This window comes from Cherax quadricarinatus, chromosome 11 (genome assembly GCF_038502225.1).
Source record: "Cherax quadricarinatus isolate ZL_2023a chromosome 11, ASM3850222v1, whole genome shotgun sequence".
Classification (NCBI taxonomy): Eukaryota; Metazoa; Arthropoda; class Malacostraca; order Decapoda; family Parastacidae; genus Cherax; species Cherax quadricarinatus.
In genome coordinates, this window is record NC_091302.1 from 6,713,623 (window position 1) to 6,857,801 (window position 144,179).

At 40.8% G+C, this 144,179-nt stretch overlaps 2 protein-coding genes across 4 annotated transcripts; one reads left to right on the forward strand and one right to left on the reverse strand.

The window, feature by feature from the left end:
- Window positions 1-6,686: 6,686 nt before the first annotated feature.
- Window positions 6,687-30,134, forward strand: mRpS26 (mitochondrial ribosomal protein S26). 2 transcript variants are annotated; one of them, XM_070083941.1, is made up of 6 exons: window positions 6,687-6,810; window positions 9,178-9,326; window positions 15,250-15,387; window positions 19,778-19,921; window positions 27,237-27,351; window positions 29,304-30,134. In XM_070083941.1, exons 2-6 carry the CDS (start codon window positions 9,220-9,222, stop codon window positions 29,487-29,489), a joined length of 690 nt encoding a protein of 229 aa, XP_069940042.1. In that variant the 5' UTR covers window positions 6,687-6,810; window positions 9,178-9,219; the 3' UTR covers window positions 29,490-30,134. The 2 variants fall into 2 exon arrangements, with proteins under 2 accessions (XP_069940042.1, XP_069940044.1); XM_070083943.1 differs by lacking the exon at window positions 6,687-6,810 and adding an exon at window positions 6,834-6,969 and having other exon boundaries at window positions 29,304-29,633.
- Window positions 30,135-37,117: 6,983 nt separating this feature from the next.
- On the reverse strand, window positions 37,118-118,399 carry LOC128687645 (sorting nexin-25). Of its 2 annotated transcripts, XM_070083944.1 has the most exons (19): window positions 118,222-118,399; window positions 114,910-115,155; window positions 111,130-111,299; window positions 107,540-107,674; window positions 104,242-104,417; window positions 97,888-98,074; window positions 87,735-87,797; window positions 76,528-76,648; window positions 69,917-70,111; window positions 69,332-69,541; window positions 67,045-67,234; window positions 66,298-66,434; window positions 62,815-62,988; window positions 61,990-62,231; window positions 59,195-59,452; window positions 57,362-57,583; window positions 51,763-51,909; window positions 44,855-44,993; window positions 37,118-41,575 (listed from the first exon to the last, which is right to left on the reverse strand). In XM_070083944.1, exons 2-19 carry the CDS (start codon window positions 115,147-115,149, stop codon window positions 41,507-41,509), a joined length of 3,075 nt encoding a protein of 1,024 aa, XP_069940045.1. In that variant the 5' UTR covers window positions 115,150-115,155; window positions 118,222-118,399; the 3' UTR covers window positions 37,118-41,506. The 2 variants fall into 2 exon arrangements, with proteins under 2 accessions (XP_069940045.1, XP_069940046.1); XM_070083945.1 differs by lacking the exon at window positions 87,735-87,797 and having other exon boundaries at window positions 118,222-118,398.
- Between the last annotated feature and the right edge of the window lie 25,780 nt (window positions 118,400-144,179).

Here is a 144,179-nt window from a genome sequence, read left to right on the forward strand (position 1 = left end):
TGATCTTGCTTCTTAGGACCCTTTCAAAGATTTTTATGATATGGGATGTTAGTGCTATTGGTCTGTAGTTCTTTGCTGTTGCTTTACTGCCCCCTTTGTGGAGTGGGGCTATGTCTGTTGTTTTTAGTAACTGTGGGACGACCCCCGTGTCCATGCTCCCTCTCCATAGGATGGAAAAGGCTCGTGATAGGGGCTTCTTGCAGTTCTTGATGAACACAGAGTTCCATGAGTCTGGCCCTGGGGCAGAGTGCATGGGCATGTCATTTATCGCCTGTTCGAAGTCATTTGGCGTCAGGATAACATCGGATAGGCTTGTGTTAATCAAATTTTGTGGCTCTCTCATAAAAAAATTAATTTTGATCTTCGACTCTCAGTCTGGTTAGCGGCTTGCTAAAAACTGAGTCATATTGGGACTTGAGTAGCTCACTCATTTCCTTGCTGTCATCTGTGTAGGACCCATCTTGTTTAAGTAGGGGCCCAATACTGGACGCTGTTCTCGATTTTGATTTGGCATAGGAGAAGAAATACATGGAAGAAACACATAGCGGCCCTCCACCTCTTGTGTGCACGTCACAGTGCATTTATGCACCAGATCTCTGGCACCAAGTGGGGGCGGATCGAGACCTTTTCTTTAGGTTCTATACAGCTATGGTTTTCAGCAAGCTCACTTATGCAAGTGAGGTGTATGGCTCATCCTCTTCCTCCTCTCTTCATCGCTTAGACGTTCCCCAGAATTCAGCCATCTGTAGTATGCTGGGGGAATTCCCCTCCACCTCCATTGCAGCCTTGGAGGCAGAGTCGGGGATAGCCCCTCTCTCGTCGGTGAGAACAGCGAGGAACTGTTTACGACTCCATCATATGGCCTCTCTGCCTTGTACTCACCCCTGCCACCTCTCTCCACAGATGTGGGAGACAGCCTCTATCCCCCCACGTTCGGTTCAGCCTTCCTTTGTGGCCAGAGCCCAGCATTCCCTGACCTGCCTTACACTTTCTGTGCTTGTGATGACTCCCCCCTCTCCACTCTCCGGTCTCCCACTGGCTGAACCTGACGCAGTACATTCACCTGGATTGGCATTACAGGAACAGGGAACCCCCTCAGTTAGTTGCATTTCTCTTTGAAGAGTTTTGCTCTGTTACATATGGCCCTTCATTCTCCATCTACACGGACTGATTGGCATGGACTTCATCCCCGTCCACATCCTCTGTGGCCTTCTTCGCTAATCTCTCCGTGTCAAACCTGGTGGTTAGACATAAGAACATAAGAACATAAGAAAGGAGGAACACTGCAGGAGGCCTGTTGGCCCATACTAGGCAGGTCCTTACAATTCATCCCACTAACAAAACATTTGCCCAACCCAATTTTCAATGCCACCCACCGAACTTGCACACGAAAATCACTCACTTCGAAAGCAAAAGACTTGGCAGACGATGCAACATCACCCCAATGAAAAGCAGGGGTGTCACTAGCACGTTAAGAGACCATACAATAAGTGTCAGGGGCCCGAGACTGTTCAACTGCCTCCCAGCATACATAAGGGGGATTACCAACAGACCCCTGGCAGTCTTCAAGCTGGCACTGGACAAACACCTAAAGTCGGTTCCTGATCAGCCGGGCTGTGGCTCGTACGTTGGTTTGCGTGCAGCCAGCAGTAACAGCCTGGTTGATCAGGCTCTGATCCACCAGGAGGCCTGGTCACAGACCGGGCCGCGGGGGCGTTGACCCCCGGAACTCTCTCCAGGTAAACTCCAGGTCCAGGTAAACTCCAGGTAAGAAATAAGCTCTGATGTGAAAGTCCCACTCAAATCCAACCCCTCCCACTCATGTACTTATCCAACCTAAATTTGAAACTACCCAAAGTCCCAGCCTCAATAACCCAACTAGGTAGACTGTTCCACTCATCTACTACCCTATTTCCAAACCAATACTTTCCTATGTCCTTTCTAAATCTAAACTTATCTAATTTAAATCCATTACTGCGGGTTCTCTCTTGGAGAGACATCCTCAAGACCTTATTAATATCCCCTTTATTAATACCTATCTTCCACTTATACACTTCGATCAGGTCTCCCCTCATTCTTCGTCTAACAAGTGAATGTAACTTAAGAGTCTTCAATCTTTCTTCATAAGGAAGATTTTTAATGCTATGTATTAATTTAGTCATCCTACGCTGAATGTTTTCTAACGAATTTATGTCCATTCTGTAATATGGAGACCAGAACTGAGCTGCATAATCTAGGTGAGGCCTTATTAATGATGTATAAAGCTGCAGTATGACCTCTGGACTTCTGTTGCTTACACTTCTTGATATAAATCCCAGTAATCTATTTGCCTTATTACGTACGCTTAGGCATTGCTGTCTTGGTTTAAGGTTGCTGCTCACCATAACCCCCAAGTCCTTTTCGCAATCTGTATGGCTAAGTTCTACATCATTTAACTTATAAGTACTAGGGTTATGGGCACTCCCGAGCTTCAGAACCTTGCATTTATCTACATTGAACTGCATCTGCCACTTTTCTGACCAAGAATAGAGTTTGTGGCCCGGTGGTCTGGTGGCTAAAGCTCCCGCTTCACACACGGAGGGCCCGGGTTCGATTCCCGGCGGGTGGAAATTCTGACACGTTTCCTTACACCTGTTGTCCTGTTCACCTAGCAGCAAATAGGTACCTGGGTGTTAGTCGACTGGTGTGGGTCGCATCCTGGGGGACAAGATTAAGGACCCCAATGGAAATAAGTTAGACAGTCCTCGATGACGCACTGACTTTCTTGGGTTATCCTGGGTGGCTAACCCTCCGGGGTTAAAAATCCGAACGAAATCTTATCTTATCTTATCTTATCTCCTGAAGTTCCATAATGTCTACGTTTGAATCAATTATCCTACCTATCTTTGTGTCATCGGCGAATTTGCTCATATCACTATTAATTCCCTCATCAAGATCATTGATATATATTATAAACAACAACGGGCCCAAGACTGATCTCTGTGGAACGCCACTTGTTACAGATCCCCACTCGGATTTAACCCCATTTATGGACACTCTCTGCTTCCTGTCAGTGAGCCATGACTCGATCCACGAGAGCACTTTTCCCCCAATGCCATGAGCTGCCACTTTCTTTAACAGTCTATGGTGCGGAACTCTATCAAAAGCCTTACTAAAATCTAAGTAAATAATATCAAATTCTTTATCGTGGTCAACAGCCTCAAAAGCTTTACTGAAGAAAGTTAATAAATTAGTTAGACAAGACCGGCCTCTTGTGAATCCATGCTGAGTATCATTAATCAAGCTATGCTTATCGAGATGGCTTCTTATAATCTCAGCTATAATTGACTCTAGTAATTTGCCTACAATTGAGGTCAGGCTTATTGGGCGGTAATTTGATGGTAACGACTTGTCCCCTGTTTTAAAAATAGGAATTACATTAGCCATCTCCCACATATCAGACACTACACCTGTTTGAAGAGATAAATTAAAAATATTAGTTAATGGTTCACAGAGTTCCATTTTGCATTCCTTAAGAACCCTTGAAAAAACCTCATCAGGACCCGGCGACTTATTTTGCTTCAGTCTGTCTATCTGCTTCACAACCATTTCACTAGTGACTGTGATGTTACATAATTTATCTTCTTCTAGCACACTATAAAAATTAATTACTGGAATATTGTTAATGTCTTCCTGTGTAAAAACTGAGAGAAAATAATTATTAAAAATCGAGCACATTTCATTCTCTTTGTCAGTAAGGTGCCCATAGTTATTTTTAAGGGGACCTATCTTATCTCTAACTTTTGTTCTATAGACCTGGAAAAAACTTTTTGGGTTAGTTTTAGAATCCCTAGCAACTTTAATTTCATAGTCCCTTTTAGCTTTTCTTATCCCCTTTTTAATGTCCCTCTTAATGTCAATATACTGATTCATAAGATGACCCTCACCTCTTTTGATACGCCTATAAATTCCTTTCTTATGCCCTAGTAGATATTTGAGCCTATTATTCATCCATTTTGGGTCATTTCTATTTGATCTAATTTCTTTATATGGGATAAACGTTCTTTGAGCAGCATGTATAGTGTTCAGAAAACTGTCATATTGATAGCTCACTTCGTTACCCCAGTCAACAGATGATAAGTGTTCTCTAAGCCCATCGTAATCTGCTAATCGAAAATCTGGGACTGTTACTGAGTTATCGCTACTATCGTACTTCCATTCAATGCTAAATGTAATTGATTTGTGGTCGCTAGCACCCAGTTCCTCTGAAATTTCTAAATTATTAACAAGGGATTCATTGTTTGCCATAACTAAGTCAAGCAGGTTATTTCTCCTTGTAGGTTCTGTCACAAACTGCTTCAAAAAACAATCCTGAACTACTTCTAAGAAGTCGTATGATTCTAAATTCCCAGTCAAGAAATTCCAATCAATATGACTAAAGTTAAAGTCTCCTAGAATTACTACATTATCGTGCCTTGTGGCCTTAACAATTTCCTCCCATAGTAGTCTCCCTTGGTCCCTATCTAAGTTTGGGGGACGGTATATCACTCCTAAAATCAGTTTTTCATGCCCCTCTGAAAATTCTATCCAAACAGACTCTGATTGCGTTACTTCAGACTTAATACCCGTTTTTATGCAACAGTTCAAGCGATCTCGGACATACAATGCCACCCCACCCCCCTTCCCGATACTTCTATCTACTTGGAACAATTTAAAACCCTGAATATGACATTCTGCAGGCATGTCCCGACTTTTTGAATTAAACCACGTCTCAGTTAAGGCAAATACATCAATGTTACCTGCACTAGCAACTAATCTCAACTCGTCCATCTTATTCCTAGCACTACGGCAATTAGCATAATAAACATTGAAAGACTCTCCTTTCTCTTTACCCTTCCTGCTCATTTCTGTTTTTCTACTAAACCTATTACTGTCCTTATCACCCAAAGTCCCTGGCTTTTCAATATCTACCTCGTTCTGCTTATTACTAGTTCCCCTAGAACTCGTAATATTACTACACTGGGACTTCACTGTTTTCCTGCCAAAACCCATACCACTAACTATTCCTAGTTTAAAGTCCTAACTGCTCCCTCCACTGCAGTTGCCAGTGCTACCACCCCAGACCTAGATAAGTGAACCCCATCCCTGGCATACATGTCATTTCTGCCATAGAAGAGGTCCCAGTTGTCAATGAATGTTACCGCATTTTCCTTACAGTATTTTTCCAGCCAGCAATTGACACCAATTGCCCTGGACAACCATTCATTTCCAACTCCTCTCCTTGGCAAAATACCACATATGACAGGGTTCCCACCCTTACTCCTAATTATTTCTATTGCTGACCTATACCTGCTAATCAGGTCTTCACTCCTACGTCTGCCAACATCGTTGCCTCCAGCACTGAGACAGATAATAGGATTGCTCCCATTACCTCTCATGATGTCATCCAGACGGCTAACAATATCCTCCATCCCAGCCCCAGGAAAGCAAACTCTCTGTCTCCTACTCCTGTCCTTCAAGCAGAACGCCCTATCCATATACCTAACTTGGCTATCCCCAACAACAACAATATTCTTACCTTCCTTGGTGTCGTTCGTCGTGATGTTCCCAGTAGTCGACTCACATTCGTCGGGTAGCACTGAGAATGTATTAGATGTTTCCACAACAGTTTCCACGGCAGTCTCTTTCTTCTTCATCGTTTCTACCTTTCCATTCGTCTTCTTGATCGTCAACTTCGTTCCCTGCTGTCCAGCCACTGACCTGAGGACTCAAAACAGGAGGACTACTACGAATCTTCTTGTTTTCCTCGGTCAGTCGCCGAATCTCCATCTTCGCCAACTTCAATTCTTCCTTAAGCTGTTGCTCATTCTGTTCTGGCAGGGGAGCCCTTCACCATTCACCAGGCTCTGGCTTTTGTCCTAGATCACATACCCCCACAGCCATTGGTTCTCTTCTCTGATTCCCAATCCTCCCTGGCACTTTTGTGCTCTGCCCGTCCACGGTCACTACGCGTCCTCGTTTGTCGGACGCAATCCCTCCTGCACTTTTTACGGAGCCCAGGTTGGAGCATCTCCCTTCAGTGGGTACCCGCCCATGTTGGAATCTGGTGCAATGAAGTGGCGGATCGAGCGGCCTCCCTCGTGCATTCACTTCCTACTATTACACCTCTTGTCCTGGGCCACAGTGATTTCACACAGGCTGTTTGGAAAGGAATCCGCCATCAGTGGCAGGAGGGCCTGGCACACTCCCTCTCTTTTTCGGCATTGGGCTCTATCCGATCTTTTAATGGCTCCTACCCTTGAGCTCGCCATACCAACCGCTCGGTGTATGTTGCACTGACTCGCCTCTGAGTCAGCCACTCGCTACTGGCGGCTCATCTCTACCGCCTTCAGATGACGGACTCTCCATACTGCCCATGGTGTGTGTCCCTTACAGCCTGAGACGGGGGAACACTTCCTGCTGTGGTGCCCACGTTACCACTCTGCACGGACTACTCTCAGTGCGGCCTTGCTCACGCTTGGGGTGCACACTTTCACTCTACCTCTCCTTCTCAACGGGGAGGAGTTTCGCCCTCTGAACTGTCAGGAGATATTGGCCTGTACCTGCTCCTTCCTGCTGGCTTCAGGGCGTATCAGGGACGTATAATACGCAGTTACTAGTCAAATCATTCTTCCACTTTGGTCGAGGTTCCCTCTCCTTGCACTGGACGGCCGGGTTCGATACGGCGTATGCTGTCAGTGGCCCTGAAACCCAACAGAAGAAGAAGAAGACGGTCACAGGGTCGCCACTGCCCATCAACCCAACAACAACAACACCAGCAGCAGAATTTCCGTAATTTCTTATATTTATAATTGACGTGTTTGAAGCTCCAGTAGGCCTATGCTAGTGGTAGCCAGGCTTCATATATCTGATTTAACGTTGTACACAACCCTGGGCTCTACATGGTAGTGTCAACTACCACAATATAAATGTCTTTTCTGCGTTATCCTGGTGGGTAATTTACACATATTCTGCTATGTATAATAATTTAACTGTATTTATGTGTACCTTTACCTGAATAAACTTACTTTACGTTGTATTATGCTGAAATAAAGTATTGCTATTACTATTACATACCCGCGGCCTGGTAGGCAACGCTCTTGCTACACACACTGAGTGTCTGTGGTTTGATCTCCAGCAAGGGTGGAAACATTGGGCATGTTTCCTTGCATCCGTTGTCCCGTTCACCTAGCAAGAAAGTAGGTACCTGGGTGTTAGTGGACTGGTGTGGGTCGCACCCTGGGGGACAAGATTGAAGGACCACAGTGAAAATAAGACAGACAATCCCTCAATGACTTGCTACCTTTCTTGGGTTATCCTGGGTGGCTAACCCTCCGGGGTTAAAAATCTGAACAAAATTTTATCTTACTGGTCATCTCCCACCAAGGACGGGCGACTCAAGAAAGAAAAAACCTTTTAAACCTTTTCTTTTTTTACATTTTGTAATTTATACATGAGAAGAGGAGTGATAATGTCATAGGATCTCACTTTCTAAGATCACAACAATGTTTCTATCACATCTGATAAGAAAATGATAGGATGGACAATGAGAACTTTCAAAACTAGAGATGCCGAGCCCATGATGGTTCTCTTCAAATCACATGTTCTCTCTAGGCTGGAATATTTCTGTTTACTAACTGCCCCTTTCAAGGCAGGCAAAATTGCAGATCTAGAAAATGTATGGAAAACTTTCATGGTACATATAAGTACAATAAAGCACCAAAATTACTGGGAATGGTTGAAGTCTGTTGATTTGTTCTCCCTGGAATGCAGGCAAGAAAGATACATGATAATATACACTTGGAAAATTATAGAGGGACTAGTCTCAAATTTGTACATGAAAATAACTCCCTACAAAAGCAAAGGACTGGGCAGAAGATGCAACATCCCCCCAGTGAAGAGCAGGGACGCCACGAGTACACTAAGAGACAACACATTAAGTGTCAGGGGCCCAAGACTGTTAAACTGCCTCCCAGCATACAAAAGGAGATTACCAATAGATCCCTGGCTGTCTTCAAGAAGATGCTGGACAGTCACTTGAAGTCAGTACCTGATCAGCCAGGCCATGGTCATGTGCAGGCAGCAGTAGCAGCCTGGTTGATCAGACCCTGATCTACCAGGAGGCCTGATCACAGATGGGGCCATGGGGACATTGATCCCCTCTTCAGGTCTCTTGCTCCTGGCATTTTAGCACATATATGCCTAGATGTGGCATAATTACAGAGGACCCAGTGGAAATAAGTTACATTAATTTAATTGGTTTTTCTGAGGTTTAATCTATAGGTAATGTACTGGACATTTTATTGTGTAAAATGTTTGTACAGTTAGCTCTTATTAAGAACATAAGAAAGAAGGAACACTGCAACAGGCCTACTGACCCATGCAGAGCAGGTCCATGTCCCCCCCCCCACCGCTCATATATATAGTGCGAGTTTTGTAATATGGTTGAAAAAGTATGCCTAAAACTGTGTAGTGCATGCAAAGTCTTCATAGTATGCATTATTTAATTGTGAATGGACTTTTTCAATCACCTCAAAAAAAAAAATCACATTATGTAGAGGAGCATTATAAAAGTGTCCGTTGTTTGATTCCCGGCAAGAGTGAAAACACTAAACATGTTTCCTTACACCTGCTGCCCCTGTTCACCTAGCAGTAAGTAGATGCCTGGGTGGTAGACCCCTGTTGTGGGTTGCATCCTGGGGGTAAGTATACCTGAGATAGGCCTGGGGTTCTGAAATAAGCTGGGTTAAGATAACAGCTCTTAGCCTGTAAAAATGATTTGTGTAAAATAAAAAAAGCTTACTTATATACAGGCATTCCTTTAAAGCAGTTCACCTTGCTCTTAAGTTTGCTTCTGGCTGTGACACTTCTGTTTTTTTTTTTTTTTTTTTTTTTTGTCATTGTTTTTTTAGTCCTGGCACTATTGCACACTTAATAAATGATAGCACTGTTGCACAATTAATAAATGCTTTTATATGTACTGGCAAGTGAAAAAAAAGGCTGATTCGCTCTAAGGCAACATTCGCGTCACAGCAGTAGTCTGGAACCTAATCCGCCGTATTAGCGAGGTATGACTGTGCATTTCCTGAGTAGAATTGGGTCTGTTGCTGTTTTGTGGTTATAATGAAAACCTTGAATAAAGCATTTCTTTTCTTACAGCTGCAACATCTGCCTCCTGAGTGCACTGACTGGTACTCCACAATGAATATCGGTGTGCGCAGCAACCTTGTAGCTTTAGGCTGTGGGGCGAGGTTATGGTATCCTGTGCATGAGGCAATGGTGACACTCACGGGATCGCAAACTGTCAGGTGGGTTCAAATTAAAAAAAAATCAAATTTAAATATTTATTTTGACATGAGTCTTTGTAAAGAAACAGGTGACACTTGAAAATGCACGCAGACACCCCAGAGTATTTCGGGCAAGCTTAAGCCTGTTTTGAAATTACAGGGCAATAGACATTATTATTTTTATTTTTTTATTAACACACTGCCCGATTCCCAACAAGGCAGGGTGGCCCGAAAAAGAAAAACTTTCACCATCATTCACTCCATCACTGTCTTGCCAGAAGGGTGTTTTACACTACAGTTTTTAAACTGCAACATTAACACCCCTCCTTCAGAGTGCAGGCACTGTACTTCCCATCTCCAGGACTCAAGTCCACTGTATAAGGACATTAAGGTATGTCAGTAACATTGAATCATTGAAGGTGAAGGTCGTAATGATCTCTCTAAATACATATACAGTATGAAGTGAAACATTATCTTTGTCACTTACCTTCTTGCAGAGCTGGATTAAGACTCTGTAGGCCCCTGGGCTACTGGCAGGTACTGTGAGGCCCCTGGGCTACTGGCAGGTACTGTGAGGCTCCTGGGCTACTGGCAGGTACTGTGAGGCCCCTGGGCTACTGGCAGGTACTGTGAGGCCCTGGCAGGTACTGGGCTGTGAGGCTGGCTGTGAGGTACTGTGAGGCCCCTGGGCTACTGGCAGGTACTGTGAGGCCCCTGGGCTACTGGCAGGTACTGTGAGGCCCCTGGGCTACTGGCAGGTACTGTGAGGCCCCTGGGCTACTGGCAGGTACTGTGAGGCCCCTGGGGCAGGTACTGTGAGGCTGGCTGTGAGGTACTGTGAGGCCCTGGCAGGTACTGGGCTACTGGCAGGTACTGTGAGGCCCCTGGGCTACTGGCAGGTACTGTGAGGCCCCTGGGCTACTGGCAGGTACTGTGAGGCCCCTGGGCTACTGGCAGGTACTGTGAGGCCCCTGGGCTACTGGCAGGTACTGTGAGGCCCCTGGGCTACTGGCAGGTACTGTGAGGCCCCTGGGCTACTGGCAGGTACTGTGAGGCCCCTGGGCTACTGGCAGGTACTGTGAGGCCCCTGGGCTACTGGCAGGTACTGTGAGGCCCCTGGGCTACTGGCAGGTACTGTGAGGCCCCTGGGCTACTGGCAGGTACTGTGAGGCCCCTGGGCTACTGGCAGGTACTGTGAGGCCCCTGGGCTACTGGCAGGTACTGTGAGGCCCCTGGGCTACTGGCAGGTACTGTGAGGCCCCTGGGCTACTGGCAGGTACTGTGAGGCCCCTGGGCTACTGGCAGGTACTGTGAGGCCCCTGGGCTACTGGCAGGTACTGTGAGGCCCCTGGGCTACTGGCAGGTACTGTGAGGCTCCTGGGCTACTGGCAGGTACTGTGAGGCCCCTGGGCTACTGGCAGGTACTGTGAGGCCCCTGGGCTACTGGCAGGTACTGTGAGGCCCCTGGGCTACTGGCAGGTACTGTGAGGCCCCTGGGCTACTGGCAGGTACTGTGAGGCCCCTGGGCTACTGACAGGTACTGTGAGGCCCCTGGGCTACTGACAGGTACTGTGAGGCCCCTGGGCTACTGACAGGTACTGTGAGGCCCCTGGGCTACTGGCAGGTACTGTGAGGCCCCTGGGCTACTGGCAGGTACTGTGAGGCCCCTGGGCTACTGACAGGTACTGTGAGGCCCCTGGGCTACTGGCAGGTACTGTGAGGCCCCTGGGCTACTGGCAGGTACTGTGAGGCCCCTGGGCTACTGGCAGGTACTGTGAGGCCCCTGGGCTACTGGCAGGTACTGTGAGGCCCCTGGGCTACTGGCAGGTACTGTGAGGCCCCTGGGCTACTGGCAGGTACTGTGAGGCTCCTGGGCTACTGGTAGGTACTGTGAGGCCCCTGGGCTACTGGCAGGTACTGTGAGGCTCCTGGGCTACTGGTAGGTTCTGTGAGGCTCCTGGGCTACTGGCAGGTACTGTGAGGCTCCTGGGCTACTGGCAGGTACTGTGAGGCCCCTGGGCTACTGGCAGGTACTGTGAGGCTCCTGGGCTACTGGTAGGTTCTGTGAGGCCCCTGGGCTACTGGCAGGTACTGTGAGGCCCCTGGGCTACTGGCAGGTACTGTGAGGCCCCTGGGCTACTGGCAGGTACTGTGAGGCTCCTGGGCTACTGGCAGGTACTGTGAGGCTCCTGGGCTACTGGCAGGTACTGTGAGGCTCCTGGGCTACTGGTAGGTTCTGTGAGGCCCCTGGGCTACTGGCAGGTACTGTGAGGCCCCTGGGCTACTGGCAGGTACTGTGAGGCCCCTGGGTTACTGGCAGGTACTGTGAGGCCCCTGGGCTACTGGCAGGTACTGTGAGGCCCCTGGGCTACTGGCAGGTTCTGTGAGGCCCCTGGGCTACTGGCAGGTACTGTGAGGCTGGGCTACTGGGGTACTGTGAGGCCCTGGCTGGCAGGTACTGGGCTACTGAGGCCTGTACTGAGGCCTGGGCTACTGGTAGGTTCTGAGGCCCCTGGGCTACTGGGAGGTACTGTGAGGCTCCTGGGCTACTGGCAGGTACTGTGAGGCCCCTGGGCTACTGGCAGGTACTGTGAGGCTCCTGGGCTACTGGCAGGTACTGTGAGGCCCCTGGGCTACTGGCAGGTACTGTGAGGCTCCTGGGCTACTGGCAGGTACTGTGAGGCCCCTGGGCTACTGGCAGGTACTGTGAGGCTCCTGGGCTACTGGCAGGTACTGTGAGGCCCCTGGGCTACTGGCAGGTACTGTGAGGCTCCTGGGCTACTGGTAGGTTCTGTGAGGCCCCTGGGCTACTGGCAGGTACTGTGAGGCTCCTGGGCTACTGGCAGGTACTGTGAGGCCCCTGGGCTACTGGCAGGTACTGTGAGGCTCCTGGGCTACTGGTAGGTTCTGTGAGGCCCCTGGGCTACTGGCAGGTACTGTGAGGCTCCTGGGCTACTGGCAGGTACTGTGAGGCCCCTGGGCTACTGGCAGGTACTGTGAGGCCCCTGGGCTACTGGCAGGTACTGTGAGGCCCCTGGGCTACTGGCAGGTACTGTGAGGCCCCTGGGCTACTGGCAGGTACTGTGAGGCCCCTGGGCTACTGGCAGGTACTGTGAGGCCCCTGGGCTACTGGCAGGTACTGTGAGGCCCCTGGGCTACTGGCAGGTACTGTGAGGCCCCTGGGCTACTGGCAGGTACTGTGAGGCCCCTGGGCTACTGGCAGGTACTGTGAGGCCCCTGGGCTACTGGCAGGTACTGTGAGGCCCCTGGGCTACTGGCAGGTACTGTGAGGCCCCTGGGCTACTGGCAGGTACTGTGAGGTCCCTGGGCTACTGGCAGGTACTGTGAGGCCCCTGGGCTACTGGCAGGTACTGTGAGGCCCCTGGGCTACTGGCAGGTACTGTGAGACCCCTGGGCTACTGGCAGGTACTGTGAGGCCCCTGGGCTACTGACAGGTACTGTGAGGCCCCTGGGCTACTGACAGGTACTGTGAAGCCCCTGGGCTACTGGTAGGTACTGTGAGGCCCCTGGGCTACTGACAGGTACTGTGAGGCCCCTGGGCTACTGGCAGGTACTGTGAGGCCCCTGGGCTACTGGCAGGTACTGTGAGGCCCCTGGGCTACTGGCAGGTACTGTGAGGCCCCTGGGCTACTGGCAGGTACTGTGAGGCCCCTGGGCTACTGGCAGGTACTGTGAGGCCCCTGGGCTACTGGCAGGTACTGTGAGGCCCCTGGGCTACTGGCAGGTACTGTGAGGCCCCTGGGCTACTGGCAGGTACTGTGAGGCCCCTGGGCTACTGGCAGGTACTGTGAGGCTCCTGGGCTACTGGTAGGTACTGTGAGGCCCCTGGGCTACTGGCAGGTACTGTGAGGCTCCTGGGCTACTGGTAGGTTCTGTGAGGCTCCTGGGCTACTGGCAGGTACTGTGAGGCTCCTGGGCTACTGGCAGGTACTGTGAGGCCCCTGGGCTACTGGCAGGTACTGTGAGGCTCCTGGGCTACTGGTATGTTCTGTGAGGCCCCTGGGCTACTGGCAGGTACTGTGAGGCCCCTGGGCTACTGGCAGGTACTGTGAGGCCCCTGGGCTACTGGCAGGTACTGTGAGGCTCCTGGGCTACTGGCAGGTACTGTGAGGCTCCTGGGCTACTGGCAGGTACTGTGAGGCTCCTGGGCTACTGGTAGGTTCTGTGAGGCCCCTGGGCTACTGGCAGGTACTGTGAGGCCCCTGGGCTACTGGCAGGTACTGTGAGGCCCCTGGGTTACTGGCAGGTACTGTGAGGCTCCTGGGCTACTGGTAGGTTCTGTGAGGCCCCTGGGCTACTGGGAGGTACTGTGAGGCTCCTGGGCTACTGGCAGGTACTGTGAGGCCCCTGGGCTACTGGCAGGTACTGTGAGGCTCCTGGGCTACTGGCAGGTTCTGTGAGGCCCCTGGGCTACTGGCAGGTACTGTGAGGCTCCTGGGCTACTGGCAGGTACTGTGAGGCCCCTGGGCTACTGGCAGGTACTGTGAGGCTCCTGGGCTACTGGCAGGTACTGTGAGGCTCCTGGGCTACTGGTAGGTTCTGTGAGGCCCCTGGGCTACTGGCAGGTACTGTGAGGCTCCTGGGCTACTGGCAGGTACTGTGAGGCCCCTGGGCTACTGGCAGGTACTGTGAGGCTCCTGGGCTACTGGTAGGTTCTGTGAGGCCCCTGGGCTACTGGCAGGTACTGTGAGGCTCCTGGGCTACTGGCAGGTACTGTGAGGCCCCTGGGCTACTGGCAGGTACTGTGAGGCTCCTGGGCTACTGGTAGGTTCTGTGAGGCCCCTGGGCTACTGGCAGGTACTGTGAGGCCCCTGGGCTACTGGCAGGTACTGTGAGGCCCCTGGGCTACTGGCAGGTACTGTGAGGCTCCTGGGCTACTGGTAGGTTCTGTGAGGCCCCTGGGCTACTGGCAGGTACTGTGAGGCTCCTGGGCTACTGGCAGGTACTGTGAGGCCCCTGGGCTACTGGCAGGTACTGTGAGGCCCCTGGGCTACTGGCAGGTACTGTGAGGCCCCTGGGCTACTGGCAGGTACTGTGAGGCCCCTGGGCTACTGGCAGGTACTGTGAGGCCCCTGGGCTACTGGCAGGTACTGTGAGGCCCCTGGGCTACTGGCAGGTACTGTGAGGCCCCTGGGCTACTGGCAGGTACTGTGAGGCCCCTGGGCTACTGGCAGGTACTGTGAGGCCCCTGGGCTACTGGCAGGTACTGTGAGGCCCCTGGGCTACTGGCAGGTACTGTGAGGTCCCTGGGCTACTGGCAGGTACTGTGAGGCCCCTGGGCTACTGGCAGGTACTGTGAGGCCCCTGGGCTACTGGCAGGTACTGTGAGGCCCCTTGGGCTACTGGCAGGTACTGTGAGGCCCCTGGGCTACTGACAGGTACTGTGAGGCCCCTGGGCTACTGACAGGTACTGTGAAGCCCCTGGGCTACTGGCAGGTACTGTGAGGCCCCTGGGCTACTGACAGGTACTGTGAGGCCCCTGGGCTACTGACAGGTACTGTGAGGCCCCTGGGCTACTGACAGGTACTGTGAGGCCCCTGGGCTACTGGCAGGTACTGTGAGGCCCCTGGGGCCCCTGGGCTACTGGCAGGTACTGTGAGGCCCCTGGGCTACTGACTGGTACTGTGAGGCCCCTGGGCTACTAAAAGGTACTGTGAGGCCCCTGGGCTACAGGCACTGTGAGGGCCCCCAGTGATATTTTTAAAAGGAAAAAAAAAATTAACCACAACAGCCAACAGTTCATCATATATGTGATGTAATAACGTACATACTATAATTATATACTTACACCAGTAACTGTGAATATGTTCCACTTAATCTCTGGAGGCCCTCCACCTGACAGAGGTCCCTGGGCTGCAGCCCCTAATGCCTTAATCCAGCCCTGCCTACATGTTGACTAACCAAAACTATTTTGTAATTTCAGGTGGATAAAACCACGATGGGTTCCTGTAGCTAAGAGCAAAATGTTCCGTATTCCTGAGCGCAAACCCCTCCCTCTGGAGGAAGAGGTTGAGCTAAGATGCTTGTACAACAATTACTATATGGCGATGAGGGCCATCAGGTAATATTTATTTTGCACAGTATTTGTTGGTCTTAATGGTTTGGTTAGATGTTGTGTATATGCTGATGCTTTTTAAGTCTGAGTCAAAGATTTATTTAAGTCTTATAATTACCAGTGGCAGGGTGACCCAAAAAAGAAGATATGTAAAGTTTTCTTCTTTTCACATTTACTAATTTATACAGAAGGAAATGATTACATGTCTTAACCTAAATAAACTTTGCTAATTCATGTTAAAATCTCATATTTTCAAGAATTTGTGTTTTGATGATACAGTGGACCCCCGCATAACGATTACCTCCGAATGTGACCAATTATGTAAGTGTATTTATGTAAGTGTGTTCGTATGTGTATGTTTGGGGGTCTGAAATGGACTAATCTACTTCACAATATTTCTTATGGGAACAAATTCGGTCGGTACTGGCACCTGAACATACTTCTGGAGTGAAAAAATATCGTTAACCGGGGGTCCACTGTATTTTATCTCATAGCCTTAATGTACCAATCAGGTGACCTGACCAGCAACACTCTTGAATGTACAGGAAGTCCCAACATACATTTATAAATTCACAGGAAGAGATAAACCATTAGGGGTCATATAGCATCTGGGGAATGGATGGTAATTAGGTTTGATCTGTTATTATTACAATCAGAACTAAGCACTAAACCCACAAGGGTCATACAGCACTGAATGGTAGGAAGTACCAAAGATGTAATATTCCAGAACAGAGACCTGTGAGTGTGAAAAAGGTCACCAGAGATAGTGAGGGCAGTGAGGAGTGCTAAAGGGAAGGTTTGAGCTAAGGAAAGGGTGTGTAACTCCAAATCCTGAGACAAAAGCATTTCACCAGCATCAAGGCACCTCTCTAGATGGACCCAACACATACAAACACCCCAAGTTCCAAGCATCCACTCTTAAAAATGATGCTTTTACAAACTAGTATTCAAATTCTTATATCGAAACAAACTAAAAATGTGTGTGTAAAACAAAAACACCCTTTCTACTTTTGTTTTCCGTAAAAAAACTTTTATAGGTTGAAATACCAGCATGGAAAATATAGTCTGGCTTTTACAAGTGGGATTACAATAATATTGAAACCAGAAATGCCAAGCCCTTTATAAAGATAACTTTATAAAGCTCTCACACCAAGTGAAATATTTTAATAGAAGCCTACTCTGTCGTTAATTAACTATAAAGAAAACTCGATTGCAAACAGACCACGGAACGGGTGAGATTTGAACCCATGGATGAATCTTATTGTAGCCAGCTGGCCCAGTAGTTAATGCACTGGCCTGAAGTTTTAAGACTGGCTCACCATGGGTTCACATCCCACCCATTCCATGGTTTATAAAGAAAGTATTCACTTATCTCAGTTTTCCTCCTCAGAACCCACTGTCTTGTATTTTTCCTGGAACCCACTGTCTTGGGTCCTCTTTCATGGCCCCAGACAGGTTCATCCACAGGTGAACTTGTCAGTACCTAGCATTTTTCCTCACATTCTGGGCACCATGTAACTATTAGATATATAGTATATATGCATTTTTTTTTTTTAACACATAGGCCATCTCCCACCAAGGCAGGGTAACCCGATGAAGGAAACACTTTCGCCCTCATTCACATTATCACTGTCTTGCCAGAGGTGTGCAGACAGTATATTTTTAATAAAAAATTAATTAATTCTTATAGAAAAAAATTCAATTTCTTGAAAAATGCTGAAAAACCTAAAAGAAAAAGAATGTGAAAATATTACATAAGATTTTCAGGTAGACTGTTTCAAGGGGATTTCTTATACTACAGAAAGAAGAATATCACAGAACTCCATTTGGGAAGCAATTGTCATAACCCATATACCAGTGCTTTACCTGTCCTTAAACCAGGTCTTAAGTCAAAACTAAGTGAACAATGAATTCATACTAACCAAAATACCTTCTCAAGCCTCGTTGTTTGACGGTTGCTAGCAAACTCATCCTCTTCATTATTTTTTTTTTTTTAACTAAGTCGGCCATTTCCCACCGAGGCAAGGTGACCCAAAAAGAAAGAAAATCCCCAAAAAGAAAATACTTGCATCATCATTCAATCTTTCACCTCACTCACCCATAATCAGAGGGTACTCAGAATACAACAGTTTAGAAGCATATACGTATAAAGATACACAACATATCTTTCCAAACTGCCAGTATCCCAAACCCCTCCTTTAAAGTGTAGGCATTGTACTTCCCATTTCCAGGACTCAAGTCCAGCTATATAAAAATAACTGGTTTCCCTGAATCCCTTCACTAAATATTACCCTGCTCACACTCCAACAGCTCATCAGGTCCCAAATACCATTTGTCTCCATTCACTCCTATCTAACACGCTCATGCACGCTTGCCGGAAGTCCAAGCCCCTTGCCCACAAAACCTCCTTTACCCCCTCCCTCCAACCTTTTCGAGGACAACCCCTACCCCGCCTTCCTTCCCCTACAGATTTATACGCTCTCCATGTCATTCTACTTTGATCCATTCTCTAAATGACCAAACCACCTCAACAACCCCTCTTCAGCCCTCTGACTAATACTTTTATTAATTCACACCTCCTAATTTCCACACTCCGAATTTTCTGCATAATATTTACACCACACATTGCCCTTAGACAGAACATCTCCACTGCCTCCAATCGCCTCCTCGCTGCTGCATTTAAAACTCAAGCTTCACACCCATATAAGAGTGTTGGTACTACTATACTTTCATACATTCCCTTCTTTGCCTCCATAGATAATGTTTTTTGTCTCCACATATACCTCAATGCACCACCCACCTTTTTTCCTTCATCAGTTCTATGGTTAATCTTCATAAATCCATCCACCGACACGTCAACTCCCAGATATCTGAAAACATTCACTTTTTCCATACTCCTCCTCCCCAATTTGATATCTAATTTTTCTTTATCTAAATCATTTGATACCCTCATCACCTTACTCTTTTCTATGTTCACTTTCAACTTTCTACCTTTACACACACTCCCAAACTCATCCACTAACCTTTGCCATTTTTCTTTAGAATCTCCCATAAGCACAGTATCATCAGCAAAAAGTAACTGTGTCAATTCCCATTTTATATTTGATTCCCAAAATTTAATCCCGCTCCTCTCCCGAACACCCTAGCATTTACTTCTTTTACAACCCCATCTATAAATATATTAACCCTTAAACGGTCCAAACGTATATATACGTTTTTTCAACATCTGAAAGTATTTAAAAAAATGTAGATCTTCTTTTTTGTTTTACATTTGAAAACGTGTAAAAAAAACTTTTATCTACATTTTTTTTTGTTATATTTGAAAATCTGTAAAAAAAAGTAGATCTACTTTTGTAGCACTACGAATTTGAACGTCGATCTGTTTGGACCGTTTAAGGGTTAAACAACCATGGTGACATTACACATCCCTATCTAAGACCTACTTTTACCGGGAAGTAGTCTCCCTCTTCTACACACCCTAACCTGAGCCTCACTATCCTCATAAAAACTCTTTACAGCATTTAGTATTCATTAATTCTTAGTACAGTATTTCCTTTTACAGTATACTCTGTATATTTTTTATAATTAAACAATAACAGTTTAAGCAGTCAATACACAATTTAGATTAATTCTAACTAGTTCAAAATTAATGATATTACCACAGATGCATCTACTGTGACATTTTATTGTGGCAACATTTCACTCTCCAGGAGCCTTGTCAAGCTCCTGAGAGCAAAACATTGCCACAATAAAATGTCACATTAGTTGTATCCATGCTCATTTACCTAACATTTTGTTGGTAATTCTACCATTATTACTAATGATATTATCACCTCTCATTGCTGAGGTGATGGCATGTGTGTTAAATATTTTTTGTCACTACAGTAACTATTGATATTTTGAGTTGTTTTTGTTCAGATTCTCACAAAACAGCTGTCATGGTTCATTCTACATTATTTACTGACTAGTGCATTAATTCAGTTTTTTTTATCATATCTGCCATCTTCTGCTATTATTTATTCATTGGCTGTCTTGCCAGAAGTGGACAGACATCACAGTTCAAGTGACACTCTGAATTGCCTCATCTCCACCCTCTCCTGACTGCATACATGAGAGCCCCACTTTACAGTGCTACATTAATACAGTAGTTTTCAATTATATCCATTCTTCACTTATTCAGGCTTCATACAATAAATATATTCATCACTCGCTATAAACTAAGTGCTAAAATATTCTAAGGTAAGTAATGTGTGTGATCTTAGAGTGTAACTTTAGAGTTTACTTTATTAGCTTCTTATATTGCTCAGACTATTATTATTCCCACAGTCTACATACTTTTCAAAGTAATACATAAAATTTAACATGGTACTGTACTTACCTAAAGTTTTCTCGTTAGACGACATCTGTGTGAGGAGCGTCTTCGAGTGTCAGACACATCAGAGTTGGCTATTAAAGCTGAAGAAGAACAGGCTGAGCATGACCAACTAATGGAGCACAACAGTCAAGAGAATTTACGAGTAGCTGCACTAAGAGAGGCAAGGTTAGCATTGACAGTACTGCATTATAAGATTTGTTCGGATTTTTAACCAAGAGGGTTGGCCACCCAGGATAACCCTAGAAAATTAGTGTGTCATCGAGGACTGTCTGTCTTCCTAAATGGGACGCTTAATCACTATATTTTTAAGACAGTCAAGCTGCAGCATAGACATGCAGGCAACAACCATCACTTAGGCTATTCTAATAATGTTGGTAGAATTACCGACACATGTAAAGTAAAAGGACACAAGTGCAACTAATGTGGCATTTTTATTGTGGCAACGTTTCACTCTCCAGGAGCTTTGTCAAGCTGTTACAAACAATATATGGACACAGAGGGTATATATAGGCTTAGAGTGAGGTGTAATACTAGTGGTAGTAGTAGTAATATAAGTTGTAGTAGTAGTAGTAATGTAATTAATTTGCACATGAGTAAAAGGATATAAAAGCTATTACTTGGGTAACATAAAAATAAGTTAGACAAATATTTCTATTGGAGGTTGAATTAGAGGCAGCCTGTTTCAGTGTTCATCCTCTGTAGTGTGCTTGTGTAGTATGAACAGGAGAGACTATGTGATGGCAGGGTTTACAGTTTTCAGGAGGGTTCTTGCTAAGCCTTCAGAGATGGTGAAGCTGCCCTTGTTTTGTTTAATTGTATTACAAACAGCGATTAGTAATGATTCAAGGTACTTTCGTCTGTGGAAATTAGTTTCTTTGATCACTAATTGGGCGTCCCTGAATTTCATGAGATGATTGGCAGAATTGCTGTGTTGTACACAGGCATTGTTCAAGTTATCATTCCTACAGGCATAAATGTGTTCATTGAGGCAGGTGTCGAGGTTTCTTGCTGTTTCACCTACGTAAATCTTGTTGCAGCCTCCACAGGGTATAGTGTAAACACCTGCGTTGACTGGTTCGTGGTGCTTGGATTTTATCCTGGTTAGATCCTTTATTGAAGTGCTGGAAACGATGGCGACTCTGGTGTTAGCTTGTGAAAGTACTTTAGAAACGTTCAGTGCAACCTGGCTGTTGGGAAGAATTATAACTTTGTTAGGTGTGGTGTTGGTGTGTGGAAAATTAATGATCTGAAGAGCTCTTTTCTTGCAATCTTTGATGAAAATAGAAGGAAAATGTAAATCAGTGAAGATTTGGTGAATAGATGTACATTCCTCGTCAAGAAACTCAGGACTACAAATTCGGTATGCCCTTAGGAAAAATCTGATGATGATGCCTCTTTTGGTCTTAGTATCTTGACTGGAATAGAATTGTGTGAGATTTAATTATAATTTGTGGGTTTCCGGTAAACTTGAAATCTTATGTTGTTATCTACTTTGTGAATGAGGACATCTAGAAAAGGTAGCTTATCATTGGACTCTTCTTCTAGGGTAAACTGGATCGCCGGTTCAACTGCGTTGAGCTTTGCCTGAAGATTCCGTACATCGAAACATTTGGGAGTTATTACGAGGATGTCGTCCATGTAACGTAACCAAGTGACGCTTGAAGGGATGATGTTGGCGAAGTGTTCAGACTCTAGGTGTTCCATGTACAAGTTAGCTAAGATGGCACTGATGGGGGACACCATTCCCATGCCGTAGGTTTGTTTATAGAGCCTGTTATTGAAAGAAAAACAGTTGAAATTAACACAGAGTTCAATCAAGTCAACAAAACCTCCGGGAGGTAGAGGAAGATTAACCCTTTCAGGGTCCAGAGGCCAAATTTCATAGTGCGCACCAGGGTCCAAGAATTTAAAAAAAAAAATTTCGCTATTTTTTCTTATGAAATGGTAGAGAATCTTTTTCTGAAGGTAATAAAACAAAAAGTATGAAGTTTGATGGAAAATTGACGAAATTATGCTCTCACGAATTTTGATGTGTCAGCGATATTTACGAATCGGCGATTTTGCCAACTTTGACTCCCATTTTAGGCCAATTACATTATCCCAGTTGACCAAATTCTTAGCTATTTCACTAGTATTACTTCTATTCTATCGATTGAGCACAAGAAATCGCCACGTCAACTGTTTCAACTACAAAATAAAGTGATTGGAAATTGGTAATTTGGCCAATTTAACACAAAGTCCAAAATATTCCAATTTCAATTTAGGGTCCAGAATAAACAATGTAGGTATTCCTGGCACTAAACTAACATTTCCTCTGTTCATTAGTTACATTTTGAGGCTTTACAAATGAATTCCATTTTGATTTTTTATTCACATAATGAATTTTTATTCAAATAAAAAAATAGAAGATTTACTGTTATGCAATATTATAATAATTGTATAAATATTATCACCATATTTGTGAATGTATATTAGACCCACCAGCTGGTGTGTATTAGACGTGTGAGGTCGTTTGTTTACTCTTGAACATCCATTTCCACTGCTAAAACCAATCAGAATCATCTCTATTTCTGTAATATGTCTTCCATTCTATCAAATGAGACCAAGAAATCGCAAATACAACTATAAAAAACATACGAAAAAACACTGCAAAGTCGCTGTTTTAATCGAAAGTCACTGTCTCAGTTTTTTCTCTCATTATACACTGTGTGCTGCAGGATTTGTTTTATGTGGTACACACATACTACATAGATGTATTCTCTCATATCTAGGCCCAAATTTACCACTCACAACTTATCAGAGTGAGCTGAGCTCATGGTGTAGATCTACAGTTTGGACCCTGAACGTAAAGCCGTAGATCTACAGCACGGACCCTGAAAGGGTTAAGGTCCTGATTGGCTTTACATTATAGAACCTCAATGGCTTTTGTGGTAGGTACTTTAGTAAAGAGGGAATTCATGTCCAAACTGCTTAGTTTCTTGTTACAGATGGAGAGGTTTCGGATGCAGTTGAGAAGGCCGCCTGAATGCGTAAGATGAGCGGGGATGACGGCCCCCAGAAGACAGGAAAGATGTTTGGCCGGAGTTCTTGCCAAACATCTTTCCTGCCTTCTGGGGACCACTCATCTTAAGCATTCAGGCGACCTTCTCAACCGCATCCAAAACCTCTCCATCCGTAACAAGAAACTAAGCAGTTTAGACGTGACTTCCCTCTTCACTAACGTACCTACCACAAAAGCCATTGAGGTTCTACGACGTAAAGTCAATCAGAACCTTCATCTTCCTCTACCTCCCGGAGATTTTGTTTACTTGATTGAACTCTATGTTAATTTCAACTGTTTTTCTTTCAATAACAGGCTCTATAAACAAACCTACGGCATGGGAATGGGGTCCCCCATCATTGCCATCTTAGCTAACTTGTACATGGAACACCTAGTGTCTGAACACTTCGCCAACATCATCCCTTCAAGCGTCACTTGGTTACGTTATGTGGACGACATCCTCGTAATAACTCCCAAACGTTTCGATGTACGGAATCTTCAGGCAAGGCTCAACGCAGTTGAACCGGCGATCCAGTTTACCCTAGAAGAAGAGTCCAATGATAAGCTACCTTTTCTAGACGTCCTCATTCACAAAGTAAATAACAACATAAGATTTCAAGTTTACCGGAAACCCACAGATAAAAATGATCTCACACACTTCTAGTCCAGTCAAGATACTAAGACCAAAAGAGGCATCATCATCAGAGTTTTCCTTAGAGCATACCGAATTTGTAGTCCTGAGTTTCTTGATGAGGAATGTACATACATTCACCAAACCTTCACTGATTTACATTTTCCTTCCTTTTTCATCAAAGATTGCAAGAAAAGAGCTCTTCAGATCATTAATTTTCCACACACCAACACCACTCCTAACAAAGTTATAATTCTTCAAAACAGCCAGGTTGCACTGACCGTTTCTAAAGTACAGTGGACCCCCGCCCAACGGCGGCATCAAGTAACGGCAAATTCGTCTAATGGCACTCTTTGGAGTAAAAAAATGGCTCTACCAACGGCAAAAAACTCATTTAACGGCATTCGTCCGGAACGTGTCCATGCAGCAGGAGCGCGGCCTGAGCAGGCCCAGCCACTCCAAGACTCAGTGTGCCATTGTTAACAAGCTGTTGCGTTCACTTCCATGTGTACCTGCCATACAATTTGGATTATTCCAGTGTTTTTAGTGTTTGTAACTGCTAAAGAAGCCACCATGGGCCTCAAGAAAGCTTCTAGTGCCAAGCCTGTGTTAAAAAGGGTGAGAATTACGATGGAAATGAAGAAAGAGATAATTGAAAAATACGAAAGTGGAGTGAGTATGTCCAAGTTGGAAAGGATATACAACAAACCCCATTCAACCATCAGTACTATCTTGGTGAACAGAAAGGCAATCAAGGAAGCCGTTGTTGCGAAAGGTGCAAGTATGTTTTCAAAACGGAGACCGCAAATAATTGAAGAGGTAGAGAGACTTATTCTTATGGATAAAGGAAAAACAATTATCAGGAGATAGTGTTTCTCAGTCTATAATTTGTGAAAAGGCAAGGCAGTTGCATGATGATCTCGTTAAAAAAATGCCTCAAAATAGTGATATTGGTGAATTTAAGGCCAGCAAAGGCTGGTTTGAGAGATCGTAGTGGCATACACAGTGTGGTAAGGCTGCCAGTTCAGACAAAAAAGCGGTTGAAAAATATGTGCAGGACTTTAAGGAATACATAGAGACTGAATGCTTAAAACCTGAATAAGTGTTTAATTGTGACAAAACAGGCCTGTTTTGGAAGAAAATGCCAAACAGGACCTACATTACTCAGGAGGAAAAGGCACTCCCAGGACATAAGCCTATGAAAGACAGGCTGACATTAATGTTGTGTAGTAATGCTAGTGGTGATTGCAAAGTGAAGCTTTTATTGGTGTATCACTCTGAAACTCCCAGAGTGTTCAAGAAAAACAATATCGTCAAGGGTAATTTGTGTGTGCTGTGGAGATCAAACAGTAAGGCATGGGTCACTAGGGAATTTTTCTTGGACTAGTTTTATGGTGTGTTTGGCCCTACTGTGACAAAATACCTCCAGGAAAAAAAATTGTCACTCAAGTGCCTCCTCGTAACGGACAATGCTCCTGCTCATCCTCACGACTTGCAAGAGGAAATTCCAGGGGAGTTTGGTTTTGTTAAAGTTAAGTTTTTGCCTCCTAATACAACTCTACTCCAGCCCATGGACCAGCAGGTCATTTCAAACTTCAAAAAACTTTACACAAAAGCAGTGTTTCAAAAGTGCTTTGAAGTGACCTCAGACACTCGGTTAACCCTAAGAGAGTTTTAGAAAGATCACTTCAACATCTTCAGTTGCATAAACCTTATAGGTAAGGCTTGGGAGGGAGTGACTACCAGGACTTTGAACTCTGCTTGGAGGAAACTGTGGCCACAGTGTGTACAAGAGAGGGATTTTGAAGGGTTTGGGTCTAACCCTCAGGAGCCTATGCCAGTAGCAGAAGCTATTGTGTCATTGGAGAAGTTCTTGGGGTTGGAGGTTTGTGGCGAGGATGTGGAAGAGTTGGTGCAAAACGACGAGGAAGAACTAACCACTGCAGACCTACAAGAGCTTCAGGTGCAACAGCAACAGATCACATCTCAGGAATGTTCTTAAGGGCAGGAGGAAGAGAGACGGAGGAAGTTGACTTCGTCAAGGATTAGGGAAATGCGTGCAATGTTTACAAAGGTGCAAGCATTTATAGATGAATTTTATCCTGTCACAGAAGTTGCAAGCCGTATTGGCAACATGTACGATGACACTTGTGTCCCATTTTAGGAAAATCCTAAGGGCACGTGAGAAACAGAGCTCTCTGGACAGATTTTTCATGCGGCAGGGGTCCAGTGACTCTCAAGCTGATTCTAGTGGCATTAAAAAACCAAGAAGGGAGGTAACCCCACCAAAGGACTTAGTACCTCAAGTCTTTATGCAAGGGGATTCCCCTTCCAAACAATAAAAACCTGTATCATCATCCCTCCTACCATCTCATCACTCATCAACAACTCCACAATAAAGGTAAGTGCCATTTAATTATTGTTTATTTTGCATGTCCCATTCGTTTTTGTGTAGGGAAATGTATATTTCATGTAAAAAAAATTATTTTGTTTAATACTTTTGGGTGTCTGGAACAGATTAATTCTATTTCCATTATTTCTCATGGGAAAAATTAATTCGACTAATGGCTAGCTCTCTGGAACGGATTAATGCCGTTGGTCGAGGGCCCACTGTACTTTCACAAGCTAACACCAGTCGCCATCGCTTCCAGCACTTCAATAAAGGATCTAACCAGGACAAAATCCAAGCACCATGAACCAGTCATTGCAGGGGTCTACACTATGCCCTGTGGAGGCTGCAACAAGATTTATGTAGGTGAAACAGCAAGGAACCTCGACATCCACCTCAATGAACACATTATACCTGTAGGAACGATAACCTGAACAACGCCTGTGTACAACACCGTAATTCCACCAATCATCTCTTGAAATTCAGGGACGCCCAATTAGTGATCAAAGAAACTAATTTCCACAGACGAAAGTGCCTTGAATCATTACTAATCACTGTTTCTAATACAATTAAACAAAACAAGGGCAGCTTCACCATCTCTGAAGGCTTAGCAAGAACCCTCCTGAAAACTGTAAACCCTGCCATCACATAGTCTCTCCTGTTCATACTACACAAGCACAGTACAGAGGATGAACACTGAAACAGGCTGCCTCTAATTCAACCTCCAATAGAAATATTTGTCTAACTTATTTTTATGTTACCCAAGTAATAGCTTTTATATCCTTTTACTCATGTGCAAATTAATTGCATTACTACTATGTACTACTACAACTTATATTACTACTACTACTACCACTAGTATTACACCTCACTCTAAGCCTATATATACCCTCTTGTGTTTGCAACGGCTTGACAAAGCTCCTGGAGAGCGAAACGTTGCCACAATAAAAATGTCACACTAGTTGCACTTGTGTCCTTTTACTTTACTAAGGCTATTGTTTAAAAAACAAACTATTTATTTGTATGCTGAAACACCAGGAACACAACTCATTTGCAAGTTGAAACACTAGAAACAACTCATTTGCAAGCTGGTTATTGTTATATTCAAGGGGGAACGCTAAACCCATAGGGATTATACAGTGCTTGTGGGGGAGGGATGGAAGGTATTCAGGCTCAATTCAGGGAACTGGAACACCAATCCAATTCCCTAGATCAAGAGCTCCTCACCAGCATCAAGGAACCTCCCTGGATGGGATTTGCAAGCTGAAACACCTGGAACACAACTCATTTGTAAGTTGAAACGCCAAGAATGCAACTTGTGTGCGAGTTCAATGCTTCCAATATAAGAATTTTACATTTCCTCGTGTAATATTTTTCAGCATTTAGAATAAATTGTTATAAAATTTATTTTTCCTCTTAGAATTAAAAAGGAGTTTGAAGCAGATTTGGCACGTGTCACAGCCTCAAAGGAGAAACTAGCAAAGGATGCTGAAAAAGCTGAGGAAGAAGCCTTGAGGATTATCAATGAGACACAGGTAAGAGTATCATACAAGAAAGTAAATAGTGAATTGATTTTCAATGCAGCTGTTTTACATTGATACAAAGATCTTTGTAGATGAATGGTTCAGAGAACCGACATGTTGATAAATTAGACACATGTGCAACTCTTGGGAATCTTTATTGAGGAAACGTTTCGCCACACAGTGGCTTCATCAGTCCATACAAAGGAGAATCTTGAAGAATAGGAGGAGAATGAGGTAATCAGTCCCTCAACCTTGAGTCGATGTGGTCAGTCCATCAATCTTGAATAGAATACGGCATACGTGCTGAGAAGGAGCTTATATACCGTTGGCAGGAGAGGTGCAGCAGTCAGAGGCAGTGTAACACTTATTCAATGTTGAAGTAGGTCGTGCCCAAGAATTAGGCAAGCGAAGAATTCCAAGTATTAAGATCCCAAGAAGTTGCAGTGTCTGACAGCTTTGTAGATGAATGGTTCAGAGAACCGACATGTTGATAAATTAGACACATGTGCAACTCTTGGGTATCTTTATTGAGGAAACGTTTCGCCACACAGTGGCTTCATCAGTCCATACAAAGGAGAATCTTGAAGAACAGGAGGAGAATGAGGTAATCAGTCAAGATTGATGGACTGACCACATCGACTCAAGGTTGAGGGACTGATTACCTCATTCTCCTCCTATTCTTCAAGATTCTCCTTTGTATGGACTGATGAAGCCACTGTGTGGCGAAACGTTTCCTCAATAAAGATACCCAAGAGTTGCACATGTGTCTAATTTATCAACAAAGATCTTTTTTTTTTTAAGTTTGGTGTCTATTTATATTGGGTGAACAAGAATTTTTTTAATGTTAGATTAGATTAGATTTTGCCACCAAAGTGGCTAGTTTATTGTGCACCCCATATCCATCCTGTGAATGGTAGTGCAAGAGCATATGGACACACAAAAGGCCTAAGAACTAGGCCCCAAAAGGGTTAACAGGTGTACATATAGGTTTATGTCTACAAATCACTTATCTGTTGCAAGTAAATTTAGGAAATTTGCTTAGTATATCTGGTATCTTATTTTCATTAATGAGATATCTTGACATGTCACATAGGTTATTATACTGTCTGTCTCTGTATTCCTCAATAAGTGGACAATTAAGCACATAGTGTTCAAGAGAGTGACCATATGACTGATCACATAATTTGCATTTAGTTTGATCATCATCTGTGTGTCTCCCAAACTGCCAGAAGTACTTGTAACCAAGCTTAAGCCTGGCCACTATAACATCAGTCAGTCTGTTCACATTGCAAATTAGAGAAGCCAAATACAGGTGCTCTTTGACTTACGACGGGGTTACGTTACAACAAACCCATCGTAAGTCGGAAATATCTTAAGTTGATTATGATATGCTAAATAAATAAATAATTATTGTCACTGAATAAGTAAATAAATAAATAATTACTGTAACTAACTGAATACAGTATTGAAAAGTAAATAAATGAATACAAGTTACAGGCTTGCTGCCTTCATGTTGGGTAATTATCTTCATTTTCATCTCTAAAGTAATTGCTTTTGCCCCCTGTAAGTTGAAACATTGTTAATCAAACCATTGTAAGTCGAGGAGTGCCCGTAATTAATATTACGACAGTGATAACTTGTAACTTTTTCTGTGTTTATTATTATTATTAAAGCTAAGTGCTAAACTCATAATTCTGTGTTTATACATAAAGACTTGTAGGTGATGCCAGCTCTGGTGTTTTGATGTTAACTCTAGGATATACATCTCTTTAAGGGTGTTCAGCACCCCCATGAATGTAATATTAGCTTCTTCACAAACATGCATTAACCACTGTAGTATGATAATTGTTATGCATACATAGTTGCTTTGTATTTGCATTAAAAATGTGGGGGTTTTTTTGTAGTGTGCCTGTAAATTTATTTTAATTTGAAAGTAGTGTAACATATATTGTCTCATAAAACAGGAGTTCGTGAAGACTTTCATCAAGAGGGAAGACTTTGAGAAAGCCATCGAAACTGCTCTAGCAAATCCCGTCGATTACAACTTTGCCATTGATCAGCAGGGAAATATTTTTCGTGGCCGCAGCACAAGACCCGAGGATGTTGCTGAAGAAGACAAGGAAAAGCTTTTGTTTGCAGTACAGTCATAACTAATGTTTGCTATTGTTGAGTTAGGACACAGTGTTGTATATAATATTTCAGCGTCGTGTAGCAGATATCAATGGAAAAAATATTTAAAAGATCCAAAACAAGACTTTCTAGGTTTAATTGAAAAAAAAAATCACTGCAACTTGAGTGCTTTAATGTAATATTTGTTTTTAGAAACTTGTGTGTTCAAAAATCTTCTAATCGAAAAATTAATAATTTAAAATACTCTCTAGTAACAATTAAATATTTTTAGCTTTATACTGCACTCTTATAATCATTAACTAAGCACTAAACTCATAAGGGTCATACAGGCTGCACTCTTAAGGATTCAGAAAGGCTATAAAACCTACACACAACCATCCGTATTCACTAAATCCTCAGTCTTTAACTATGGCCTTTTGCAAGATGGGTAACGCACTAAAGATTCAGCCTTTTATGGATAAGCTGTATACTCTTGCAACATTGTGGTGGTCTATTTGTAATATCTGATGGATTTTTCTCGTTTTTTTCATTAACCCTTTCAGTGTCGAGACCCCTGATCCTTAACCCTTTGACTGTCGCAACCCCAAATCCTGAGGTGTCTCCTGGTGTCGCAGAATATTTGGAAAAAAAAATTATTTTCTCTTACGAAATGATAGAGAATCTTTCCCGATGGTAATGACACCAAAAGTATAAAATTTGATGGAAACTAACAAAATTACACTCTCGCGAAGTTAGCGATCTCAGCGATATTTACGCATCGGCGATTTCACCCACTTGGAGCCCTATTTTCGGCTTCATTGTTTCAGTCGACTAAAATTAGTTATTTCACTAAAACTCTATTTGTTCTATTGACTGAGTACAAGAAACCACCCATTTACCGATTTTAACTACCCAATAAAGTGGTCAGAATTTGGCAATTTGGCCAATGTCACACAAATTTCTGAAGATGCCAATTTCAAAATAGGTTCCAGAATAAACAAGGCAGACATTACTAGCACTAAAATAATATTTTCTCTGTTCATTAGTCATGTCTCCAGACCCCCTCTTATATTACTCTTGTTTTCCATTTTGAATTTTTATTCTCACAAAAATAGAAGATTTCCTATTATGCAGACTACTGCATTATTACAATAATTGTATAAATAATGTCAACCCATTCGTGACTGCATATTAGACTGGCCATTTTGACACGTATTGGACGGTGACGTCATTTGTTTACTCTTGAACATCGGCAAAAATCGAACATTTCCGCTACTTTCAGCTCAATTTCAAAGTACTTGTCATCGTGAAACCAATCAAAATCATCTCCATCTCTGTAATATATCTTCCATTCTATCAAATGAGACCAAGAAAACGAGAATAGAACCATAAATACCATATGAAATTACACCACAAAGTTGCTGTTTTAAACCAAAAATGTGGTCAGTTTTTTTTTTTCCTCATGCACTGCGTGCTGCAGGATTTTTTTTTTTTATACTGCACACACTGACCATGCAGGCCCATTCTTTCATATGTAGGCCTACCAGCTTCCTTCCACCAGATTTGAAGGAGCCAGAATATTGGCATAGTATTACGGGACTGACACTGAAAGGGTTAACAACTTAATATTTTGTACATGTACATTTTATGCATTTGGAGTAGACTAATACAGGTACCATCTGACTTAAGACCAAGCTTGGTTCTGACCAACCGGTCCTAAGTCAAAATGGATGCAAGCCGAACCCTACTACTGAATTTCAACATCACACTTATATAATGATTTTATTTTATTGTTTTATTTTGGTATTTCATTTTTTACTTTACTTTCTATGCTGATAGTACTGTATTTTATACCGTAAGGTTTAAGATAAACACTGTGTACAACACAAACAGTTGTTTATTTCCCAGAAATTTGGCATAAAAAACATGGTGTACATGTATGTATCTGGTAGAGAGTGGAGAAAAAAATAGGTTACTGATATAAATGCCTCAAAGAGAACTGTTTAATAATCAAAATACACGAAGGTAAATCACAGAACAGATTGGGTTTGAACCCGTGGCGAGCAATTCCTAAAACTCACTGACCAGTGTATTAACCACTTGACCGACGAGCTGGCCAAGTAGTTAACGCACTGTCCTGCGAGTTTTAGAACTCTAACCATGGATTCAAACCCCACGTGCTCTGTGATTTGATTGCAATATTATTATTGTGATTTCATGAGTTACATGAAGATATATTGATACAGATAAATGTAGCAAAGAAGAGTGGGATTATAGAAAGGAACCCACATTTAAACAGACAGAAAAATATTTGATATGTATATTTATCTGAAATCCACATCAGCAGAATACAAAGTTTGAAAACTGCATGTTTTATTAGTTCAATAATAGCCCTTGTGGTTTAGTGCTTCTTTTTTATTATAATATTAATTAGTTCAATAGGCTCTAAAACCCATCAGCCTGCATGTTTTATAATATTAACTGGGAGGGAAGAGGGGCAAGATAGGCTTAGGTGAATGTCGCAATAAAAGGTTTCCCTAATACAAATGTCTATTTCTAGTCCACTCTGAGGTGTGTATGCTCATCCCAATGAATGATGCATGCTTTCATTGAGACAAATACACACTTGCATGTATGCTTATGTTCTAGAATCTGTGTGTTATGTACTGTTATTGTAGCATATGCTAAGTGAAATGGCACATAACAGGAATTCTAAAATATAAATACAGTGGACCCCCGGTTTACGATCACCTCCCAATGCGACGAATTACAGTGGACCCTCAACCAGCGATGGCATCGATTAACGATAAATCTGACTAGCGATACATTTTAACGCAAAAATTTTGCCTCGACTAGCGCTTAAAAACCCGACCAGCGCTATTCGTTCCGTATGAGACGCATCCACTTCGGCCTGAGCGCACCTCACTTGTCCCATGGGTGCCAGCGTTTACAAGCCAGCCACCGCGGTCGCTTCCAAACATACAACTGGAACATTTCATATTATCACAGCCTTTGTAGTGATTGCACCTGCAAAATAAGTCACCATGGGCCCCAAGAAAGCTTCTTGTGCCAATCCTACAGCAAAAAGGGTGAGAATTACTATGGAGATGAAGAAAGAGATCATTGCTAAGTATGAAAGTGGAGTGCGTGTCTCTGAGCTGGTCAGGTTGTATAATAAACCCCAATCAACCATCGCTACTATTGTGGGCAAGAAAACGGCAATCAAGGAAGCTGTTCTTGCCAAAGGTGCAACTATGTTTTCGAAACTGAGATCGCAAGAGGTAGAAGATGTTGAGAGACTCTTATTGGTGTGGATAAACGAGAAACAGATAGCAGGAGATAGCATCTCTCAAGCAATCATATGTGACAAGGCTAGGAAGTTGCATGACGATTTAATTAAAAAAATGCCACCAACTAGTGATGTGAGTGAATTTAAGGCCAGCAAAGGGGGAAGCGCTTGGTTTGAGAGATTTAAGAAGCGAGGGGAAGGCCAGCAAAGGTAGTGGCATTCATAGTGTGATAAGGCATGGTGAGGCTGCCAGTTCGGACCACAAAGCGGCTGAAAAATATGTGCAGGAATTCAAGGAGTACATAGACAGTGAAGGACTGAAACCTGAACAAGTGTTTAATGAGTACATAGACAGTGAAGGACTGAAACCTGAACAAGTGTTTAATTGTGACGAAACAGGCCTGTTTTGGAAGAAAATGCCAAGCAGGACGTACATTACTCAGGAGGAAAAGGCACTCCCAGGACATAAGCCTATGAAAGACAGGCTTACTCTGTTGATGTGTGCCAATGCTAGTGGTGATTGCAAAGTGAAGCCTTTATTGGTGTATCACTCTGAAACTCCCAGTGTGTTCAGTAAAAACAATGTCGTCAAGGCTAATTTGTGTGTGCTGTGGAGGGCAAACAGTAAGGCATGGGTCACTAGGGACTTTTTCTATGACTGGTTACACTATGCATTTGCCCCCAATGTGAAAAATTACCTAATTGAAAAGAAATTAGACCTTAAGTGCCTCCTGGTATTAGACAATGCTCCTGGTCATCCATCAGACTTGGCAGAGCGACTTTCTAGGGACATGAGCTTCATTAAGGTGAAGTTTTTGCCTCCTAATACCACTCCTCTCCTGCAGCAGGTCATTTCCAACTTCAAGAAACTGTACACAAAAGCTATGTTTGAAAGGTGCTTTGTAGTGACCTCAGAAACTCAACTGACTCTAAGAGAGTTTTGGAAAGATCATTTTACCATCCTCAATTGTGTAAACATTATAGGTAAGGCTTGGGAGGAAGTGACTAAGAGGACCTTGAACTCTGCTTGGAAAAAACTGTGGCCAGAATGTGTAGACAAAAAGGGTTTTGAAGGGTTTGAGGCTAACCCTGAGAATCCTATGCCAGTTGAGGAATCCATTGTGGCATTGGGGAAGCCCTTGGGGTTGGAGGTTAGTGGGGAGGATGTGGAAGAGCTGGTGGAGGAGGACAATGAAGAACTAACCACTGATGAGCTGCTAGATCATCTTGAACAGCAAGAGGGCAGACCTGAGGAAACTGCTTCGGCGGAGGGGATAGAGAAATTGAAGAAGTTGCCTAGTTCTAATTATTATTATTATAATCAAAAAGAAGCGCTAAGCCACAAGGGCTATACAGCGCTGCTGCCTACTTCTAAGATTAAGGAAATGTGTGCAAAGTGGCTTGAAGTGCAAACCTTTTTTGATGAAAATCACCCTGACACAGCTACTGCAAGCCGTGTTGGCAACCTGTACACTGACAATGTTGTGAACCACTTTAGGAAAGTCATAAAAGAACGAGAGGTACAGGTATCTATGGACAGATGTGTTGTGCGACAGAAGTCCAGTGACTCTGAAGCTGGTCCTAGTGGCATTAAAAAAACAAGGGAAGTAACCCCAGAAAAAAACTTGCTACCTCAAGTGCTAATGGAAGGGGATTCCCCTTCTAAACACTAAGAAGATCAACGGTCTCCCCTCCTCCCATCCCATCAGTCATCACCAGATCTTCAATAAAGGTAAGTGTCATGTAACTGTACATGTCTTCTTCAGTTTGTGTGTATTAAAATTAATATTTCATGTGGTAAATTTTTTTTTTCAATACTTTGGGGTTTCTTGCACGGATTAATTTGATTTCCATTATTTCTTATGGGGAAAACTAACTTGACTAACGATTATTTCGATTAACGATGAGCTCTCAGGAACGGATTAATATCGCTGGTTGAGGGTCCACTGTATGTAAGTGTATTTATGTAGGTGCATTTGTACATGTATGTTTGGGGGTCTGAAATGGACTAATCTAATTCACAATATTCCTTATGGGAACAAATTCGTTCAGTACTGGCACCGGAACATACTTCTGGAATGAAATAATATCGTAAACCGGGGGTCCACTGTATTCATACAAAACCTACAACAATGCACTGTCATGCACTGAGGAGTCACACCTCATGGAATGGGAAGACAAAAGACAAACTCAAAGAGGTAGACAAAAAGAGATGCCTGGAATTAGCAGTTATTTAAACATGTAACATCACAGAACAGACTCAGGAGGTCTTCAGCATTGCAACAATTAAAGTACAACTCGTTTTACATGGATAATTGATTACCTGTGACCTGGTGACATCCTGCACCGCCATACCTCACCGAGTGAAATATAGTGGTATATAGGAGTAAAATATCTAATAAAGGATAGAAATGTCTTTCCACAAGTCCCAAAACATGGCTGGCCAAGCAGCAACCAAAACAATTTAGGAAATATGCCAGCAACATCACATACTTTAGTATTTTACCTAACCAGGTACCTGCTTGCTTACCCTTCAAGAAAAGTGCATTGACACTGAAGGGCCCTTGATTCAAATTAAGAGCTACACTCATTCCTTATATTAAACCTGATTACCTTACATTCCTCAAGTACTGCATAACCCGATAGGGGTTATATTGCAATAATCCCTAAAACCTGCCTACACCCACTCTTCCAGATGCATGCACACTCACTGGCTACTCACTTCATTGCCTCAACAAACATCACTTGCTAACCAGCACTCACCCCAACCTGCCTTTCCCCTCTCCTTCATTACCATCCAGGCACCTCAACACCAACCTGACTACCTCACTGTTACTTTACAGTAGTGTTTGCTGGTGTCCATACACACACACACACAAGAAAGTTGGCAGTGCATTACTGCTGTCCATGACTGACGTATCTCTGTTACACTCTCCAACACTCCACACACTTCTTTGGTGTTCAAGATTACACTCCTGGATGCTCCCACAATCGCTGTTTCCCCAGACACCGAAGCCCTGATTGTAATGTTAAATATGTGTATATTCATTGCATTCCCAAAAACACACCAAACCCATATAGCCTATACAGAGCCATCAGTATACTAAAAAATTTACAATAAAAGTTCTTATGGGAATAAAAACTCAAATATGTATCAACAATTACACACCAAATGCCACATAATATTTTAGATTATATCACATGTATGTAGGTATGTGCAGTCTTGAGACCTGAAGCAGCATACTCTTGACAGAGACGGTTTATATTTGTACATTGAACTAAAGTGTTGTCAGAAATCTATACAGTTACATAAATCTTAATGATGAGTTTTTTCCAAAATAGCATTTAGTGACAAAAGTTAAAATCTTCATCTATATATGTAGCTAATTATATATAACCAGCTGAACATGTATAAATTTGGAGACCTTATTTAAGTGTGATAATTTTGTGCATTGTTGTAATGAACATTACCAATGTATAGTTGAATAAACTTTGAAAATAATGTTTCTGATTTGATTACCAGTACATCATATAAATGTATTCCATCCATGGGGAAGCACTAAGCTGTAAGGTTGTACAGTGAATGAGAAGTGGGGAGAGGAGGGTAAATCAGTTTTGATCAGAGGAAGGAGAGGGCAACCCAAACCCTTTGATCATAGCTCTTCACCTTAAAACACACGTTTGGCACATTTATTCTAATTATAACACTCCTCAAGAGGAGCATGCTGAAGCTGGTAAAGAGCTCTTCATCCAAGGAACAGGAGCTACTCTTCCATTCCTCAAATCAAACCATATTATCTTCCATTTCCCCTATGAGTTTAGGGCTTCCCCAAGCATATAATATTGTGTAAATATAATACTACACATTAATAGAAAGGGAAGAGTATATGGAGAAAAAGAGAGAAGTTAAGAGAGTGGTGAAGCAATGTAAAAAGAGAGCAAATGAGAGAGTGGGTGAGATGTTATCAACAAATTTTGTTGAAAATAAGAAAAAGTTTTGGAGTGAGATTAACAAGTTAAGAAAGCCTAGAGAACAAATGGATTTGTCAGTTAAAAATAGGAGAGGAGAGTTATTAAATGGAGAGTTAGAGGTATTGGGAAGATGGAAGGAATATTTTGAGGAATTGTTAAATGTTGATGAAGATAGGGAAGCTGTGATTTCGTGTATAGGGCAAGGAGGAATAACATCTTGTAGGAGTGAGGAAGAGTCAGTTGTGAGTGTGGGGGAAGTTCGTGAGGCAGTAGGTAAAATGAAAGGGGGTAAGGCAGCCGGGATTGATGGGATAAAGATGAACAGTATTTAGATAAGGCTAAAGAGGTCTTTGTGGCATTTATGGATTTGGAAAAGGCGTATGACAGGGTGGATAGGGGGGCAACAATGCATTTGACCCTCTTTCAGAGAACTGCTTCTAGATTTATTAGGGTCCTCTTCAGTGAATAACTCTGCAACTTTACCACTATGAAACTGCTCATTAAACTGTTATAATGTCTCACTCTTTTTCTTTAGGTTCCTCCTCATCTACATCTGTTATCTGCCTCCCTTGTATCTGGGTACTGAGCTCTACCAGCACTGTCTCTGGACTTCTTTCTTTATTATCTTCTAACAGTTCATTCACATCTTTATTCTGCATATCCTCAAAGACCTGATCTGGCACTCTCTTTGCCAGCTGCTCAATTTCCTGCACCTGGTTCTCTCTGAGGGGAAAGCTTGTGAAAGTATTCACCACACCAGGCCAGAATTTTCCCCAGCCTGCGTTTTTAATCTTAAAAAAAAAAAAATCCACCCCTCTGAAGGAGGGGTGGAGATACATTGCAGCTTTTGAACTGTAATGTCGGCATACCTCTGGCAAGACAGTGGAGTGAGTGATGATGAAAGTTTATTTTTTCGGGTCGCCCTGCCTAGGTGGGAAATGGCCAATGTATTAATAAAAAACAAGAATACAATGCATTTGTAAATCGAAAAAACCAAGAATACAATGCACTTGTAAGTTTAAAAAACAGAAATACAATGCATCTTCAAGTTGAAAAACTAAGAATACAATGCATCTGTAAATTTAAAAAACAGGAATATTATTCATTTGTAAGCTGAAAAATTAGTAATGATTCATTTATAAGTTAAAAAGCTCATTAATGTGACTAGTTCTTTGGTGAAACACCAGGAATGACTCATTTTTAAGTTCAAAACTCAGGAATGTAACTCATTAGTTAAAAAACCAGGAATGACTTGTTTTCAAGTTGAAAACTAGGAATGGGATTTGTTTTTAAATTTAAAAAAACAATTACATAATCCTTATTTGAGAAGAAACTTACTGTAATTTTTAATATAATTAATTTTGTATCAAAATGGAAGTGGACAACAGTGCGTACACCAATCTTTTAGGCAATTTTGACAAGAGCTGATGGTGAATGAAGGCATTTTTACTGTGACTGATTTTGTTTCATTTTAACTAAAAAACGGTGTACTTTAAGCTCTCAACTTACAAACACATTGGGGACCTCATGAACTGTGTATAATAATGATATTATACACCAAGGCAGGGTGGCCCGAAAAAGAAAAACTTTCACCATCATTCACTCCATCACTGTCTTGCCAGAAGGGTGCTTTACACTACAGTTTTTAAACTGCAACATTAACACCCCTCCTTCAAAGTGCAGGCACTGTACTTCCCATCTCCAGGACTCAAGTCCGGCCTGCCGGTTTCCCTGAATCCCTTCATTAATGTTACTTTGCTCACACTCCAACAGCACGTCAAGTATTAAAAACCATTTGTCTCCATTCACTCCTATCAAATACACTCACGCATGCCTGCTGGAAGTCCAAGCCCCTCACACACAAAACCTCCTTTACCCCCTCCCTCCAACCTTTCCTAGGCCGACCCCTACCCTGCCTTCCTTCCACTACAGACTGATACACTCTTGAAGTCACTCTGTTTCGCTCCATTCTCTCTACATGTCCGAACCACCTCAATGTGTTCATCAGTCGAGGACTTATTGTATACAATCAGTCTTTTTTGTCAATTTGACAACGGCTGATGAATAAAACATGATTTTTTAATATGAGTAATTTCCTAACAAATTTGACCCAGAAAACAGTGCATACATCCAACAAATGGAACATAATTTTTATGATTATGTACTGAATCTGAACTAAAAAAATGAAAAAAATGCATACATCCATCAGTTTGTCAGTGGCAATAGCTGATGACTCCATGGGGAGTGGAAACGAATTCTTCTTCTAAGTCATGCGTATTATAAGAGGCGACTAAAATGCTGAAAGCAAGTGGCTAGTAACCCTTCTCATGTATAAATTGCTAAATTTAAAAAAAAACTTTTGTTTTTCTTTTTAGGTCACCCTACCTTGGTGGGATATGACCAGTTTCTTGAAAAAAAAATAGCTGATGCATAATCGTAGGCTAATTAACTCGTAGAGGATCAGGAGGCAGCATACAATACATTGATATGAGGGATAAGACAGGTGTAATGTGAATATGATAATGGTATATAGTATTGACAAGTTGATCAGTAAGACACATCTGCAACTTTATTCCGACAGTATCAGAATAAAGATTCTTAACTGTTGTATATTATTTTTTTGTTAACACACTGGCCACCTCCCACTGAGGTAGGGTGTCCTGTAAAAGAAGAAGAAACACTTTTTTCTTCTTTATACATGTAGTAATTTATACAGGAAAAGATGTTACTAGCATCTTGTTGCTATCATTTAGCAACTTACACAGAAGATGTTACTAGGATCTTGCTGCCAGCATTTAGTAATTTATACAGAAGGTGTTACTAGTACCTTGCTCCTTGCATTTCAGTCACCTCTTATGGAGGAAGGATTCTTCTCCACTTCCCCACAGAGAAACTGTCGCACATGTGCCTTACTAATCAACAGTTGTAATGTTAAGAGAACAACTTCCTTCAACTTGTTAACCCCAGAGGGCTAACCCAGGATAACCCAAGAAAATTCAGCAGTGTGGCTTATTTCTACTGAGGTCCTTATAGTTAATATATAACTTTACTGACACTAATGAGGAAATTAATTCTATAAATTATCTTACAACAAAAACATCTTGTTCGTGGAATGTAACTTGAAATTATAAATAATTAACATTTAAGTACATAGGACAAACAGATAACAAAATACTATCTCCTGGATACTGTTGCTTTAGTTAACAAAACAGAGTACTACTACAGTAGGCCTGCTGGTTTAAGCTAAGCAGGTCCTTATACAGAACCCTTTCAATTTTATATAATAATAAATAAAAAATAATAATCAAAACAAATAATAATATAATAATTCCTAATACATATATGTAATACCTAATAATAAGAAGAACAAGAATTATCTTTGGCATTATGTTAATTGCATCTGTATTAGTAGTACTCCAATAACAGATTAAAGTTTATGACTAAGATCACGCCAATACTGTGCATTGTAACTAATATTTCTTTCTTTGGTTTTGTAATACCGTAGAGTAGCGGTAAGAGATACATTTCAATGGGGCACATCAAGGAGAAATCTTAATTTTTTCCTCTAAGTCACTTCAAATTTTTGTTCTGGTCACACCAGTCATCTCCCACCATGGTAGGGTGACTCTAAGAAGGAAATGCATTCACTATCACTCATTTCCAAGCTGTTTTTTTTAACTGTGCCTCTGCATTTCATTTCAAATAACTCTGAAAATGGTATATTGTTTCACAATAGATCCACATTTGGAGGATACTCTTAGAGAATATTTTTGGTCTGCCTGTGACTGGATAATGGTTCAGGACAGACCAAAAATCATTTAAAATGTCCTCTCCAAAGTGTGAATTAATATACCACGCTGAGAGGGCCATTTGAAATGTAATACAAGAATACATTTGAAAAACTTGGGGATGAGTGATGATGAATGTGTTTTCTTCTGTTCCGGCAACAGTATTATCACTATTTTTCTAGTTTTTTCCTTCGACAAACCAGCCATTTCCCATCAAGGTAAGGTGACCCAGAAAAGAAGAAACACTTCCACCATCACTCACTGCATCACTGTCTTGCCAGAGGGGTGCCCATACAGTTCAAAACTGCAAATATCTGCAGGTGGTAGGTTACTAAAAGCAGTTAAGAATTTTTATACAGAAAGTTAGGCTGAGGTGAGGGTATATGTGAGAGGATTAATTTTCCATAAAAGTATGCCTTAAATGGGGATGCATGATGTCACCATGATTGTTTAATTCTGGCAAGACAGCTATGGAATGAATGATAGTCAATGTTTCCTGTTTTTTTGCATCACCTTACCTTTGAGAGAGAAAAACTGATGTAGCCAAGAAAACAAAAATTGCAATACCATCATGTATTAGAAGTGCAATCATGTTTACCCCATTTGAAAAAACTTTGCATAAGCCTAAATATATATATATCAACAAAATGAAGTCATTAGTACCAGCCAAGTGAGAAAGATGCATCATAATTTACACCTGGAAAAGTCTGGAAGGATTGGTCCCAAATCTGCCTACCAATATCAACCCCCACAAAGCCAAGAGGCTTGGCAAACAGTGCAAAATTCTTTCAATGAAAAACAGGAATGCAATAAGTACAAAGAGAGAGAACTTAATAAGTGTAAAAGGACCAAGACTCTTCAACACTCTCCCTTCATACATCAGGTGGTTGTACAGGTGATATTCAACCTTAATGACCACTGTATGGTTGATAGATTTAAGAACTTGACTAATCCATACCACTTGTAACTATAGTTGAGTTTCAGTGACTTCAGCAACTTCACTAAGTTCTTATAACTTCTTGTCGATATGTTCTTGAAGTTCAGGAAACAATTCCTTGAGAAGGACCTCAAGTACAGTCTGGAAAAAAATAGGTTTATTATTTTTTTTTATTAACACATGAGCAGTTTCCTAGGTAGTAGGTTGGTAGACAGCAACCACCCAGGGAGGTACTACCGTCCTGTGGTAGTAGGTTGGTAGACAGCAACCACCCAGGGAGGTACTACCGTCCTGTGGTAGTAGGTTGGTAGACAGCAACCACCCAGGGAGGTACTACCGTCCTGTGGTAGTAGGTTGGTAGACAGCAACCACCCAGGGAGGTACTACCGTCCTGTGGTAGTAGGTTGGTAGACAGCAACCACCCAGGGAGGTACTACCATCCTGTGGTAGTAGGTTGGTAGACAGCAACCACCCAGGGAGGTACTACCGTCCTGTGGTAGTAGGTTGGTAGACAGCAACCACCCAGGGAGGTACTACCGTCCTGTGGTAGTAGGTTGGTAGACAGCAACCACCCAGGGAGGTACTACCGTCCTGTGGTAGTAGGTTGGTAGACAGCAACCACCCAGGGAGGTACTACCGTCCTGTGGTAGTAGGTTGGTAGACAGCAACCACCCAGGGAGGTACTACCGTCCTGTGGTAGTAGGTTGGTAGACAGCAACCACCCAGGGAGGTACTACCGTCCTGTGGTAGTAGGTTGGTAGACAGCAACCACCCAGGGAGGTACTACCATCCTGTGGTAGTAGGTTGGTAGACAGCAACCACCCAGGGAGGTACTACCGTCCTGTGGTAGTAGGTTGGTAGACAGCAACCACCCAGGGAGGTACTACCGTCCTGTGGTAGTAGGTTGGTAGACAGCAACCACCCAGGGAGGTACTACCATCCTGTGGTAGTAGGTTGGTAGACAGCAACCACCCAGGGAGGTACTACCGTCCTGTGGTAGTAGGTTGGTAGACAGCAACCACCCAGGGAGGTACTACCGTCCTGTGGTAGTAGGTTGGTAGACAGCAACCACCCAGGGAGGTACTACCGTCCTGTGGTAGTAGGTTGGTAGACAGCAACCACCCAGGGAGGTACTACCGTCCTGTGGTAGTAGGTTGGTAGACAGCAACCACCCAGGGAGGTACTACCATCCTGTGGTAGTAGGTTGGTAGACAGCAACCACCCAGGGAGGTACTACCATCCTGTGGTAGTAGGTTGGTAGACAGCAACCACCCAGGGAGGTACTACCGTCCTGTGGTAGTAGGTTGGTAGACAGCAACCACCCAGGGAGGTACTACCGTCCTGTGGTAGTAGGTTGGTAGACAGCAACCACCCAGGGAGGTACTACCGTCCTGCCAAGTGAATGTAAAATGAAAGCCTGTAATTGTTTTACATGATGGTAAGATTCCTGGTGTTTTTTCTGTCTCATAAACATGCAAGATTTCAGGTACGTCTTGCTACTTCTACTTACACTTAGGTCACACTACACATACATGTACAAGCATATATATACACACACCCCTCTGGGTTTTCTGCTATTTTCTTCCTAGTTCTTGTTCTTGTTTATTTCCTCTTATCTCCATGGGGAAGTGGAACAGAATTCTTCCTCCGTAAGTCATGCATGTTGTAAGAGGCGACTAAAATGCCGGGAGCAAGGGGCTAGTAACCCCCTTCTCCTGTATATATTACTAAATGTAAAAGGAGAAACTTTCGTTTTTCCTTTTGGGCTACCCCGCCTCGGTGGGATACGGCCGGTGTGTTGAAAGAAAGAAAGATGAGCAGTTTCCCACCGAGGCAGGGTAACCCGAAAAAGAAGAAACACTTTCATCATCATTCACTTCATCACTGTCTTGCCAAAAGGCACATTCACACTACAGTTAAAAAACTATTTCAGGCTATGCTTGGGTCTGCTAACCTAAATATTCTTGATATTCTAAAAAAAATAGGTTATAATAACCTTGGTTATTATAACCTTGGTCTCTCATATTAACCTTCAAATGGCCCATGTGATTCAGACTTGTCATATAACTATTTTTGAACTCTTGTGTAGTTGAATATCTATGGAACCTGTGTTGTACTTTCCTGATAAATTTTTAAATTCCCAAAAGTCCATAAGACATTTCTGGTTCATATACCAATGAATCTATTAAGAATACAAAGTTATTTTCATTGGGGATATGCTTGTATTACAGAGATTACAGCTCATGACAGATCTACAAGACGGACCCTGACATCAATGTAGTTCTATGTGATAGACAGTCAAAGGATTACAAGTAACTTAATAGAATAATAGAAGTTAGATTTTTAAATGTAGAGGTCCTTTATATTAATTAAGGCTCTTAATGTACTGAACTGCTATATAATGGACTTCACAAATCTGGTACAAGATGTCACAGGTTTATCAATTCAGAAACAATGAACAAGTCCATTGTTTAGGAAATTGTTTGTTACTGTTACTATCATAGCAAAAAATCTCTTCTTTATCTGCCACACCTGCTATTACTGGCCACTGTTTTTCCTATTAGTTAGCTGTATTGAGGCTTAAAGAATAAAAAGCCACAATACCATGACTGGAATAATAAATAAATAACTTGCACAAAGGAGAAAGAAGCTTATGACAATGTTTAGCTCTGAAGATACAATTACAGTATTAAATACAATGACCATTCTAAATAATAATACTCTGATTATAAAATCTGTAAAAATTTTTGGGGACAGAAACATGAGGCCTTCTATAAAAATTACTAAATGTCAATAGAAAAACTTATTTTTCTTTTTAGGTCACCCTGCCTTGGTGGGAGATGGCCAGTGCATAAAAAAAAAGAACACGAGGCATTGCATTTCAGAGAAGAATAATCATCACATTCAAACAATGGATAGAAATGCAAGCATGAAGAGGACCAAAGCTATGAAGCACACATTAACATACTTTGTTGTGGGGCTTTGAGCCTAACTTACAGATGCAGAAGACAATATCTAATGTACACATTTCCACAAATAGAAGAAGCATTAAGGAATCAATTCCTTCATTAACCCATATTTCTGACCTTGGTGGTCATTATTCTTTTCTGCATTGCGGCACCTCATACAGCGAAGGATGGAAGCACATGAGAATGATTGTTGGATCTGCCATCCTACATAAAATTTTTCTGTTAGGTAAATGAACACTGATACCACTAATGTGGCATTTTATTATGGCAATGTTTCACTCTCCAGGAGCTTTGTCAAGCTGAAATGACTTGACTAAGCTCCTTGAGAGTGAAACGTTGCCACAGTGAAATGTCACATTAGTTACATCTATGTCTTTTTACCTAACATTCTGTTGGTAATTCTACCATTATTACTAACGTTTTTCTGATTACAGCAATATACAAAACTTACATAAAAGAGGTTTTTATTAAGTGCGTGGTGCTGGAGTGTGGTGAAAAGCTTTGTTGCTCCTCGACGAGCATTCTGCTGACCAACCAGAGTGCACAGAAGAACGGGTAAGTTATTAACAAACTGCTCCCGAGCTTCATATCTGAGAGGGAGAGAGAGAAAGAAAACTTACATTTTGTGATACAAACATTAGTGACACGATGCACCCTAAGACATTAACAATATCATTACGTTGGAACATCACACAATGTAATTACAGTATAGGTAATTTATTGCACCACACTATGTTATAACAATATTAATAATAATAACTGACATCAGCATATTCTGGCAATGCAATGACTGAATGAATGATGGTGAATGTGTCTTCTCTTTCTTTGGCAGGACAGAGTTAGTTAAAAAAAATTAATAATAATTGTATTTAAAAACAAAAAATTACATTATCTCTTAATGTGAGCCCACACAGCACTGGTAGTGCATTCTATTGGCAACTGAAGGAACCGAGTTCAATCTTGGGTGAAGATGGACAGAGGTGCAAAATTCCTGACACCTGCTATCACTCTTCACCTAAGCAACACACAGAAAAGTAGAGACAACATATACTAATAACAATAATCTTTATCCTAGGTAGTAGGTTTGTAGACAGCAACCGCCCAGGGAGGTACAACCGTCCTGCCAAGTGAGTGTAAAACTGAAGCCTGTAATTGTTTTACACGATGGTAGGATTGCTGGTGTCTTTTTTTTCTGTCTCATACACATGCAAGATTTCAGGTACGTCTTGCTACTTCTACTTCCACTTAGGTCACACTACACATACATGTACAAACATATATATATGCACCCCTCTGGGTTTTCTTCTATTTTCTTTCTAGTTCTTGTTCTTGTTTATTTCCTCTTACCTCCATGGGGAAGTGGAACAGAATTCTTCCTCCGTAAGCCATGTGTGTTGTAAGAGGTGACTAAAATGCCGGGAGCAAGGGGCTAGTAACCCTTTCTCATGTATATATTACTAAATGTAAAAGGAGAAACTTTCGTTTTTCCTTTTGGGCCACCCCGCCTCGGTGGGATACGGCCGGTGTGTTGAAAGAAGAAGAAGAATCTTTATTTCTACAATTACATGTACAACTTATACAGACCATAGTTGACATTAATGATATACTACTATATAGAAAGCCCCTTGTTATACAGAGCATTTCAGGTCAATTAGGTTAATTCGTCCCCAGGATGCGACCCACACCAGTCGACTACCACCTTCACTTCTGTATTGAATTACACTATATTATTATTATTATTATTATTATTTTAAAAACCCTTCTCATACAGCAGACCCAAAATTTATAAGCAATGTGGACTAAAGTTGCTTCTGCCGCCCCTCAGGGATTAGGGGCCCTGAGGCTTCAGCTTCATTAGTGTCATAGTGCAGATCTTCCCCTAAGGGTGACCCGAAAAAAAAAATTGGAAATGCTCTCACCATCACTCATTCAATCACTCTCTCCCTCTTTTTTTTTTTTTTAATCCTCCAGTCGTCTCCCACCAAGGTAGGGTGACCCGAAAGAGAAGAAATACTTTCACCATCACTCACTCCATCACTGTCTTGCCAGAGGTGCACTGATACTACAGTTCAAAGCTGCAAATATCCCCACCTCACCCACAAATAGCATAGTATTTTTGAATGGCTTTGCTTTAGAAAATATAGTATCTGCATGCCCCTGGCAAGACAGTCATAGTGTGAATTATGGTGAAAGTGTTTCTTTTTTGGGTCACCCTGCCTCAATGGGAGATGGCCATCATGTTAAAATAAAAAATAAATACTCACTCATCTGAGTTTTCTTTGATTTTATCTTAATAGTTCTTGGTCTTATTACTTTTCCGTTCATATCCATGGGGAAGTGGAATAAGAATCTTTCCTCCGTAAGCCATGCGTGTTGTAAAAGTCAACTAAAATGCCGGGAACAATGGGCTAGTAACTCCTTTTCCTGTAAAGATTACTAAAAAGAATAAGAAGAAGAAAATTGTCAAAATGGGAAGTCTGAATCTGCGTGGACATTGTGCAAATGATAAGAAAGAGATGATTGTGGATGTTATGAATGAGAAGAAGCTGGATGTCCCGGCTTTAAGTGAAACAAAGCTGAAGGGGGTGGGAGAGTTTCAGTGGAGAGGAATAAATGGGATTAGGTCAGGGGTTTCAAATAGAGTTAGAGCTAAAGAAGGAGTAGCAATAATGTTGAAGGATAAGATATGGCAGGAAAAGATGGACAATAAATGTATTAATTCAAGGATTATGTGGAGTAAAATAAAGGTTGGATGTGAAAAGTGGGTTATAGTAAGTGTATATGCACCTGGAGAAGAGAGAAGTGTAGAGGAGAGAGAGAGATTTTGGGAAATGTTGAGTGAATGCGTGAGGAATTTTGAACCAAGTGTGAGAGTACTTGTGGTTGGGGATTTCAATGCTAAAGTCGGTAAAAATGTTGTGGAGGGAGTAGTAGGTAAATTTGGGGTGCCAGGGGTAAATGGGGAGCCTTTAACCCTTTGAGGGTCGACAGGCCCTCTCCGAAACTCGTTCTCAGGGTCGGCCAAATTTAAAAAAAAAAAAGAATTATTTTCTCTTATGAAAAGATGGAGAATCTTTTCCCGATCATAACGACACCAAAAGTTTGAAATTTGATGGAAAACTTACGGAATTATGCTCTCGCAAATTTAGCGGTCTCGGCGATTTTTACGCATCGGCGAATTTGCCCACTTTGAGCCCCATTTTCGACAAATTCCTCTGTACTAGTCGACAAAAAACATGAATATTTCGTTAGAACTGTATTTTTTCTTTCGAATGGGTGCAAGAAACCACCCATTTATGAAATTCAACTATCTAGTACAGTGGTCAGAATTTAGCAATTTTGCCAATTTCACACAAATTTCAAAAGATGCCAATTTCCGAATAGGGTCCAGAATAAACAAGAAAGACATTCCTGGCACTAAAATGACATTTCCTCTGGTCATTAGTCACGTCTCAAGGCCCCTCTTATATTCTTTTGCTTTCCACTTTGAATTTTTATTCTCAAAAAAAATATAAGACTTACTATTATGCAGACTACTGCATTAGTGTAAAAAATGGTATAAATATTATTGGTGCTCTTTTGAAAGAATATTAGACTCACCAGTTGACGTGTATTGCACGCTTGGCATGATTTGTTTACTTTTGAACTTTGGTAAAAATCGAACATTTCTGCTACTTTGAGCTCAATTTCAAGGTACCTTTCATTGTAAAACCAGTCAAAATCATCTCAATTTCTGTAATATGTCTTCCATTCTATAAAATGAGACCAAGAAAACTAGAATACAACAATAAATACCATACGAAAATACAGTGCAAAGTCGCTGTTTTATTCCAAAAAAATGGTCAAAGTTTTTTTTTTCTCATTATGCACTGTGTGCTGCAGGATTTTTTTTAGACTGTGCACACTGACCACATAGACCCATTCTTTCATATGAAGGGCTACCAGCTTTCTCCCACTAGATCTGAGAGCGCTAAAATTTAGGCGTACTAGTACGTCAAAAACCCTGGGTCGTAAGCCGTACTAGTACGTCCGAAACCCTCAAAGGGTTAATTGAGCTATGTGTAGAAAGAGATTTGGTAATAAGTAATACATATTTTATGAAAAAGAGGATAAATAAATATACAAGGTATGATGTAGCACGTAATGAAAGTAGTTTGTTAGATTATGTATTGGTGGATAAAAGGTTGATGGGTAGGCTCCAGGATGTACATGTTTATAGAGGGGCAACTGATATATCGGATCATTATTTAGTTGTAGCTACAGTTAGAGTATGAGGTAGATGGGACAAGAGGAAGGTGGCAACAAGTAGGAGGGAAGTGAAAGTGTATAAACTAAGGGAGGAGGAAGTTCAAGTGAGATATAAGCGACTACTGGCAGAAAGGTGGGCTAGTGCAAAGATGAGTAGTGGGGGGGGGTTAAAGAGGGTTGGATGAGTTTTAAAAATGATTACCCTCGACCCATGATTTTGAGCAACTTACCTGACGAAGAAGATTGGATACTACCAGAACCCTTCTATGTATACTGAGAAAATCATCGCCCCCAATTAGGGAGACATCTTAAATAACTTTCTAATGTAAAATTATGCTATTGACTATTGTTGGACACCACCATTAAGAAGCTATTGTCACGAGCTCATAAACTGCCAGAAAATATTGCATTTCTTGTTGTATAAATATCCGTTGTGCAATCGCGAAAAAAAAAAAAAGCAATTGCAACTTGTATAACTACAACCAATTCAGAGTCATGTGTACTTATATACCTATTATATTTATGTGACTCTGATGGGTTAGTATTATACCCCTTAAAGAATATCTTATCAATTCAAATACACTTTTTAAATTACACCAAAGTGGTTGGGCCACTTACCTTTTATATCCTACCTCTTCCCCCCCTCCAACCCTTTTCCAATATTTCCATCCTTACCCATCCTTCTTCCTTCCCCATCTTACCAAAGCTCTGGTCATTAGAAGAAGAAGAAGAAGTATTATAATGTGGGGCAGAAGCTTGTGGTTATAGGAGGGTGGGTGCAGGAGGAAAGAGGAGTGATTGGTGGAATGATGAAGTAAAGGGTGTGATAAAAGAGAAAAAGTTAGCTTATGAGAGGTTTTTACAAAGCAGTGTTATAAGAAGAGCAGAGTATATGGAGAGTAAAAGAAAGGTGAAGAGAGTTGTGAGAGAGAGCAAAAGGAGAGCAGATGATAGAGTGGGAGAGGCACTGTCAAGAAATTTTAATGAAAATAAGAAAAAATTTTGGAGTGAGTTAAACAAGTTAAGAAAGCCTAAGGAACGTATGGATTTGTCAGTTAAAACCAGAGTAGGGGAGTTAGTAGATGGGGAGAGGGAGGTATTAGGTAGATGGCGAGAATATTTTGAGGAACTTTTAAATGTTGAGGAAGAAAGGGAGGCGGTAATTTCATGCACTGGCCAGGGAGGTATACCATCTTTTAGGAGTGAAGAAGAACAGAGTATAAGTATGGGGGAGGTACGTGAGGCATTACGTAGAATGAAAGGGGGTAAAGCAGCTGGAACTGATGGGATCATGACATAAAATTTTAAAAGCAGGGGGGGACATAGTGTTGGAGTGGTTGGTACTTTTGTTTAATAAATGTATGAAAGAGAGGAAGATACCTAGGGATTGGCGGAGAGCATGTGTAATCCCTTTATATAAAGGGAAGGGGGGCAAAAGAGACTGTAAAAATTATAGAGGAATAAGTTTACTGAGTATACCAGGAAAAGTGTACGGTAGGGTCATAATTGAAAGAATTAGAGGTAAGACAGAATGTAGGATTGCGGATGAGCAAGGAGGTTTTAGAGTGGGTAGGGAATGTGTAGATCAAGTGTTTACATTGAAGCATATATGTGAACAGTACTTAGATAAAGGTAGGGAAGTTTTTACTGCATTTATGGATTTAGAAAAGGCATATGATAGAGTGGATAGGGGAGCAATGTGGCAGATGTTGCAAGTATATGCAATAGGCAGTAAGTTACTAAATGCTGTAAAGAGTTTTTATGAGGATAGTGAGGCTCAGGTTAGGGTGTGTAGAAGAGAGGGAGACTACTTCCCGGTAAAAGTAGGTCTTAGACAGGGATGTGTAATGTCACCATGGTTGTTTAATATATTTATAGATGGGGTTGTAAAAGAAGTAAATGCTAGGGTGTTCGGGAGAGGGGCAGGATTAAATTATAGGGAATCAAATACAAAATGGGAATTGACACAGTTACTTTTTGCTGATGATACTGTGCTTATGGGGGATTCTAAAAAAAATTGCAAAGGTTAGTGGATGAGTTTGGGAGTGTGTGTAAAGGCAGAAAGTTGAAAGTGAACATAGAAAAGAGTAAGGTGATGAGGGTATCAAATAATTTAGATAAAGAAAAATTGGATATCAAATTGGGGAGGAGGAGTATGGAAGAAGTGAATGTTTTCAGATACTTGGGAGTTGACGTGTCGGCGGATGGATTTATGAAGGATGAAGTTAATCATAGAATTGATGAGGGAAAAAAGGTGAGTGGTGCATTGAGGTACATGTGGAGTCAAAAAACGTTATCTATGGAGGCAAAGAAGGGAATGTATGAAAGTATAGTAGTACCAACACTCTTATATGGGTGTGAAGCTTGGGTTGTGAATGCAGCAGCAAGGAGGCAGTTGGAGGCAGTGGAGATGTCCTGTCTAAGGGCAATGTGCGGTGTAAATATTATGCAGAAAATTCGGAGTGTGGAAATTAGGAGAAGGTGTGGAGTTAATAAAAGTATTAGTCAGAGGGCTGAAGAGGGGTTGTTGAAGTGGTTTGGTCATTTAGAGAGAATGGATCAAAGTAGAATGACATGGAGAGCATTTAAATCTGTAGGAGAAGGAAGGCGGGGTAGGGGTCGTCCTCAAAAAGGTTTGAAGGAAGGGGTAAGGGAGGTTTTGTGGGCGAGGGGCTTGGACTTCCAGCAGGCGTGCATGAGCGTATTCGATAGGAGTGAATGGAGACAAATGGTATTTGGGACCTGACGATCTGTTGGAGTGTGAGCAGGGTAATATTTAGTGAAGGGATTCAGGGAAACCGGTTATTTTTATATAGCCGGACTTGAGTCCTGGAAATGGGAAGTACAATGCCTGCACTCTAAAGGAGAGGTTCGGGATATTAGCAGTTTGGAGGGATATGTTGTGTATCTTTATACATATATGGTTCTAAACTGTTGTGTTCTGAGCACCTCTGCAAAAACAGTGATTATGTGTGAGTGAGGTGAAAGAGTTGAATGATGATGAAAATATTTTCTTTTTGGGGATTTTCTTTCTTTTTTGAGTCACCCTGCCTCGGTGGGAGACGGCCGACTTGTTGAAAAAAAAAAAGAAATACAATGACTGTATGCAACCTTGTTCTAAGTTTGTCATCCTCTGTGCGTGCTTGACGGATGGCTTGCAACTCGTTATGTGATGGCCAAAGATTGTCTTTCACTGTGTGCATGTAGTAGAGGACCATTGACTCGCTCAGCATGCCTGATACAGTTTCTCGCACATGTCTGAAAATTTTTAATTTCATTAAATAAAAGTAATGAATTATAAAAAAAAGTTTTTCTATCTTAGTGGTGCTTTGAATTACAATGCATACAATACAGCCTCTCCTCACTTAACGACAGAGTTTTCTTCCTAAGACCACGTTGGTAAATGAATTCGTCACTAAGTGAGAAGCATACTATAATGGTAGTGGGTTTGTGTCAACCATCTTTGATGTTGTTTTAATGTCACCTTTGCATCATTTATAACATTTCTGGTACATTTTTAAATGTTTATACAGTAGTGCACTGTATATTGTATAAAACAGAATAGAGGAAATCAACTATAATATACATTATTTAGGTATGCATATTGGTCAGAGAATCTGTCATAAGTCCAAGTCATCAGTAAATGAGAAGTCGCTAAGTGAGGAGAGGGCGTATGTTATTATTATTGTTTATTTTTATTTATTTATTTACAATTTGAGCATACATACAGAGGTACAAAAAAATACAGATAAGAGCAGCATGCCAAAGCCACTTATACTATGCATAGCATTTCGGGCTGGCTTAAAATTAACTAAGCAATGATGAAATCAGTGATAATACATTATTGTAAACAGATAACTATAAAGCACAAATGAGTATTACAAAGACAGGTCATATGGTTGCATGCATTGTTGTACATTCAGTCGTATGGAGTATTCTGTTAGGTAGTGTATTTAAAAAATAATAAAGTTAGATTGGGTTTTAGGTTTAACATTTATGTGATATAATTGTGAGAAACATTTAAGATATACAATTTACAAGGTTCAGTTATTCAGTATTTATTTGGTTTTGGGTGAGTAAGTGATCTTTGAGAAGAGACTTGAATTTATAAACAGGTAGTGTTTCTTTTATATTTACAGGTAATGAATTCCAGATTTTAGGGCCTTTTATGTGCATTGAGTTTTTGCATAGTGTGAGATGGACACGAGGAACATCAAAGAGTGATCTGTGCCTTGTGTTATGGTCATGTGTTCTGTTGAGGTTGGCAAGGAGATGTTTGAGGGGAGGGTTAATATCAGAGTTAAGTGTTCTATGTATGTAATAGGTGAAGTAATAAGTATGGATGTTTTGTATGGTGAGTAGGTTTAGTGTATTGAATATTGGTGGAGTGTGCTGCCTGTAGTGAGAATTTGTTATCCTTCTAACTGCAGCCTTTTGTTGGGTAATTAGTGGTCTGAGATGGTTAATTGTTGTTGAGCCCCATGCACAAATTCCATAGGTGAGATAGGGGTAAATAAGAGAGTGATATAGGGCCAGGAGGGCTGACTGTGGAACATAATACCATATCTTCGATAGTATGCCTACAGTCTTGGAAATTTTCTTAGAAATTTGTTGTATATGTGTATGAAATTTGAGTCTATTATCAAGGTGGATTCCTAAGAATTTTCCCTCTGTTAGCTTTGTGATAGGTGATCCGTTTATCATTATGTTAAGAGGGACATCTGTAGCTCTGTTACCAAACTGAATGAAGTAGGTTTTGTCAATGTTTAGTGTAAGTTTGTTAGTCCTCATCCAGGTAGATATTTTCTGTAATTCGGTATTTACAGTACTGGCTAGCGTGACTGGGCTCGGGTGAGAGAAGACGTATGTAGTGTCATCTGCAAATAGTGTGGGTTTGAGTAATTGTGAAGCATTTGGAAGGTCATTTATGTATAGGAGAAAGAGAAGAGGGCCAAGGACACTTCCCTGTGGGACACCAACTGTAATTGGTTGCGCAGAAGAGTTTGCCCCATTTGCGTACACATATTGGCTTCTGTTGCTGAGGTATGACTTGAGGTAGTTGAGGGAGTGCCCTCTTATACCATAGTGTGACAATTTTACGTGGAGCAAGTCATGGTCAACTGTATCAAAAGCTTTACGTAAGTCAATGAAGATCCCCAGTGGGACTTCTTTTTTCTCTATTGCAGTGTATATATGTTCTAGCATGTGTATAATAGCATCATTAGTATTTTTATTAGGCCTGAATCCAAATTGGCAGGGGTTGAGTATGTTTTGGGAGATAAGGTAGGAGTAGATTCGTTTATGAATTAATTTTTCGAAGATTTTTGAGAGAGGGTGTAAGTTGGATATTGGCCTATAGTTATTCAACTCTGTTTGGTCTCCTCCTTTGTGGATCGGGGTGACCCTTGCTATTTTGAGTACTGTAGGAAGTGCTAAATCCCTATGAGTTACACAGTGCCTGGGGGTTGGGAGGTAATCAGGTTTGATCTGAGGAAGGGGAGGGTATCTCCAATTCCTTGGATCAAAAGTCTTTTGCCAGTGTCACACATTCAATGGATTATTGTTTCAGTCTGAAGTGTAGTCAGCTCTTTTATGAAGCTCCTCTTTATACAGCAGCATGCTTTTGTAAATACAACTGAAAGAGTATAGTAGGATCCTTGTATCCACAAGGGATACATTCCAAGGACCTGCCATGGATACCAAAACTGTGGATAGTAGCAAACCCTATATATAAGGCCTATACATACCTTTCTTCTTCTTTCAACACACCGGCCGTATCCCACCGAGGCAGGGTGGCCCAAAAGGAAAAACAAAAGTTTCTCCTTTTACATTTAGTAATATATACAGGAGAAGGGGTTACTAGCCCCTTGCCCCCGGCATTTTAGTTGCCTCTTACAACACGTATGGCTTACGGAGGAAGAATTCTGTTCCACTTCCCCATGGAGATAAGAGGAAATAAACAAGAACAAGAATTAGAAAGAAAATAGCAGAAAACCCAGAGGGGTGTGTATATATATGCTTGTACATGTATGTGTAGTGTGACCTAAGTGTAAGTAGAAGTAGCAAGATGTACCTGTAATCTTGCATATTTATGAGACAGACAAAAGACACCAGCAATCCTACCATCATGTAAAACAATTACAGGCTTTCGTTTCACACTCACTTGGCAGGACGGTAGTACCCCCCTGGATGGTACTACCTACCCTATACATACCTATTATAAATTTTTTTTTTTAACAAGTCGGCAGTCTCCCACCGAGGCAGGGTGACCCAAAAAGAAAGAAAATCCCCAAAAATAAAATACAGTGGTCCCTCGCTTTTCATAGTTCTCGGCAATCGTAAATTTCGCCAATCATAGGGGTATTTTCGTATAAACATGGACTCGCTTTTCATAGGATGACTCGCGAATAGTAGTTCGTCCAGGACGCTTACGCACGGTGTGAGCCGGGGAGGCCTCCCTACCCAGCCAGTCTGGCATTGTTTACCAGTGAGTGAAGGTCCCCTCAAGTGCTCCTACGAAATATTTCATAATATTCCACTCATTTTAGTGCTTGCAAGTACTAAATAAGATACCATGGCTCCAAAGAAAGCTCCTAGTGCCAAGCCTGTGATAAAGAAGGTGAGAAATATGTACAGTGACAAAGTCTTGTACCATTTTAGGGAAGTGTTAAAGAGACGCCAGAAACAGAGTTCTCTCCACAGTTACTTTGCGAGACAGGACTAGAGTGACTCTCAAGGTGGTCCTAGTGGCATTAAGAAACAGAGAAGAGAAGCAACCCCAGAGAAGCAATTGGTACCTGAGGTGTTGCTGGAAGGGGATTTCCCTTCCAAACTGTAAACAATCCAATCTCTCTCCTCCTCCAGTCTCCCATACACTAAGAAGAATCTCCAATAAAGGTAAGTGTTATGCTGTTAATGTTTCATTCATCATTTCCCATTGTATTGTTTATATACTACATGTATATTTCATGTAAAAAAATTTTTTGTTTTAATACTTCTGAGTGTCAGAAACGGATTAATTGTATTTACATTATTTCTTATGGGGAAAATTGATTCGCAAATCGTAAATTTCGTTTATAGTAGCTCCTCCAGGAACGGATTAATTACGAAAAACGAGGGACCACTGTACTTTTATCATCATTCAATACTTTCACCTCACTCATACATAATCACTGTTTTTGCAGAGGTGCTCAGAACACAACAGTTTAGAAGCATATACGTATAAAGATACACAACATATCTCTCCAAACTGTCAATATTCCAAACTTCTCCTTTTAAATGCAGGCTGTACTTCCCATTTCCAGGACTCAAGTCCGGCTATATAAAAATAACCGGTAGTAAGCTGGTAGACAGCAGCCACCCAGGGAGGTACTACCGTCCTGCCAAGTGAGTGTAAAACGAAAGCCTGTAATTGTTTTACATGATGGTAGGATTGCTGGTGTCTTTTGTCTGTCTCATAAATATGCAAGATTACAGGTACGTCTTGCTACGTCTACTTACACTTAGGTCACACTATACATACATGTACACTTTTTTTATACACACTCATCTGAGTTTTCTTTGATTTTATCTTAATATTTCTTGTTCCTAGTACTTTTGTTTTTATATCCATGGGGAAGTGGAATAAGAATCTTTCCTCCGTAAGCCATGCGTGTTGTAAAAGTCAATTAAATTGCCGGGAGCAATGGGCTAGTAACCCCTTTTCCTGTAATGATTACTAAAAAGAATAAGAACAAGAAAATATTATAAAGTTAAATTGATAAATTATGCACAAGTGGAGAATTATCACTTTTTCACTGACAGGAATCACTTCATGGCTTCTCTTAGGCTTTGAACAACTGCCAGCTTCTCTACTTTTGCACTCTGAGGCCATTATTATGGAAAATGAAGAAGTATTTTTTGGCCCCAGTAAACTGTGGATAACTGAAACCATGGATAACAAATCAATAGATATGAGGGGTTCTACTGTACATTCAAAATTGAACAGCATGTGTGGTAGTCAATTGTGGATACACTTGTTCTATAATAGTTATTTCTTTGTTATAAAAAAAATAATTTAGGTTACATGTAATAAAACATAGGAAGGCACAACAGAAAACCACAAATTATGCAATGTGTTTCAGGCAAACTAATTCTAATGCTTAAATGTTATCTAAGAACTAGACACAGACTATAAAGTAGGTTGTCTTATTTACATCTGAATTTGTTTAATTTAATGTAAGTAAAACCAAATTTGAATCTCATTTTTATGAAAAATTGTAAAATATAGATGAGTTTTAAAAGACACTTGCTGAATGTGATAAAATTAATGAATTCTGAGACAACTCACTTAGAAATGGTCAAGAAATGTCGAAGTATTTTATCCACAGTGATATATTACCAACCATTCTGTAAGAATACCCTGACTTTGCACACTGTCAATTTTGTTCTCTGTGGCGAGACCTAATTCATGCCTGCATAAATAATTCATCATGACTGTAACCAGATATAAACATGTAAATAGTTCTTTACCACTGTAACTTGCTTGGCTATCAAAACTTTGTGGCTCATTGCCTGGACCTATTATGTACTTCTGTAATCTTATGACTACCTCCGACATCATGGGGTGCATAATAAAGATATTAAACTATCTCTTAATGACATTTTGAGACCGGCATTGCACCAATTTAAAAAATATTTCAACCTACCAGCAGTGAGCTTCAGCACTTACTTGGTAATTGTTTTCCCATATGTGATTTGAACAAAGGAAATCAAAGTCTTCCTGAGCCACTTGCTGACACCCCTAAGCTCGCAGAGTTCTTCCAGGAATGAGAAGAGCGGTTCTGCCACCGAGTCTTTGCCTCCATCTCCACTCCCTCCATCAGCTGATGTCTCCCCAGCATCCATTATCAGCCCAAGTTCCTCCTCATCACTGTCACTCTTACCATCCCCTCTAGAATAAGAATGATATACTTTTAAAAAATTATATATGATGATAAAAAACCATCACCATGCATGATAAAGTATGACAGGAAAAGTGTCCTGTGTGATGGAGTATGACAGGGAAAGTATCCTGTGTGATGAAGTATGACAGGGAAAGTATGCTGTGTGATGGAGTATGACAGGGAAAGTATGCTGTGTGATGGAGTATGACAGGGAAAGTATCCTGTGTGATGGAGTATAACAGGGAAAGTATCCTGTGTGATGGAGTATGATAGGGAAAGTATGACAGGAGAAAACCATCAACATGATAGAGCATGATAGGAACCCCATCCTGCATGACAGAATATGACAGGAAATCCATCATCCCAAGGGAACATTAAGTAAACAGTGATTATGTGTGAATGATGGTGAAAATGTTTTTCTTTTTTGAGTCACCCTGCCTCAGTGGGAGATGGCCAAGGTGTTAAAAAAGAATTAGATCTTGTTAGGATCAAGAGGCTAGCAACCCCTTCCATATAAATTACTAAATGTAAAAAAAAAAAGCTTTCATTCTTTTTTTTCCTGGGTCACCCTGCCTTGGTGGGAGATGACTGCAGTGTTAAAGAAAAAAAAATTCTTATTCTTACCTTGCAAAATGTTGTATAACCAAGGTAGACACAATATGCTGGATCAAAATTTGATAATAAAAAATTATATACAGAATAATTTTACAGAATTAGTGACATTTGAAATGATTCAGGTGATATTTCTTAGACATTTTTCTGTTAAAAACAGAGACCAGCACACCAGCTTCCTCACTTTACTGTGATGTAATTACAATATACAGTCATACTGGCCAGGCTGTGGGAGTGATCACCAAAATTCTTATTTCTGGTTAGCCAGACTTGAGTCCTGGAAATGGGAAGTGCTATGCCTGAACTTTAAAGGAGAGGTTTGGGATACTGGCCTCTGCAAAGATAGTGATCATGTATGAGTGACGGTGAAAGTGTTGAATGATGAAAGTTTTTTCTTTCTTTTTGGGTCACCTGCCTCGGTGGGAAACGGTTGATGTGTTAAAAAAAATTACAGGTACCATCCGACTTACGACCGAGTTCAGTTCCAACCAACCGCTCGTAAGATGAAATGGACATAAGTCGAACCATACTACTGAATATCAACATCACATTTTTTTAATGACTTTATTTTATTGTTTTATTTTGGTAATTCATTTTTTACTTTACTTTTTATGCTGTTAGTACTGTATTTTATACTGTAAGGTTTAGGATAAACACTGTGTACAACACAAACAGTTGTTTATTTCCCAGAAATTTGGCATACAAAACACGGTCGTAAGTCGAATGGTCATATGTCGAGCAGGTTGTAAGTCGGATGGTAGGTGTACAACATATTTAAAAATCTTTTTATTGCCAAGCAAAAAATATGAAATATACTGTACAGTACTATTGAAATGACAGTAAATAGACTAGTAGCTTTCTTTTATGCCTACCAATGTTTTGCTACATGTAAACTACATTATTTGTGCCACATACACCACTAAAAACTATTGTATTGTATATGAATTTTCTTATGAGAAGAAAATACAAAATTAACCAGCAAGCTCTTAGTGATAAAGCATACTCACCCTTTGAAGAATGTCGAAAATGAGAATTTTGATTTCTTCCGTTGTATTGGCACTTGCTTTAAGTGTTCTGGGGATGGCGACAAGTATGCATATATCAGCTCGGAGCTGGACAGTTTCTCGTCGCTTAAAACCGCATCAAAATAATTCTGCGCCACAACTCGCACTTTCTCCAGATGAGCCTTGTCAGCAACTTTGCCAAACAGCATTTTGCCTGGCACGGAAGGAAGTTCCACCGCTTTCATCGATGGAGCAATTTGGCTACCACAAGAATAAAAGATGAATTAAGGGGTAAAAATTTTTGAGTTATAAAAACTCAAAATTATTATTCCATGTAAAAAGACGGAAACTTTTTGTCTCTTCTTTCACGGGTCACCGTGCCTCGGTAAGAGACAGCTGAGGTGTTGAAAGAAATAAAACTCAAATTTTGGGAGGAGTAGGGAATTAATCACAGCATAAAGCACAAGATTATAATTTAAAAATAATCATATACAGCAACTTGGATAACAAAAGATATTACATTCACTGGGAGGCATTAAATCCATATGAAGTGTAAAAAAAAGAGTTACAAAAGCTGAAGTGTAAAAAATTAGGTGTAAAAAATGTTTCAAAAACTGAAGTGTAAAAAATGTTGAGTTGCAAAATAAATTACTGTTTACAGGTGAAAGGGAAGGAGTGGAAACTGAAGAGACACTTGTGCAATATTTGAAAATCTTGATCACTGAAAGGCTGCACCAGCCAGTGACTTCTTCAGTGGAAATCAGACAGTACGTGGCACAAAAATTACAGTAATCTCTCGTATAAAGTTATTCTATGTAGAACATATAAAGACCTTGTCACGTGCTATTCAATTCTGGATGCAATTTTTCAATCACAAAACCACACTATATAGAGAAGCTTTATAAGAAAGCAGATTGTAATACATAAAATATAAAGCTGCAACATTTAATCAGAGAGAAAACTTACAATGTATAACTTCAGAAAACAGGCAAATCATTGTTGAATCTTAGTACAGGCTCTTTTACAGATCTTCACTTTACAGCATTTCACTAATAGAGCAGTTTTCAATTATACTCATTTTTCATTTATTCAGACTTCCTACAATAAATATATTCACCACTCACTATAAGCTAAGGTTAGCCGGACTTGAGACCTGGAAATGGGAAGTACAATGCCTGCACTTTAAAGGAGGGGTTAAGGTTATTGGCAGTTTGGAGGGACATCTAAACTGTCGTATCTGAGCACCTCTGCAAAGACAGTGATTATATATGAGTGATGGTGACAGTGTTGAATGATGATGAATGTTTTTTCTTTCTTTTTTGGGGTTTTTCTTTCTTTCTTTGGGCTTTTCTTTCTTTCTTTGGGTTTTTCTCTTTCTTTTTGGGTCACCCTGCCTCAGTGGGAAATGGCCGACGTGTTAAAAAAAAAAGTAATGTGTGTGTGCTGTAAATGCATTTTTTAGGCCAAGCTCTATTACTCACTTAATATATAATAGTGTAAACATGTTTTTAGGCTTTTATATACACTGGCAAGTGAAAAAAAAGCCGTCTGGAACCTAACCTGCTATACTGGTGATATAAGCCTGTGTTTTAATAAGGAGGCATTTCTCTCAATATGTATACACTAAGAGCAGCAATGTATATACACTTGGATTGTTTGTTTCTCTCACCATGTGTATACAAAGTTCACCTTAATGCCTCCAGGAGGGCCTTGGTTTACAGCACTTCGCTTTATGGCAATTTCCTAATACTACAGAGGTTGTCAATTATACCCAGTCTCCATTTATTCAGACTTCCTATATAAATATATTCACCACTCACTATAAACTAAGTATGAAAATACTTTAAGGTAAATAATGAGTGTTCTCCATGTGGGAAATGGAACAGAATCCTTCCTCCATAAGCCATGCATGTCATAAGAGGCGACTAAAATGCCGAGAGCAAGGGGCTAGTAACCCCTTCTCCTGTATACATTACTAAATTTAAAAAGAAAAACTTTTGGCCATATCCCACCAAGGCAGGTCACCCTGCCTTGGTGGGATATGGCCAGATTGATGAAGAAAAAAAGTAATGTGTGTATTGTATGTACATTTTTTAGACCTAGCTGTATTGCTCACTTAATATATGACAATGTAATCAAGTCATCAGGCTTTTATATACTTCTGGAAGTGAAACAAAGCTATAATTAACTTTAAAGTAGTAGCCCGGAACCTAACCTGCTGTATAAGCGGGGTCCTCTTGTACCCATATTAAAGATTAAGTATTCTTGACCTGTGGTGTACTGGTTATACAATCTTGACTCATAAAATCATAAAAGCATGACAGCAAACAAACCAAAGATCAGGTGACGTTTGAACCATGACAGAGAGTCCTAAAATTCACAGGATTCGCTTGCCATGGGCTCAAATCCCACCTGTTCCATGGTTCATACAGTCTTAATAACTCTCGTGTAGTTGATGAGCTTTTTTTTTTTATCAAATCAGCCGTATCCCACCAAGACAGGGTGACCTAAAAAAAAAAGAAAAAAAGTTCTCCTTTTTAAATTTAGTAATGTATCACATGATATCAGTTTCTCAGAGTTACTGGTGTGCAAGTGAAATATGCTTATTACCAGCAAAATTATTTAAATTAATATATTTTCATTAAGGCCAGGAGCAAGGGGTCAGTAACCCCTTCTCCTGTACAAATTACGAAATGTAAAAACAAGAAAAACTTTAGTTTCCTTCTTTTTTCAGGTCACCTTGCCTCAACGGGAGATGGTTTGTATGTTGAAAAAATAAAAATTCATTGGTAACTTACCATAGTTTTCTATGCAGATCAATAAGCTGTGGCAATTTCCTCACGATAACCCAGCCATGTGCAGGTCCAGAGCTCAAGGCAGATGGATCGAGGGCATCCACAGCAGCAGGGGACAACACTGATACAGCAGACGGTGCCGAGACAGATGCTGAAGAAAGATCTTGGAATGATGAGCTTTTTATCTCTTCGGAATTTAGGTGAACTAATAACACCAGGTGTGGAATATCTTTTTCCTCAATGAGCTAGAAAGAAAGAGATATATATTCTAAAAATGTAAACTTTCTATTCTCTGATACCCTATAACATACTGTATAATCACATCTTCACTTTCAGATATGGATGTTTAACTTAAAATATTCAGATGTATCTTAAAAACATACGAAAATAAGAAAGAAGGAGCACTGCAACAGACCTACTAGCCCATACTAGACAGGTCCTTCTCAAATTCAAACCCACCAACAAAAATATCTGCCCAACTCATTATCAATGTTATCCAAGGAATAAGCTTTGATAACCCTATTAACTCATGTGCAAATCCGGTCAAATCCAATCCCTCTTACTCATGTATTTATCTAACCTATATTTGAAGCTATCTAAGGTTTTAGCTTCAATGACCCTACTAGGCAGATTGTTCTACACATCAACTACTCTATTTCCAAACCAATACTTTCCTATATCCTTTCTGAATCTAAGCTTAACCAATCTGAATCAATTATTTTGAGCTCTTTAAAGGATATCCTTCAAGAAAGTGTGGTATTAACCTAAATATTTTAGAAATCGTGTTATAACGACCTATACTACCAGAACAGCACTTTTTAAACTCACCTGGACGCTCTGGACATGTACTCGCCAACGACCAATGTTATCACTCCAAAGCCCTGTTCTCTCCACGTGAGTCTCCAGCAGCTTGTGGTCGCTGCGAAGCTGGCTGATCTCCCCCTCCAGGTGAGTGATTACTTTAGCATCTGCCTTCCCACACTGACGCAAGGCTTGCAATGCCTGAAACAACACACATACACATGCACACCCTTCTTAGTGCTCAGAGAAAAGTGTCATGAACATTGATCAGGAAATTGTGAAAAACCAATTGGACTTTAAAGTGAAATAATTGATAAATGATTTATATATTCCTGCTTCAGAGTCTTTTTTTTTTTTTTAATGTACAAGCCTTCTTCCACCAAGGCAGGGTGACCTAAAAAGAAAGAATGAGTTTTTCATTTTACATTTAGCATAAATTACTAAATGAAAGAGGAAAAAAAATTAGTTTTTTCTTTATCTGGTCACCCTGCCATGGAGGGAAACAGTGCTTCATAGTAAGCAATGTTTTGCTCACCAGGAGCTGTAAGATTTGACAAAGATTCTAGTAAGTGAAACATAGCCTATGATAAAGTAGCCAGAGCACTGTGCATCTGTTCATTTACAAACGTGTTAGGTAAAAGGACACAAGTGCAACAGTGGTGTTCCGTAGCTCGATCGCTAGCGCACTCAGCTCACACACTGAGGTTCAGGGTTCGAATCTCCTCCAGTATGGCTGGAAAACATTAGGGACGTGTTTCCATAAGATACCTGCTGTCCCTGTTCACCCATCAGTTTAAAATGGATACCTGGGTGTTAGTAGACTGGTGTGGGTTGCATCCTGGAACAAAAACTGACCTAATTTGCCCGAAATGCTCAGCATAACAAGGGGCTTTCTATATAGTAGGATGTCACTGGTGTCAGTTAGGCCTGTATACCATGTACATGTACTTGTAGTAAGATATTATTCTTTCTTTCTTTTTACAACAAACCGGCTGTATCCCACCAAGGCGGGGTGGCCCAAAAAGAAAAACAAAAGTTTCTCTTTTTAAATGTAGTAATTTATACAGGAGAAGGAGTTACTAGACCTTTGCTCCCGGCATTTTAGTCGCCTCTTACAACACACATGGCTTACAGAGGAAGAATTCTGTTCCACTTCCCCATGGAGGTAAGAGGAAATAAACAAGAAGAAGAACTAGAAAGAAAATGGAAAAAAACCCAGAGGGGTGTGTGCATATATATGCTTGTACATGCATGTGTAGTGTGACCTAAGTGTAAGTACAAGTAGCAAGACGTACCTGAAATCTTGCATGTCTATGAGACAGGAAAAAGGACACCAGCAATCCTACCATCATGTAAAACAATTACTGGCTTTCGTTTTACACTCACTTGGCAAGAGGGTAGTACCTCACTGGGCGGTTGCTGTTTACCAACCTACTACCTAGAAAGATATTGTTATTATTTCTTTCTTCTTTCAACACACCGGCCATATCCCACCGAGGCAGGGTGGCCCAAAAGGAAAAACTAAAGTTTCTCCTTTTACATTTAGTAATATATACAGGAGAAGGGGTTACTAGCCCCTTGTTCCCGGCATTTTAGTCGCCTCTTACAACACGCATGGCTTATGGAGGAAGAATTCTGTTCCACTTCCCCATGGAGGTAAGAGGAAATAAACAAGAACAAGAACTAGTAAGAAAATAGAAGAAAAACCCAGAGGGGTGTGTATATACTATATGCTTGTACATGTATGTGTAGTGTGACCTAAGTATAAGTAGCAAGACCTACCTGAAACCTTGCATGTTCATGAGACAGAAAAATGGATACAAGCAATCCTACCATAATGTAAAATAATTACAGGCTTTCGTTTTGCACTCACTTGGCAGGACGGTAGTACCTCCCTGGGCGGGTGCTATCTACCAACCTACTACCTAGGAAGATACGTATTATTATTATTATTTTTTTTTTTTCAACAAACCGGCCGCATCCCACCAAGGCCGGGTGGTCCAAAAAGAAAAACAAAAGTTTCTCTTTTTAAATTTAGTAATTTATATGGGAAAAGGGGTTACTAGCCCCTTGCTCCCAACATTTTAGTCGCCTCTTACAACACGCATGGCTTACAGAAGAAGAATTCTGTTCCACTTCCCCATGGAGGTAAGAGGAAATAAACAAGAACAAGAACTAGAAAGAAAATAGAAGAAAACCCAGAGGGGTGTGTATATATATGCTTGTACATGTATGTGTAGTGTGACCTAAGTGTAAGTACAAGTAGCAAGACGTATCTGAAATCTTGCATGTTTATGAGACACGAAAAAGGACACCAGCAATCCTACCATCATGTAAAACAATTACAGGCTTTCGTTTTACACTCACTTGGCAGGACGGTTGTACCTCCCTGGGTGGCTGCTGTCTACCAACCTACTACCTAGGAACATATTATTATTATTATTATTATTATTATTATTATTATTATTAGTAGTAGTAGTAGTAGTAGTAGTAGTAGTAGTAGTAGTAGTAGTAGTAGTATTATAATGTGACAGTTTTATTGTGGCAACATTTCACTCTCCAGGAGCACTGTCAAATCTTTAAGCTCCTAGAGAGCAAAACGTTGCTACATAAAATGTCACATTAGTTGCAATTGCGTCCTTATACCTAACATATTGAGGGTAATTCTACCAACATTATTACATTTGCAAACAAGACAAAACAATTTTTTAGTTCAGTATACAAAATGTAGTTTACATGCAGTATATAAAATGTAGTTTACATGCAGTATACAATATGTAGTTTACATGCAGTATACAATATGTAGTTTACATGCAGTATACAAAATGCAGTTTTCATGCAATATACAAAATGTAGTTCAGCACAAAAGAAAACCACCAGGATTCGGTGCATTTTAGGTAGAGTAATCCTAATGCTTACACACTATGGAGATTCCCCCCACATACAAGCATCTGTGTTGTGAACTTTTGATAATATGAACAATTTGCCTTGGCCAACACCTATTCACCGTTTGTTTTATTGAATTTACATTAGCATTTGCAAACTTTATTATAAGCTTCATTTCATTTGTATCACGTGTTTTGTTTACTAGAGTACAGTAGGTATTTTTCCTGTGTTCATGTATACCGTATAGGTACATATGTTGGACTTAAGAATGACTGCATAGGTTACTGAATGGTACAATTTTAAATATGCATTATTGTAAGGAGAGAGAGGTAGCAAAAACAGTACAATTTTAAGTATTAATAATTTAAATTGATTCAGTGTTCTTAAGTTAATTGGAATTTATTAAGTGGTTTCAAACTGGCTCTATGATTTTAAGCTATGTAAAAATTCTAAGATATGGTGAACAAACAGTGACAATGAGAATTTATTAATCCCATTATAACCCAGTAACAAGATATTAATCACATTTAAATAGACAACAAGATATTACAACAGACACACCAGAAGACATTAAGAGAGAAGTGATAATAATGATAAAACAGAAATTTATTTCTACATACTCACCAGGAGTTTATTGGTAAGTCTTTCCTGGAGGTGCGCCAGTTTATTGCGGGCATAGGAGGAATGATCAGAGAGCTGCATCTGCATCTGCTCCACCGATTCAGTGCTGCTGCCCTCGGTGCTGCCAACACCTCCTTCCTCTGAAAACAAACATATCTGTAAGATTGAATCATTTTTTTAACACATCAGCGAGATATGGTGACCCGAGAAATCAATGAGCAAGTCAGGGGACAAAATACATATATTTTTCTGGAGTGAGTGATGATGAAAATGTTTCTTCTCTTTTTTTGGTGGGAAATAGTCAATGAATTAATAAAATAAGGCAGGGTGACCCAGTAAAGAAAAAACAAGTTTTTCTTATTTTTAAATTTAGTACTTTATACAAGAGAAGGTTTACTAGCCCTTTGCTCTGCCATTTTAGTTGCCTCTTATGCTAAAAAGAATAAACATATGTATATATTTTACTTTTGTTTTTCTCTTTGGGTCACTGCCTTGGTGGGATGCAGGAATATTGTTGAAAAAATTTTTTTTACCTCAACAGACATTTTCTGCCAAGGCAGGTGTCTCAAAGGAAATGCATTCACCATTCATTCATTCATTCATCACTCATACAAAACAAACTATTTCTATAAAGATGAGTACAATATATTATACAATTAGGGTGATTGTCATATATGAACTATGTTAGGCTAGGTTAAGTTATGCTAGGTTTGGTTAGGTTAGGCTAGGTTAGATTAGACCAGCACTAACCTGCACATTCTGTCATGAAATCCACTCCCTGGAGAGCTGCTTGATGGAGCATAGCATGATATGTGGACGATACCAAGAAGCCAGTGTAGTGGCGCTCTTCCAGGGTCCGCTCCACCTCTTCTCCAATTTCATACAACACTTCTGGGCCTCTGTTGCCCAAAAGAAAAGCTTCTACACCACGCAGAGTCGGCTGTAAATTATTTTTGAAGTGTCCATGTATGAGATTCTTCAGATATTTTACTACTAACATTATAACAGCAAAATAAACACTAACTACTCTAATTAATTTTGCATTTCACTATGTGAAAACTTTTGTTCAATATTATATTTTAATGAGGAAATGTTTCACCACACATGGTAATTCATGGCAAAGCATTTTCTCATGAAAATATTCTAACATTGCGAGTGTCTTATTTCACATTTATCAGTATTTCATATATTTTATTTATTAAATTTTTTATCTGAAAGTAAGGTGCTGTCGAATTATATTCAATTAAACAAAACATAAATACAGTGGACCCCCGCATAACGATTACCTCCGAATGCGACCAATTATGTAAGTGTATTTATGTAACTTACATAAATACACTTACATAATTGGTCGCATTCGGAGGTGATCGTTATGCGGGGGTCCACTGTAATTTCATTGTAAAAATCTTTTTTTTTAACACGCTGGCCATCTCCCACTGAATAATTTTGCAAAAGTAATTAATTAATAGGCTATATATATACATATAACATACTGTAAAGTATGTAAGGCATTACTAAAGTTAAAAAGAGAAACTTTAGTTTTTCTTTTTGGGCCACCCTGTCTCAGTGGGATATGGCCGGTCTGTTGAAAGAAGAATGTAAGATATTGTATAGCATGTGAGTAAAGACAAATAATTTTTGGGATTTGATGTGCTGTTAGAGTGTGAGCTAGGTAATATATATGAAGTGGTTTAGGGAAACCAGTTAGCTGAACTTTTTTTGATATGGGAAGTAGTGCCTCCAGTCTGAAAAATGGGCAGGGATGATGCAGTTCAGAGGGTCATTTCAAGCAAGACAGCCAGGGAATGAGTGATACCTGGAGTATACCTGGAGGGAGTTCCAGGGGTCAACATCTCCATGGCCTGGTCCATGACCAGGCCTTATGGTGGATCAGGGCCTGATCAACCAGGTTGTTACTGCTGGTCACATGCAATCCAACATACGAACCACAGCCCAGCTGGTCATGTACAGTCAGGGGTCTTGAAGACAACCAGGGGGGTCTATGGTGAATTTGTTTCCTTCTTTGGGTCACCCTTAGTTGATAACATATCAAAACACCCTCCAGAATAGAAAAATGTTGGCAAAAGTTTTTTGCAATCACTGAGAATTCTTCCTTGGTATTATGAAGAAATAAGACTTTTTGTGTTTTTAACACATCAACCATTTTCCACCGAGGCCAGGTGACCTGAAAGAGAAGAAACACTTTGATCATCATTCACTCCATCACTGTCTTGTCAGAAGAATGCCAATCCTACAGTTCAAAAACTGCAACATATCTCCACCCTTCCTTCAGAGTGCAGGCACTGTACTTCCCACCTCCAGGACTCAAGTCTGGCTAACCTGTAAGACTTATGGTCATATCTGAAGCTAAATATTACCCTTGCATACATTCCCACTACTTGCTCATGCCACTTATAAGGCATTTTTATTACTGCAGAATCTTTTGCCAACTATTTTTCCATTTCTGTAGAGTGTCTTTATACAATAAATATCAGCTGTTCTGCTCCAAGGTAAGGTGACTGAAAGAAGAAAAATTCACTGATGCCAATTTCTTAGCTGTCGTACTGAAAGTGCACAGACATTACAATTCAAATGACTTTCTAAACTGCAATATCCTTACCCATACTTCACAGCACAGGCACTGTACTTTCCACCATCAGGAATCAAGTACAACTAATCAGTTTCTCTGAATCCTTTTATAAAGTTACCTTTCTCACACTCTGACAGTACGTCAAATCCCTCGTCGTCATTTACACCGATCTAACAAGACTACCTTCACCCCTTCCTGGTACAACTATGCCTCCTACCATCCACCCCACATTTATTCACCCTCTTGCTGAACCTATCCTGCTCTATATACATATGTATGCCCACAAGGAATGCAGGCACACACACATACACAGTTTTAAGAATATGTATAACAGGGCTCCAGTAGCCATGAGAGAGTAAACCCAGTAGGGGCCAGCAGAGAGGCAGGGCCAGGAGCTGAGAACTGACCCCTGCAACCACAAACAGGTAAGTACATTAATGTATATACCTTATCAACCTTGACTGGAGGAGGATGAGGGCTAAGGTAAGTATAGTAGATCTCTGTTCCTAACTGGTGGTGCAGCTTCTTATCTGCATGACGGATCTCTTGAACTGCTGACCAGAAACTGATGAAGGCACCTTGTCCAATTTCGTCGAGGTAGATCGAGAAGTAACGACGTGCAAATGCAGACTCTAGCAGTGCTTGGAACATAAGAATCTAGAACAGAGAATACTGCATTAGTAAAATAAATATACTAGTTTTATATGAGATGACCCGCCATTAACTGAGACTTAATAAAAATATTTTATTATTCTCTGCAACAAATTTAAATATAAACAATAATAATGTTATACTAATATACATTATTATTATCATATTTTTAATACGATGGCTGTCTCCCACCAAGGTAAGGTGACCCAAAAAAATGAAACCCATTTACCATCAATCCTTCAATAACTATATTGTTGGAGGTACTTAGACCTCACAATTTATGTGCCCTCTGAACTACAGTATCCCAACCCCTTCAGAGGGGTTGGGATACTGTAGAGAAAAAACACTAAATCCTTATGGGTTATACACTGAGATACCAACCTTCCTCCCAGGTAGGTTCTGTAGAGAGTGAGAGAACGAATCAGACAAACTTGTCGTAACATCTGAACTGCCAACTCCTCCTCCACCTCCACCCAATTCAACTGTTCCCTTTCCACTGTTGAGGATATGTATCCTGCGCTCACACTGGGCCTTAGCATAGGTCAGCTGGTTGATGTAACGCTTAAGATTCCTGGCCTATTATAAGAACACAGAAGAGAAATTATTATTATTATATTACAGCCTCTCCTCACTTAATGACAGAGTTCTGTTCCTAAGACCACATCAGTAAACGAATTCGTAGCTAATCAAGGAACATACTATAATGGTAGTGGGTTTGTGTCAACCATCTTTGTTGTTTTAACGTCGCCTTTGCACCATTTATAACATTTTTAGTATATTTTTAAATCTTTATAGAGAAGTGTACTGTATACTGTAATAAACAGAAAAGAGGAAATCAACCCTAATATACATTATTTAATTAATATACAGTGGTCCCTCAATAATCGTCCGGCCTGAAAGTCGTCCATTTCAGAAATAGTCCTGTTTTTTCGTCAAAATATTGGCTCGCAAATGGTCCGGTAACTCGCTAATAGTCCTTCGTCCCAGACGCGTACTCACGCTCTGAGCCGCCTCGAGCCGCCTCGGCCTTTCCTTCCCAGCCAGTGTGCCATTGTTTACCAGTGAGCGACGGTCCCCTCACGTGCTCCAGCGAAATATTTCATAATATTCCATTTATTTTAGTGCTTGCAAGTTATTTAAGTGCTAAATAAGCTACCATGGCTCCAAAGAAAGTTCCTAGTGCCAAGCCTTTGGTAAAGAAGGTAAGAAATACGATTGAATTTAAGAAAAACATCATTGAACAATATGATAGTGGCGTACGTGTGGGCGAACTGGTCAGGATGTATAACAAATCCCGTACAACCATATCTTCTATCATAGCCAAGAAAAAGGAAATCAAGGACGCTGTTGTTGCAAAGGAGGTAAATATGCTGACAAAAATGAGATCACCATTACTAGAAGATGTTGAAAAGTTATTATTGGTGTGGATAAATGAGAAACAATTAGCAGGAGATAGTCTTATGACGTCGCTTATTTGTGAAAAGGCTAGGCAGTTGCATGACAATTTGGCAAAGAAATTGCCTGCAACTAGTGATGATGTGAGTGAATTTAAGGCCAGCAAAAGCTGGTTTGAGATATTTAAGAAGCGTACTGGCGTACACAGTGTGGTAAGGCATGGTGAGGCTGCCAGTTCGGACCACAAGGCGGCTGAAAAATATGTGCATGAATTCAAGGAGTACATAAACAGTGAAGGACTGAAACCTGAACAAGTGTTCAATTGTGATGAAACAGGCCTCTTTTAGAAGAAAATGCCAAAGAGGACCTACATTACTCAGGAAGAAAAGGCACTGCCAGGACACAAGCCTATGAAAGACAGGCTGACGCTAATGTTCTGTGCTAATGCTAGTGGGGATTTCAAAGTGAAGCCGTTACTAGTGTACCATTCTGAAAATCCCAGAGTGTTCAAGAAAAACAATGTTATGAAGAGTAAATTGTGTGTGTTTTGGAAATCTAATAGTAAGGCATGGGTCACGAGGGAAATTTTTGTAGAGTGGTTCAATGAAGTGTTTGGCCCTAGTGTGAAGAATTACCTCCTGGAAAAGAAATTGCATCTCGAGTGCCTCCTAGTAATGGACAATGCACCTGCTCATCCTCCAAACTTGGATGACCTAATTTTGAAGGAGTTTGGGTTCATCACAGTAAAGTTCTTGTCCCCGAATACCACTCCTCTCCTCCAGCCCATGGACCAGCAGGTCATTGCAAACTTTAAAAAACTCTACACCAAAGCAATGTTTGAAAGGTGCTTGAATGTGACCTCAGACACTCACTTGACCCTACGAGATTTTTGGAAAGAACACTTCAGCATTCTCCATTGCGTAAGCCTTATAGGTAAGGCTTGGGAGGGAATGACTACCAGGACTTTGAGCTCTGCTTGGAGAAAACTGTGGCCAGTGTGTGTCCACAAGAGGGATTTTGAAGGGTTTGGGGCTGACCCTGATGAGCCTATGTCAGTTGTTAAATCCATTGTGGCACTGGGGAGTTCCATGGGGTTGGATGTGAGTTTGGAGGATGTGGAAGAGATGGTGGAGGACCACAACAAAGAGCTAAGCACTGAGGAGCTGCAAGAGCTTCAGCAGGAAGAGCAACAGATCGCAGCTCAGAATCTTGCTGCAGAGGAGGAGGAAGAGAGATGGAGGAAGGTGCCTTCTTCAGAAATTAAGGAGATTTTTGAAATGTGGGGTAGGATGGAAAGATTTATGGAGAAACATCACCCAGAGAAGGATGTTGCAAGCCATATCAGCAACTTGTACAGTGACAGAGTCTTGGCCCATTTTAGGGAAGTTTTAAAGAGACTCCAGAAACAGAGCTCTCTGGACAGTTTTTTTGTGAGACAGGACTCCAGTGACTCTCAAGGTGGTCCTAGTGGCATTAAGAGACAGAGAAGAGAAGTAACCCCAGAAAAGCAATTGGTACCCGAGGCGTTGATGGAAGGGGCTTCCCCTTCCAAACAATAAATCATCCAATCAGTCTCCTTCTCCAGTCTTCCATACACAAAGAAGAATCGCCAATAAAGGTAAGTGTTATTCTGTTAATGTTTAATTCATCATGTGCCACTGTATTGTTTATGTACTACATCTATATTTCATGTTAAAAAAATTTTTTGTTTTAATACTTCTGGGTGTCAGGAATGGATTAATTGAATTTACATTATTTCTTATGGGGAAAACTGATTCGTAAATCGTCCATTTCGATAATATTCCCACTTCCAGGAATGAATTATGGACAATTATTGAAGGACCACTGTACATTATTTAGGTATGCATACTGATCAGAGAGCCCGTTTTAAGTCTGAGTCATCGGTAAACAAGTACGTCACTAAGTGAGGAGAGGCTGTACTGTATTATTATAGTATTATTATATTACAGCCTCTTCTGACTTAGTGATGTACTCGTTTACCGACCACTCGGACTTACGACCAGCTCTCCAACCAGTGTGCAAACCTAAATCATGTATATTAGAGTGAATTTCCACTATTCTGTTTATTACAGAATACGGTACACTAGTGTATAAACATTTAAAAATATACAAGAAATGTTATAAATGGTGCAAAGGTGACATAAAAAAATATCTAAAGATGGTTGACACAAACCCCCTACCAGTATAGTATGCCCCTAACTTAACAACCAATTCATTTACCGACCTACTCTTAGGAATGGAATCCTGTCGTTAAGTGAGGAGAGGCTGTACTATTATTATTATTATTATTATTATTATTATTATTATTATTATTATTATTATTATTATTATTATTATATTACTGTATTATTATCAACATCACTATTATTATTATTATTATTATTATTATTTTTTTTTTTTTTATTATCACACTGGCCGATTCCCACCAAGGCAGGGTGGCCCGAAAAAGAAAAACTTTCACCATCATTCACTCCATCACTGTCTTGCCAGAAGGGTGCTTTACACTACAGTTTTTAAACTGCAACATTAACACCCCTCCTTCAGAGTGCAGGCACTGTACTTCCCATCTCCAGGACTCAAGTCCGGCCTGCCGGTTTCCCTGAATCCCTTCATAAATGTTACTTTGCTCACACTCCAACAGCACGTCAAGCATTAAAAAACCATTTGTCTCCATTCACTCCTATCAAACACGCTCACGCATGCCTGCTGGAAGTCCAAGCCCCTCGCACACAAATCCTCCTTTACCACTTCCCTCCAACCTTTCCTAGGCCGACCCCTACCCCGCCTTCCTTCCACTACAGACTCATACACTCTTGAAGTCATTCTGTTTCGCTCCATTCTCTCTACATGTCCGAACCACCTCAACAACCCTTCCTCAGCCCTGTGGACAACAGTTTTGGTAATCCCGCACCTCCTCCTAACTTCCAAACTACGAATTCTCTGCATTATATTCACACCACACATTGCCCTCAGACATTGACATCTCCACTGCCTCCAGCCTTCTCCTCGCTGCAACATTCATCACCCATGCTTCACACCCATATAAGAGCATTGGTAAAACTATACTCTCATACATTCCCCTCTTTGCCTCCAAGGACAAAGTTCTTTGTCTCCACAAACTCCTAAGTGCACCACTCACCCTTTTCCCCTCGTCAATTCTATGATTCACCTCATCTTTCATAGACCCATCAGCTGACACGTCTACTCCCAAATATCTGAATACATTCACCTCCTCCATACTCTCTCCCTCCAATCCGATATCCAATCTTTCATCACCTAATCTTTTTGTTATCCTCATAACCTTACTCTTTCCTGTATTCACTTTCAATTTTCTTCTTTTGCACACCCTACCAAATTCATCCACCAATCTCTGCAACTTCTCTTCAGAATCTCCCAATAGCACAGTGTCATCAGCAAAGAGCAACTGTGACAACTCCCACTTTATGTGTGATTCTTTATCTTTTAACTCCAAGCCTCTTGCCAAGACCCTCGCATTTACTTCTTTTACAACCCCATCTATAAATATATTAAACAACCACGGTGACATCACAGATCCTTGTCTAAGGCCTACTTTTACTGGGAAATAATTTCCCTCTTTCCTACATACTCTAACTTGAGCCTCACTATCCTCGTAAAAACTCTTCACTGCTTTCAGTAACCTACCTCCTACACCATACACCTGCAACATCTGCCACATTGCCCCCCTATCCACCCTGTCATATGCATTTTCCAAATCCATAAATGCCACAAAGACCTCTTTAGCCTTATCTAAATACTGTTCACTTATATGTTTCACTGTAAACACCTGGTCCACACACCCCCTACCTTTCCTAAAGCCTCCTTGTTTATCTGCTATCCTATTCTCTGTCTTACTCTTAATTCTTTCAATAATAACTCTACCATACACTTTACCAGGTATACTCAACAGACTTATCCCCCTATAATTTTTGCACTCTCTTTTATCCCCTTTGCCTTTATACAAAGGAACTATGCATGCTCTCTGCCAATCCCTAGGTACCTTACCCTCTTCCATACATCTATTAAATAATTGCACCAACCACTCCAAAACTATATCCCCACCTGCTTTTAACATTTCTATCTTTATCCCATCAATCCCGGCTGCCTTACCCCCTTTCATTTTACCTACTGCCTCACGAACTTCCCCCACACTCACAACTGGCTCTTCCTCACTCCTAAAAGATGTTATTCCTCCTTGCCCTATACACGAAATCACAGCTTCCCTATCTTCATCAACATTTAACAATTCCTCAAAATATTCCCTCCATCTTCCCAATACCTCTAACTCTCCATTTAATAACTCTCCTCTCCTATTTTTAACTGACAAATCCATTTGTTCTCTAGGCTTTCTTAACTTGTTAATCTCACTTGTATTATTATTAACACACTGGCTCTCTCCCACTGAAGGAGGGTGACCCATAAAAAGAAACTTTCAACATCATGCACACTATCACTGTCTTGCCACCGGAGGTGCACACATATATAACAGCTCAAGGTGAAGTGCAAAACCCAACAGGAGTCCTATAGTACCTGGGGAACAGAAGGTACAGTAGCTATTATATTCATGAGAAAAGTCCTAAACCCATAGAGCCATACAGCACCTCAGGAATGGGAGATAATGTAGACTCTAAACCTGTAGGAATTGTACCAGACTCGGGAAATGAGAAGATTTATCATTATATTTAACATATTTTCTTTTCAACACACTAGTCATCTCCCACCACAGTAGAGTGACCCAAAAAAGAGTAAACACATTCACCATCATTCATTCAATGACTGTCTTGCCAGAAGCATGCTAACATCACTCTTCAGATGAACTGCCAAACTATAGCACCCTCAGCTCTCCTTTAAAAGTGCAGGCACTGCACATCCCACCTCCAGGACTCAAGTCCAGCTACCCAGGCCACAAAAACCATTTGCCTCAACTTGTTTTGACCCTTTGGATCAAAACAAGTTGAGGCATATGGTTTTTGTGAAACTGCTTTGCAGTTACACAAGCCTATTGCATGTTCAAGTCCCTAGCACTCAAAAACCTCCTTTTCCCCTTTCTCTCTATCCTTTCCTGGGAGCATCCCTACCCTTCCTTACAACAATTAAACTAGATAAATGTATTCATTGTATTCACTAAATTTATTGTTATAACAACTTAGAGACTGCATATACAAGCAATCAATTAATTACTGCCTTATTAATCTTAAGATAGTCTTAAGTTTGCCAAAAATGCTCTACACACTAAGGGGCTTTCTGCATGCACACCTTAATGTCACCCATCCCTGTACAAACATTGTATCATCCTTAGTCCTCACCCCAGATTTATATGTCCTACACTAACAAATAACCCACACGTACGAGAAAGGAACTCATGATGATGTTTCAGTCCGAAATGTCATCATAAGTTTCTGCGTGTATTGTAACTAGTATGCAACTAATTAATTGCCCATGTTGGAGCGAAACGTCGTCATGAGTTTCTCTCTCCTGTGCTGGTTATCTGCGTATTGTTCCAGTCACAGTATTGTGCCTTTTCATTCTTTATATATCCTAGCCATTTTTATGTGTACCTGAAGCAAATCACCCTTTCCAGACCCTTGAGGTGTACTTTCCCTGCTGAGGTCCACTCCTTTGGCTTTCTTCAGGTTGTTGATAGCAGTTGCTTGCATGATCTCATTAATTATATTTCGCCTGCATGAAAGCAACAATGTTAGTATCACCGTGCCTGAGTAAAGCAGGTCCCTCATTATTTGCATATAACAATGGCAAATGTTAGACAAATACTATTACAATAACAACACTGTGAGAGATCTATGCTTTATATGCACAGAGGAGAAATTGCAACTACACTGAAAAATTGAAAGTACGAGTACATTCATAAAATTTTGACTAATCTGTCATGTATACAGAATTACATATATAAACACAACATAAAATTAGCAAAATTAAATAATTTAAAGTAGGACTACAATACACTCTACTCATGAATTAACCGTATACAAATTATCAAGGAACAGGCCATGCATAGTTTTGAAAAAACTTATACATTGCTAAACATCAGAAATGCAAACAAATACTGTGCATGCAAGAAAGCAGGAAAAATATTCATTGTTGCCTTCAAGTCTATGTGCACTTTCCAATATTTCACAAAGCATCCATATTGTTTTTAGTTCAGTTGGCCCCCTTCATATTTCTTCACCTAAGACAAAGTGACTGATCATCTTTTATCAAAAAAGAATAGTCACAATACCATGACTGGAATAGACAAATAACACACACATAGGAGACAAAGTTATGATGATGTTTTGATCTGACTTGGACCATTAACTAGTCACACACAAGTGCGAAGGGAGCCAGTATATATGCGAGAGGGAGCGGGGCCAGGAAAATGAGGTGGTGGTAGTAATAGAGGTGGTGGTGGTGGTAGTAGTAGTAGTAGTAGTAGTAGTAGTAGTAGTAGTAGTAGTAGTAGTAGTAGTAGTAGTAGTAGTAGTAGTAGTAGTAGTAGTAGTAGTAGTGATAGTAGTAGTAGTAGTGATAGTAGTAGTAGTAGTGATAGTAGTAGTAGTAGTGATAGTAGTAGTAGTAGTAGTGATAGTAGTAGTGGTAGTGATAGTAGTAGTGGTAGTGATAGTAGTAGTGGTAGTGATAGTAGTAGTGGTAGTGATAGTGGTAGTGGTGGTGGTAGTGGTGGTGGTAGTGGTGGTGGTAGTGGTGGTGGTAGTGGTGGTGGTAGTGGTGGTGGTAGGGGTGGTGGTAGGGGTGGTAGTAGTGGTGGTAGTAGTGGTGGTGGTAGTGGTGGTGGTAGTGGTGGTGGTAGTGGTGGTGGTAGTGGTGGTGGTAGTGGTGGTGGTAGTGGTGGTGGTAGTGATGGTGGTAGTGATGGTGGTAGTGATGGTGGTAGTGATGGTGGTAGTGATGGTGGTAGTGATGGTAGTAGTGGTGGAAGTAGTGGTGGTAGTAGTAGTAGTAGTAGCAAAAGTAATAGTAGTTAAGATCTAAGATGCTCTGAAACATTGTCATAAGTTTTATTCTCCTATGTGAGGGTTATTTGTGTATCTTTTATCAAGGCTGAGAAACTGATCCCCTCAAAACTACCTTTCCACTTCTAAGTCCTCCAGCACTGTATTCACCTTTACACTCGATGATGAATCCTGCAGGTGAAACCTTCTGTCAACTTATCAGTATTGCTAACCCTTTGTATATGATACTTCCAATTTCTGTTGAATATTCTGGGAACTGTCATTGCCATGGAAGCTTTTTTGAAACGACCCGAGTCATTCTTTGAACTTAACACATAGAGTGGTTTTTCAATCTTCAAAGTGTTGTATTCTATGTATGGACTCTGATAAACTACTAGGAATACTACTAATAGCACTTCAACAACAGTGGAGGCAACTGTAACCATAGTAAGGAATTGTACCTTAGCAAAATTGCAGAATTCATAATCTTTTAGAATGGTCATTTTTATGAACTACAGTAGTCCCCCCCCCCTGTAACTGTGGGGGATATGTTCCAAGACCTACCTATGATAAAGTTTAATTGATAAATTATACACAGTAAGTGGAGAATTAGCACTTTTTCACTGATGGGAAGCACTTCACAGATTCTCTTAGACTTTGAAGAACTACCACCATCATTACTTTTGCGCTTTGGTGTCAGTATTAACCCTTTCAGGGTCAGAACCAAAAATACAAAGTTTATATCTGATTATGCACTGCATGGGGCAGGATTTTTTTTATATACTGGTCACTTACTGCACAGACCTATTCTCTCATATCTAGGCCAAAATTTACCACTCACTGCTTATCAGAGCAAGCTAAGCTCATGGCGTAGTTGTACGGCACCAACTAAGAGTTCAAAGCCGTAGTACTACAGCAGAGACCCTAAAAGGGTTAAGCAAAATTAAGGATTGTTTTCAGTCCACGGAAAGCACTGATAACTGAAACTGCAGAAATCGAATCCAAGGATACAGAGGTTCTACTGTGTTTTCTACACAGAAACTGAATTATAGCCCATAAATTGCTGAAAGTTTAAAAAGAAATTAATATTGTATGCCTCTTCATCAAAAATTATTTATGATTTACCCACTTCAAATTTCTCAAGGCCCTTGAATATACGACAATCACAAAAAAAAAAATTGTCAAATACACTTTTATTTAATATGTAAAAAATATACTTTTGCTCAGTGGGTATCAATGAAATATTAATAGCCTGAAATTCCTTATCATTTTGAAGTTACACTACTCGAAAATCTGTGATAATTTTGAAAGAACAACAGCAAAATCAGTGGTAATTTTGAAAGTACAACAGTGAAATGAATGATTCTGAAATTATAATAGCCTGAAATCAGCAATATTTTTGCAAGTACAACAGTGAAATCAGTGATAATTTCAAAATGCTTCTGTAAAATAACTATCTTTAGAGATAATACTGTAATAGATATTACATTAAAAAAATCATATTATTATTATTATTATAATCAAAAAGAAGCGCTAAGCCACAAGGGCTATACAGCACTGCAAGGTAGGGAAGGAAGCGAGGGTATTGGATGGCAGAAGGGAGGAGGGATGATCAGTAGGTTACAGAAAACAGCGGGGCAGGAGATAGTACGGGGGTAGAGGGTAGCAAGAGATTGAAGTAGAAAGGGCTGAAGGTATCAGAATTTGTGAAGCAAGTCAGTTGTTGTCAAAAAGTCAATGAGAGAGTCCGGATGAAAGGTTGGTCCATCAGCGAGAAGGGAAGGTAAAGAGAGAGCAGCGGAGCGTAGACGACAACGGAGGTAAATTCTGCGTGCTCGTTGATAAAGTGGGCAGTCCAACAGAATGTGGCTGACTGATAATGGAGCTTGGCAATTCTCACATAGAGGAGCAGGGCGCCTCTCCATGAGTATGGCCAATGCGAAGACAGGAGAGAGTAGTCTCCCAACCTCGACACTGGTGATAAGAAGACGGGCAGTAACCTATACTCGGTTTAATAGATTGAAGTTTATTGCCGAGCATAGTAGACCAACGTTGTTGCCAACGGGTGTGAAGGTGGGAAGATATTGCAGCAAAATAGTCCGTAAATGGAATACCTCTATATGAAACTGGTAGGTCATGTACTGCTGACCGCGCAGCAGTGTCTGCCTGTTCATTGCCCTGTACGTCAACATGACCAGGGACCCAACATAAAACAATATCTTTATGCTTGGTAAAGATGCGGCGTAGCCAAAGTTGGATACGGAGGACTAAGGGGTGAGGTGTATCAAATTTCTGTATAGCCTGTAAAGCACTAAGGGAGTCTGAGACAACCACAAATGATGACACAGGCATAGATGCAATACGGATAAGTGCTGCAAGGATGGCATACAATTCAGCAGTAAAAATACTAGCCGAAGATAGTAAATGCCCTCATACGACGCTGTCCGGAAACACTGCTGCGAATCCTACACCGTCAGAAGACTTAGAGCCATCTGTGTACACAGCAATGGCATGAGAATGAGAGTGAAAGTGGTCAAAAAAAAGAGAGTGGGAAGCGACCGTAGACAGTTGGGCTTTCGAGCAAGGGAGAGAGAAAGAACAGACTCGAACAGCTGGAACTTCCCAGGGGGGTAGGGAAAAGTGAGATGCTACATGAACATAGAAAGGTGGTAATTGAAGAGAAGATGAGCGAATGAAGGCGAAGAGAGAAGGGACGGAGTAAACAGGGGCGGCGAACAAATAAAGAATGTCTACTAATATCAGTGACCATTCTATAAATGGAAGGATTGCGGAGATCATGAGAGCGTACATAGTAGCGAAGGCAATGGGCATCACGGTGATCGGATAAAGATGGAACATTCACTTCTGCATAGAGGCTCTCGACAGGGGAAGAGCGAAAAGCACAAAGGCATAAACGTAATCCTTGGTGATGAATGGGGTTAAGGCTAGAGAGAGTAGCAGGAGATGCCGCTGAATAGATCTGGTCACCATAATCAAGTTTCGATAAAATGAGGGTGGAATGTAGGCGAAGGAGGGTTCGACGATCAGCTCCCCATGAAAGATGAGCAAGGGTTTTAAGAAGGTTCAGCCGGCTGTGACAAGTTGCCTTCAGAGAGGCAATGTGAGGTTTCCAGGATAACCTACAGTCAAAGAGGAGGCCCAGAAACTTGACTGTATCACTTTCAGGGATACGGGAGCCATAGAGGTACAAGGGATGATCGGAGATGACAGAGCGTCTAGTGAAAGTAATTTGGTGGGTTTTAGTGCTGGAAAATTTAAACCCATGTGTGGTGGCCCAATTGGAAACACGGTCGACTGCATGCTGGAGAGAAACTGTAATGAGGTGACAGTCAGCGCCTGCACAGGCAATAGCGAAGTCATCAACATAGAGTGATGACCAAATATTTGATGGAAGACTAGAGGCCAAATCATTAATAGCAAGGAGAAAAAGTGTTGTGCTCAGAACACATCCCTGGGGGACACCTTCAGCTTGGATAAAGTCCGGGGAGAGCACATTATTAACCCGAACACGGAAATGCCTGTCAGTTAAAAAGTTCTTAAGGAAGGATGGTAGATTGCCTCGAAGGCCTAAGGAGTGGGTTTGGGCTAAAATATTATACCTCCAAGTTGTGTCATATGCCTTCTCAAGGTCAAAAAATATGGCAATAACTGAGTGGTTATTCGCAAAGGCATTACGAACATACGTATCCAAGCGTAATAAGGGGTCTATGGTAGAACGTCCCTTACGAAAGCCATATTGACGAGTGGAGAGACTGTTGTGTCTCTCTAAATACCACACTAAACGTCTATTTACTAGGCGTTCCATCACTTTGCAAACTGCACTGGTAAGAGCAATGGGACAATAGTGGGAGGCTTCATGTCCCGTAGTGCCTGGTTTGCGGAAAGGGAGAACAATGGCGGATTTCCACAGCTGTGGAAGAACTCCTTGTGACCAAATAAGATTGTAAAGGCGTAATAGGACTGCAAGGGCTGACTGATGTAAATGTTGTAGCATACGAATATGAATGTCGTCGGGCCCAGCTGCAGATGATCGGCAAGCTGAGAGTGTTGCCTCCAGTTCTTGAAGTGTAAAAGGCACATTATACTGTTCTTCTCTGAGAGAAGAAAAGTCCAAGGGTGCTAACTCTCTGGCAGACTTTGAGGAAAGAAATGAGGGGCATAGATGGAGTCCCTGAGAAATATGGACCAGATGATTGCCAATTTCATTGGCAACATCCAGTGGGTTTGCTTTATCAACACCGGCAACCCGCAGAACAGGAGCCGGGTCAGGAGAATATTTACCACTCAGTTTTCGTACTTTTTTCCAGACTGCACTCATAGAGGAAGCAGGGGTGATGGTGGAGACATAATCTCACCAGCAAGTGCGTTTAGCGTCACAGATAACACGGCGAGCGATCGCACGCTTCTGCTTAAAATCAAGAAGTCTCTCTGTGGTTCTATTGTACCGGTACCTGCCTATGCAGCACGTTTCAAACGTACTGCACGAGCACAAGCAGGAGACCACCAGGCACGCATTTCTGATAATGCCTGCCCAAAGTTTGGGGTATACAATTAGAAGCTGCAGTTAAAACGGAGGACGAGAAGAGGTGTAAAAGCTCATCGATGGAGGACGAAGAAGGAACCTCTCTAAAAACAGTTAGGTGTGAGTAAAGGTTCCAATTTGCCTGATCAAATTGCCAGCGTGGGATGCGAAGAGGTGGTGAATATGAAGAGGAAGTAAGAATGATTGGGAAATGATCGCTGTCATGTAAGTCCAGGAGAACAGACCAAGTGAAGTCTAATGCGGCGGAGGAAGAGCAGACTGAGAGATCGATGCAAGAGAGAGTGTGAGTCCGAGGATCAAAATGGGTGTGAGCACCTGTATTTAAAACATGGAGGGAGTGGGTGGCAAAAAAAGCCTCTAACTGAATGCCACGGGAATCACAGTGAGACCCCCAGAGGAAATGGTGGGCATTAAAATCGCCAAGTAACAGAATCGGTGGCGGTAATGACGAAACAAGAAAGGCAATATCCGGAATAGATAATGCCCGAGAAGGAGAGAGATATAAAGAACAGAGCATATACCACCTATGCAAGTGGATACGGGTTGCTGTGTAATGCAGCGAAGTACGAACAAATAGCTGATGGTACGGAATATCAGTGCGTAGAAGAAGGGCACTTTCATTAAAGGTCCCATCAGGAAAAGGATCTGAAGAATACAATAAATTATAGCCTGAGATGGGAGAGATAACAGCAGAGTGTAATTTTGGTTCCAGTAAGCAAACACCAACAGGGAACAACTGTGAGAGTAACATCTGAAGCTCACCCCGATTACCCCTGAGGCCGCGTATATTCCACTGTAAATAGGCCATGATTGGCAATGATAAAGATACCTGAAATCCGCAGGTAAGGGTTCCAACGGACTAGAGGGGTTAGAAAAGTCCACATGCGAAGGCAGTGGAAAATGTTCAAGCAGCAAAGGAATGGTGCGCTGTGAAGAAAGGAGTTGCGCAGATGGAGCAGAGGAGAGAGAAGGAACGGAGGGTGGATCAGTGTCCATTGATGGTTGGGTCTCTGCAATATATTCAGAGATTGCTTCAAGTGTTTCGGAATTCAGAGACATCGTATGGGAGACAATATTGGAAATGGTAGGGGGAGGATGAGTAAAGATTGGAACTGTAATGGACTGTACCAAGGTAGGGGGGGTGCGAAAGGGTGGAGGGAACTGGAGAAGCATGGAGGGGGACAGAAGAGGCAGAAACCTGGGAGGTGGCAGAAGAGGAAGAAACTTGGGAGGGAACAGGGGAGGAAGGTACAGTATGAGGAGGAGGGTGAACCTCTACACTTGTAACAGAGCCAGTGAGAGGGGAAGAACCAGGTACAGAGACAGGGAAGGTAAAATGAGGAGGTGGAAGATGGGTAGGAGGTGTTAATGGACCTTTTTTTGACTTTTGAGAAGTAGAGGGACGATTAGGAGGAGGTGTCATATGAGATCTCGTCGCTACTGAGGCTTGTGAGGGAGAACACGAAGAAGCGAGATCAGACTGAGGCGTTGAAGTAGGGACGTCTGAGCCTAGGACAGCAAAAGAATTAGATACAGGAGTGACTATGGGAGAGGTAACCACAGAGGTGATTGCAGAAGATGGGATCTCAGAAGCGGGGGGACCATTTGAAACATGGGAATAAGAAACACGAGGTAGTCTCCCTTGGAGGCAGAGATGAGAAACTGTCATGGCATAAGGGAGACCTTCTACCTCTTTGAGGTAACGGATTTCCCGCTCGTTTAAGTAGACTTGACAACGGCGAGAGTACGAAGGGTGAGCCTCATGACAATTAAGGCAAGAGGGAGGTCGATTGCAAGACATATTAGAATGGTCATCGGCACCACAGACCGGGCATTCGGCGATAGATCTGCAATATTTCGCTGGATGGCCAAATCGCCAGCAATTTCTACACTGTTGCGGTGTAGGGATCACCTTTCGAACTTGTAACCGATGTCCTGCTATATAAACTGAGGATGGGAGTTCACGGCTGTCAAAAGTTAAACGAGCCACATTGCTAGGGTATCGTCTCCGCCCGCGGGCAGGAAGAACATAAGTGTCTACCTTGAGGATTGGGAGATCTTGGAGTTCCAGCTGTTCAAGAATGTCAGTGCCACATGTCTGGAAATTTTGTTGAACTATGGTATGGGGCAGAATGACGGTACCACTACAAGAATTGAGGGAATGATGTTTTTCAATAGTGACAGGAACAGTATCGATATGGGAAAGACAAGAAAGCTCATGAGCCTGGGTAGCATTCTGTACGGTGATGATGCACGTACCGCTCTTAAGAGCATGAAAAGAAATATCTTTACCAACATGGCATAGGAGTGCCTTGCCAATACTGTGGTCAGAAAGATAGGCAGTAGAGGAAGTCGGTCGTAAAGTGAAGAATTTAGTCCATTGTGCAGTCTGAAACTGAGCGTGGAAAGGTAGTGAAGGACGTGTCGATCTTTTCTGAGAAGAACGAGAAGGTGGAGAAGTATCATCAGCAGGTAATTGTCATTGGCGTTTAGGCGTGGGACCAGAGTTGGTCCGACGTGGAACGGGCCGGCGATTCGAAAATTGCCGCACCGTAGAGGGAGAGGCCGGAAGCATAGTCAGAGGAGAGCGAAGGTCAGATAAATCGAAGGAGTCAGTCAAGGCCTCAGTACCTGAAGCGGGTGAGGAAACAGCACTGGCAAGAGGTACAGAGGCATGAGGAGTGTCCGAAGAGTGGTCCAAAGACGAGGCGGGGTCAGAACGGGGTGCGGTATCAAGAAGGGGCCCGGGGGTAGCAGGTTCATGGACTAGGGCTGCCATGGTTAGGTTACTTCTTTCTTTTTGTTTTTAAGAAAAAAAAAGAAAGAAGAAAAGAAAATAAAAATAAAAAAAAGAATAAAAAAAGGGGGGACTGGGGAGGGATAGTTCCTAGGAGGAATGAAAGGGCCAGAAATCTCCCTCTGCGCCCAAGAGGACCTCAGCACCGCAAGTAGCGCAGATGCAGCATGGAACCCGTGCCATACCCTACCCATCATGCCAGTAAACCGGCAATCCGGGATAGCAACCTCACATCTGCCGAGCTACCTCAGTGGACAAAAGAGAGGGCGGCCAGAAATCCGCCACAAAGCATACCTCCTTCGGCCACCACCCCCAGAATCTGAAAGGTGGCTTCCAGAGATACACCCGTCGCCCGAGAGACACCCAAAGCCACCCTCCGGAATACCAGAGAGGGATCGGGACATCCCCAGGCAATCCAGATTCCACGGCAAACTAAGCCACCGCCAAGAACCTCAACGGAATGGGATGGACCCCGGTACCCTTTCCCCTACCTAAGAATTAGTGTGCCTGTGGAGAAAAATAAAAAAAAATCCCAAAAGCCAAAAAGGAAGGGCAAAAGGGAGGGGTGGGGAGGAGGAGGAGGAAAGGAAAAAGGGGAGGATGGGATAGGGAACGGGGAATTGGGGGGTAATTAGGTTCGGTCTGAGGAAGGAGACCGACAGGTCTAATTCCTCAGACCAAGAGCCTCTTCACTACACCAAGGAGCCCCCCTTGAAGAGAATAAAACAAAAAAAATCATAAATGAGGCAGAACTTGCATTGTAAAATAGCAGCTGAAGTTGTATATGAAAATGGGATTACTTAATTCTATAATAATAATAATAATAATAATAATAATAATAATAATAATAATAATAATAATAATAATAATAATAATAATAATAATAATAATAATAATAACAATGCCTGCACTCTGAAGGAGGGGTGTTAATGTTGCAGTTTAAAAACTGTAGTGTAAAGCACCCTTCTGGCAAGACAGTGATGGAGTGAATGATGGTGAAAGTTTTTCTTTTTCGGGCCACCCTGCCTTGGTGGGAATCGGCCAGTGTGATAATAATAAAAAAAAATAATAATAATAATTATTATTATTATTATTACACACTAAAATTTAATTGAAGAAGTCCATTAAGGTCAAGTAAGAGATTATCAGATAGCCAAAGTCAAGTAAGAAGAGGTGAGGAGGCAGTCAAGGTCAGAGCAGGAGACACGAGGAGATAGTCAAGGTCAGAGCAGGAGGCACGAGGAGGCAGTCAAGGTCAGAGCAGGAGACACGAGGAGATAGTCAAGGTCAGAGCAGGAGACATGAGGAGGCAGTCAAGGTCAGAGCAGGAGACACGAGGAGATAGTCAAGGTCAGAGCAGGAGACACGAGGAGACAGTCAAGGTCAGAGCAGGAGACACGAGGAGATAGTCAAGGTCAGAGCAGGAGACACGAGGAGGCAGTCAAGATCTGTCATCTGGTTTTCTACAGTTATATTTAAAAACCCTGATTATTATGATTATAATCATAACTAAGCACTAAACCCATAAGGGTCATACAGTGCATCACACAACTTGATACAAGTCAAGCATGGACTAAATAAAATCATCCAATTTTAATCTCCTGTATGTCACTTAGTGGTGAATCATTTCAGATGCAGTACTGCAACTTAGAATTTTCTACTGCACAAATATCTGACCCTACTCCGCCTTATAGCCCTGACAACCTTTAGGCAATGTACAGATGCTCCTTGACTTAGTATGGGTTACAATATTTTTACTTTATGATGGTGCAAAAGCAATTATTTTGGTGACGAAACTTTAAGATTATTACCCAGCATGAAGGTGGCAAATCCATAACCTGTATTCATTTATTTAATTTTCAATACTGGTATTCAATTAGCTACAGTAATTTATTTGTTTATTCACTCAGTGACAGTGGTTATTTATTTATACATTTATTAAGCATATCATTCATATTCAACTTAAGATATTTTCAACTTACGACGAGTTCATTGGAACATAACTCCATCATAAGTCAAGAAGCACTAGTACACAGTATCATCACTATTTTTATCATAAGTTTCAAAATGTGAGTTATGCTCCTGGTATACGAGTACCTTTTTAACTAAACCCTCAAATATGTGCAATTCCACAGGATAGTAAAACTCTGTTCATTTTCAGTGATAATTATAAAGCATAAGGTTTAGTCATGTACACAAAATTTTGAAATGGATGCATGGATAAAGAGGTTATCATCACCGAACATGCCCAAATGCGCATGTGGAGAGAGAGAGTGGTAACTAAAGATAAAATCCACTTCAAGATGCATCGTTTATCAGCAAATAAGAAATATACCAGGCAACCAAAACCCCTCTGGGAAAACCCACAGCCATACTGACCCTTTGCAAGGGTCAAAGCATTTTAGACAGCAATTAGGCCAAGCTGCACAATGATGCAAGTAATTGTGCCCTCACCTGATCCTGAGCATATCCTCCGTGCTTTCAGAGGCTAAAACCAACTCTAAGAAGTTGTCAAAGCTGACAAATAAAAACAAATTTTTCAGGAGGTCACAGACTACTATGAAAACTAAGTTTGATAGTGTACTACCAAAGGCCAAAGGCAATAGTAGAACATCATATCCATCACACAAACAAAAAAAACAAAGTATAGTGAAACAATGGACATGAATGCCTTTTCTAAATGCCCTGAAAACTATTGATGAAATAGTGCAATTTAAATGGCAAAAAAGTTTCAAGTTAAAATAATTCTAACTTTCAAAAATCCCAATTACTGTAATAGTACTCATTAAAGAACTTACAATACATTGTCAAAAAAAACAGCATTAAAATACTATGTTTAAGAATGGAACATTTCCAGCAGAGTCACATACTAAACTCTTATATAATTAAAACAAGTCAACAAAATAATCTGACAGTCTGAAAGCAAATACTGTTTGTATATTATATACAGAATGATATGCTTTTCAGGCAGAATTTTTTTTTAGCAAATTGGCTGCATATCACCTAGGCAGAGTGACCTAAAAAGTTTTTCTTTTTAAATTTAGTAATTTATACAGGATAAAAGGCTATTAGCCCCTTGCTTCAGGCAGAACTTATCAGCCTGAATAGGCTCAGACTGTTTTGCAGTATGAAGGCAAATGACCATCGACAACTTGAGGGAAATGGATAAGCTTGCATTCACTCAGGACACCTTTAATGATGGTAATCTGGTCCTTGGACTTTGATCACTTCAAATGCATACATGTATCTAAAGTGATTAACGTCTCAGGACATCTTTATTTTCAATTATATCACATAAATGTTAAACCTAAGACCCAATCTAACTTTGTTATTTTTTAAATACACTACCTAACAGAATACTCCATTCGACTGAATGTACAGCAATGCATGCAACCATATGACCTGTCTTTGTAATACTCATTTGTGCCTTATTGTTATCTGTTTACAATAATGTTTTATCACTGATTACATCATTGCTTAGTTAATCTTAAGTTAATTTTAAGCCAGCCCGTAATGCTATGCATACAAGTGGCTTTGGCATGCTGCTCTTACCTGTATTTTTTTGTACCTCTGTATGTATGCTCAAATTACTAAATAAATATATAAATAACTAAATAAATAAATAAATAAAGATGTCTTCAGTGAATACCTTCATATCCATTTGCCACTAGGATTAATACATAAATAACCCGCACTTTTTTGTTTTAACACACTGGCTGTCTCCCACCGACGCAGGGCGACCCGAAAAAGAAACACTTTCACTATCATTCACACTATCACACACAGGAGAAAGAGACTTATGATGATGTTTCAGTCTGACTCGGACCAGTTAATGGTCCAAGTCAGACTGAAATGTTGTCATAAATTTCTTTCTCCTATGTGTGGGTTATTTGTGTATTGTTCCAGTCACGTATTGTGCCTTTTTATTCCTCTAGGATTATTTTTCCAACTAAGTCGAGCTTAAATTAATTTTTTGCCCAACTCAGCGAAAAACAGTTTGCCTGATACAGCAATAATAGATTTCAATAATGATAAATAATGATTACTAAAGGTAAGGTATCTTTACATATATCAAGCAGTACAGGTAAGTATATACTGTATATACAGCAGTTTATTATTATCTGGAACACTTACTATAAACAGGAGATCTCTTAACTTACAGATACCCATTTCACACATTTACACTTATAAATGGGGCACTTAGGAATTAATTTGTAGTTTAACAACCAACAAGTGACAGTACGAAATTGTGTGGAACAATGTGGCTATGTTTCACATAAATCACCGGTCCTTGTTTGCAAGTTGAAGAGCAAGGAATGCAAATCATTTGCAAGTTGAAAAGCAAGGAATGCAAATCATTTCAAAGTTGCAAAACAAGGAACTCATATCGTTTGCAAGTTGAAAAACAAAGAATGCAACATATTTTCAAGTTAGGCACTCTAATGCAAGTCCTGCAGAGTATCATCTATTGTTCGACTGCTGCCCACTATATTGGTGTAATCTTATGCCCCTACATGGAACATTAACTCTCTCATCCCACGAATACCATGCCCCAAAAATGTTCCCAGTTTTCAGTTTCGCAGCTCAGTCTTTGGGATATTATTATTATCACCACAGGAAAATGCTAAACCTGTAAGAGCCATGCAGTGTGCAGAATGAAAGGTAATCAGTGGTCCTGGAGATTTCTGGCAGAGAGTTCTAGATTTTGGGTCCTTTTATGTACAATGAGTTTTTGAAAAGATTTAGCCTGACATGGGAAATGTCTTTGAGGTTTCTATGCTTAGTGGTGTGTCTATAAGTCCTATTGCAACTCTCAAGAAAGTGTTTCAGGTCAGGATTTATATTAGAATTGATTGTTCTGTAAATGTAGGATGCAAAATAGTACAAGTGAGGGGTTGTCTAGCAGTGGATTGTGTGATCATTTGCACTGCGGCTTTTTGTTGGGTTATTACTGGTTTTAGGTGATTTGTCATTGTAGAACCCCAGGCACAAATAGTATAGGTGAGGTAGGGGTATATCAGTGATAGTATAGTGTAAGTAGTGCTGTTTGTGGTACATAGTGACATATCTTTGAGAGGATGCCAACTGTCCTAAACTTTTTTTTGTTATGTGTTGGATATGGGTGTTGAATTACAGGTTGATATCAAGGTGCAGACCTAGAAATTTTCCCTCATAATGTTTAGCAATAAGGGTGTTGTTAAGCATAATATTTAATTGGACCTCACTTGCTCTACTCCCAAACACAATGTAAAAGGTTTTGTCTATATTAAGTGTAAGTTTACTGACAGTCAACCAGGTTGCTATTTTTGTGAGTTCTTCGTTAACAAGAGTGTTGAATGAGGTTAGATTTGGGTGGGAGATGATGAAAGTCATGTCATCAGCAAAGAGAATAGGTGTAAGTTGTTGTGATATGCTTGGAAGATTGTTGTATAAAAGGAAAAGGAGGGGGCCAAGAATGCTACCCTGTGGTACATGAGTATATACACTTGGAAAATTCTAAAGGGACAAGTACCAAATTTGCACATGAAAATCACTCCCTACGAAAGCAAAAGACTAGGCAGGCAGTGCAACATCCTCCCAATGAAAAGCAGGGCACAAGGACGATAAAGAGACAACACAATAAGTGTCAGGGGCCCAAGATTGCTTAACTGCCCCCCCCCCCCAGCATACATAAAAGGGATTACCAATAGACCCCTGGCTGTCTTCAAGAAGGCTCTGGAAAGGCACCTAAAGTCAGTATCTGATCAGCCAGGCTGTGGTTCATATGTCAGTTTACGTGCAGCAAACAGTAACAGCCTGGTTGATCAGGCCCTGATCCACCATGAGGCCTGGTCACAGACTGGGCTGTGGGGGGCATTGACCTGCAAAACCCTTTCCAGGTATACTCCAGGTATGCACAAAGAATTTTTATTCACACAAAAAATAGATCATTTACTGTTATGCAATAATGTAATACAGTGGACCCCCGCATACCGTTGGCATCACATAATGTTAAATCTGCATACCGATACATTTTATCGCTAAGATTTTGCCTCGCATACCGCTAAAAAACTCGCTCAACGCTATTCATCCGAGACGCGTCTAATGTGCGGCCTGAGCCAGCCTCACATGTTCCGCATGTGGCATTGTTTACCAGCCAGCCTCCGCAGTAACATCCAAGCATACAATCGGAACATTTCGTATTATTACAGCGTTTTTGGTGATTTTATCTGCAAAATAAGTGACCATGGGCCCCAAGAAAGTTTCTAGTGCCAACCCTACAGGAATAAGGGTGAGAATTACTATAGAGATGAAGAAAGAGATCATTGCTAAGTATGAAAGTGGAGTACGTGTCTCCGAGCTGGCCAGGTTGTATAGTAAACCCCAATCAACCATCGCTATTATTGTTTCCAAGAAAACGGCAATCAAGGAAGCTGTTCTTGCCAAAGGTTCAACTGTGTTTTCGAAACAGAGATCGCAAGTGATAGAAGATGTTGAGAGACTCTTATTGGTGTGGGTAAACGAAAAACAGATAGCAGGAGATAGCATCTCTCAAGCGATCATAAGTGAAAAGGCTAGGAAGTTGCATCAGGATTTAATTAAAAAAATGCCTGCAACTAGTGATGATGTGAGTGAATTTAAGGCCAGCAAAGGTTGGTTTGAGAGATTTAAGAAGTGCAGTGGCATACATAGTGTGATAGGCATGGTGAGGCTGCCAGTTCGGACCACAAAGCAGCTGAAAAATATGTGCAGGAATTCAAGGAGTACATAGACAGTGAAGGACTGAAACCTGAACAAGTGTTTAATTGCGACGAAACAGGCCTGTTTTGGAAGAAAATGCCAAGCAGGACCTACATTACTCAGGAGGAAAAGGCACTCCCAGGACATAAGCCTATGAAAGACAGGCTTAATCTTCTCATGTGTGCCAATGCTAGTGGTGATTGCAAAGTGAAGCCTTTATTAGTGTACATACATAAGGGGGATTACCAACAGACCCCTGGCAGTCTTCAAGCTGGCACTGGACAAGCACCTAAAGTCGGTTCCTGACCAGCCAGGCTGTGGCTCATAACGTTGGTTTGCGTGCAGCCAGCAGTAACAGCCTGGTTGATCAGGCTCTGACCCACCAGGCCGCCTGGTCACAGACCGGGCCACAGGGGCGTTGACCCCCAGAACTCTCTCCAGGTAAACTCCAGGTATCACTCTGAAACTCCCAGAGCGTTCATGCAAAAGAATATCCTCAAGGCTAATTTGTGTGTGCTGTGGAGGGCAAACAGTAAGGCATGGGTCACTAGGGACTTTTTCTATGACTGGTTACACCAAGCATTTGCCCCCAATGTGAAAAATTACCTAACTGAAAAGAAATTAGACCTTAAGTGCCTCCAGGTATTAGACAATGCCCCTGGTCATCCTACAGACTTGGCAGAGCGACTTTGTGGGGACATGAGCTTCATTAAGGTCAAGTTTTTGCCTCCTAATACCACTCCTCTCCTGCAGCCCATGGACCAGCAGGTTATTGCAAACTTAAAAAAACTGTACACAAAAGCTCTGTTTGAAAGGTGCTTTGTAGTGACCTCAGAAACTCAATTGACTCTAAGAGAGTTTTGGAGAGAGCACTTTAATATCCTCAATTGTGTAAACCTTATAGGTAAGGCTTGGGAGGGAGTGACTAAGAGGACCTTGAAGTCTGCTTGGAAGAAACTGTGGCCAGAATGTGTAGACCAAAGGGATTTTGAAGGGTTTGAGGCTAACCCTGGGAATCTTATGCCAGTTGAGGAATCCATTGTGGCATTGGGAAAGTCCTTGGGGTTGGAGGTTAGTGGGGATGATGTGGAAGAGTTGGTGGAGGAGGACAATGAAACACTAACCACTGATGAGCTGCTAGATCATCTTCATCAGCATGAGGCCACACCTGAGGAAACTGCTTCGGAGGAGGGGAGAGAGAAATTGAAGAAGTTGCCTACTTCAAAGATTAAGGAAATCTGTGCAATGTGGCTTAAAGTGCAAACCTTCATGGATGAAAATCGCCCTCAGACAGCTGTTGCAAGCCGTGCTGGTGACTATTACACTGACAATGTTGTGAACCACTTTAGGAAAGTCATAAAGGAACGAGAGGTACAGACCTCTATGGACAGATATGTTGTGCGACAGAAGTCCAGTGACTCTGAAGCTGGTCCTAGTGGCATTAAAAGAAGAAGGGAAGTAACCCCGGAAAAGGACTTGACACCTCAAGTCTTAATGGAAGGGGATTCCCCTTCTAAACACTAAGACTCTCTCCTCCTCCCATCCTATCAATCATCACCAGATCTTCAATAAAGGTAAGTGTCATGTAACTGTGCATGTCTTCTTCAGTTTGTGTGTATTAAAATTAATATTTCATGTGGTAAAAAAAAAATGTTTTCATACTTTTGGGTTTCAGGAACGGATTAATTTGATTTCCATTATTTATTATGGGGAAAATTCATTCGCATAGCGATAATTTCGCATAACATTGAGCTCTCAGGAACAGATTAATATCGTTATGCAGGGGGTCAACTGTAATTGTACAAATAATATAAGCATAGTGATGAATGTACATCAGACCCACCAGTTGATGTGTATTGGACATGTAACGTAATTTGTTTACTCTTGAACATCAGCAAAAATTTAACATTTCTGCTACTTTGAGCTCAATTTCAAGCTATTTTGAGTCTTCAAAATCATCTCTATTTCTGTAATATATCTTCCATTCTATCAAATGAGACAAAGAAACCGAGAATACAAACATAAAAACCATATGAAAATGCACTGCAAAGTTGCTATTTTAAATAAAAAACACAGATGTAGTTTTCCCTATAGGTAGTAGGTTGGTAGAGAGCAACCACCCAGGGAGGTACTACCGTCCTGCCAACTTAGTGTACAAAGGAAACCTATACTGTAATTGTTTTTCATGATGGTAGGATTGCTGGTGTCTTTTCTCTGTCTCATAAGCATGTAAGATTTCAGGTATGTCTTGCTACTTCTACTTACACTTGGGTCACACTACACATACATGTACAAGCATATATATACACACCCCTCTGGGTTTTCTTCTATTTTGTTACTATTTTTTGTTTTTGTTTATTTCCTCTTATCTCCATGGGGAAGTGGAACAAAAATCTTCCTCCGTAAGCCATTCATGTTGAAAGAAGCGACTAAAATGCCGGGAGCAAGGGGCTAGTAACCTCTTCTCCTGTATAAGTTACTAAATTTAACCCTTTGACTGTTTCGGTCGTATATATACGTCTTACGCACCACTGTTTCTGACGTATTTATACACATAAATTCTAGCAGCTTCAAATCAAGCGGGAGAAAGCTGCTAGGCCCACATGTGAGAGAATGGGTCTGTGTGGTCAGTGTGCACCACATAAAAAAATCCTGTAGCACGCAGTGCGTAATGAGAAAAAAAAAACTGGTCTTTTTTTTTGGAATAAAACGCCGAATTTGAGGTGTATTTTTGTATTTATCATTGTATTTATCATTGTATTTAAATTTTCATGGTCTCAGGTGATAAAATGGAAAACATATTACAGAAATAGAGATGATTTTGACTACTTTCATGATGAAAATGACCTTGAAATTGAGCTCAATGTAGCGGAAATGTTCGATTTTTACCAGTGTTCAGGAGTAAGCAAATCACACCACACGTCCAATACACTTTAACTGGGGAGTCTAATATTCTTTCACTAGTGCACTGATATTATTTATACCATTTTTACAATAATGCAGTAGTCTGCATAACAGTAAATTCTGTATTTTTTTGTATGAATAAAAAATCAAAATAGAAAACAATAGCAATATAAGAGGGGCCTAGAGACGTGACTACTGAACAGAGGATATGTTATTTTAGTGCCAAGAATGTCTACATTGTTTATTCTGGACCCTATTTTGAAACTGGCATCTTTTTTAATTTACATGAAATTGGCCAAATTGCCAATTTCTGACCACTTTATTGGGTAGTTAAAATCGATAAATGGGCGGTTTCTTGTACTCAAAAGATAGAAAAAATGGACTTCTAAAGAAATAGCTATGAGTTTGGTCAACTGGAACAACTGAATTGGCCAAAAACAGGGCTCAAAATCGGCAAAATCGCCGATGCATATATGTCGCTGAGACTGCTAACTTCACGGGACCGTAATTCCGTGAGTTTACGACCAAATTTCATACATTTGCTGTCATTACCATTGGGAAAAGATTCTCTATCATTTCATAATAAAAAATAATTTATTTTTTTTCCAAAAATTTATCGACATAGAATGATAGTTTCAGAAAGAGGCTTGCGACAGTAAAACGGTTAAAAAGAGAAACCTTCGTTTTTCTTTTTGGACAACCCTGCCTCGATGGGATACAGCCAGGTTGTTGAAAGGAAGAAAGAAATATGCAGTTTTTTCTCACTATGTGCTGTGTGCTGATTTATTTTATATGGTGCACACTTACTGCATCGACTCATTCTATCATATTTAGTCCCAAATCCACCGCTTACAGCTTATCTGAGTAAGCCGAGCTCATTACACAGTACTATGGAACGGACCCTGGCTTTAAAGTTGCAGAACTACAGCACAGACCCTGAAAGGGTTAACCCTCTCAGGGTCCCCAGGCCCTCTCCCAGACTTGTTCTCAGGGTCCCCCAAATTTCAAAAAAAAAATTATTTTTTCTTATGAAAAGATAAGAGAATCTTTTCCCGATCATAATGACACCAAAAGTACGAAATTTGATGGAAAGCTTACGAAATTATGCTCTCACAAAGTTAGCGGTCTCGACGATGTTTACGCATTGGAGATTTTGCCCACTTTAAGCCCTATTTTCGGCCAATTCCAATGTATTAGTCGACAAAAATCATAACTATTTTGCTAGAACTCCATTTTTTCTATCGAATGAGTACAAGAAACCACCCATTTACCGATTTCAACCATTCAATAAAGTGGTCAGAATTCAGCAATTTTGCCAATTTCACACAAATTTCAAAAGATGCCAATTTCCAAATAGGGTCCAGAATAAACAAGAAAGACATTTCTGGCACTAAAATAACATTTCCTCTGTTCATTAGTCACGTCCCCATGCCCCTCTTACATTCTTTTGCTTTCCACTTTGAATTTTTATTCTCACAAAAAAATAGAAGATTTACTGTTATGCAGACTACTGTATTAGTGTAGAAATGGTATAAATAATATCAGCACACTTGTGAAAGAATATTAGACTCACCAGTTGGCGTGTATTGGACGCTTAGCATGATTTGTTTACTTTTGAACTTTGGTAAAAATTGAACATTTTTTCTACTTTGAGCTCAATTTCAAGGTACTTTTCATTGTAAAACCAGTCAAAATCATCTCAATTTCTGTAATATGTCTTCCATTCTATAAAATGAGACCAAGAAAACTAGAATACAACAATAAATACCCTACGAAAATACAGTGCAAAGTCGCTGTTTTAATCCAAAAACACGGTCAAAGTTTTTTTTCTCATTACGCACTGTGTGCTGCAGGATTTTTTTTTATACTGCGCACACTGACCACATAGACCCATTCTTTCATATGTAGGCCTACCAGCTTTCTCTCACTAGATTTGAGGGCGCTAGAATTTAGGCGTACTAGTATGTCAAAAACCCTGGTGTGTAAGCCATACTAGTACGTCCGAAACCCTGAAAGGGTTAAGTACGGGTTATTGGTAAACTATTCCCTCCACAGTAATGTTATCCTAGGTAATTAAACTATGTATGATAACTGTACTTATGAGTACCTGTACCTAAACTTACTTAGTGCTTCAGGTGACTGTTCTTCAGCTACATTCTGCTTATACTGTAGTTACAGAGGCTACTGCACCACACATGCCAAGAATTTCTAAACAGGCAGTCAAATAAATAGTACTTTTTATTTGTTAAAAATATAATGTAAATGCAGAAGCTGTTTACCCAGGTTGCCTGAAGCCCACATGCCCAGAGTGAAAATTAACACTATATTCGGCTTTCAGAGCCACTCTGCATAACTATCCAGAAGTAATGAATTATGATTATTATTATTATTACTCACAAAATTATAATAACACAACTGCAAATGAACCATGGTATGGGTGGGATATGAACTCATGGCAAGTGAGTTGTAAAACTCTAGGCCAGTGTGTAAGCCACTCACTTATGCACTGGCCTGGAGTTCAAACCCCACCGATACTGTGGTTTGTTATTATTATAAGCATTAGCAAAGTATTTTAGGCAGTTTTACATTTCCACGTAGACTTTTTCCACCATAAATTTCATGTATATACAGTATATGTTTCCATAATTACAGAGTTCAAAAGTATAAAAATAAAGTGAAATGTTTTTAATAAATCCTCTTTGGCAATTTATTACTATGAATACTCAAGTAATGATTAGATATATGTTCCATTCCCAATCAATTTAACATAGAAAAAATAAAATAGCTATCAAAATAAATGTAAAATAGGGAGCTAATGGTATGCTAAATGCTGTATTGCACAAGGCAAAAAACTGTAAGGCGCTTAACAGTCTTTTAAAAAATATTTGAAAAAGAGAGTATTTCTGATATGCAGTTAAATCAGAAATATTTTTGAGCAAGATTCGCTAGCACTATTTTAGGTGTGAAAACAAGAATCCATTACCTGAGATGCTCGAGGTCGTGAATGTCGGTGGAATCGTGAATGAGTGTGATGAAGTCTTCATAACTGGCTGCATACATGTAAGTTCGGCGGTGTAGCTCTTCCGCTGCATGTTGCTGCCTTAGGTATGACACTAGTTGCTGATTAATCCAGTCTGGGTCGCAGACTCGATCAATCATTGGTTCAAAAACTGAAAAAGAAGAAATCAGCGCCATGGGGAATGGGAGGCAATAAGCTTCAGTCAAGGAAGGGTAGTTCCAATTCTTTTGATCAAGAGCCCTTCACCAAGATATACTTCCCTTGAAGGGTTTCCATGCTATCCTACCATGGTGCAGCCATATTTCAGTTGTAGTAATTTACCTCATTCAACATAAACTAAACCATGGTAAAATTTTGCATTTCAAGCCACCTTCCATATTTTCATTAGCAGTTACAAGTTTTATTAACAAATCAATTATTTGCCACAAAGGTGGGGTAGGTAACATGTTCACCACTGTTCATTCAATAACTTCCACGCTAGAAGAGTGAACATTTCCACTGCTAGAACACTGTGAACATTTCTCATGAGACTGGTGATACATTTTGTGTATAGATACACATAAGTACAATTATCATACATCAAAATATATAAATTACCTAGTAATAAACCTTAAAAAAGTCAAAGTAACTTACTGCCATTGGAAAGTTTATGTTACTCTCAAATCAGCTAATTCTAATCTCATTAATATTTATGTTAACAGGGACCAATATAAAGAAAACTTGCAAAGGTTAGTAGATGAGTTTGGGAGTGTGTGTAAAGGCAGAAAGTTGAAAGTGAACATAGATAAGAGTAAGGTGATGAGGGTATCAAATGATTTAGATAAAGAAAAATTGTATATCACATTGGAGAGAGGGAGTATGGAAGAAGTGAATGTTTTCAGATATTTGGGAGTTGACTTGTCAGAGGATGGGTTTATAAAGGATGGGATTAACCACAGAATTAATGAAGGAAAAAAGGTGAGTGGTGCATTGGGGTATCTGTGGAGACAAAAAATGTTATCTATGGAGGCAAAGAAGGGAATGTATGAAAGTTATAATGGTACCAACACTCTTATATGGGTGTGAAGCTTGGGTTGTAAATGCTGCAGCGAGGAGGCAACTGGAGGAAGTGGAGATGTCCTGTCTAAGGGCAATGTGTGGTGTAAATATTATACAGAAAATTCGGAGTGTGGAAATTAGGAGGAGGTGTGGAGTTACTAAGAGTATTACTCAGAGGGCTGAAGAGGGGTTGTTGAGGTGGTTTGGTCATTTAAAGAATGGAACAAAGTAGTATGACTTGGAGAGAGTATAAATCTGTAGGGAAAAGGAGGGGTAGGGGTTATCCTCAAAAAGGTCAGAAGGAAGGGGTAAAGGAGGTTTTGTGGGCGAGGGGCTTGTACTTCCAGGAAGCGTGTGTGAGCGTGTTTGATAGGAGTAAATGGAGACAAATGGTTTTTGGGACTAGACAAGCTGTTAGTGTGAGCAGGGTAATATTTAGTGAAGGGATTCAGGGAAACTGGTTATTATAGATTTAGCCAGATTTGAGTCCTGGAAATGAGAAGCACAATGCCTGCACTTTATAGGAGGGGTCTGGGATATTGACAGTTTGGAGGGACTTCTAAACTGTCGTATCTGAGTGCCTCTGCAAAGACAGTGATTATGTGTGAGTGAGGTGAAAGTGTTGAATGATGATGAAAGTATTTTCTTTTTGGGGATTTTCTTTCTTTTTAGGTCACCCTGCCTCGGTGAGAGACAGCCGACTTGTTGGAGAGAAAAAAAAAAAAGGGACCAATATATTAAAACCAAATTAAATAACTACTAAAAACTAGTTACTGAGAAGTATGGAACAATGTTGGTGTAATGTTCATAGTACATAATATTTGAGGCAATGGAGATATCATAAGCTCATAGCTCGATTGGTAGTGCACTCGGCTCACACACTGAGGTCTGTGGTTCAATCCCCAGTATGGGTGGAAACATTAGGACATGTTTCCTTAAGACACCTGCTGTCCATGTTCACCTAGCAGTAAAATAGATACCTCGGTGTTAGTCAACTGGCGTGAGTCGCATCCTGAGACGAAATTGACCTAATGTGCCCAAAACGCTCTGCATAACAAAGGGCTTTCTACATATATTAATCTTAAGTTAGTCTTAAGTTTGCCCAAAATGCTCTGCATATAAAGGGCCTTTTGGCATGGTCACCAAATTGTTGCTCCATTGTACAAACATGTTTATTATTTTATTATCACACTGGCCGATTCCCACCAAGGCAGGGTGGCCCGAAAAAGAAAAACTTTCACCATCATTCACTCCATCACTGTCTTGCCAGAAGGGTGCTTTACACTACAGTTTTTAAACTGCAACATTAACACCCCTCCTTCAGAGTGCAGGCACTGTACTTCCCATCTCCAGGACTCAAGTCCAGCCTGCCGGTTTCCCTGAATCCATTCATAAATGTTACTTTGCTCACACTCCAACAGCACGTCAAGTATTAAAAACCATTTGTCTCCATTCACTCCTATCAAACACGCTCACACATGCCTGCTGGAAGTCCAAGCCCCTCGCACACAAAACCTCCTTTACCCCCTCCCTCCAACCTTTCCTAGGCCGACCCCTACCCCGCCTTCCTTCCACTACAGACTGATACACTCTTGAAGTCATTCTGTTTCGCTCCATTCTCTCTACATGTCCGAACCACCTCAACAACCCTTCCTCAGCCCTGTGGACAACAGTTTTGGTAATCCCGCACCTCCTCCTAACTTCCAAACTACGAATTCTCTGCATTATATTCACACCACACATTGCCCTCAGACATGACATCTCCACTGCCTCCAGCCTTCTCCTCGCTGCAACATTCATCACCCATGCTTCACACCCATATAAGAGCGTTGGTAAAACTATACTCTCATACATTCCCCTCTTTGCCTCCAAGGACAAAGTTCTTTGTCTCCACAGACTCCTAAGTGCACCACTCACTCTTTTTCCCTCATCAATTCTATGATTCACCTCATCTTTCATAGACCCATCCGCTGACACGTCCACTCCCAAATATCTGAATACATTCACCTCCTCCATACTCTCTCCCTCCAATCTGATATTCAATCTTTCATCACCTAATCTTTTTGTTATCCTCATAACCTTACTCTTTCCTGTATTCACCTTTAATTTTCTTCTTTTGCACACCATACCAAATTCATCCACCAATCTCTGCAACTTCTCTTCAGAATCTCCCAAGAGCACAGTGTCATCAGCAAAGAGCAGCTGTGACAACTCCCACTTTGTGTGTGATTCTTTATCTTTTAACTCCACGCCTCTTGCCAAGACCCTCGCATTTACTTCTCTTACAACCCCATCTATAAATATATTAAACAACCACGGTGACATCACACATCCTTGTCTAAGGCCTACTTTTACTGGGAAAAAATTTCCCTCTTTCCTACATACTCTAACTTGAGCCTCACTATCCTCGTAAAAACTCTTCACTGCTTTCAGTAACCTACCTCCTACACCATACACTTGCAACATCTGCCACATTGCCCCCCTATCCACCCTGTCATAAGCCTTTTCCAAATCCATAAATGCCACAAAGACCTCTTTAGCCTTATCTAAATACTGTTCACTTATATGTTTCACTATAAACACCTGGTCCACACACCCCCTACCTTTCCTAAAGCCTCCTTGTTCATCTGCTATCCTATTCTCCGTCTTACTCTTAATTCTTTCAATTATAACTCTACCATACTCTTTACCAGGTATACTCAACAGACTTATCCCCCTATAATTTTTGCACTCTCTTTTATCCCCTTTGCCTTTATACAAAGGAACTATGCATGCTCTCTGCCAATCCCTAGGTACCTTACCCTCTTCCATACATTTATTAAATAATTGCACCAACCACTCCAAAACTATATCCCCACCTGCTTTTAACATTTCTATCTTTATCCCATCAATCCCGGCTGCCTTACCCCCTTTCATTTTACCTACTGCCTCACGAACTTCCCCCACACTCACAACTGGCTCTTCCTCACTTCTACAAGATGTTATTCCTCCTTGCCCTATACACGAAATCACAGCTTCCCTATCTTCATCAACATTTAACAATTCCTCAAAATATTCCCTCCATCTTCCCAATACCTCTAACTCTCCATTTAATAACTCTCCTCTCCTATTTTTAACTGACAAATCCATTTGTTCTCTAGGCTTTCTTAACTTGTTAATCTCACTCCAAAATTTTTTCTTATTTTCAACAAAATTTGTTGATAACATCTCACCCACTCTCTCATTTGCTCTCTTTTTACACTGCTTCACCACTCTCTTAACCTCTCTCTTTTTCTCCATATACTCTTCCCTCCTTGCATCACTTCTACTTCGTAAAAACTTCTCATATGCTAACTTTTTCTCCCTTACTACTCTCTTTACATCATCATTCCACCAATCGCTCCTCTTCCCTCCTGCACCCACTTTCCTGTAACCACAAACTTCTGCTGAACACTCTAACACTACATTTTTAAACCTACCCCATACCTCTTCGACCCCATTGCCTATGCTCTCATTAGCCCATCTATCCTCCAATAGCTGTTTATATCTTACCCTAACTGCCTCCTCTTTTAGTTTATAAACCTTCACCTCTCTCTTCCCTGATGCTTCTATTCTCCTTGTATCCCATCTACCTTTTACTCTCAGTGTAGCTACAACTAGAAAGTGATCTGATATATCTGTGGCCCCTCTACAAACATGTATCATGCTAAAATAAAAATTGTTACTGTTATTGTTAGAGCAGGATGTCACTGATGTCAGCTAGGCCTGTATACCTTGTACATGTACGTACTTGAAGAAATAAAGATTATTATTATTAGTAGTAGTAAAAGTATATGGTGTGAATCATGACCTCAGCAAATTGCAATAGCATGACTGCACACTGACCTGCGAGCTTAAGAACTTGCTTGTCAGGGTACTGAGCCCCACCTGTTCTATGATTTATGGTACATCTAACCAGGAAAATTGGTTAGATGTACCATCCATTAATGACCAGCATATCTATATTCATCAAAAGCGCAAAACCCATTGCAGCTTCACCTGACAGAGAGTCAGGGTGGGTAATGGTGGTGGTAATTTTCAGGGAAGGACATGAGTAGAAAGATGGAGGTCAAATGATGTGAATATAATAATGATATACAATATGGACAAGTTGATAATTAAGGCATGCGTGCAACAGTTAGGTAATTTTAATCTCAAATGTTTTGCCTACACAGTAGGCTTCTTCAGTCAAATACAGAGGAGGCAGCAGAAGCCTTTAAGATGTAATCACCTCAAAACTACGTCTTGAAGGGTGATGAACTATATACATCGTCTTTACATCTCTACTGCTTCTGCTGCCTCTTCTGTATTCAGATGAAGAAGTCTACTGTGTAGGCAAAACATACCTAACTGCTGCACGCGTGTCTTACTTATTGGGTTAATTGAAATAGCAACTCAGAATCAGTTAAAAAATTAGTCTGCAAATTCATTAATGGGTAGTTAAACCATTAGAAGTTTGATGTTTCATAATTATTATTTGGATATGATATTATGTACATGTTTTTGTCTGTCTCATAAACATGCAAGATTTCAGGTGTCTTGCTACTTCTACTTACACTTAGGTCACACTACACATACATGTACAAGCATATATATACATGCCCCACTGGGTTTTCTTCTATTTTCTTTTTAGTTCTTGTTCTTGTTTATTTCCTCTTATCTCCACGGGGAAGTGGAACAGAATTCTTCCTCCATAAGCCATACGTGTTGTAAGAGCTGACTAAAATGCCAGGAGCAAGGGGCTAGTAACCCCCTTCTCCTGTATACATTACTAAATTTAAAAAGAAAAACTTTCGTTTTTCTTTTTTGGGCCACCCTGCCTTGGTGGGATACGGCCGGTTTGTTGAAAAAAAAAATTATGTACATGTATAATCCCTTCTGCATACATTATTAAATTTAAAATGAGAAATTTTCATTTTTCTTTTTGGACCATCCTGCCTTGGTGGGATACGACCAGTTTGTTGAAAGAAGATATTACATATACATTTATGTGAGACTCTAAAAATGTGTGGACCATTCAGTGCAAGAAAAAGTGGTGTAGGCTTAACCCAAGATCATCTATTATCAGTGTGAATGAGAATAAAAAATTAATAAGTAGTCTGTAAGCATTAGAAATAGTCTGTCCAAAATGAACTACATGCTGGTAGCTTTCTTTGGTGCTTAAAAATATTTTATTACATGTGAACTATATTTTGAACACAGGAGAAAAGAAATAAAGTTGCATTGTATTGTATAAAGAAGGGCATCAGTTTATTAACTAACCTTTACAAGCCAGGAGTTCCTTGAGTAGAGTACGCAGTGGTGTACATCGGGAGTATTCTGATGGGAGGCAGCGAGAAATGAGCATCTCTGCCACCAGCCGAAGGAAGTTTCTCTCTCTCTCAGGTGAACACAACTGAGGAACTAGGTGGAATATACCTCTCTCCCCTCGAGCTTCACTGCAATGAAAAATCAACTTATCTCTTGTTTCTGAATTTTGCTGAAATCTTATACAGCCTCTCATCACTTAATGATGGAGTTCTGTTCCTAAAACCACGTCAGTAAACGAATTCTTTGCAAAGTGAGGAGCATACTATAATGGTAGTGGGTTTGTGTCAACCATCTCTGATATTGTTTTAATGTCACCTTTGCACCATTTATAACATTTTTAGTATATTTTTAAATGTTGATACCACAGTGTATTGCATATTGTAATAAATAGACTAAAGGAAATTAGTCTAATACATGTATACATTATTTATGTATGAAGGAAGGGGTAAGGGAAGTTTCGTGGGCGAGGGGCTTGGACTTCCAGCAGGCGTGCATGAGCGTGTTCGATAGGAGTGAATGGAGACGAGTGGTATTTGGGACCTGACGATCTGTTGGAGTGGGAGCAGAGTAATATTTAGCGAAGGGATTCAGGGAAACCGGTTATTTTATATAACCGGACTTGAGTCCTGGAAATGGGAAGTACAATGCCTGCACTCTAAAGGAGAGGTTTGGGATATTAGCGGTTTGGAGGGATATGATGTGTATCTTTATACGTATATGCTTCTAAACCGTTGTGTTCTGAGCACCTCTGCAAAAACAGTGATTATGTGTGAGGTGGAAGTGTTGAATGATGATGAAAGTATTTTCTTTCTGGGGATTTTCTTTCTTTTTGGGTCACCCTGCCTCGGTGGGAGAAGGCCAACTTACTGAAAAAAAATAAATAAATAAATAAATAAAAAAATATATATAATAATAATAGTAATAGTAATATTTTATTTTGACATGATACATGTTTATACAAAGAAATATAGTTGGGTGTACATGCCAAAAACCCCTTTATATGCAGAGCATTTCAGACGAACTTAAAATTAACTTAAGATTAATAAGGCAATACCAGTACATGTGGTCATTAGACGATTTACAATGAATCCAAGAGAATTGAGTATTCTATTATGTCAGCTATAAGGCTTTAACCCTTTGAGGGTCACCAGGTCCTCTCAGAGACTTGTTCTCAGGGTCCCCCAAATTTAAAAAAAAGAAAATTATTTTTTCTCATGAAAAGATAGAGAATCTTTTCCCGATCATAATGACACCAAAAGTATGAAATTTGATGGAAAACTTATGGAATTATACTCTCGCAAAGTTAGCAGTCTCAACGATGTTTACGCATATGCGATTTTGCCCACTTTGAGCCCTATTTTCGGCCAATTCCAGTGTACTAGTCGATAAAAATCATAACTATTTCACTAGAACTCCATTTTTTCTATCGAATGAGTACAAGAAACCACCCATTTACCGATTTCAACCATCCAATAACGTGGTCAGAATTTAGCAATTTTGCCAATTTCACACAAATTTCAAAAGATGCCAATTTCCAAATAGGGTCCAGAATAAACAAGAAAGACATTTCTGGCACTAAAATAACATTTCCTCTATTCATTAGTCACATCCCCACGCCCCTCTTACATTTCTTTTGCTTTTCACTTTGAATTTTTATTCTCACAAAAAATATAAGATTTACTGTTATGCAGACTACTGTATTAGTGTAGAAATAGTATAAATAATACCAGCGCACTTGTGAAAGAATATTAGATTCACCAGTTGACGTGTATTGGACGTGTGGCATGATTTGTTTACTTTTGAACTTGGGCAAAAATCGAGCATTTTTGCTACTTTGAGCTCAATTTCAAGGTACTTTTCATTATGAAACCAATCAAAATCATCTCAATTTCTGTAACATGTCTTCCATTCTATAAATAAGACCAGGAAAACTAGAATACAATCATAAATACCATACGAAAATACAGTGCAAACCAATACAGTGCTGTTTTAAACCAAAAACACGGTCAAAGTTTTTTTCTCATTACGCATCGGTAAACGAGTACGTCACTAAGCGAGGAGAGTCTGTATTTTATTGGTTACATAACTATTAACCTTGCATGCAACAGGCTTGTGTGAGTGCATCTGAGAGAGATGAGTGGAGACAGGTTAGTTGGATTTGCATCCTGGAGGTGGTAAGTACAGAGTCTGCACTCTTAAGTGGTCTAGGAATGTTACGGTCCTGCAGGTGGGTGCACAATAAACTAGCCGCTTTGGCAGTAAAATAAAAAAAAATCAATCTGTAGATATAGTGTGCACAGTAGAAAGTGTGAATATTTTATATGTTAAGCAAATTTAAATATCTAAATAAGGGAGGTAACATAAGATTTTGTTCGGATTTCTAACCTTGGAGGGTTAGCCACCCAGGATAACCCAAGAAAGGCAATGTGTCATCAAGGGACTGTCTGCCTTATTTCCATTGGTGTCCTCAATCTCGTCTCCCAGGATGTGACCCACGCCAGTCGACTAACACATAGGTACCTACTTACCTGCTAGGTGAATGGGGACAGTGGGTGTAAGAAAACATCTACTGTGTGTTGTCTGGAGCCAGAATGAGTAAAAATTATAGGAGCTGATTTTAGTTAAATAACAACAGGTTTAAGGTGATTACCTTTTGTTGATCCCCATACACAGATACCATAAGGTTAGCACTAAACCTGCAATGGTCATACAGTACTTGGGGACAGAAAGATAAATGAATTTGATCCTAGGAAGGAAATTTTAGCCCCAATTTCTTGGGTTACAAGTCCTTCACCAGCCTCAAGGCAACCATACTTGAAGGACAAGCTTGTGAAACACAATGTGTTAAAATTTAGTTCAGTTTTCACCATAACATGTCATTTGGAGAGAAATTATATTTAAAATTAGGATAATTTGTTTCAATCCCCAGCCAAGTAGAAACATTGGGCATGTTTCCTTACACCTGCTGTCCCTGTTCACCTAACAGTAAGTAGGTACATGTACCTGGGTGTTAGTCGACTGGTTTGGGTGGCATCCTGGGGGACAAAATTGAAAGACCACAATGAAAAAAAAGACAGTCTTGAATGACACACTGACTTTCTTAGGTCACCCTGGGTGGCTAACCCTCCCTATCCCAGGTTAAAAATCAAAACAAATCTTACCTTACACCAAAGAAAATCATTTCTATCATTTATATGAAAAAAAAAAGGCCTCAGTGAGGACAAATGAAGATATCTCCTCAAATTCTTACCCAGCAACCTGAGCAATCTTGATGTGCTCAAGATGACGCGTGAGACAATTGACTGCACCGCCAGTAACAAAGCGTACGTGGTCCATACGGGCCAACCGTTCATTAATGTTCACAACACTGTACCACAAAACGCTCCTGCAATCAGGGATAAAATTATAGCATATCAGCACATGGAAGGCTTATTATTACATTTATGGGGGAACACTAAACTTGTAGGGGTTATACTGCACCTGAGTGGAATGGAAGGGATTCACGTCTGAGCCAAGAAATTGGAGCACAGGTCCAATTCTCTAGATCAAGAATCTCTTACCGGTACAGATGCTCCTTCCTTCATGATGGCTCGACCTATGATATTTTGACTATGATGGTGCGATAGCAATGCACACTCAGTAGTTACCAAAACACAAATAATCTGCACATAGGAGAGAGGAGCTTATGACGACGTTTTGGTCTGACTTGGACCATTTACAAAGTAGGACCAAAACATCATCGTAAGGTCCCCTCTCCTATGTGCAGGTTGTGTATTGTTCCAGTCACGGTATTGTGCCTTTTTGTTATTTAGTAGTCATTAAAATTTGATAGTATAAACTTGCATTCATTTATTTACTTATCAATACAGTAACTGTTACAGTAATTATTTACATATACAGTGACAGCAGTTAGATATTTATTTATTTATCATATATTCATATTCGACTTACAATATTTTCAAGTTATGATGGGTTCATCAGAAAGTAAGCTGAGGAGTACCTGTATCAAGGAGCCCTCCTTGAAGGAAAATGGTGATTAAAACACACACACAGTGCTGAATAAGTTTATATTGGGACTGTTTCACTCCGTGTAAAGCTTCATCAAGTCCTGACTAGATAAAGCTCCACGTAGTAAAACACGATAAAAAACTTTTCGTACAACATCTGTCTTGCCTTCACCACTACCACTAGTACTAGCACACTGCTGAGATGTACATCACTACATACAAACTCCCCTATCTGGAGAGGTAATTAGAAAGACAAAGTGAATATATCAGCCTCATTCCGAGGCCACCTTCAGTAGTATGCATTCATATTATCTTTTCCAGTCATTGTTTCCAATACTGAGTTAATATTACAGAGACCGGTGCAAGGATGAACTACGTTCTCATACTGGAGTGTTTCACGGAATGGATATACAGGTAGGCCCTGCTGTACAGCACTTCGCTTTACGGTATTTTGTTAATACAACGGTTTTCAATAAATATATTCACCACTCACTATAAGTTAAGGATGAAAATATTTCAAGGAAAGTACTGTGTATACTGTATAGTAGGGCCCTGCTTTACGGCATTTTGCCTTACAACGTTCTGTTAATACGGCGATTTCAAATCATGACCAAAACTCTATACGGCGAGCAGTCTTTCTAATACAGCACACGTCACCCAGTTTTCTTACATTCTCCATGAGCACATCTCTCTACTGTGTCTGGAAACTTTCCAAAATTTCAAGTGTTTTAAAGTTACTGCATATTTTATATGTACTCTAATAATTATACTTATATGTGCCTGTACCTAAATATACTTACACACTGTGCTGGCATGCAGATACACATTAAAATCACTAAGAGTGTCCTTTTAGTCTTAATGCCACAGTAATAATAGTAATACGTAATAATAATCACTCTTGGGCACGTTAAATATCTTATTTTACATTAATATTGACATTTTCATTAATCCATCTACGACATTTTCTTCAAAATTATATAAGAAACATGTTACATAGCATATATACATGCTATGTTTATATGCTATGGAGGGGTGGTTGTCAGGCAGAGGGAAAACATTACATCTTCTCTGGTCCAGCACCAGAGTAAACATGTATAAATCTGCGTTGGCCCACTCGCTCCCCTTAACAAATAACGCTTTTGTTTACAATTCTCGGCATGAATTATTCATTACTTCTCCCTTTGTTTATGATGGCATCTAAAGGTAGTTGTTAGAAACGATTAAACTCGGTGAACATGGTATGTCAATGGTAATAATGTGGCTTTGGGCCGCATTAATTATCGTGTAGCTATGTAGGTAGGTGTAGGTATGTAGCCCAGGTGGACTACATACCTACATCTACCGGCTACCTATGCCTGACTTCCTACAAATAAATACTACTTGCCTCTTGTCCAACATTAAGACTACACATAGTTTAAGGTAAATACTGTAATGAGTGTACTGCATGTGTATTTTATCTCTCTGGGCTGCTTTAAATATCGTATACGTATTAAGTTTGGGATGGGGAGCCGGGGTACCTACACCTGACTTCCTACAAATAAGTACTACTCACCTCTTGCCCTACATTAAGACTACAAATATTTTAAAGTAAGTAATGAATGTACATACTTTGTATGTATTTTACTTTTTATTGTGTTTTTTAATGCCTAGTTCTATTACTAACTTAATATAAGTTAGTGTAAACTAATTGTCTGGCATTTATATGCATTTATAAGTGGAAAAAATGGCATTCTGCTTTCCAGCAATAGCCTGGAACCTAACCTGCCGTGTAAGTGGGGCCCTACTGTATGTGCATTTTTTAGGCCTAGCTATATTGCTCATTTAATTGTATATGACAGTGTAAACATGCTATCAGGTTTTAATATGTGTTTGAGAGTGAAACAAAGGCTGATTCACTTTACAGTGATTTTCATTTTACAGCAGTAGCCCAGAACTAAACCTGCTGCATAAGTGGGGCCTTCCAGTACTAGGAAAATGCATTTTCTTAATCCATTTTATTCAGGGGAAAAGCACTAAACCCACAGTGGTCATATTGAGCCTGGGAGAATGAGATATATTCAGGTTTGATCCAAGAAGATGATCAATCCAATTCCTTGGATGAAGAGCTCCTCACTGGCACATGGGCACTTTCCTTAGGGTTTAGGGAGCATGCTAAACCCACAGTCATGCAGGAGAATAAGAGAATTAGATTTGATCCAAGGTAGGGGAAAAGGGCTCCAATTTCTTGGATCAAGAGCCCTTCACCAGAATCAAGGTACCCTTATAAGGATTAGCAGAAGAAACATACTTTTGAAGAAATACAAGAGACACTATGCAAGTCTCTTCAGAAGAGTATGATTATTATTATTATTATTATTATTATTATTATTACTATTATGGAGAAATGCTAAACCCATATGGGTCACACAGTGCCAGGGTAATGGGAAAGAATCAGATTTGATTCAAGGAAGGGAAAAATTGATAGTTTCAAATTTAGGTTATTAAATACACGAGAGAGAGGGGTTGGATTTGGGTGGGATTTGCATATGAGTTAATAGGGTTATCAAAGTTTATTCCATGGGAAGCATGGAAAATAGGTTGGGCAAATATTTTGGTTAGTGGGTTTTGGTTTGAGAAGGACCTGCCTAGTATGGGCCAGTAGGCCTGTTGCAGTGTCCCTCCTTTCTTATGTTATGCTCTTAAAAAGTTCTCTTCCCTGGCATCAAGGATACAGAGAACCAAATGTCTTAGTAGTTCTGGCAAGCGTGACAACTAAAGATATTAAATGGTAAGAATACATACTTTTAAATATATACACTGTATATGACTATCATAATATTGCTACTGTACTCACCTGAGGGCCTCAGTACTTGGGGTAGTCTCATTAACTAAGTTTTTATACCATGGGATTACATCGTTCTCGATGAATCCATCGATCAACTCGTTAATGGCACTGTCAATTTTCCGGCTAATGACAGCCCCATGTCTTGTTGGAAGGGAACTTTCCGCATCGCAACGGACATTCTGAATTAGTAAAGTAATATCTGTATTAATAGCACTGCTGTTAGTGCCTGAACATTATTAATATTTTATTCATAGGAAAGTGCTGCACTCATAGGGGTCACATACAGGTGCTCCTCAACTTACAATGGTTAATTAGACTTATGATATTTTGACTTTACAATGGTGCAAAAAGCAATTACTTTGGAGATGAAACTTAAAATAATTACCCAGCATGAAGACAGAAAGTCTGTAACTTGTATTCATTTATTTACTTTTCAATACTGGTATTCAGTTAGTTAAAGTAATTATTTATTTATTTACTTATTCAGTGACAGTAGATATTCACTTATTTATCATATCATATTCACATTCGACTTAAGAAATTTTTGACTTACGATGGGTTTGTCAGAACGTAACCCTATTGTCAGTCGAGGACCACCTGTAGTGTCTAGGAAATGAGATAATTGGGTTTGACCCTGGAAAGGGAGGACTGCTCTAATTCCTTGGTTCCAGAGCCTTTTGCCAGCAAAAAGGCACTCCTTTAAAGGAATTACATGCATGGTACAGAATGAACTGTTAATATTTTTTTTGTTACCTCAAGGACCATCCCCCACCAAGGCAGGCTGACCCAAAAAAGACACCTTCACCAACATTCATTCAACTGCCATCTTTCAAGAAGTGTGTTGACACCACACTCAGACTGCCCCTCTGACTGCAACATTACCCACCTCCCACTTCAAAGTGCAGGCACTGCCCTTGCCACCTCCAGGACTCAAGTCCGGTTAACCGGTTTTTCCCTGAATCCCTGTATGAAGGTTACCTCGCTCACACTCCGACAGCATATCCATTATATTATTATTATTATTATTATTATTATTATTATTATTATTATTATCCCCTGTATAAATTACAAAATGTAAAAAGAAGCAACATTAAGTTTTTTTTCTTTTTCAGGTCACCCTACCTTGGTGGGAGTCAGCCAATGAGTAATATATTATTATTATTAACTCCTTTTGTGAAATTACTAAATTTAAGAAACAAAGATTATTAATACAGTGGACCCTCAGCTAATGATATTAATCTGTTCTTGAAAGCTCATCGTTAGCTGAAATTATCGTTAGCTGAATTAATTTTCCCCATAAGAAATAATGGAAATCAATTTAATCCGTGCAAGACACCCCAAAGTATAAAAAAAAAAAAATTTTACCACATGAAATATTAATTTTAATACACACAAACTAACACTTACCTTTATTGAAGATCTGGTGATGATTGATGGGATGGGAGGAGGGGAGAGTGTGGAAGTTGTTAATGTTTAGAAAGGGAATCCCCTTCCATTAGGACTTGAGGTATCAAGTCCTTTTCTGGGGCTACTTCCCTTCTTCTTTTAATGCCACTAGGACCAGCTTGAGAGTCACTGGACCTCTGTCGCACAACAAATCTGTCAATAGAGGTCTGTACCTCCCGTTCCTTTAAGATTTGCCTAAAATGGGCCACAACATTGCCATTGTAATAGTCACCAGCATGGCTTGCAATAGCTGTGTTAAGGTGATTTTCATCCATAAAGGTTTGCAGTTCAACCCACTTTGCACACATTTCCTTAATCTTTGAAGTAGGCACAATGGATTCCATAACTGGCATAGGTGTCTCAGGGTTAGGCTCAAACCCTTCAAAATCTTTCTTAATTTCCATACTAATTCTCACCCTTTTTATCACAGGGTTGGCACTAGAAGCTTTCTTGGGGCCCATGGTGACTTATTTTGCAGGTACAATCACTAAAAATGCTGTGATAATATGAAATGTTCCGATTGTATGCGTGGATGCAACCGCACTGGCTGGCTTGTAAACATTGGCACCCACAGGACAACTGAGGCGCGCTCAGGCCACACGTGGACGCGTCTCGAACGAATCGCATTGGGCGAGTTTTTTAGCGTTAGCCAAGGCAAAATTTTTGCGTTAAAATGTATCGTTAGCTGGATTTAACGTTAGCTGATGCCATCATTAGCTGAGGGTCCACTGTATTATTAATTATTACAGCTGCTGCATTCAAAGCATGCACTAAACTCTTATGGGTCATACAGCAACATGTATTATAATAATGGTTTACAGTATAATGCATCTCTGTAGTTAATATTACATTACCACCTTATAAAGATCATGTTTTTTTTATTTAAATCACCTATCTTGGCAAGGGTATTCTCTTTCATTTTTTCAAAGAAAACAGGACATTTTATTTATAAAACTGGTTGGCATAAAATAATGTACTGTATTACAGAATTCCTCATTTAACCCTTTGAGGGTCGACAGGCCCTCTCCGAAACTCGTTCTCAGGGTCGGCCAAATTTAAAAAAAAAAAAATTATTTTCTCTTATGAAAAGATAGAGAATCTTTTCCCGATCATAAGGACACCAAAAGTTTGAAATTTGATGGAAAACTTACGGAATTATGCTTTCGCAAAGTTAGCGGTCTTGGCGATGTTTACGCATCGGCGATTTTGCCCACTTTGAGCCCCATTTTCGGCCAATTCCACTGTACTAGTCGACAAAAAACATGAATATTTCGCTAGAACTCCATTCTTCCTATCGAATGGGTGCAAGAAACCATCCATTTATGAAATTTAACTATCCAGTACAGTGGTCAGAATTTAGCAATTTTGCCAATTTCACACAAATTTCAAAAGATGCCAATTTCCGAATAGGGTCCAGAATAAACAAGAAAGACATTCCTGGCACTAAAATGACATTTCCTCTGGTCATTAGTCACGTCTCAAGGCCCCTCTTATATTCTTTTGCTTTCCACTTTGAATTTTTATTCTCACAAAAAATATAAGATTTACTGTTATGCAGACTACTGCATTAGTGTAAAAAATAGTATAAATATTATTGGTGCACTTGTGAAAGAATATTAGACTCACCAGTTGACGTGTATTGCACGCTTGGCACAATTTGTTTACTTTTGAAATTTGGTAAAAATCGAACATTTCTGCTACTTTGATCTCAATTTCAAGGTATCTTTCATTGTAAAACCAGTCAAAATCATCTCAATTTCTGTAATATGTCTTCCATTCTATAAAATGAGACCAAGAAAACTAGAATACAACAATAAATATCATACGAAAATACAGTGCAAAGTCGCTGTTTTATTCCAAAAAAATGGTCAAAGTTTTTTTTTTCTCATTATGCACTGTGTGCTGCAGGATTTTTTTTAGACTGTGCACACTGACCACATAGACCCATTCTTTCATATGAAGGCCTACCAGCTTTCTCCCACTAGATTTGAGGGCGCTAGAATTTAGGCGTACTAGTACGTCAAAAACCCTGGGTCATAAGCCGTACTAGTACGTCCGAAACCCTCAAAGGGTTAAGTAATGTAATACAGTCCACTCTCTTATAAACTCCTCTATACAGTGTGCCTTGTTATAAATGCAGTTGAAAAAGTGCATTCGAATTTACGTTGCACATGAAAAGCATTTATAATATGTGATATTTCATTATAATTCAATTTAAAAAAAAAATGCACTATAAATTAATTTAATTTGTAATGCTTAGAAAGTTAAAGAACAAAGAGCACAATACCATGACTGGAACAATATACAAATAAACCGCACAAGAAAGCAGAAAATCCAACTAACCGAAATAAGTGCATGAAGGGCAGATATCTCCGGAGGAACACGGACTGTAACCTGGTGTTTAGCCGACAGCATCACATACGCTGCAACAGTGAGGGTGGCCCCAAGAACCATGGCTGAAATGCCTCCAATAATCAGAGAAAAGGGGAGTACCACCCCTAAGCTCCCTCCTTCTCTGCCCCAGCCCCATGCTGCACTCACAAACAAGGTAACTAGCAATCCTGCAACACCAGCAGCCCACATCCAACCCTGCAAAGATAAGGCACACGTACAGTAAGTCCTCGACTTACAAACACGTTGAGAATCTTCCGTATTGTGTATAATATCGTTATTGTGTACATTATTATTATATTATGATTATACACAGTATAAAAGACCCCCAGTGTGTTCGTTACTTGAAGACTTCCTGTATTTAAAATAAAATGCACTGTAGAATTCTTTTTTAAATAAGGCTGCAATAAGGAAAAAAATATAGTAGAAATGAGGACTGTATAAATAAAATTGAATTCTTTAAAATATTTTTGAGATGTGCAATAAAGCACATGCAGCAGTTTTTTTACAGTGCCCTATTTGTTATTTTTGAGCTATAAATTAGTGATTAGTTTAGCATTTGGCTTTCAACCAAACCAGCCAATGCAGTTTGATAGCATCATCTGGCCTCCCTGACACCACCTGTCAGGGAGACTTGAGGGACCTAATCCCTGGTGAAAATAAATACAAGTAGGTTTATTTAGGTACAAATACACGTAAGTACAATCACCATACATATTGTAAATTACCTAGGATAACCCCCCCCCAAAAAAAAAAAAAGACAAAGTGACTCATTTCCATTACTTTTAAATAGATAAATAAGATATGTGCAGTAGTTAACTATTTTTATTTCAAATGGAAATGGGCTGATCATATCTTTACCTCACCCCTGCTTCTGCTGTCTACATATTTCATCACCTCTGTAGTCAACTGAAGTCTATTGTATTCAACTGAATTCAGCTGAAGTCTATTGTGCAAGTAAAATGTTTCAGAAGTAAAGATACCTACCTACAGTTTTAAAACTGCTTTGAAAGTGCATAGGTGATGTAGAAATACAAACGTAAGTAATTTTATTTAGACACAGGAACACACAAATACAATTATCATACTTTTTTTTTTTTTTTTTTTATCACACTGGCCGATTCCCACCAAGGCAGGGTGGCCCGAAAAAGAAAAACTTTCACCATCATTCACTCCATCACTGTCTTGCCAGAAGGGTGCTTTACACTACAGTTTTTAAACTGCAACATTAACACCCCTCCTTCAGAGTGCAGGCACTGTACTTCCCATCTCCAGGACTCAAGTCCGGCCTGCCGGTTTCCCTGAATCCCTTCATAAATGTTACTTTGCTCACACTCCAACAGCACGTCAAGTATTAAAAACCATTTGTCTCCATTCACTCCTATCAAACACGCTCATGCATGCCTGCTGGAAGTCCAAGCCCCTCGCACACAAAACCTCCTTTACCCCCTCTCTCCAACCTTTTCTAGGCCGACCCCTACCCCGCCTTCCTTCCACTACAGACTGATACACTCTTGAAGTCATTCTGTTTCGCTCCATTCTCTCTACATGTCCGAACCACCTCAACAACCCTTCCTCAGCCCTCTGGACAACAGTTTTGGTAATCCCGCACCTCCTCCTAACTTCCAAACTACGAATTCTCTGCATTATATTCACACCACACATTGCCCTCAGACATGACATCTCCACTGCCTCCAGCCTTCTCCTCGCTGCAACATTCATCACCCACGCTTCACACCCATATAAGAGCGTTGGTAAAACTATACTCTCATACATTCCCCTCTTTGCCTCCAAGGACAAAGTTCTTTGTCTCCACAGACTCCTAAGTGCACCACTCACTCTTTTTCCCTCATCAATTCTATGATTCACCTCATCTTTCATAGACCCATCCGCTGACACGTCCACTCCCAAATATCTGAATACGTTCACCTCCTCCATACTCTCTCCCTCCAATCTGATATTCAATCTTTCATCACCTAATCTTTTTGTTATCCTCATAACCTTACTCTTTCCTGTATTCACCTTTAATTTTCTTCTTTTGCACACCCTACCAAATTCATCCACCAATCTCTGCAACTTCTCTTCAGAATCTCCCAAGAGCACAGTGCCATCAGCAAAGAGCAGCTGTGACAACTCCCACTTTGTGTGTGATTCTTTATCTTTTAACTCCACGCCTCTTGCCAAGACCCTCGCATTTACTTCTCTTACAACCCCATCTATAAATATATTAAACAACCACGGTGACATCACACATCCTTGTCTAAGGCCTACTTTTACTGGGAAATAATTTCCCTCTTTCCTACATACTCTAACTTGAGCCTCACTATCCTCGTAAAAACTCTTCACTGCTTTCAGTAACCTACCTCCTACACCATACACCTGCAACATCTGCCACATTGCCCCCCTATCCACCCTGTCATACGCCTTTTCCAAATCCATAAATGCCACAAAGACCTCTTTAGCCTTATCTAAATACTGTTCACATACATAGTGTAAATTACCCACCAGGATAACCCAAAAAAAAGTGACTTATTTCCATACATCATATTTACGTATGCAAATTTAACCTTGGAAAGCCAAATAAAGTAAAAAAATAAGCTATATTTGGGAAATCTACAAATATTTTACAAAGAACGGCATCAACTTTCACAACGGTCTTGAAGTTGCATAGATACATTATGACTATATTATTATTATTATTATTACAATCAAAACTAAGCACTAAACCCACAAGGGTCAAAGAGTGCTGCATTAGGAATATAACAATGGAACACCGAGCCTCGGAAAATGCAACCTAGTTTTTCAATTTTATTTGCAATTGTGGACATTATTAATTTCCACATATTTTGAATCTACGTATTCTATCTTACACACAAAATATAGCGACAAATAAAATGGAAAAAAAGAAAGTCAAACTTACACTATGTCTAATACAATGACATTGTATAATGTATACAACTGCCTTTTGTGTAACTTATACAATATGTCATTATGAGTCATGGGGAAGCGCTAAGCCCAAAGGGAGGGTCACACAGCACCTGGGCAATGGGGAATAATGACGTTTGATAAAATGGCTTTTGATCCAATGCCTTGGATCAAGAGCCACTGACTGGCTCTGAAGAAAAAGGGGAAGGACTAACGACCCCATATTATTATTATAACCATAACTAAGCGCTAAACCCTTAAGGGTCACACGGCCCTGGGGCTCATTTGAACGACCAAGAGCTTGAAATTCAGTTACACACTAGTGAATAATGGCCAGACCTGCCCGATAAATGCCTTGTCAGCAATCTTGACAGCTGGTTTGGCTTCCTTGACAGCTGGTTTATCCTTCCTAACAGCTGGTTTAGCCGTCTTAACAGCTGTCTGCAATCCCAAGAGTCCTTCCTGGCTGTGACAGGACGATCAGCTGGTGTTGTCACGGTTGTTAAGGCACCTCAATGCTCATCTATTTAAGAGGCCTTATCAATTTATTTAAGATAAGATAAGATTTCGTTCGGATTTTTAACCCCTGAGGGTTAGCCACCCAGGATAACCCAGAAAGTCAGTGCGTCATCCAGGACTGCCTAACTTATTTCCATTGTGGTCCTCAATTTTGTCCCCCAGGATGCCACCCACACCAGTCCACTAACACCCAGGTACATACTTACTGCTAGATGAACATGGACAGCAGGTGTCTGTGGTTCGATTCCCGGTACGGGAATCGAACCACAGACCTCAGTGTGTGAGCTAAGTGCGCTACCAACTGTAAGTTTATTTAGGTACAAGTAGACATAAATAGAATTACAGAAATTATCATACATAGTACATATGTATAGATTACCTAGGTAAGTAAGTATGTAAGTGGGTCTTGAAGACAGCCAGGTGTATAATGTATGCTGGGAGGCAGCTGAACAGTCTTGGGCCCCTGACACTTTTTTTGTCAGGGGGCCCTGTTTTCACTGGGAAAATGTAGCGATTGCTATTTATTGTACTTCCTGGGTAGTAATCCGAAATTTGGATCAATATTTCAGTTTTTCCAACATCTGTAATAACCTCCACAAACGTTAGGGCAAATTACTTTTCTTAAAAGAACTGTAATAGCACGACAGTAACCAACTCGTAGAACGTTGTGGGTACTGAACCCATGGCAGTGAGTCCTCTCTCTGGAGTACAGAAATATACCTAGTTGGATGAATGTTATTTAGAGCCACCTGGTCCAGTGGTTAATGCACTGGTCTGTGAGTTTTGAGGTTATATTTCTACAAGTACATGTACAAGGTATACAGACCATAGCTGATATCAGTGACATACTACTATATAGAAAGCCCCTTGTTATTACCCGGAGTTTACCTGGAGAGGATTTCGGGGGTCAACGCCCCCTGCAGCCCGGTCTGAGGCCAGGCCTCATCGTTATGCAGAGCATTTCGGGAAAATTAGATTAATTTTGTCCCAGGATGCGACCCACACCAGTCAACTAACACCCAGGTGCCTATTTTACTGATAGATGAACATAGACAGCAAGTCCTAATGGGTTCAAACTCTCGTTCCCGGATTTGTTTTACTAAAACTTCCAACAAATTGCTTGCAAAAAGTGACAGTATTAGTTATAAGTTAAAGATTTAAATTTAGATTCTTTATGCAGAGAACTTAGGGGAAACTTAAGACTGTTGTAAGGTTGCCCAAAGTAGTCTACATAACCAGGGTTTTATTACAAATTATGTCAAGAATTTCATCTTTCTCTGAAACACGTGTAAACCATACTTGCTGGAAATAAACTTTATCGTTTATCATTATTTCCAATGGGGAGACCTGTTTTCCGGTAGCCCAAATTTGGGCAGGAACTATGCAAGAAATAAAGTTTCCTCTGGAAGGAGGAACTAAAATAACAAGTTCCTTCTTAGGGTGGATGGACCTCTGACTTTTTTGGGTTATCCCAGGTTCTCTACACATATGCTGCTATGTATGATAATCTATGTAACTGTATTTGTGGCTAAAGCTCCCGCTTCACACACGGAGGGCCCGGGTTCGATTCCCGGCGGGTGGAAACATTTCGACACGTTTCCTTACACCTGTTGTCCTGTTCACCTAGCAGCAAATAGGTACCTGGGTGTTAGTCGACTGGTGTGGGTCGCATCCTGGGGGACAAGATTAAGGACCCCAATGGAAATAAGTTACAGTCCTCGATGACGCACTGACTTTCTTGGGTTATCCTGGGTGGCTAACCCTCCGGGGTTAAAAATCCGAACGAAATCTAATCTTATCTTATCTTACATATTTGCTTAAACTAAGACCATCAGACACCCACCTGCCCGTCACCTGAGTCAACAACAACAGACATTTTGTAAACCTAGGAGTTGATGCATGCCGCCACGACCGATTGTCCAGAGTAATAATAATATCTTTACTTCTAGAAGTACATGTACAAGGTATACAGAGTCTGTATACCTTGTACATGTACATGTACTGTAATCTGTAATACAGACCACAGATGAAATCAATGACATACTGCTATATAGAAAGCCCCTTGTCATGCAGAGCATTTCGGGTAAATTAGGTCAATTTTGTACCCAGGATGCGACCAACACCAGTCCACTAACACCCAGGTACCCATATACTTTACTGCTAGGTGAACAGGGACAGCAGGTATCTTAGGAAACGCGTCCTAATGTTTTCAGGCGTACCGGGGATCAAACCGTGGACCTCAGTGGGAAAGCTGATTGCGCTAGCAATCGAGGTACGGGACATTTAGGTACAGGTACACATAAATACAGTTACACAAATTATCATCACAATAACAAATGCGTAAATTACCTAGGATAACCCCAAGAAAAGTTAGAGGACTGAAGACGAGAATAAACTTGTCAGGAACGGAAAGAGCAATAGAAAGCAAGGGTAGAGCTAAGAAAGCAAGGGTAGAGCTAAGAAAGAAAGCAAGAGTAGAGCTAAGAAAGAAAGCAAGGGTAGAGCTAAGAAAGAAAGCAAGGGTAGAGCTAAGAAAGAAAGCAAGGGTAGAGCTAAGAAAGAAAGCAAGGGTAGAGCTAAGAAAGCAAGGGTAGAGCTAAGAAAGAAAGCAAGGGTAGAGCTAAGAAACAAAGCAAGGGTAGAGCTAAGAAACAAAGCAAGGGTAGAGCTAAGAAACAAAGCAAGGGTAGAGCTAAGAAACAAAGCAAGGGTAGAGCTAAGAAAGAAAGCAAGGGTAGAGCTAAGAAAGAAAGCAAGGGTAGAGCTAAGAAAGAAAGCAAGGGTAGAGCTAAGAAACAAAGCAAGGGTAGAGCTAAGAAACAAAGCAAGGGTAGAGCTAAGAAACAAAGCAAGGGTAGAGCTAAGAAAGAAAGCAAGGGTCATGTGAGAACTTTATCTTAAAAGTGGAATGTGGCTGCACTCAAGTCTTACGAGTGATGGAAGATTACTGGAGAAAGATAACCAAGAAGATGAGTGAAAGTTTTAAGAGACCAGTAAGCAAGAGGATGGTAGTGTAAGTCTTTAGCACAGTATTTCTGTGCTAAAAAACACCGCCAGTGGACCCCAACGAAAACACCAGCGAAACCAAACGTCCCACTGAATCAGCAAACAGTGGCAGTGTTCCAGATTTCAGGCCCTTTTATGGACACTGAGGTTTTGCATAGATGATGTTTCAGGGGTCAACGCCCCCCGAGGCCTGGTCCATGACCAGGCCTCACGGCTGCACGCCTTGGAAATCCGCAGAGAGAATAAAAATGAAGGTAATGAATGATGCTTTAGACCAACTCAGGAGCGAGCTGTGTATAATGAGGACAAACATCTCGGGTAGAGACTGGGGGATGGTTTAGAAAGACACGTAAGCAAACACTATAACATATTTATTAGAAAACGTTTCGGTCCTGGGACCTTGATCACTTCTAACATACAGAGGTAGAAAGACATTATATATATAGGCGGAGAGTGAGATGTGACGCACGTGACCTGAGGAATGTCATAAGAACATAAGAATGGAGGAACACTGTAGAAGGCCTACTGGCCCATGCGAGGCAGGTCCTTATCAAAACAACCTCGCATGGGCCAGTAGGCCTTCTACAGTGTTCCTCCATTCTTATGTTCTTATGACATTCCTCAGGTCACGTGCGTCACATCTCACTCTCCGCCTATATATATAATGTCTTTCTACCTCTGTATGTTAGAAGTGATCAAGGTCCCAGGACCGAAACGTTTTCTAATAAATATGTTATAGTGTTTGCTTACGTGTCTTTCTAAACCAACTTGTCGGTATTTATTACCAAGGTTTATACCAGACTGGGGGATGTATGACCGATGATCAGGTGACAGCTGCGTCTGATACCTGCTGCTCTTGATAAGATGTTTAAAGGCCATTACGGCTTAAGAAGCATGTCATTTCCCCTGTTTTCTAATAATATGTTACTTTTCCCCTATAATCTACCTTGTCCATAATTATTATCGCGTTTGCTTAGCCTTCGTAAGGTGAAGTCCAGGATCTTTCCTTAATTCATGGTATAGCTTAACAAATCTTTGAGGACGATTGTTTTAATTTTAATCATAATATATATATATATATATATATATATATATATATATATATATATATATATATATATATATATATATATATATATATATATATATATATATATATATATATATATATATATACCCTACATTCTATGGCACTCTTTCTCTCATCCCCTGACACCGCCCTCCCCTCATCCTTAGCAGCCCCTCACCCCTTCTCTGGGGTTCTAACTACCCCTTAACAACCTTCCTAGGGTTCTTCCTCTAACTTTTAATCTTGCGCAAGAAAATTAATTCAGAAATAAAGTGGGGGCGCTGCCCCCTGGGTTATGGCCTGCCGGGGGGGCTTAATTCTGGGGAAATTGAATTATTCCTTGTCTCTCGTGTGGCTCCTGGGGAAGGAGAAGCGTACTGGGGAAGGAGCAGCGTAATGGGGGAGGGAAGCATACTGAGGGAGGGGGAGTGTGGTGGGGAGGGAAACATTTTGGGGAGGGGAGTGTACTTGGGGAGGGGAGCATACTGGGGGAAGGGAGTGTACTGGGGAAGAGGGAGTGTACTGGGGGAGGGGAGTGTACTGGGGGAAGGGAGCATAATGTGGGAGGGGAAAGAGTACTGGTGGGAGGGGTGTGGAACGAAGGACATTACTTAAGAAATCGTAATGACACGATTGCAACCAAACCATACCCCCGGCCGGGATTGAACCCGCGGTAATAGAGTCTCAAAACTGGCTGGAGTTTTGAGACTCTATGACCGCGGGTTCAATCCCGGCCGGGGGTATGGTTTAACGAAGGACATTCTCTGGTGGGAGGGGTGTGGGAGGGGTGTGAGAGGGGTGTGGGAGGGGTGTGGGAGGGGTGTGGGAGGGGTTTTTCAGAATAAGGGACAGTGGGTAAAATTTTCATGGGAAGGAGATGAGGCAGTTGATGGACAGATATATATTGTTGAATGAACTTTGTTATTATATACACCAGGTTACTCGTATATGTTATATATGTTATAAATGCTATAAAATATATCTTATATATGTTATATAATATAGCTGAATACTTCCAGCAGTACTGGTGTTACTGTTACTTGAGTAACGAGGATATACTTCCAGCAGTACTGGTGTTATTGTTACTTGAATAACTAGGATATACTTCCAGCAGTACTGGTGTTATTGTTACTTGAGTAACTAGGATATACTTCCAGCAGTACTGGTGTTATTGTTACTTGAATAACTAGGATATACTTCCAGCAGTACTGGTGTTATTGTTACTTGAATAACTAGGATATACTTCCAGCAGTACTGGTGTTATTGTTACTTGAATAACTAGGATATACTTCCAGCAGTACTGGTGTTATTGTTACTTGAATAACTAGGATATACTTCCAGCAGTACTGGTGTTATTGTTACTTGAATAACTAGGATATACTTCCAGCAGTACTGGTGTTATTGTTACTTGAATAACTAGGATATACTTCCAGCAGTACTGGTGTTATTGTTACTTGAATAACTAGGATATACTTCCAGCAGTACTGGTGTTACTGTTACTTGAGTAACGAGGACATACTTTCAGCAGTACTGGAGTTACTGTTACTTGAGTAACGAGGATATACTTCCAGCAGTACTGGAGTTACTGTTACTTGAGTAACGAGGATATACTTCCAGCAGTACTGGTGTTATTGTTACTTGAATAACTAGGATATACTTCCAGCAGTACTGGAGTTACTGTTACTTGAGTAACGAGGACATACTTCCAGGAGTACTGGAGTTACTGTTACTTGAGTAACGAGGATATACTTCCAGCAGTACTGGAGTTACTGTTACTTGAGTAACGAGGATATACTTCCAGCGGTACTGGTGTTACTGTTACTTGAGTAACGAGGATATACTTCCAGCAGTACTGGTGTTACTGTTACTTGAGTAACGAGGATATACTTCCAGCAGTACTGGTGTTGCTGTTACTTGAGTAACGAGGATATACTTCCAGCAGTACTGGTGTTACTGTTACTTGAGTAACGAGGATATACTTCCAGCAGTACTGGTGTTACTGTTACTTGAGTAACGAGGATATACTTCCAGCAGTACTGGAGTTACTGTTACTTGAGTAACGAGGATATACTTCCAGCAGTACTGGTGTTACTGTTACTTGAGTAACGAGGGTATACTTCCAGCAGTACTGGTGTTACTGTTACTTGAGTAACGATGATATACTTCCAGCAGTACTGGTGTTACTGTTACTTGAGTAACGAGGATATACTTCAAGCAGTACTGGTGTTACTGTTACTTGAGTAACAAGGATATACTTCCAGCAGTACTGGTGTCACTGTTACTTGAGTAACGAGGATATACTTCCAGCAGTACTGGTGTTACCGACGGTAACGGTAACTTACCGTTACATGAGTAACGAGGGTATACTTCCAGCATTACTGGTGTTACTGTTACTTGGGTAACCAGGATATACTTCCAGCAGCACTGGTGTTACTGTTACTTGAGTAACGAGGATATACTTCCAGCAGTACTGGTGTTACTGTTACTTTAGTAACGAGGATATACTTCCTGTAGTACTGGTGTTACTGTTACTTGAGTAACGAGGATATACGTCCAGCAGTACTGGTGTTACTGTTACTTGAGTAACGAGGATATACTTCCAGCAGTACTGGTGTTACTGTTACTTGAGTAACGAGAATATACTTCCAGCAGTACTGGTGTTACTGTTACTTGAGTAACGAGGGTATACTTCCAGCAGTACTGGAGTCACTGTTACTTGAGTAACGAGGATATACTTCCAGCAGTGCTGGTGTTACTGTTACTTGAGTAACGAGGATATACTTCCAGCAGTACTGGTGTCACTGTTACTTGAGTAACGAGGATATACTTCCAGCAGTGCTGGTGTTACTGTTACTTGAGTAACGAGGATATGCTTCCAGCATTTCTGGAGTTACTGTTACTTGAGCAACAGCTCCTGGCCCCGCCTCTTCACTGGTCGCTACTAGGTCCACTCTTTCCCTGCTCCATGAGCTGTATGATACCTCTTCTTAGAGCTATGTATGGATCCTGCTTCCACTACATCACTCTCCAGATTGTTCCACTTCCTGACAACTCTGCGGCTGAAGAAATACTTCCTAACATCCTTATGACTCATTTGAGTTTTCAACTCCAGTTGTGACCCCTTGTTGTTGTGTCTCATCTCTGGAACATCTTGTCTCTGTCCACCTAGTGCATGTGTGTGTGCTCACCTATTTGTGGTTGCAGGGGTCGGATCACAGCTCCTGTGTGTGTGTGCATATATATGTGTGTGTGTGTGTGTGTGTGTGTGTGTGTGTACTCACCTAGTTGTACTCACCTAGTTGAGGTTGCGGGGGTCGAGTCCGAGCTCCTGGCCCCGCCTCTTCACTGATCGCTACTAGGTCACTCTCCCCGAGCCGTGAGCTTTATCATACCTCTGCTTAAAGCTATGTATGGATCCTGCCTCCACTACATCGCTTCCCAAACTATTCCACTTACTGACTACTCTGTGGCTGAAGAAATACTTCCTAACATCCCTGTGATTCATCTGTGTCTTTAGCTTCCAACTGTGTCCCCTTGTTGCTGTGTCCAAACTCTGGAACATCCTGTCTTTGTCCACCTTGTCAATTCCCCTCAGTATTTTGTATGTCGTTATCATGTCCCCCCTATCTCTCCTGTCCTCCAGTGTCGTCAGGTTGATTTCCCTTAACCTCTCCTCGTAGGACATACCTCTTAGCTCTGGGACTAGTCTTGTTGCAAACCTTTGCACTTTCTCTAGTTTCTTTACGTGCTTGGCTAGGTGTGGGTTCCAAACTGGTTCCGCATACTCCAATATGGGCCTAACGTATACGGTGTACAGGGTCCTGAACGATTCCTTATTAAGATGTCGGAATGCTGTTCTGAGGTTTGCTAGGCGCCCATATGCTGCAGCAGTTATTTGGTTGATGTGCGCTTCAGGAGATGTGCCTGGTGTTATACTCACCCCAAGATCTTTTTCCTTGAGTGAGGTTTGTAGTCTCTGACCCCCTAGACTGTACTCCGTCTGCGGCCTTCTTTGCCCTTCCCCAATCTTCATGACTTTGCACTTGGTGGGATTGAACTCCAGGAGCCAATTGCTGGACCAGGTCTGCAGCCTGTCCAGATCCCTTTGTAGTTCTGCCTGGTCTTCGATCGAGTGTATTCTTCTCATCAACTTCACGTCATCTGCAAACAGGGACACCTCAGAGTCTATTCCTTCCGTCATGTCGTTCACAAATACCAGAAACAGCACTGGTCCTAGGACTGACCCCTGCGGGACCCCGCTGGTCACAGGTGCCCACTCTGACACCTCGCCACGTACCATGACTCGCTGCTGTCTTCCTGACAAGTATTCCCTGATCCATTGTAGTGCCTTCCCTGTTATCCCTGCTTGGTCCTCCAGTTTTTGCACCAATCTCTTGTGGGGAACTGTGTCAAACGCCTTCTTGCAGTCCAAGAAAATGCAATCCACCCACCCCTCTCTCTCTTGTCTTACTGCTGTCACCATGTCATAGAACTCCAGTAGGTTTGTGACACAGGATTTCCCGTCCCTGAAACCATGCTGGCTGCTGTTGATGAGATCATTCCTTTCTAGGTGTTCCACCACTCTTCTCCTGATAATCTTCTCCATGATTTTGCATACTATACATGTCAGTGACACTGGTCTGTAGTTTAACGCTTCATGTCTGTCTCCTTTTTTAAAGATTGGGACTACATTTGCTGTCTTCCATGCCTCAGGCAATCTCCCTGTTTCGATAGATGTATTGAATATTGTTGTTAGGGGTACACATAGCGCCTCTGCTCCCTCTCTCAATACCCATGGGGAGATGTTATCTGGCCCCATTGCCTTTGAGGTATCTAGCTCACTCAGAAGCCTCTTCACTTCTTCCTCGGTTGTGTGCACTGTGTCCAGCACTTGGTGGTGTGCCCCACCTCTCCGTCTTTCTGGAGTCCCTTCTGTCTCCTCTGTGAACACTTCTTTGAATCTCTTGTTGAGTTCTTCACATACTTCACGGTCATTTCCTGTTGTCTCTCCTCCTTCCTTCCTTAGCCTGATTACCTGGTCCTTGACTGTTGTTTTCCTCCTGATGTGGCTGTACAACAGTTTCGGGTCAGATTTGGCTTTCGCTGCTATGTCATTTTCATATTGTCTTTGGGCCTCCCTTCTTATCTGTGCATATTCGTTTCTGGCTCTACGACTGTTCTCCTTATTCTCCTGGGTCCTTTGCCTTCTATATTTCTTCCATTCCCTAGCACACTTGGTTTTTGCCTCCCTGCACCTTTGGGTAAACCATGGGCTCATCCTGGCTTTTTCATTACTCCTGTTACCCTTGGGTACAAACCTCTCCTCAGCCTCCTTGCATTTTGTTGCTACATATTCCATCATCTCATTAACTGGCTTCCCTGCCAGTTCTCTGTCCCACTGAACCCCGTTCAGGTAGTTCCTCATTCCTGTGTAGTCCCCTTTCTTGTAGTTTGGCTTCATTCGTCCTGGCCTTCCTGCTTCTCCCTCCACTTGTAGCTCTACTGTGTATTCGAAGCTTAAAACCACATGGTCACTGGCCCCAAGGGGTCTTTCATATGTGATGTCCTCGATATCTGCACTACTGAAGGTGAATACTAAGTCCAGCCTTGCTGGTTCATCCTCTCCTCTCTCTCTTGTAGTGTCCCTTACGTGTTGGTACATGAAGTTCTCCAGTACCACCTCCATCATCTTAGCCCTCCATGTATCTTGGCCCCCATGTGGGTCCAAGTTCTCCCAATCGATCTCCTTGTGGTTAAAGTCCCCCATGATCAGGAGCTTTGCACTGCATGCATGAGCTCTTCTGGCCGCTCTAGCCAGTGTGTCAACCATCGCTCTATTGCTCTCGTCGTACTCTTGCCTTGGCCTCCTGCTGTTCTGTGGTGGGTTATACATCACTGCTATTACCACCTTGGGACCTCCAGAGTGAAGTGTTCCCACTATGTAATCACTTTCTTCTCCGCTATCTCCTCTCTCCAGCTCATCAAAATTCCAGCGATTTTTGATCAGCAACGCCACTCCTCCACCCCCCCTGTTCCCTCTGTCTTTCCTCAGGATTTGGTATCCCGTTGGAAAGATGGCATCTGTTATCATACCTGTAAGCTTGGTTTCTGTAAGAGCTATGATGTCCGGTGATGCTTCTTTGACTCTTTCGTGCCACTCCTCCCACTTATTTGTTATTCCATCAGCGTTTGTGTACCATACCTTCAGTTTCCTTTCCAACACTGTGGTTTGGGGGGCCTGTGGGGGTGGGAGACCTGGTGGCATACTGTGGGATTCTATAGCTCGATGTTGGGTGGAGGCTGTGGGTATGGATTGTAGTGTGTGTTGGGATGGTGTGATAGGTTGTATGGTTCTGAGAGTAGTTGTGTGTGTGCTTGCCCTTGCTGTTCTGTCCTGCTCTGACTGACCTCTGCTGATTCCCTCCTTGTCGTGTGTGTGTGTGTGTGTGTGTGTGTGTGTGTGTGTGTGTGTGTGTGTGTGTGTGTGTGTGTGTGTGTGTACTCACCTAGTTATACTCACCTAGTTGAGGTTGCGGGGGTCGAGTCCGAGCTCCTGGCCCCGCCTCTTCACTGATCGCTACTAGGTCACTCTCCCTGAACCGTGAGCTTTATCATACCTCTGCTTAAAGGTATGTATGGATCCTGCCTCCACTACATCGCTTCCCAAACTATTCCACTTACTGACTACTCTGTGGCTGAAGAAATACTTCCTAACATCCCTGTGATTCATCTGTGTCTTCAACTTCCAACTGTGTCCCCTTGTTACTGTGTCCGATCTCTGGAACATCCTGTTTTTGTCCACCTTGTCAATTCCTCTCAGTATTTTGTATGTCGTTATCATGTCCCCCCTATCTCTCCTGTCCTCCAGTGTCGTCAGGTTGATTTCCCTTAACCTCTCCTCGTAGGACATACCTCTTAGCTCTGGGACTAGTCTTGTTGCAAACCTTTGCACTTTCTCTAGTTTCTTTACGTGCTTGGCTAGGTGTGGGTTCCAAACTGGTGCCGCATACTCCAATATGGGCCTAACGTACACGGTGTACAGGGTCCTGAACGATTCCTTATTAAGATGTCGGAATGCTGTTCTGAGGTTTGCTAGGCGCCCATATGCTGCAGCAGTTATTTGGTTGATGTGCGCTTCAGGAGATGTGCCTGGTGTTATACTCACCCCAAGATCTTTTTCCTTGAGTGAGGTTTGTAGTCTCTGGCCCCCTAGACTGTACTCCGTCTGCGGTCTTCTTTGCCCTTCCCCAATCTTCATGACTTTGCACTTGGTGGGATTGAACTCCAGGAGCCAAATGCTTGACCAGGTCTGCAGCTTGTCCAGATCCCTTTGTAGTGTGTGTGTGTGTGTGTGTGTGTGTGTGTGTGTGTGTGTGTGTGTGTGTGTGTGTGTGTGTGTGTGTGTGTGTGTGTGTGTGTGTGTGTGTGTGTGTGTGTGTGTGTGTGTGTGTGTGTGTGTGTGTGTGTGTGTGTGTGTGTGTCTACGCATTAAGGGACGACAGTTCTAAATTGTTACTTTCACTACTAACCAGTGACGTCACTCGTCAGGATTCCCTCTCATTGGTCACTTGCAACATTGATATCCTAAATGACCAATCACAGAGCTCATAGTCAGTGACGTCACTCAAGACTCCCTCGCATTTGCCAGATAAAATATACATTTGACATAGATTTATAAATGAAGAAAAATTACGATACACGGTAGTGTATATAATATATAATCTCATATGTATAGGAGTGTGTATAAATATATAAATTCGCGTGTATATGAATGCGTACCTGATCGTTCAGCTGTGTTTGGATTAAATATTCAATAGGTTAATGAAGGTGTCATATAGAAAATGGGAAGATGTACATATTTTATATAGGATCACTCCTGAAGCTTACATAAACAGCGCTAAAGCTGGCTCAAGCTTCATTGCATGTTTGAAGTCTTTGTCTTCCTAAGTTTGCTCAAGCTTCGAGCTATATTTAGAGTCCTTGTCTTCCCAAGCTTGTTCAAGCTATAAGCTATGAAGTCTCCATGTTTTAAAGCTTTATCGGTCGGTCAAAAGAGGCGAGCTAAGAAGCCAGGATTCGATTCCCGCACACTGATAGAGGTAATTAAATACACTCCACCGGAGGTGCAAAGGGAAGAAAGATATGATCACGACGTTCAAGATACTGAGAGCCGTAGACAGTAAAGAGTCCCTTTTTTGTTGGTCGTTTATAGGGCTACTGACTGCTTACACCGTATCATGTTTTGGTTTATAGGGGCGACTAACGGCTTACGCCGTATTTTGTTTTGGTTTATAGAGCAACTGACAGCTTACGCCGTATCGAACCTAAATAAAAGAAAAAGTTCATCAGGCAGGGCCAGGAACTGTGGCTCTACCCGTGCTACCACAAATAGGTGAATACCCTCTCTCCTCCCCACTGCTACACTCTCGTCTCTGCTATCTCTCTCCCCATCCCAAGTGCTGTTAACTAAATGCACCACTAACATGAACTGAAGTAAAGAAGAAACCTTTCACAAGACTAAATTATTAATTCAAGTGGGGATGGTCGGGGTTGTAGTTTTGGTGGTGGGGTGGTAGTTGTAGTGGTGGGGTGGTAGTTGTGGTGGTGGGGTGGTAGTTGTAGTGGTGGGGTGGTAGTTGTGGTGGTGGGGTGGTAGTTGTGGCGGTGGGGTGGTAATTGTGATGGTGGGGGTGTGGTAGTTGTACTGGTGGGGTGGTAGTTGTAGTGGTGGGGTGGTAGTTGTAGTGGTGGGGTGGTAATTGTGATGGTGGGGGTGTGGTAGTTGTAGTGGTAGGGTGGTAATTGTGATGGTGGGGGTGTGGTAGTTGTGGTGGTGGGGTGGTAGTTGTAGTGGTGGGGTGGTAGTTGTGGTGGTGGGGTGGTAGTTCTGATGGTGGGGCGGTAGTTGTAGTGGTAGGGTGGTAATTGTGATGGTGGGGGTGTGGTAGTTGTGGTGGTGGGGTGGTAGTTGTAGTGGTGGGGTGGTAGTTGTGGTGGTGGGGTGGTAGTTGTGGTGGTGGGGTGGTAATTGTAGTGGTGGGTGGTAATTGTGATGGTGGGAGTGGTAGTTGTGGTGGTGGGGTGGTAGTTGTGATGGTGAGGGTGGCAGTTGTGGTGGTTGGGTGGTAGTTGTGGTGGTGGGGTGGTAGTTGTGATGGTGGGGGTGGTAGTTGTGGTGGTGGGGTGGTAGTTGTAGTGGTGGGGAGGTAATTGTGATGGTGGGGGTGGTAGTTGTGGTGGTGGGGTGGTTGTTGTCGTGGTGGGGAGGTAATTGTGATGGTGGGGGTGGTAGTTGTGGTGGTGGGGTGGTAGGTGTGGTGGTGGGGTGGTAGTTGTGATGGTGAGGGTGGTAGTTGTGATGGTGGGAGTGGTAGTTGTGGTGGTGGGGTGGTAATTGTGATGGTGGGAGTGGTAGTTGTGATGGTGGGGGTGGTAGTTGTGGTGGTGGGGGTGGTAGTTGTAGTGGTGGGGTGGTAATTGTGATGGTGGGAGTGGTAGTTGTGGTGGTGGGGTGGTAGTTGTGATGGTGGGGGTGGTAGTTGTGATGTTGGGAGTGGTAGTTGTAGTGGTGGAGTGGTAGTTGTGGTGGTGGGGTAGTAGTTGTTGTGGTGGGGTGGTAATTGTGATGGTGGGGTGGTAGTTGTAGTGGTGGGGATGATAGTTGTGATGGTGGGAGTGGCAGTTGTAGTGGTGGGGTGGTAGTTGTAGTGGTGGGGTGGTAGTTGTAGTGGTGGGGTGGTATATGTGGTGGCGGGGGTGATAGTTGTGTTGGTGGGGGTGATAGTTGTGATGGTGGGGGTGGTAGTTGTGGTGGTGGGGTGGTAGTTGTGGTGGTAGTTGAGATGGTGGGGGTGGTAGTTGTAGTGGTGGGGTGGTAGTTGTGGAGGTGGGGTGGTAGTTGTAGTGGTGGGGTGGTAGTTGTGGTGGTGGGGGTGATAGTTGTGATGGTGGGGGTGGTAGTTGTGGTAGTAGAGGTGGTAGTTGTGGAGGTGGGGTGGTAGTTGTGGTAGTAGGGGTGGTAGTTGTGGAGGTGGGGTGGTAGTTGTGGTAGTAGGGGTGGTAGTTGTGGAGGTGGGGTGGTAGTTGTGGTAGTAGGGGTGGTAGTTGTGGAGGTGGGGTGGTAGTTGTGGTAGTAGGGGTGGTAGTTGTGGAGGTGGGGTGGTAGTTGTGGTAGTAGGGGTGGTAGTTGTGGAGGTGGGGTGGTAGTTGTGGTAGTAGGGGTGGTAGTTGTGGTAGTAGGGGTGGTAGTTGTGGAGGTGGGGTGGTAGTTGTGGAGGTGGGGTGGTAGTTGTGGTAGTAGGGGTGGTAGTTGTGGTAGTAGGGGTGGTAGTTGTGGTAGTAGGGGTGGTAGTTGTGGTAATGGTAGCCTACCTTCATCAATATTTCACTAACAACACAGGTTGAACTTAAAACTAACAATAGCTCGCTTTCACGTTTACATACATTACGAAAAAAAAATGTTTTGAGATTTGTTGGCGAGGTAAATTACCCCCTCTGCGTCAGCCATGACAACTAACAATAGTTATCCAGACCTTTTATGTACTTACTCATCCTCTTCTTCCTTCTCCTCCTCCTCCTCCTCCTCCTCCTCCTCGTCCTCTTCGTCCTCTTAATAATAATAATAATAATCTTGATTCCTATAAGTACACGATACAACTTCTACAGACCATAGCTGACATCAATGACATACTACTATACAGAAAGCATTTTCCGCAAATTAGGTCAATTTTATCCCCCAGGATGCGACCTATACCAGTCAATTAACACCCAGGTACCTATTTTACTGCTAAGTGAACAGGGACAGCAGGTGTCTTAAGGAAACACGGACCACGGACCTCATAGTGTAAACTGAGTGCGCTACCAACTGAGCTATGGGGTCTCTACCATGTTACTACGGAGGGTCCTGATGTATATACGATATGAATGAACATAGAGTATAGTGAGTGAACAAGTGAACATACAGTATAGTGAGTGAACAAGTGAACATACAGTATAGTGAGTGAACAAGTGAACATACAGTATAGTGAGTGAACAAGTGAACATACAGTCTAGTGAGTGAACAAGTGAACATACAGTATAGTGAGTGAACAAGTGAACATACAGTATAGTGAGTGAACAAGTGAACATAGAGTATAGTGAGTGAACAAGTGAACATACAGTCTAGTGAGTGAACAAGTGAACATACAGTCTAGTGAGTGAACAAGTGAACATACAGTATAGTGAGTGAACAAGTGAACATACAGTATAGTGAGTGAACAAGTGAACATACAGTATAGTGAGTGAACAAGTGAACATACAGTCTAGTGAGTGAACAAGTGAACATACAGTCTAGTGAGTGAACAAGTGAACATACAGTATAGTGAGTGAACAAGTGAACATACAGTCTAGTGAGTGAACAAGTGAACATACAGTCTAGTGAGTGAACAAGTGAACATACAGTCTAGTGAGTGAACAAGTGAACATACAGTATAGTGAGTGAACAAGTGAACATACAGTCTAGTGAGTGAACAAGTGAACATACAGTCTAGTGAGTGAACAAGTGAACATACAGTATAGTGAGTGAACAAGTGAACATACAGTCTAGTGAGTGAACAAGTGAACATACAGTATAGTGAGTGAACAAGTGAACATACAGTCTAGTGAGTGAACAAGTGAACATACAGTCTAGTGAGTGAACAAGTGAACATACAGTATAGTGAGTGAACAAGTGAACATACAGTCTAGTGAGTGAACAAGTGAACATACAGTCTAGTGAGTGAACAAGTGAACATACAGTCTAGTGAGTGAACAAGTGAACATACAGTATAGTGAGTGAACAAGTGAACATACAGTCTAGTGAGTGAACAAGTGAACATACAGTCTAGTGAGTGAACAAGTGAACATACAGTCTAGTGAGTGAACAAGTGAACATACAGTCTAGTGAGTGAACAAGCGAACATACAGTCTAGTGAGTGAACAAGTGAACATACAGTCTAGTGAGTGAACAAGTGAACATACAGTCTAGTGAGTGAACAAGTGAACATACAGTCTAGTGAGTGAACAAGCGAACATACAGTCTAGTGAGTGAACAAGTGAACATACAGTCTAGTGAGTGAACAAGTGAACATACAGTCTAGTGAGTGAACAAGTGAACATACAGTCTAGTGAGTGAACAAGTGAACATACAGTCTAGTGGCTTGAGGTCACACACTGGCCCTACTGACCTGACCAGCTGTCTTACCATCCCTTGTGTTACAGCAGGTCACAAGGGAGCCACAACCAGGACACGACCTGGTCGGGCTCGCTACCTGGGAAGGTTAGTGAGGGCCACAACTGCAACTCACGTGTGTTCACAGGGAAAGTCCTGCGGCCAGCACTTGTGAATACTCGATCCTCCGTCGGAGGATCCAGGCGTCTGTATGTATGTCAGGAGGAAACATCTCGTTGTGATGGTTATACCAGGATGATTGACCCATTCACACCAGGAAAAGTGTATATACACTGAGAGGTGTATGTCTCTCGGAGTATATACACTGAGAGGTGTATGTATCTCAGTGTACATACACTGAGTGGTGTATGTCTCTCGGAGTATATACATTGAGAGGTGTATGTCTCTCGGAGTATATACACTGAGAGGTGTATGTCTCCCTGTGTATATACAATGAGAGGTGTATGTCTCCCTGTGTATATACACTGAGAGGTGTATGTATCTCAGTGTACATACACTCAGAGGTGTATGTCTCTCGGAGTATATACACTGAGAGGTGTATGTCTCCCAGTGGATATACACTGAGAGGTGTATGTCTCTCAGAGTATATACACTCAGAGGTGTATGTCTCTCTGTGTATATACACACTGACAAAGTGTTTCTCAGTGTATATACATTGGCAGTTTACATTAATCAATATTTTAGGTATTAAAGTATTCTTGACTGGTGGTGTACAGGTGACATACAGTCTTAATGACCATCGTGTAGTAGATAGACTTGAAATCCGGTCAGCAACAGACTAGTCACTGCAGCATTGAACGCCTGCTAAATCTAAGATGAGCTTTCAGGAACTTTTACAAGAAATCATTAAAGAACCTTCCTGTTTTTAACACAGCTGCCGTCTCCCACCGAGGCAGGGTGACCCGAAAAAGAAAAACAAAAATCTTTCTTTTTACATTTAGTCATGTATACAGGAGAAGAGGTTACTAGCCCCTTGCTCCCGGCATTTTAGTCGCTTCTTGCGACACGCATGACTTACGGAGGAAGGGTTCTTCTCTACTTCCCCATGGAGTATTCACGGAACTATGTTATACAAAAGCCAAGCCTTTCTTGGCATACGCAGAAAGAACGAAGGAAAATAGAGAAGGTTTAGGAAGGAAGGAAGCCAGGGACAATATACGATCATATAATATTGGAACCTTAGGTTTCAAGTCTATCTACTACACGAGGGTAATTGAGGCTGTATGTCACCTGTACACCATCAGTCAAGAATACTTTAATACCGATAACAGTGATTCGTGTAAACTACCAGTGTATATACACAGGGAAACACACATCTATGTATAAGCACACAGATATACACATATTTCTGTGTATGAGCACACAGGAACATACCTATTGATGTATATGCACTGGAAGATCCATACACAGCTTTAAGAAGAGGTATGACAAGGCTCATGAAGCAGTGAGAGAGTGGCCCTAATATCGACCAGTGAAGATGTGGGGCCAAGAGCTGTGGCTCTACCCCTATAACCACATATAGGTAAGTACTTCTCGATGTATATATACCTCTGTATACCCATCTCTCGGTGTATATACGCTGACAAATATACCTCTACGTATCTACCCAGCAACACGCAGGCTAGGCCTCCACAAACACGGCTGAGATCACTCAAAATACAAACAGCCTATTTTTTTCTTCTAACAATAATTTTAATAGTAATTCATAAAATAATTAATAATAAAGAAAATAAGTTTATAAGCCGCAATTAAATATCCGACAATAAAAATCGCCAAAAAAACACAATAGAAATATTAACCCAGATCAAGTATTAGATTTTTTTCAGAGCGATAACTATTTTAAAATGCGCAGCGCATTCACTTAAACCTTGGAATTACAACAGTGAAGAACAGGATGGGCGGGGACGACTGCCCAGAGAAAAACAAGTTTTGTCTCACGTATAAATTATCGGAAAGTTTTAAATGAGCTATTACGCACCCACAGATTACATGCGTCTACTGAAGCTGTAGCGAAGATCCATGAAATGAAACCTGACGCTAGAAAATGTTCACGCAATGTAGTATGTATGCAGAATATAGATTGTGAATAAACAGTGAAATTCCAAGCACTTTCGTGATTTCTCACATTATCAAGGAACTGTAAAAATTAAAGATCAACGGGAAGGCATATAAGGACAAGACTACACCTACTAATTATAAATGAATCTAATTATATAAATATATATATATATATATATATATATATATATATATATATATATATATATATATATATATATATATATATATATATATATATATATATATATATATATATATATATATATATATATATATATATATATATATATATATATATATATATATATATATATATATATATATATACCTTAAATGAGTTGTTGCTAATTGACCAGTTTTACCTATTCGGCACGACATATGTATATATACATATATGCAAAACAACCACTGTGAATGAGTAGTGAAATTCCAAGCGCTTTCGTGACTACTCACATTGTCAAGGAACTATGAAAGTAATGCATTAAAGGAAGGCAATTAAAGGGCTTGGACCACACCTCACAGTCAACTCCCACAACAAAGAAACACCTGACGCGAAACAATACCAGACTCATTAGAAAAGAGGAACACTGCAGTAGGTCCGCTGGTCTAACTAGACAGGTCCTCACGACATCCCACCAACAAATCATTCTACCCAAGAAATAAGATTTATTATTTGTCCAATGTATTATTAAACTCTAACCAAATTTTATTAATTATGAATGAATCTAATTTATACAAACCTAAGGAAATATTCATATTTTCAAAACTGCTTTTTATGAAACAAGATTCAATTATATTCCTGTCGACCATGGACTTGCTTGATACTACTTTCTCAACGTTTTGAAAATCAATTGGATGGTTAAAATCTCTTACATGAATAAATAGAGCATTGGAATCTTGTCCAGTTCTAATGCTATATTTATGTTGTTTTAATCTAAGTTCGAGATTTTTACCAGTTTGACCGTAATAAACTTTATCGCAAATTTTACAAGGAATCTTACAGACACATCCATCAGCATTTTGGGAGGAATTCTTTATCAAAAGTTTTTTTTACTGTATCAAGATTTTTAAATACAACTTTAATATTAAAAGTCTTAAGAAGAGAAGGCATATCAACCAAGTTTTCATGGTAAGGGAGAACCAACATATTTTTAGTTGAATAAATCTGGTTGTCCCTTTTTGGGTTGTAAAAAGTATTTCTAGCAATTTTAAATGATTTATCAATTACATTTTTCGGTATTTCAGATCATTGGCTATTTCATAAATTTTGGATATTTCTTCATCTTTAAACTCTGGACTACAAATACATAAAACTCTCAAAAACATTGATGAGAAAACAGACAGTTTAACTTTATCTTGATGGGAAGAATAATAGTGTACATAGGAAAAGTTATTTGTAGGTTTTCTGAAAATTTTAAATTTGAATTCATTACTACTCTTAATAATTAAAACATCTAGAAAAGGCAATGAATTATTTTCCTCAGACTCAACAGTAAAGTTTATAGAATGGGCTAAGCTATATAATTTGCCAAGGAAATGGTGTATGTCTACATTTTTGGGCATAAGACATAAAATATCATCAACATATCTGAACCATTTAGCTCTATTAGGGAGGATTGTGTTAAGCAATCTTGTTTCAAAAATTCCATGTATAGATTACTAAGAACAGGTGAAAGAGGATTTCCCATTGCCATACAAAATTTCTGAGTGTAAAACTTATCATTAAATACAAATTTTGCATCAACAATTCAAAGTTTAATAAGTTTAATGATAGTAGGAACTGGTAGTGGTAAATCATAATTAACGAGTTCTTCAGATAAGAAACTTAATAAATCATCAACAGGAACTTTCGTAAACAAGAAAGTAACATCAAAACTAACCATGTTAAAATCATTTAAGTCAGTCAAGGAGCTTAATTTATCAACTAAATCTAAGTTGTTTTTAACATTGAAGTTAGAAATTTTACCAACAATAGGGCTCAAAATATCAACAAGCCATTTGGATAATTTATATGAAACTGATCCTATGGAGCTAATAATTGGTCTGACTGGATTCCCTGGTTTGTGTGTTTTTATTAGTCCATACATGTAAGGTAAAGATGGATTAGTGGAAGTAAATTGTTTAATTAATTCATCTTTGCCTTTCAGTAGAAGTTTTATTGTTTTATTGAAATTGCTGTTAACGGTTTCTAAGGGATTCTTTCTAAGTTTAGAATAGGTTTCAGTATCATCTAAGAGATTATTCATTTTTTCTTGGTAATCATTTTCTTTCATAATTACTATTGCATTTATTTTATCTGCTTTAGTAAGGCGCAAATTTTTATTATTATTAAGTGTATCATAAGACTTAAAGAATCTTTGAGGGCAATTGGGAATGTTTGGTTTTAACATAGAGTTATATACCATTCCTTTACTAATATTAATTTCATCAGAGGATAAATCAGAAGATTTTTCAAAGTTACAAAAAAATATGTTGGTTCTCCCTTACCATGAAAACTTGGTTGATATGCCTTCTCTTCTTAAGACTTTTAATATTAAAGTTGTATTTAAAAATCTTGATACAGTAAAAAAACTTTTGATAAAGAATTCCCCCCAAAATGCTGATGGATGTGTCTATAAGATTCCTTGTAAAATTTGCGATAAAGTTTATTACGGTCAAACTGGTAAAAATCTCGAACTAAGATTAAAACAACATAAATATAGCATTAGAACTGGACAAGATTCCAATGCTCTATTTATTCATGTAAGAGATTTTAACCATCCAATTGATTTTCAAAAAGTTGAGAAAGTAGTATCAAGCAAGTCCATGGTCGACAGGAATATAATTGAATCTTGTTTCATAAAAAGCAGTTTTGAAAATATGAATATTTCCTTAGGTTTGTATAAATTAGATTCATTTATAATTAATAAAATTTGGTTAGAGTTTAATAATACATTGGACAAATAATAAACCTTATTTCTTGGGTAGAATAATTTGTTGGTGGGATGTGGTGAGGACCTGTCTAGTTGGACCAGCGGACCTACTGCAGTGTTCCTCTTTTCTTATGAGTCTGGTATTGTTTCGCGTCAGGTGTTTCTTTGTTGTGGGAGTTGACTGTGAGGTGTGGTCTCAGCCCTTGAATTGCCTTCCTTTAATGTATTACTTTCATAGTTCCTTGACAATGTGAGTAGTCACGAAAGCGCTTGGAATTTCATTACTCTTTCACAGTGGTTGTTTTGCATATTTTAAAATCACCTGTTTACTGCTATCTTATTGTATATATATATATATATATATATATATATATATATATATATATATATATATATATATATATATATATATATATATATATATATATATATATATATATATATATATATATATATATATATATGTATATATATATATATATATATATATATATATATATATATATACATATATATATATATATATATATATATATATATATATATATATATATATATATATATATATATATATATATATATATATATATATATATGTATACATATATATATATATATAATATATATATATATATAATATATATATATATATAATATATATATATATATATAGATGGGGTTGTAAGAGAAGTAAATGCGAGGGTCTTGGCAAGAGGCGTGGAGTTAAAAGATAAAGAATCACACACAAAGTGGGAGTTGTCACAGCTGCTCTTTGCTGATGACACTGTGCTCTTGGGAGATTCTGAAGAGAAGTTGCAGAGATTGGTGGATGAATTTGGTAGGGTGTGCAAAAGAAGAAAATTAAAGGTGAATACAGGAAAGAGTAAGGTTATGAGGATAACAAAAAGATTAGGTGATGAAAGATTGAATATCAGATTGGAGGGAGAGAGTATGGAGGAGGTGAACGTATTCAGATATTTGGGAGTGGACGTGTCAGCGGATGGGTCTATGAAAGATGAGGTGAATCATAGAATTGATGAGGGAAAAAGAGTGAGTGGTGCACTTAGGAGTCTGTGGAGACAAAGAACTTTGTCCTTGGAGGCAAAGAGGGGAATGTATGAGAGTATAGTTTTACCAACGCTCTTATATGGGTGTGAAGCGTGGGTGATGAATGTTGCAGCGAGGAGAAGGCTGGAGGCAGTGGAGATGTCATGTCTGAGGGCAATGTGTGGTGTGAATATAATGCAGAGAATTCGTAGTTTGGAAGTTAGGAGGAGGTGCGGGATTACCAAAACTGTTGTCCAGAGGGCTGAGGAAGGGTTGTTGAGGTGGTTCGGACATGTAGAGAGAATGGAGCGAAACAGAATGACTTCAAGAGTGTATCAGTCTGTAGTGGAAGGAAGGCGGGGTAGGGGTCGGCCAAGGAAGGGTTGGAGGGAGGGGGTAAAGGAGGTTTTGTGTGCGAGGGGCTTGGACTTCCAGCAGGCATGCGTGAGCGTGTTTGATAGGAGTGAATGGAGACAAATGGTTTTTAATACTTGACGTGCTGTTGGAGTGTGAGCAAAGTAACATTTATGAAGGGATTCAGGGAAACCGGCAGGCCGGACTTGAGTCCTGGAGATGGGAAGTACAGTGCCTGCACTCTGAAGGAGGGGTGTTAATGTTGCAGTTTAAAAACTGTAGTGTAAAGCACCCTTCTGGCAAGACAGTGATGGAGTGAATGATGGTGAAAGTTTTTCTTTTTCGGGCCACCCTGCCTTGGTGGGAATCGGCCGGTGTGATAAAAAAAAAAAAAAAAAAAAAATATATATATATATACATATATATATATATATACATATATATATATACATATATATATATATACATATATATATATATATATATACATATATATATATATATATATATGAGGATCAAGAGCCCTCGTCTGGCATCAACCTCTCTCCCTTGACGGGAAGGAACTTAAGAACTTAACGAGTTTCTAACTTCAGTCATAAGTACGTTGCAGCAGCCACTTAAAACTTGCTTAAGTACCACTTAAAAAATATAATTGTCGTAGAGGTGGTAAGTACGATGCGGCCACTTGTGTTGCACTCCATCTGAGGCCATTTTTAAAACGTTCGTTTCCAAACGCGATTTTGAGCGTCCATTTCTGAACGTTTAATGCAATGAGAATATAGTTTTCTTTATATGGAAATAATAAAAACCACAATACCGTGACTGGAACAATATATAAATAACCCACAACATCGTCAAAACTTTCTTTATTCGAGGATAGGGTAGGTTAGGGCAGTCCTAACCTAACCTTAACCTAATTTAGGTTGGGTTAAGGCTAGGTTAGATTTAGGTTAAGGTTAGATTATGGTTAGGTTAAGTAAACTGCCGTCGACAATAGCACTTCCATCATTGTACTCTCAGAGACGTGATTCAGGTGTCAGGAACGACACAAGGAATGGCACTAGTGAGGTAAGAATATTCTTGTAGTGGCAGATTCTCAGATTAGATTTATAGACAGAGCTTGTGACATGACTGGGTTTGGAATGGAGAATATACTGTATTTTCCAGCATATAAGGCGCACTAGTATATAAAACATGTAAGACGATGTTTGCAATCAGTTGTAACGTTACGTTAGTAAACAACTGTATATAAGACGCAGGCTTATTTTCCAAGACTTCGTATGCCTTATAAGCTGGAAAATACGGTAATTATCATGTTAGGAAATATTATGGCAAATATTATTAAGAAATATTAGCCACTACCATCCACAGGATGGATATGAGGTGCACAATAAACTAGCCACGACCATCCACAGGATGGATATGAGGTACACAATAAACTAGCCACTACCATCCACAGGATGGATATGAGGTACACAGTAAACTAGCCACTACCATCCACAGGATGGATATGAGGTACACAATAAACTAGCCACTACAATCCACAGGATGGATATGAGGTACACAATAAACTAGCCACTACCATCGACAGGATGGATATGAGGTACACAATAAACTAGCCACGACCATCCACAGGATGGATATGAGGTACACAATAAACTAGCCACGACCATCCACAGGATGGATATGAGGTACACAATAAACTAGCCACTACCATCCACAGGATGGATATGAGGTACACAATAAACTAGCCACTACCATCCACAGGATGGATATGAGGTGCACAATAAACTAGCCACTACCATCCACAGGATGGATATGAGGTACACAATAAACTAGCCACGACCATCCACAGGATGGATATGAGGTACACAATAAACTAGCCACGACCATCCACAGGATGGATATGAGGTACACAATAAACTAGCCACGACCATCCACAGGATGGATATGAGGTACACAATAAACTAGCCACGACCATCCACAGGATGGATATGAGGTACACAATAAACTAGCCACGACCATCCACAGGATGGATATGAGGTACACAATAAACTAGCCACGACCATCCACAGGATGGATATGAGGTACACAATAAACTAGCCACGACCATCCACAGGATGGATATGAGGTACACAATAAACTAGCCACGACCATCCACAGGATGGATATGAGGTACACAATAAACTAGCCACGACCATCCACAGGATGGATATGAGGTACACAATAAACTAGCCACGACCATCCACAGGATGGATATGAGGTACACAATAAACTAGCCACGACCATCCACAGGATGGATATGAGGTGCACAATAAACTAGCCACGACCATCCACAGGATGGATATGAGGTGCACAATAAACTAGCCACGACCATCCACAGGATGGATATGAGGTGCACAATAAACTAGCCACGACCATCCACAGGATGGATATGAGGTACACAATAAACTAGCCACTACCATCCACAGGATGGATATGAGGTACACAATAAACTAGCCACGACCATCCACAGGATGGATATGAGGTACACAATAAACTAGCCACTACCATCCACAGGATGGATATGAGGTACACAATAAACTAGCCACGACCATCCACAGGATGGATATGAGGTACACAATAAACTAGCCACTACCATCCACAGGATGGATATGAGGTACACAATAAACTAGCCACTACCATCCACAGGATGGATATAAGGTACACAATAAACTAGCCACTACCATCCACAGGATGGATATATTTTCATCCAGAGTTCTGCTGACGTGTAATAACTTCCGTTGCTTTTTAATTACCTCTTCTGATGTTTAATTACATATGTTCTTCTATATCACAGAAATAAACCTGGACGAGACTCACCCTTGAAAACAAAGGACATGCAACTCTAAGTTAACTTTGAAAGAGATCTAGGATGCTTAGTAATAAATCTATCTTTCCGTGAGACAATCATTGGCCTAGTCTCTCTCTCTCTCTCTCTCTCTCTCTCTCTCTCTCTCTCTCTCTCTCTCTCTCTCTCTCTCTCTCTGTGTAGAAACAATTTTGATTAAAATTGCGATAATTTACGTATTTTAGCTAAAACTTGAAGTCTGTCAGAAAATTCTTCAAACTGTTTCGACTC

Bases quoted from the DNA above. Each gene is read 5' to 3' on its own strand.
- mRpS26 (XM_070083941.1), top strand. From the start codon at position 9,220: ATGAATATCGGTGTGCGCAGCAACCTTGTAGCTTTAGGCTGTGGGGCG. The intron at 9,327-15,249 runs GTGGGTTCAAAT...TTGTAATTTCAG, and splicing joins ACGGGATCGCAAACTGTCAG to GTGGATAAAACCACGATGGG. The intron at 15,388-19,777 runs GTAATATTTATT...TTTTCTCGTTAG, and splicing joins ATGGCGATGAGGGCCATCAG to ACGACATCTGTGTGAGGAGC.
- LOC128687645 (XM_070083944.1), bottom strand. From the start codon at position 115,149: ATGTGGGCTGCTGGTGTTGCAGGATTGCTAGTTACCTTGTTTGTGAGT. The intron at 98,075-104,241 runs GTTAGTTAATAA...CTTCTTTTTCAG, and splicing joins GGAACTCCTGGCTTGTAAAG to TTTTTGAACCAATGATTGAT. The intron at 67,235-69,331 runs GTATATACATTA...AATAATTTACAG, and splicing joins CTCCAGTCAAGGTTGATAAG to CCGACTCTGCGTGGTGTAGA.